Source organism: Aethalodelphis obliquidens, unplaced genomic scaffold (genome assembly GCF_003676395.1).
Source record: "Aethalodelphis obliquidens isolate GAN/ISIS:26980383/991018 unplaced genomic scaffold, ASM367639v1 scaffold112, whole genome shotgun sequence".
In the NCBI taxonomy this organism is placed as follows: domain Eukaryota; kingdom Metazoa; phylum Chordata; class Mammalia; order Artiodactyla; family Delphinidae; genus Aethalodelphis; species Aethalodelphis obliquidens.
This window is the reverse complement of record NW_020838056.1, coordinates 2,043,752-2,185,835: the sequence shown is the minus strand read 5'-3', so window position 1 is coordinate 2,185,835 and position 142,084 is coordinate 2,043,752. Positions and strand designations below refer to the sequence as shown.

General features: G+C 47.1%; 4 protein-coding genes and 1 long non-coding RNA gene across 8 annotated transcripts in view; 2 read left to right on the top strand and 3 right to left on the bottom strand.

Annotated features, from left to right (window-relative positions):
• The window catches only part of TTC21A (tetratricopeptide repeat domain 21A), a 31,355-nt gene extending 26,216 nt beyond the window's left edge, over nt 1-5,139 (top strand). Inside the window, exons 22-30 of the mRNA XM_027097111.1 lie at nt 263-344; nt 1,110-1,260; nt 1,488-1,649; nt 1,807-1,987; nt 2,072-2,296; nt 2,751-2,871; nt 3,030-3,097; nt 3,183-3,265; nt 4,052-5,139. Of these exons, the coding sequence (XP_026952912.1) occupies nt 263-344; nt 1,110-1,260; nt 1,488-1,649; nt 1,807-1,987; nt 2,072-2,296; nt 2,751-2,871; nt 3,030-3,097; nt 3,183-3,260 (1,068 nt within the window). The 3' untranslated portion in view covers nt 3,261-3,265; nt 4,052-5,139. The remainder of the gene's footprint in view (nt 1-262; nt 345-1,109; nt 1,261-1,487; nt 1,650-1,806; nt 1,988-2,071; nt 2,297-2,750; nt 2,872-3,029; nt 3,098-3,182; nt 3,266-4,051) is intronic.
• Nucleotides 5,140-6,141: 1,002 nt separating this feature from the next.
• On the bottom strand, nt 6,142-18,390 carry CSRNP1 (cysteine and serine rich nuclear protein 1). 2 transcript variants are annotated; one of them, XM_027097116.1, is made up of 5 exons: nt 18,203-18,390; nt 11,547-11,798; nt 9,211-9,470; nt 8,397-8,711; nt 6,142-8,301 (listed from the first exon to the last, which is right to left on the bottom strand). In XM_027097116.1, exons 2-5 carry the CDS (start codon nt 11,758-11,760, stop codon nt 7,321-7,323), a joined length of 1,770 nt encoding a protein of 589 aa, XP_026952917.1. In that variant the 5' UTR covers nt 11,761-11,798; nt 18,203-18,390; the 3' UTR covers nt 6,142-7,320. The 2 variants fall into 2 exon arrangements, with proteins under 2 accessions (XP_026952917.1, XP_026952918.1); XM_027097117.1 differs by lacking the exon at nt 18,203-18,390 and adding an exon at nt 12,657-18,186.
• An 11,700-nt stretch (nt 18,391-30,090) lies between these two features.
• Nucleotides 30,091-106,661, top strand: LOC113615079 (uncharacterized). 2 transcript variants are annotated; one of them, XR_003430901.1, is made up of 5 exons: nt 30,091-30,246; nt 31,678-31,820; nt 61,825-62,193; nt 64,604-64,710; nt 106,557-106,661. It is a non-coding gene; the product is annotated as an uncharacterized LOC113615079 (long non-coding RNA). The 2 variants fall into 2 exon arrangements; XR_003430900.1 differs by lacking the exon at nt 106,557-106,661 and having other exon boundaries at nt 64,604-64,882.
• On the bottom strand, nt 35,293-41,494 carry XIRP1 (xin actin binding repeat containing 1). The gene has a single exon (XM_027097124.1). The coding sequence runs from the start codon at nt 41,482-41,484 to the stop codon at nt 36,049-36,051; it is 5,436 nt and encodes a 1,811-aa protein (XP_026952925.1). The 5' UTR covers nt 41,485-41,494; the 3' UTR covers nt 35,293-36,048.
• CX3CR1 (C-X3-C motif chemokine receptor 1) lies at nt 105,917-118,155 on the bottom strand. 2 transcript variants are annotated; one of them, XM_027097126.1, is made up of 2 exons: nt 117,415-118,155; nt 105,917-108,557 (listed from the first exon to the last, which is right to left on the bottom strand). In XM_027097126.1, exon 2 carries the CDS (start codon nt 108,546-108,548, stop codon nt 107,472-107,474), a length of 1,077 nt encoding a protein of 358 aa, XP_026952927.1. In that variant the 5' UTR covers nt 108,549-108,557; nt 117,415-118,155; the 3' UTR covers nt 105,917-107,471. The 2 variants fall into 2 exon arrangements, with proteins under 2 accessions (XP_026952927.1, XP_026952926.1); XM_027097125.1 differs by lacking the exon at nt 117,415-118,155 and adding an exon at nt 112,773-113,769.
• Nucleotides 118,156-142,084: the final 23,929 nt, after the last annotated feature.

Here is a 142,084-nt window from a genome sequence, read left to right as displayed (position 1 = left end):
AGTTCTCAGATGGGGGTGGAGGGCCTAGCTCCTCGCATGTCTACCTCCAGCCTTTCCTTCCTACTTCCATCCTTGCCCCCCGCTCCCCCACCCCAGGCTGCCCCGCCTTCTCGGCTTCTCCCGTGGCAGCTTCTCCCAGAGCCCAGAGAGGCTACCTCGGAAATCCTCTCCTACCTTCCCTCCTTACCCACCCCGTTCCCACGACAGCCTCCCCGCCATGCCCATGCAAGCTGCTGTCCCAGCATCGCGTGTTTTCTGATAGATGATGGCTGACCTGATGTTTAGAAAACAGAAATACGAAGCTGCCATCAACCTCTACCACCAAGTCCTGGAGAAAGCGCCAGGTAACTGCCTGCATCGAGCCTACCCACTGAGACTGCCTGTGTCGGTTCCCACCAAGCGAGGGCTGCTCTCCCCCCAGAAGGGTGGGCCCTCTCCCCTCCTTCCTGACTGGGCAGAGGAAGCCCCCTCCTCTCTGATTGTTCCCAGAGAGGCAGGAAACTGATAAAGGCCCAGTGGAACGTGCTGGCCCTTCCCGAGTCCAAGGGGCCAGTTCCTGGTCTCAGGCAGGGCAGTGCTTGGCACTGGACCCAAGACAGCCTGTCTATCCCCAAATCACAGACACTGGGGCTCAACATAAGTCCCCTTTTGAGGTCACAGCCACCTAGAGGTAGCTAGAAATTCTTCCCTGACGTGTAGCTCCATTCCCACTCACTGCAACATAAAACCACTGCTTCTTGCTGGGGAAGGGGCCAGACACGAGGCTCAGGGTGGAGCCCCAGACAGGCCCACACCAGAGTCACCCAGCAATCACAGCTATTAGGAGTTCGGGTCCTGGAGCCAGACTGTCTAGGTCTGAATCCTGGTCCTCTGTTTACCAGCTTTGTAACCTTTGGCAGATTACTTAACTTCTTTGTGTCTCAGTCTCCTCATCTGTAAATGGGAACAATAAGAGTACCTACTTTATTGCGTCTCAGTGGAGACACTGGAGCCACTGGGTTGCCCCTGCTCAGCCCAGACGGGTAGTGTTTCCTGGTCCTCCCTGCCTCTCCCTGCCTGATTCAGCTGTTGGTTATCACAGCCTGAAGGTTTCTGCTCTCTTGTTTTAGACAATTTTCCTGTGTTGAACAAACTAATCGATCTGCTACGAAGAAGTGGCAAACTTGAGGACGCCCCTGCCTTCTTTGAATTGGCCAAGAAGGTGTCCAGCCGGGTGCCTTTAGAACCAGGGTTCAACTACTGCAGAGGCATCTACTGCTGGTGGGTTGGGGTGGGTGTGTTGGCAGTTATGTGCAGGAGGTTGTCCCTAACGGACATGCTGGCGTTTGCTAGGGAAGCAGAAATTCAGCTTCCAGATCAGGAAGCAGGGAGACCAGCGATCCTGCCCCTGCATTGTGCAGATTCACAGAGTGACCCCTGTGTGTCCCTGTACTCCTCGGGCCTCAGTTTCCCTGTCTGATTCTTGGTGTTTCTCTCCTCCACTATAGGCACATAGGGCAACCCAACGAAGCCCTGAAGTTCCTAAACAAAGCGCGCAAGGACAGCACTTGGGGCCAGAGCGCCATCTACTACATGGTGCAAATCTGTCTGAACCCAGACAATGAGATCGTGGGTGGAGAGGCTTTCGAGAACCTGGTGACTGAGAGCAAGTGAGGGCCCGGCTGGCCGGCAAGGGCAGGGGTGGGACCTGGGGGAAGGCAGAGAGAGCCCGCGGCCTCTGGGTCAAGGCCAGGTGAGGGCCAGGCTGTCAGGCCAGTGCCCTCTGCCCTCTGGCTTGGCATCCGATGCCCACGGCTCCACTGACAGGAAGGAGTTGGAGCAGCACGGCGTGCGCACTGCTGAGAAGCTGCTGCGGGAGTTCTACCCACACTCGGCCTGGGGCCAGACCCAGCTGCGGCTGCTGCAGAGCCTGTGCCTGCTGGCCACCAGGGAGAAGGCTAACGTGGAGGCGGCGCTGGGCACCTTCACTGAGATGGCCCAGGCCGAGGTGCACCAGCTGCCCACTGGGTGGACAGGCGGTGGGGGGATGCTGAGGGCGGGGCGAGGCAGCACCTGCTTCCCACCCTCACAGAAGGACAGCATTCCCGCCCTGCTGGCCATGGCACAGGCCTACTCGCTGCTGAAGCAGGTCCCCAAAGCACGCACGCAGCTGAAGCGTCTGGCCAAGGCCCCATGGACGCTGGCCGAGGCCGAGGACCTGGAGAAGAGCTGGCTCCTGCTGGCCGACATCTACTGCCAGGGCGGCAAGTTCGACCTGGCCTCGGAGCTGCTGCGGCGCTGCATGCAGTACAACAAGGCAAGGCACGCACGGCTGTCGGGGCGGGGTCGGGGGAGGTGCACATGGGCACATGGGGGCAGAGATGCGGGGGTAGGAAGGAGATGAGAAGAGGCGGGACAAGAGGGTTCCTGTGGACCACAGAGCAGGATGGGAACACGGAGCAAGGCAAGAGGAGGCGCACAGTGTCTGGGAGGGGGGAACGTGGAATGGGGAGGAGAGATGGGAAGGGTTCATGAGGTCGAGGGGCAGCGTGCAGGGAGGGTTTGGTGGGGCCGGGAGGGGCATTTGCAGGTCAGGGCAGGAGGGCTGCGGAGGAAGGCGCCCTGTCAGAGTGGGCACAGCTGAGAAGAGGGTACACAGTTCACGCCTCGCCAAGGTGGGCGGTGCTGCTGGAGTCCCTGAGTGGTTTGGGTGAATGCACCCACTGCCCATCCCTTGCCCCAACCGGGATGGGATGTGGCTTTCCCTTCAGTCCTGCTGCAAGGCCTACGAGTACATGGGCTTCATCATGGAGAGAGAACAGTCGTACAAGGACGCAGCCACCAACTATGAGCTGGCCTGGAAGTACAGCCATCATGCCAACCCTGCCAGCGGTAAGGCAGCCAGGCAGGCGTGCGTGGGTGCTGGGCCGGAGGACCAACAAACTCACCCCGCAACACAAGGCCTATGTTCTGGCTGTTGTGGGAACCGGAGGGGTTCTCAGGTCGTCGGACTGCCACCCATTGTCTGCATTCTCCCTGCTCCTGGATAGGCTTCAAACTCGCTTTCAACTACTTGAAGGACAAGAGATTCGTGGAGGCCATCGAAGTCTGCCACGATGTAAGCCCCCGACAGTGGTGGGGGGCTTGCTGCAGTGGCGGGGAGCCCTGCCTGGTGCTTCACACCCTTTCTCTCTCGGTCCCAGGTCCTCAAGGAGCACCCCAACTACCCCAGAATCAGAGAAGAAATTTTGGAAAAGGCCCAAGGGTCTCTGAGGCCCTAGCTGTGGTCAGTGGGAGCCAGGGTGGGTGGAAACTATCAACCTACAGAAGTTTCATGGAGGGGGTGGGAAGTGGGTCAGTGGAGAAGAGAGTCAGAAAATGACATATTCTTCCCATTTCTATATTGTGTGTGGTTTATTTGAATCATGCCTAATCTGGTCTAAGGGACGTCCCAAAGCTTTATGTTTTTAAGGCACAAGAAGCAATTTTGCTCTGGGGAAGAAAGTTATCAACCAGCTTAGCTTCCACTGAGCTCACTGGGCAACTTCTAATGCGCTCCGCTTTTATCCCAGACTCTCAGAGGCCAAAGGGGAGCAAAGAGGTGGCTTAAAAAACACCCTACAGCTATTTTAATATTTTTATGTTTGCCCGTACAAGCCTCTCTTCTCCTGTCTGGTCCCCAGAATCCTGGATTAAAGAAGCAACTGCTCCTCTCTGCCAAGCTGCCCGCTGCGTCCTCCCTGGCAGGGGCCCAAACAGGCCCACTCTGTCCATGCATTCTGCCTCCCCCTCCCCAAGTCTTCAGCCAGCGTCTGCTGGTCCTTACCAGTTTGGGACAAACCCTGATTACTCTTGCCTCTGGCAGGAAAATACATCCCAAGTAAAACTAGCTCCTACTTCATCTTTAGTAAAAGACAGTGACCAACTAATTCATCCTCGAGGAACCCTTTTAACACCTCAGGGGACAAAAGCAGGGGTCCCTGTGTAGATGAATAGTGTTAATTGTAACTGGCAAGAGGGTGACAGAGGTCACCTTTGGTGTGCTCCCAATACCTCTCTTCCTGTTTTGCAGGATGGCAGTAATGGGCCAGTCTGACCTCAGGGGAAGGAACTCTGAACTGGGAGTCAGGAGGCCTAGAATCTCCCTGTGTGACCTTCCCCTCTGGGTATGTGTCCCCATCTGTGGCAGGAAATTAGACTAGATCTCTGTGTTCCCAAATCATGGTACAAATGCCTGCTAATGATACACAGCAAACATTTGAAAGTTTAATAACTATGTGTTTAAGTATCATCCTTATAGAAAAAATAGTACAACAAACTCATGGATTTGTGGGTGCTGTTACGTAGAATGGTTCTAACTTTTAAGCATATTGATATAATTGATATAAAGTAAAATACTTAGTATGAGTAGAATGCAGATATGGCAGAGTTTTCAAGATAAGTTGTCCAGTGACTAAGGTTTGGGAACAGTGAACGGGTAAAGGTCCCTTCTAGAACAGCCTAAGTCGTCCCTGATGGCTGCGAGCCTTGTCTTTATAACATATTGCTGATCTTGTGCATGGCCTTTTGGTATGAGTCAGTGATCTGGAATGTTTTCCCCAGGTTACCACCATCCTTCCTATGGGAAGCCAGCTGCCTTTATTATGACCTGCTTTACAACCTAGTTTCTTGGGGTGGATTATGTTGAGAAAAAAACCCAAGTGACCCTGGGGCCCTAGATGGGGAGTGGGTAGGCTCAGTCCAGCCATGGGCTGTGGCCACGGGATAGGAGCCTGCAGGGGCTTCCAGCCAGAGTATTGGAGCTGTCGGGGGCTGCCACCCAGACCCCCAGGCTGGCCAGAGCAGAGCCTCAGGACCCTTGGAGAGACCCAGGTTTTGGATCATGCGTGCTGGAGCAATCTCTACAATAGGGCTCCCAGGGATCAGTGAGAGGGGCCACGAGACAACTTGATGCACCAGAATACTCCACCCTGAGATGCCTAAGACCTGGCTGTCCCTGCCTAAGCTGGTACCAGGGACAGGTGGCCCCACCATAGCCCGGACTCCAAGCCATGAGTTCTCTAACGGCCACTCCACTGACGACATGACCACGTGACTATGTCTACACATATCCTGAGGCAAGCGATAGATACCTAAGGGGTGACAGAACTGGCAAAAAAAGAGGATAAAACATACAGAAATAGAGCAGACACATGAAAACAGAATGGGAAGTCAGACACGCACCCGAGGCTTACATGTTCCAGGCACTCCTCTGAGCACTGGGTGCGTATAACTGAGCAAGCTTGTGAGGTAAGCAGTGTTATTATTTGGACAATACGGGGGACACCCAGGCACAGAGAGGGGAAGTAATTTGCATAAGTCACCTCACTAGTTAGTATAAGAGCTGGGATTCAAACCCTGGGACTCTGGGTCTGTGCTCTTAACCAGTAAGCCATAGAGAGGAAATAAGGCGTTCCCAGCATAGGCAGAGAATTAGAGCAAGAAAAGGGAGACCCAAGTCAGGTCTTTTTGGTGACCCCTCCTAGCATTTGTATAAATCATTATTATTCCTAGAGGGGAGGTCAACCTTGCTCCTCAGGCCCCCAGACTGGGGCCTCCTGGGGCAGGGTGCAGCCTGCTCTTCTGGCCTTTGGCCCAAGCTGCCAGGGACAGGTCAGACAGGTCTGGCTGGTGCAGATGGATGAGGTTCTGCAGCTTCTGGTGCTCAGGTCCCCAAGGACCTCAGCCACTCAGTCCCACATAAGGCCTGCACCAGCCATATCACACTGCCCGCTTCACCCTCGAGGCCAGGCCCCAGCTCAGTACGGGTGAGTGGGAAGAAGTAAGCCCACACCCATCCCACACAGACAGCCCTGTCCCAGAAGACTGCCCTGCTGCTCCCCACCACCATCCAGGTGACCACTGGAGATGGCTTCATCCAAGGGGAAAACTGCTCCATCGGCCCGGCCAGCCTCTTCTCACTGGCTTCCTGTCTCTGAGTTGACTGGCTGGCATGGAAAGAGGCCCAGTGTCCCCCACTTCTATCCCCAACACAGCCTCAATGTCCATACTGCCCAGCAGGGCCTGCCTCCCCCTCCCCCTCCCTCCTCCCTGCCACCTGAGGGTGTACCTGTGCTCCTGGTCCCACAAATGTGCTCCCAGATCCACAAACACAGACCACACTGAAAAATAGAGCCTCTTTATTGGTACCTGTAAGCTCAGGTACAAGGTGTTCCCACAAGCTCGCAGGCTGGCAAGGCCTCCTAGGCAAGAGGGCAGGCCCAGAGCCTGGGCTTCTTGGCACAGACACAGAAAAATGAATAAATTACAGTTCTAATACTCAGGGACAATATAGAAACTATGATGCGAAATTCAACATCTGCAAACAAAGGGCATGAAAGCCATAAGGAGCCACCCCTCGCCCCTGGCCAACTGGCCTTAGGGTACAGGCAGGTGGACCAGGCTGGAGTGCGTGCCTGGAAAGCCCTGAGTGGTCAGGGGCGTGCTACAGGCCCTGGGGCAGCCCCTTGCCCTCTCTGGGCCTCCTGCTTCCCCCTCCTACATTGATGGGCTTGGAATAAAAGCTGCAGCCTTTGGGGAGGGGGAAGATGGGGCAGAGGACAGGAAGGAGAGGGGGCTGCGTGGGGCAGAAGAGGGTTTTGGTCACGGTTGGTCAGCCCAGCCCCTCCCCCTGCCCAGATGCTGTCCCAGGCCAGCTCCGGCTTGCTCAGCCAGCCGGAGCAGGGCAGCTGCCACATTAGACAGAGGGCTCAAATCCATGCCTGGTCTACAGCAAAGCCCCGGCAAGGGCAGGGCTGCAGGACTAAAAGGCAAAGGGACTCGCATGGGTCTGTGCCCCACCCCAGCCCTAGCATTGCCTGCCAGCCACCTAGTCTCCAAATAAATTATGGAAATAAATTATAGTCTTCACAGTCCAGAGGATTCAGCCACCCATGAGTCTAGGGCTCAGGGTGGCAGAAGAAGCCTTAAGAAGTGGCTGATTTCAGCCCTGTGTGGCTGTCTTTGGGCTTAGGAACATCATACAAGACCGAAAAGGAGTCTGCAAAGCTCCAGGGGAGCCACATTTCTTCCTGCTCCTGGCACGGCCATGGAAGTGGAAGAGAGGGTGTGGGCATATGGGGGACCAGGCGGCTGAAAGGGGAAGTGCCCCCCCCCGTCCCGCTTCAGCACAGAAGGTTACAAAAATAAATAAATAAATCCAGAGTGTTGCATGAAAATTAGGAGTGCCCACATGGGAGCCAGCCAATGGGAGACCGTTACATACAGGCAGACCTCAGGGAGCCCCCAATTACAATGAAGCAGCAACAGGGCTCTTGGGGCCGGGAAAAGGCACCCTAACCCTCACACAGACACAGGCTCCACCAGCGACGCTGGGGCAGTGTCCTCAAACAACTGGCCGTCCATGAAGGGAGCCAGGGCCTCGGCGGCTGGCTCAGACAAGCCCATGATGGACTCCAGGAAGCACGTACTGGCGTCCCCAGGGGGAGAAAAGGCAGGCAGGGCGAAGTGGGCCGCCTCGAGGTTGTCCAGGCTATCAGACACCTTTTGGGAGGTGTAGTGGGGCCCCAGACTATAGTCTGGCAGGGCCTGGAGCAGCTTGAAGGAGTCACAGGAGGACAAGCTCAGGTCCACTGAGCTGCTCTGGCCGGCATCCGTGATGGCTGGCACCGGGGGGCCGGGGAGGCTGCCTTCCCCCAAGCTTTCAAGGCCACTGTTGAGGAGGCAGCTGGCATCCAGGTTGGCGTTTTCATCCAGGATGCCTGACGCGAGGCTGGAGCTGGAATAGCTGTGGGTCCAGCTGGCCAGGCCAGTGGGGTCACCGGTACCAAAGATGTCAGCTGGGTGGAAGCAGCTGAGGTTGTCCAGGCTGCCCACACCCCCTTCCTCCTCCTCCTCCCCCTCTCCACCCAGGTCAGAGTCACTGAAGCTCAGGATCCGAGCCAGGCTGTCATCGTCCACTCCGGGCTGGAAGCCGGGGCCGGGCAGGGCCGGGTGGGCAGAGCCACTGGGTGCCTCGCTGCTGCTCGAAGCTGTGGACGAATCGGTCATGTCGCTGCTGCAGCTGTTGTCTCCTAGCTCGCTGCTCACGGGGGGCTTGGCCAGTGGGAACGTGGGGGCCAGGACCTGCTCGCTGGGGCTGAATGCGGCACCCTGGGCCGGGGCCTCCAGCTCCCCAAGGCTCTCGGCCCCCTGCTCCAGCTGCAGGCGGGTGAGCGTGTGAATGAAATGGGTCTGAACTCGCGCCTGATTAAATTCCACACGGCCCTTAGGGTTCTCACAGCCCTCTCTGCAGCAACCACAGGGGAACGCTGTGTGGTCCATCTGCAAAGAAAGCAGAGGTGCAGGTGAGGATCCGGCGGAGCCCGGAGCAGGCCCTGACTCAGGCTCGCCTTCCCAGCCCCGCCTGGCTCCCGTACCTGGCACTTGATGCCCGCCAGACTACAGCTGCAGGTCTCAGGGTCACAGACCCTGTCACAGCGACAGCCACAGTCCTCCCGGGACTGGCGCAGGGCCTGCAGCTCTCGCTTCTCCTCACGATCGATCCTCCGCACGCCCGAGGCCCGCAGCAGAGCCCGCCGCTTCCGGGCTGGGTAGGGCTGGAGGAAGGTCATTTCCTCCAACTGGCCACCTGCCACGGCCACTGCCAAATCCTCCTCCACAGAGGCATCATCTATGGTGTCCACTGTAAGCGGCAGGCTGGCCTCCGTCTTGGGTATCCCGGCCTCCGAAAGCTGTGTCCAGAGAGGAGAGACGTGAGAGGCAGACACGGATGCAGTTTCTGGCAGCATCGGTCACTTGATAAATACCCCCCTGCCACGTGCTTACTCTCTCTGGGCTGGGCACTGTGGATGCCATAGTGAATGGAACAGCCAAGAAAATACCCTTAGGGCGTTTGCAAACAGGTTTCGTATTCATGTTATTCCCCAGTCCTTGGACAAACCCCGTCCCCCAGACAGATACACCGACCCCCGGTGTCCCATCCACTCCCCCTTCCCAGTGAGGTCAGGCATATTCAGGCACCACGTCCCCAACCCTGCAGCAAACAGGAGACCTTCTATACCCATCTGCCTGCAGATAATTTGGCAGCAAACCCTGATCAGGCCAATCACAGCCCCACAGGCCTCCCACAAACACAACAAGCAAATCGGCATCCACCCTGACACCTGTCCCCCCAAGGCTAGGACTTCAGAGCAACTCCTAGGGCGAGGGCCAGGCAGAGGGTCTCCCCACCTTCCATCTTAGCGCCTCCAGCTTCTCCTCCTTCAAGCGTAGGCGCAGCTTCTCTTGCCGTGCCCGGGCTTGCTCCTGCGTAAACTCGGCCAGGGAGAAGCGGCGGTAGGCACTGTGGCGGGAGGCCATACCCAGGGTGCAGCCGCCGCGGCTGGGCACACTGGTGAAGCCCTGGCACCGAGGGAAGTAGAAGACAGTGATGCCATCGAAGGCTACCCGGCCTGGGCGCTTCCGGGGGGTCCGCTTCAGGATGGACAGGGCTGGAAGGCAGGCAGGGGAGGGGCGGGCATTAGTTCTCTGTGAGGCAGGGCCTAACCCCCAGGAGGTGATGCTGAACCCTCTCTCCTCACACCCCTCACACCCCAAAAAAGACATGGATCTGAGCCTAGGAGCCGGCCTGGCCGAGACTGGAGCTGGTAAAATGCAACATCACCCTATGTCAACACTGGCTCATTGTTATTTACCAGTCCAAATGAGAGCAGTAAATATCTTTCCCATCTTTAGTAGCCATTTACAGTTCCCCTGCACAGTTTTCTATAGTTCTTTTTTTTTTTTTTTTTTTTCAGTGGTGGGGCGGTGAGTGCCATGCGGCATGCGGGATCTTAGTTTCCTGACCAGGGATGGAACCCGTGCCCCCTGCAGTGGAAGCACGGAGTCTTAACCACTGGGCCACCAGGGAAGTCCCTCTATAGTTCTTAAAAAATTTATTTGTAGGAGCTTTTTATATATACTCAATATTAGACATTAATCATCTAACCTATCTGTGCAAATATTTTAGTCCTTTTTTTTAACATCTTTATTGGAGTATAGTTGCTTTACAATGTTGTGTTAGTTTCTGCTAGTCCTTTATTTTTGCTTGTGGGCTTTTACGAAATAATTTCTAAAGTTTATATAATCAAAAGTATGTTGAGCTCTTCCTTTATAGCTTCTGTATTTTGCAACAAGCTTAGAAAGGTCCACCCTTTATAAGTTATTAAGTATGTTGATTAGTAAGCTATGTATTGGCATATTCAATATATATATTGGTATATTATTGATTTTTATTAGGTTGAACCACAAGAAGTTACCATGAAATAATCAAATCTTAGCAATTCCATATATTTAAACTTAATATATTAATTTTGTACCCAGCTACCTGAGGGAATTCCCTTCTAATAGGTTTTCTGTATACATATTCTTGAATTTATCATGTAGTCGAACACCTGCAAATCATGGCAATTTTGCCTGTCCCAATCCAGTATATTTCTCATTCTCTTTGCTAACTGAATTGTCTAGCACTTCCTGAACAATGTCAACTAACAGTGGTGACAGACAGTGTCCTCATCTTGTTCCTGACTAAGTGGGACTGCTTCCAGTATTTTCTCATTAATTGTAATGCCAGGTTTTAGGTTGAGACATATATTTTTTTATCATTTAAGGTAGAATTTACTTATTCTTATCATACAGAGGGTCTTATCTGGAAGGAATATTACATGTTATCAAATATTCTTTCAGTATCTACAGCGGCTCTTATATTTTTCCTCCTCTGACATAGTCATTTGGTAAACTATATTGATTAGATTTTATAGTATTAAACCACCCTTGTATTTCCAAAGTAAACCCACAGTAGTTTAGTCAGTTAATATACTGTTAGATTCTATCTAGTAAAAATTATACTTTCTCATGTATAATGTACAGATATGCATATAGTACATAAATAGACATATCTGTGGTATTAAGACATCATGGTGGGGAGGATCAGGGAGAAAATGTCTCAATGGGCTCCTTGGGGTTTGGGGTGCAATAATGAAAAATAAGGTTGAGAAACACTGCTCTAGGGCCATCTTTGTCAGTTTGGAATCAGACTTACGCAAGCTTGAAAAAATAACTGGGAAAAAACCTTTTCACTGTGTTCAGGCAAAGCCAAACAGCATTTTGCTAGGCGAGGGACCAGCCTGACAGGCCCCTCAGCACAGAAGCGTGGAGTGTGGGACTCGGGCAGTTCAGCTGGTAGAGGATAGGGAGCCAGCTGGAGAAACAAAACAGGAACTGAGGGACAGAGCTGGGCGGGAAGGCCCCAGGGCCACTGAGGAGCCCTGCCCTGAACATGATGACTTATAAGCTGGAGAGTCCCAAGGTTAAAGGTGAATGCAGCTGGACCCAAGTGCCTCTGGACAGGGGGCATTCCCGAGTGACCCCTGTAGGACAGGAAGTGGATGAGGTGGGGAGTCAAGTAGGGAAGCTAAAGCCATGGGGACACGACCTCCAGAGGCCAGAACGACTTCATCAGGGCCCCCCAATTTCATCTTCAGGAAGGAAAGAGGGGTGTAATGCGTTCCCAGGGTGAAGGGACTCACGGGTGAAACTTCGGGGGCCACAGAAGTTGCGGTCAGGCAAGGGCATCTGATCCCAGGGGCCTTCCTCATCCGAGTCCCAAGACGGTGAGGCCGAAGAGCTCGGGGAGCAGGAGGGAGAGTGGCGGCCCGAGGAGGACAAAGAGGAGGAGGACGAGCAGAGTGAGGAGGAGTCCTCATCCAGCTGGTCGAACTTCCTCTTCAGCAGCCCAGTCATGGTGGTGAGGGGTACTCTGGGGTCTGGGCACAGACAGCCTGGAACAGGAAGGGGAAAGCTCTAGATGGCAGGCCTGAGGGCGGAGGTGGGCACCCAGCCCTGGTCATCACCTCTCCCACCCACCCTCCAAGGCAACCCAGGCCCTCCCCGAGGAGCCCTACGTGCCAGGGCCACATCTCTAGTCGGCTTCTTTGCACCAGACGGAGCACTGAGATCCAAACCCTCGTCCTGGCCCTTATAGACTCCCGCCACCTCTGCCCCAAAGCCCTCCTGGGACAGCACCGGGCACCTTCCCCTCTACCTCCTGTAACCCACCTACACGCACGCACACGCCAGACCGACAGATGGACCGACAGACCTCAGCCTGGCCACGCTCATTCCCCGGCAGGAATCCTGGGGCTGACTCACTGGCTGGGTGATTCACACAGCTGCATCTGTGTGCCTTTGTGTGTGTGAGGCTGGGCGCACGCCGACAGCCTGCACGGCCCTCGTACAGTGGCTCTTCCTCCTCCTCCTCCTGCCCCTAGCACACCCACAGACACGCCACCCGCACACCCCAGCAACAGGCCCTCGTTAGGGGCCAGGCTGACCAGGACTCAGGGAACAGCGTGGCTTTGACACCAGCCCCGATTTCCAGCGTCCAACTTCCCTGTGATGGAGCTGCTCGGACTCTCCCTTAGAAACTCCCGCCCACAAGAGAAGTCCCCGGCCTCCAGGCCTGACTGGGGCCAGAGCCACCTGGGCTTTGTGTCTCTTTAGCATCTCCTATTTGATCTTCAAAATTCACCTTCATCTTGCCTTCCACTCCAATATCTAACCCTGTTTGTTTGAAATAACTTCCTAGGGAAATTCTTTTCTCCCCTTAAAAAAAAAAACCCTCTTCTAGTAAAACTGACCGGCCAAGACGACGCTCTCCCGTCCGTAGCTGGGTGACTTGGAGCACCCCAGGATACACTGCTCACTGTGTCTCCCCTTTAAGGGTCTCAGCCCTCCACAGGAGTGCAACCAGAGATTCCCACAGCTTGGCTGGCCTCAACCGAGTGGAGGGCACTTGGGGCTCCTTCCCTTAAATGCTGCAGCAAATAACAACCCCTTCCACTGCTTGGGAATCCCCAAAGGACTCGGCCCTTAGGGCTGAGCCCAGCTACCTTGTCTCTCTGTGCCTCTCACCAGGAGGAAGGGGAAACGATGCAGAGGCCCCAGTGCTGGGGAGCCCCTCCCCCACTGCCATCACAGGAAATGAGAGTGAACAGGAAAAACCAACCAGAAGGCTGGCGATCTCCCCTACTCAGGTGTCCTTTCTAAACACCCCTATCCCCGTTTGCCTAGCCTTCCACAAAGTCTGTGGATCCCAGACCCAGGCAGTATGCCGTCAACCAACTTGCTAGATGAAATTCATCCCAGGGGCAGCCTCTCCCCACAGGCACATGAGCAGCAAGAGAAGCTCCCCGACTTGCCAACCCTCCAACAACAACGGTCCCAAGGAAGGAGGACGCACAGGTGTTTCCGGGGGCTTCTCAGCAAACAGTTTCTCAGGCTTGGCACCAGCCCCCACCCCCCAGGGTCAAACCACAAACAAACACAACCCAGCTCTCAGCTGACCTGAAGGCTCTCACAGGAGATGCGGGAACTCATGGCCCAGAGGCAGGCATACACACACATTTACACAAGCAGACAGAGCACAGAGGCACCCAGACACAGAAACACACAAGGACAAACCACAACCCACCCATCTTGTCCCCACCACAATCCTGTTGGGAGACCCCATCCTTTCCCAAACTCCAGATGCTGTCTACAGGGTGCTGAATGCTGTCCTAATCACACACCTAAGCCTGAGATTCCCCCAAGCCAAAGGCTCACTTGGTCTCTCTGCCTGGCCATCCCTTAGAAACAAAATTCTGCAGGCCCCAAATCGAACCCCTTGTCTCTGTTCCCCACCCCCCATGCCATCTGTTCCTCTTCCTGTGTTCCCTATCTTAGTAACAGCACTGCCACCCACCCACTTACTCAAGCCAGAAACCTGCAGTCATCCTCAACTCCTTCCTGTCTCCCTCCATCCACATCCAGTCACCCAGTCCTGGAAGTACACATTAGCTCATTTAAGCCACACAAGGCCAGGCACAGACTTGGTAGGTATCACGGAGGCCACCCAGCATAGTGTTAAGAAAACCTTGGCTCCAGAACCAGACTGCTTACATTCGAACCCTGTCTTGGCTATCAGTTGGCTGGGTGACCCTGGGCAAGTTCCTTAACTTCTCTGTGTCGTCAATTCTTTGTCTTACAACCAACCTCACAGGGATGGGAAGTTTATGTGAATCATTACATGCCAGGTTCTTAGAACAGTGGTAAATGCTTGGTGAATGTGTCATTCTACACTGAGAAAAAAAGAAAGAGCTCCTGGATACACACAATACAGATGGATCTCACTGATATCATGTTCAGTGACGGAAGCCAGACACAAGATTACATGTGAATGAAGTTCAAGAAAAGGCAAACCCAATCAGTGATGATAAACCCAATCAGTGATGATACAGTTCAGAATCGTGGTTATCCAGCAAGTGGGAAGGGCATGCACTGGGGACAGTCATGAGGGAATTTTCCTGGCGGGGGGGGGGGGGGGGTCGGGGGTGAGGGGTGTCTAGAAATATTCTATGTTGATCTGGGTGGTGGTTCCATGAGTGTCTAAAACATCTCACTGTACACATAAGATTCATATACTTTGTGCATTTTACGTATGTCACCTTCAATTCTGTAAGTCTGTTACCCCTATCTCTCTGTTCCACTGCTACTACCCATGTCCCCTGCCTCTGTTTCTGCCCTCTGCCCGCAGCCACTCTTTACCCTACAGCTAGAGTGATCTTATTAAACCGCGTGTTTATCTACTGCCACCCCCATGCAGAAAATCATTCCCTAAGGGGAGCCCTTAGGATCAAGTCCACAATTCCACAAGTCCACAAAGAGGCTGATAAAGGCCTGGCTGCTGCCTCCCCTCCAGATTCATCATGCAAGACTCTCCCCAGCCCCCTCACTTTATACTCCAGCTGAACTTGCAGTTGCCCAAATGGCCATGACCTGCTCACCTCCTGGCCTTTGCACAAGCTGGAACCCAGCCTCACTCCCCTTTAGAAGTCATCTCCAAGAAGGCCTCCCTGAAACCCTCACTCCTCCCCACTACATGACTCTCTGGGCTCCCGCGGGCTCTGGGATTCCCCCATCGCAGCCCTTACGGCCCCTTCCTGCAATGGCCTCACTGCTCATCTCCCTCATGCCAGGCTGAAGGCCTCTCGGCCTGATCGGCACTGTGCCTGTGCCTGGAATAGAGTCTGGCACAGAGAAGCCTCCTGAGGACCATCAGAGGTAGGCAGCTGACGCTGCAGATCAGGTATACACAGAGAAACAATTTAGGCACATGAGGTCACGGGGGCCCGCTGGTCAGTGTGCCCTCCTCCTGCTCCTGTCACAGTTAGTTGGAGGGGAGGACGTGCCCATCCCCCAACCTGTGCCTGAGGGTTTGAGCAAGAATAGCACCCAGAAGGGGGTAGCTCTGAGAGCAGGAAAAGGAAGCTCAGGCTGCAGGCAGGTGCCAACACAGGCATCTCAGGAGGTTCCCCAAGAGTAAACAAATAGAAGGAGTGTTAAGGAAGCAGGTTCAAGCCAGACACCCTGGCTCTGCCTCAGGGATGTCTACAGACTGGGAGCTTAAGGTGAGGGGGTTATAAACTCCAAGGCTGCAGACAGGGAAACGGGGACACAGGAAAGCTACAGCCCGTGGTGCAGGTTCTAATGATGAGCACCCAGCAAAATCTGCAGACCTGGAAATGGGAAATCATCTCCTCCCTGACACTGGGGAGGAGGAAGAGCCCCTGGCTCTTGTGCTCCGCCGCCCGACCTAGGGATCCAGAGGCTGAGAGAGGCAGAGGCAGATGAGACAAAAAGACTCAGCCAGAGACAGGAGAGGCCAAGTCAGAAAAGGAATGAAAGATAGTGAAAGAGTCCAAGAAAAGTGTCAGACAGTGAGTCAGAGGGTGGGGGAGGGGCCCTCAGCAGCTACCCAGGAATCAAGATCCTGACCGTGGCACGGTTCCCAGGGTGAGCACAGCCCCCTCCGAGGGTCCTGGAGGAAGGAAAAGCAATTCCCAGGAGCCTGCTCAGACAGAAATACCACACCCCCAAGGAGCCCCGGAGACAGGCCCCGAATCGAAGAGAACCAGGCTTCTTCCGGGATCTGCCTGGGCCCTGAGAATCAGGCCGTCCTGCCGTCACCACCCACAGAAGCTGACAGCCCAGGAGGAGGAGGGGCGCCTCCCCACCCTACTAGCCACAACTATCTACACACTCAGGCCACACCATGTGAGCCAAGGGAAGGCCACCTCACCCTGGATACCAGGCAAACAAAGGCTGTTTGGGGGCAGGAATCCCCAGGCCTCTGAAAAGTCACACCAACTCCTCTTCGACCACAGCTGTCCCAATGCCCTGGCCCCCAGTGAGAGCTGGTATTGAGAAGGGGGAACCTTCAGCTGCCTCCACCCTCCTTCAGGAATTTGAAGAATGTCCTTTAACCTCAGAGCCCCAGGCCTTGGCCAGGCCAGGCCAGCTCCCCCCAGTACCTGGGGTCAGATGACCTCGGATCCTCAGGAACTACTTACTGGCAGAAGGAGAGAGCACCTCTGAGCACCTCAGGCCCCCATGGGGACTGGCTAGAAAGGCAGCCAAGGCAGCCCAGAGAGGGCAGGCAGGGAGCCTTGGCACACCCCTCCCCCACCCATCCCTCCAAAAGTGATCCCCGGGAGAGGGGACAGTTCCTCAGCCTTGGCCTCCAGGGCCTGGCACTGGGGAGGTGCCAAACGTTTGCTGGCTACATGAGGCAACTGCTCCTGCAGAAAGGAAACTGCACCTGACAGAGACTGCTTCTTCCACCTAAGCAAGGCCCCCTTCACTCTCATTCATTCATTCCTTCAACAAATATTTATGGAGCGCCTAAGACATGCCAAGCACTGTGTCACACACCTGGGCATACAGGGAGCAAGACACAGACCAGTGCTGCCCCCTTGAAGTTTTGAGTTGAGTGGGGAGGAGTATAATGGGTTACAAACCGTGCTGGGTGGTAGGATGGAGGGTGGGAGGGGTACAGCTGGGGGTGAAGACAGATCTCTTGGAGTAAAGGATGGGATGTAGGAAAAGCTCCAGAGAGAGAGGGGAGCACAGGAAGCGGGAGGGACTTGAAGAGGAAGAGGCAGAGAGATGAGGGGGAAGGGACGGCCTGGGAGGGGGCTTCAGGAGCCAGGGAGCCAGGGCTGACAGGGCAGGCTTTAGCCTGAGGGCACAGGAAGCCACAGAAGGGTTGAAGTAGGGAGTGACAATACCAGATTTGCATTTTAAAAAGATGGCTCAGCAAGGGACAGAAGGGGGTGTGACCGGTTGGACCAAGCTGCCAGAGCTAGGTGAGAGATGACAGGCCAAAGGCTTAGGAGAAAGGGGAAGGGAACCCGGTGACCTCTGGAGGTGGGGACCAAAGAAGGCAGTGATGATGAGGATTTGGGGGTAAGCTATGAGTTCCGCTCTAGAGGACTGTGAGACATCTGAGTGGAGGTGTCGAGTGGGCAGTGGAGCCCGGGAGGGACCCCCTTGTGTCAGGAGTGTGGGCTGTGTGTGACTGTGCCAGGGAGCAGGAGTGACTAAGTGTGTGACGGCTGCTGTAGTGTGGGCATCTCAACAGTGCCGTGCCGGTGTAAGGGCCCCCGGGAGGGGAAACTGAGGACCTGTAGGAAGTACGTGCTGGGGAGGGAGCCGTGCGTGGGGGAAGCCTACATGCGCCCGCGGGTGGCCGGTGTAGCTGCACCCATGACTCACAGCGGTGGCCTCTGCGTGTGACGGTGACTGACAAACAGGTGAGCGTACGACACAATCCCTCCTCCTCCCTCCCTCCCGGGGTCCGTGACTCACGGAGTCTCACTCCACTCTCACCCCTCCACTCCCTCCCTGACTGACGCCGGGCACTCGCCGCAGCCCCGGCACCCGCCCCCGGGGGGAGCCCGAGGAGGAAGGCGACAAATGTCACCTGCTCCGGCCACGCGAGGAACTTCTGAAAAGTTCTCAGGCAACTGGGTCAAAAGGGAACTCACCCGCGGACGCGCGCCCGTGGCCAGCCCGCCGCCAGCGCGCAACCACGGGGCAGCCACCCGCCCCGCGCTCGGGGCGCCGGGACCTCTTGGGGTCCCGGCGGCGGGGCGGGGAGGGGGAGCGGACAACCTGAGACTGTCGCCTCCCGGTTTCCCGACCCGGACTCCGGCCGTGGCGCGCCGTCCGGGGCCGGGCTGTCCCCGCCCTGGCACCCGCTCAAAGTGGCGGGGGGCAAACGGCAGGGTCCGGGAAGCAGCGCGTCCCGTGCGGGACACCCCCTCCTCAAGGTCCCGTCGCCCGGCCCGGAGCCCACGGTGCTGACCTGCGATCCGGACGCTCGCCAAGGGCAACGCCGCGACCCTCGTCCTGGCCGGGAACGCCCCCTGCGCTGCGACCCCGCGCTCGCTCGCTCGCTCGCTAGCTCGGTGGGCAGCCGTCGGCCCAGCAGCCCCTCGCTCTGCGCGTCCGGCAGCGGCGGCGGCGGCGGGAGACTGGCTGCGTCCGGCCCCGCCCGCAGCTCCGCCCTCCTCGTCAGTGGAAAACTCCGGGGCTCACGGCGCTGACGCACGCCGGGCCTCCCGCCCGCCGCCCCGCCCAGCCCCGCCCCGTGGCACCGCCCCCCCCTGCCCCGGAGGCACCGCACCTCCCGGCCCGAGACAACTTAGCGGCCGCGGGCCTCCCTGTGGACTCTGACCCCGCGCCAGCGCCGCGGGCGCTCTCGGCCCCCAGCCTCTCCCGCGCCCCTTCGCCGCCCTACCCCGGGCCCTCTCCCGCATGCGTTCCGGGAGTCTCTGACACTCCCGGCAGGCCGAGCAGGTCGGGAAGATCCCCACCTCTGCTCGCGGCCCCCGTTTACAGATCGGTACACTGAGGCCCGGAGCAGTGCGGAGCGTCCGTCAGGCCACCCGGCGGTGGCAGAGCCCAGGCCTCCTACACGCCCTAACCGCCACCGAGCCCGAGGCAGTTTACTATAATCCCATCAAACGTTCCCTCCTCTGCCCCCTTCCTACCCCTCACCCCCAGATCGCCTGGAAAGTATACTCTGGGGATGAAACGGGTGGGGGATGGGAGTAGAGATAGGGGGTTGGGAGACAAGGTCATCCTTGGTCCCGACCTTCACCTCTGCCCATGGGCCAGAGACTCTGCAGAAGCCCTGAGCTAGGGGTTCCTATAACCAGCTTATCCCCATCCCCACCGCCACCCGATCCCTCTCTTAAAAAAGAAGAAAAAAAAAAAAGGCTGGTTTCTTCTCAGCCAAACCCTGGCCACTTAAAATGGCCCACTGCCCGCTCTGCTCCCGCCAAGGCCTTTCCTGGGTAGGGGCCAACTCTCCCAGTATTACTGCGCCGGGGAAAGTGTGTGCATGCCCCGGCAGCGAGTTCTGGCCCAGGAACCCACCCTCCTCCCCTCTTCCCAAGCGCTGGTCAGACCTACCCACCACGCGTGCCCTGAGCGTTTCTACCCTCACACCTTTCCTGCAGGTGTCCCTCTCGCCTGGAACGCCTTCTTGCCCTCTCGCTGCTTACCAGAATCCCACCGCCTTTAAGGTCTCAGCTTGCACTGCCTCCTCCAGGGAGCCTTCGTGGGAGCCTGACCCTCCCCCCTTCTGGCTCCCGCTGCATTCTGGGTTCTTTGACTGTCCTAGAAGAACGCTGTGTGTGACTAGCCCAGCCCTCAGGATTCCCTTCTACCTCACTCCAGGTGGCGGGTGGGGGTGACCTGTCCTGCCTGGATGGCATCTGGGGTAGAGATGATGGTAAGGGCCTCTCTAGCCACAGGTGTGTATGTGGAGGGGACCAGGAGGGGTCTGCCTGCCCTTTACCTTTCTAAGGAAGAACCCTAGGAGGAATGCAGGTTGGGGGAAGCTACAGCCCCTGTTCTTGCTGGATGCTTTGAATGTGTGTACCTGGGGGGCCTGCAGGGGGGAGGTAACCTTTCAGTGACTTACCAGTGCCCTCAGGATGAAGTCTCAACTCTGTGGGGGCCTACAAAGCCAGAATAATCAGGTCCTCGCCCACCTTTGCAACCTCACCTCTTCAAACTCCCACACCCCACTCACTTCACTGCTCCTCCATTTTGTCTTTAATGTGTGCACGTCTTTTTACTTGCACATTGTGCTTGTAACATTGCTACAACCTAGTTTTAATTTACACACGAGGTATTCTGTTCTGTACCTCCATAAGTTTCTTCCACCCTAACCTCTGCACTTCCACCCCATGCCCTTGATAACTGCACTCCAGCTCTGATTGCCAGCAGTCAGTTCTTGGGGTGTGTCCTGCTCATCCTGATTTAAACTTCCAAAGATGCTGCTCCCCAGCCTGCACCTGCCTTGCACCCACTTAGTTGTATGGTTTCCTTGTGCATTTCCATGTGAGTTGTCTGTGAGCCCTGGGAGGGCAGGGACCATGTCTGACTATCCTTCGTGCTCGTTAAGAACATATTGAATAAATTGTCTATGCAGTAAACGTGTACAGGGAGCTGGGGCTCAAGGAGAGGGCAGGGCTGGAAGTGGGGATGGAAGGGTCATCAGCAGACAGCCGGTACCTTGAAGCCCTGGGTGTGGCTGAGACATCTCTGGAGGGAGTTGAAAGGCTACAAAGCTGTGTCCTTTGCTAGAGGTGACTCAGCCCTTAGGGCTATGAGGCGGGTGGCTACCCACCCACTCCCACCCCCCTCAAATACTCAGCTGCACTGTCTCCTGTGGCTGCTGGGTGATAGACCTTGCTGGTCCCAAGGAATCACTTCTTCCACTGCCTCCTCCTTCCTGCCTCTAATCCTCTAGGTGGGTCCTCAGGAGACAGGGAGGTCTCTGTGACCTACAGTGGAGTTCTAGTTCTCTCTCTCTCTCTCTCTCTCTCTCTCTGTGTGTGTGTGTGTGTGTGTGTGTGTGTGTGTGTGTGTGTGAGTCTCTCTCTGTCTCTCTCTCTCAAGTCTTCCAATTTGTGAGATGGGGGCATTAGACTAGAGAAATCCACTACCTTCAACATTCCTTGAGCTAGTTTCTAGAAGATGCTGCCTGCTGATCAGGGAACTGGGTAGAGTTGAGCACTCGTTAATGAGGGTCTCTCAGGCTGTCTCAGTTTGCATCCTGCTGGGCTGTGTATGAGGGAAACCAGACAGGACAGAGACCAGAGCAGGGAGTTGGCAAGGGCTGGAGAGGGGGCGTAGAGCAGGGAGGCCAATGGTTGACAGGGTTTGGGAGGCAGGAAAAGAAGGAGAAAATAAGGGAAAACATAGGAGAATAAAAAGAATCAAATAAGTGATATGTTTTCTCTAGAAAAGCATCTCCCTGTCCTGGGATGGGCTCACCAGATGTTCCCCAGATGTTGCTGGTGATGAGAAACATCTTCCTCTGGGATCACAAGTAAGCTCTTCCTGTTGGTAGGGAAATGAAGGGTCTGTTCCAAGGCAAGGAGGGTGGGTCTGGAGCAGCATCCATCTGTGACTATGGCACATACATAGGCAAAAACACACCCACACATCCTCAGGGAATTTTTGAATACTTTGGAGAGTCCCACAAGTTTCTCAAACATTCAGCATCCATGGACCACCCAATTTTAGGTAAATAAAAAATTACTACTAGTTTTAAATAGATTTTTTAAATTAAAAATTAATGATGCATTTCCATCCGAAAGATTAAAATTAAAAGGACTTTTTTTTAAGTACTAAATGCAGCAGGATTGAGAATTCATCAGATTTATCATACATTGTTGTTGGGAGGGTAAACTGATACAGTTTGGAAAATAATTTGGCAGTACCTACTAAGGCCAGACTCTATGATCTTATAATTCTACTGCTCTGTATATTCCCAAGAGAAAAGAAGGTGCTTATGTCCACGAAAGACACTTACAAGAATGTTATGGCAGCTTTATTCATAACAGCCTGAAACTAGAAACAACGCAAATGTCCAATAGGTGACTGAAAACAACTACAATTTATCATACAATGAAATATTACACAGCAATGAAAAAGAACAATTGCCTCATATAATGACAAGGATGAATCTTTAAAACATTATGTTGAGTAAAAGAAACCAAGCACGAAAGAGGAATAACTATGATTCCATTTATTTATATGAAGTTTAAAAATAGGCAGAACTAAAGCACAGTGACAGATAATATTACCTTTGTGAGTATTGACTAGGAAGGGTGACGAGCCTTCTGGGGTACTGGAGATGTTCTATATCTTATTCTGGACAATGCTTGGACAAGCATATACATATGTAAAAATTCAAGGTCTACTCTTAAGATTTGTTTATGTCACTGTATGTAAGTCTAACCTTGATAAAAGGAGGGGAGGAGGGGATGACAATCATAGTGCCATAACTGTGAAAGGGATGCGGTTGTTCTCAGCTGTCCACCAGTAAGTCTGCCTCCTGACCAGTGAGGGATACCTGGGGCTCACAGGTCAGGTTCAGCTCTTTAGGTTTCTCTCCATCTAAATTACTGTAAGAGTTTTATTCCACCATAATTCTTAGGTGCAAGGAGGTTCATGGTTTTTGCATCTAAGGGTTTTATAGTTTTAGCTCTTACATTTATGTCTTTGATCGATTTTGAGTTAACTTTTGTATATGGTATAAGGTCAGAGTCAAGCTTCATTCTTTTGCATGTGAATAGCCAGTTTTCCCAGCACCCTGGCTGAAAAAATATTATTTTTCAAAATCAAATCAAAGCAGCTAAGTCCCAAGGAGAACTTCAACCTCAGTCAGCAGGGACCCTCTCCCATATGCTGCCTCCAAAGTTTGTCTGAGGAGTGGAGATGCCTTCTCTGTCCTAGCTGGCCTGGCTCTCTGATCTTCAGTCCATGTTTTCTGCTCATGGGTAGCATGCCCCTATCCACGCCTATGGATTCACAGAGAGTAAGTGGGCTCTGCTGTTTCTGAGCCAACCTTGGTTGTGGGAAGGGAAGGAAGGAGTCTTTAGTGAGACTGGGAATGGGGACTAAGTCCTGTCTCCTTAGGAGGCTCAAACATCCCTCTGGGGATAACCTCAGCCTACCACCTCCTCCTCTGCCCAGTCCTGGGGAGCATCCTGTTCCTCTCCACCTTGCCTCCTCCTCCTCTCCCTCAAAGGAACTCATCTCTCCAAGCCCCCATCCCTCCACGTACCCTAGTCCCTCAAACAGGCTAAAGGTGTGGCTCCCAGGCCAGCAGCGTCAACATCACCCGACAACTTGTTAGAAATGAAGATTATTGGGTCCTCCCCAGACCCACTAATCAGAAACTCTGGCAGCGTGGCCCCAGCAACCTGCATTCTAACCAGCCCTCCATTGATTCTGATGCACATCAAAGATTGGGACCCACTGAGCTAAGGCTGTGGAAAGCGAAAACCAGGAGAGGGGAACGTCTTCGAGCACATTTCCTGAACATTCTTGTTCATCTGAACTAGAAGACTTTTTAGTGTAGATCTGTGGATTGAAAATCTAAGCAGTTGAGTTCTGGGTCAAAGGATTTTGACTGATATTGCCAAATCGCCCTCCCCAGAGTTGCACCAATTTTACTCTCAACCAGTAGTATTTGAGCATGCCTGTTTCCCAACACCCTCCCTGGCACTGAGTGTTATCAAACTTATTGATCTCTGCCAATCTGATAGGAGAAACCAAGAAGAGATCTTACTGTTTTAATTGCATCGCTCTAATTATGAGTGAAATTGAGGCTCTTATAAACTGTTTGTGTTTCCCTCTAAACCACGGGTTTATATTCTTTACTTATCTTGTGTTGTTTTAGGTCTTTGAGGATTAGGGGGATGAGCCCTTCTGTCTGTCACACATGTGGCACTTAATCCTGGTTTGCTTTTTACCCAGGTTGATAGTATGTTCTATCATACAGAAGTTTTAAATTTTTATGTAGCCAAATTTCTTAAATATTGGCCTTAGGGATCCTGGTGTTTGTGTGCTGCATTCCCTATCAGGATGCGTTGGGTCTTCGTTGCTGCGTACGGGCTTTCTCTAGTTTCAGCGAGCAGGGGCTACTCTTCGTTGCAGTGTGCAGGCTTCTCATTGCAGTGCCTTCTCTTGCTGCGGAGCACGAGCTCTAGGCCCATGGGCTTCAGTAGTTGTGGCGCATGGGCTTGGTTGCTCCGCGGCATGTGGGATCTTCCTGGACCAGGGCTCGAAGCTGTGTCCTCTGTATTGGCAGGGGAACTCCCAACCACTGCGCCACCAGGGAAGCCCTTTACGGTCTTATTTTTAAATATATAAATCCTTTACCCGTTTGGAATTTATTTTGACTTAAGGTATGGTATACGGTTTCCATTTTATTTTTTCCCCCAAATGATTTATTTTCCTACCACCTGTTTCTTTTAATTCAAATGTCACCTTAAACAGAAATTGAATTCTCATGTGTTCTGGAGTCTGTTTCTAGTTCTCTACTCTGGTCCACTGGGTTGTCTGTTTCATCTTTGGGTACCAAATTGCTTTACAAATTACAATTTCATAATGTGTTTTGTCATCTGATAGGTGTAGCCCCATCGTGTTACTTTTCTTTCACAGGGCTTTCCCGGCCCCTTATTTAATTCCCCATTTGAGTTTCATATCATTTTTTGACAAGCTCCCCACCTTAAAATCCTGTATTTTAGTTAGAATCACATTGAATTGATACATTAATTGAGCATTGATGTTTTTATAATATTGGGTCTTTCTATTCAAAAGGTCAGTATAGAATGTTCCCTGTATAATTTTAATATTCATAAAGGCCCTTATATGTCTTTTAAGTATTGTTCTGAATATTTTATCTTTTTGATTGCTATTATGAGTGCAATTGCTATTATATATTCTGGTAAATTGTATTTTTTATGTAGAGGAAGGCTACTGAGTTTTGTATATTAAGCTTTGTAAACTGCCATCATTTTGAATTCTCTTATTGTCTGTTGTATATTGTTGGTTGTGCATTTTTCAGTCATATCATCTACGCATAATTTAGCTATTCTGTTATGGTTTTGTTTGTTTTAAGCAGGAATTGATGTGGGATATTTTTCAAATGTCTTTTTGGCATGTATTGAGATGTTATATAGTTCTTCTCTGATCTATTAATATGGTCAGTTTTATTACAAATTCCCTAATGTTGGGCCACCTGCATTACTAGAATGAACTTACTTGGATATGATGAATGATTCTTTGAAGGTATTGTTGATTTATATTTGCTAGTATTTTATTTGAGATTTTTGCACCTCACGTTCTATCATATTTAATTACTAATTACTATTTGGATTCCCCACATTCCTCCTTATCTTTTGTTTCTTACTAGGTCATGAGCCGATGAGTTCAGTTAAAATGTACTCAATGTTTCATCCAATTTCTCTTTGCATTTTCTGTATGTATACTGTTATTCTCAACTCTCATATCGTATTCTTGGTTTTGAAGCTATGCTAGAGATTTCAAAAAACTAGATTCTTAACGTGGATACTGCTGTCTTTCCTGTTTAACTTCCTTTTCTCTCATTTAGCATTTTTATTTTGAATTTGACCTTGACTGATAGTAACATTGCAGCCTCAGCTCAGTATTTTCTTGTATACCTTGGTTTATATTTTATTTTTAACTTTTCTGAGTGATTCTGGTAAAGATGCATCTCTTCTATACAGCATACAATAGAACATTGTTTTATGATCTCATAATCTTTTTTTCTGTTATAATATGGGTTTATTCTATTTACATTTCTTGATATAACATGTATTATGCTTACTTCTGTCATCTTATCTTCTGCTGCTATTTTAATGCTTCCTCTGTTTTCTATGTTTTACATGCATTTTTTTTGTTTTCTTTGATATGTATGTGTGTGTGCTCACATGTGTTTGTATTTTTGTCTGATGATTTGAAGTTTTATAGTCTGTTTTTAATTTTTCTAGTGGTTGCCTTTATATTGATTTATTTCTCTGCCAAGAGAAGAAAACCTTCAAATGTAGGGAAAGAGTCATATTCTCAAAGGCTGAGCCTTGGCACCACAGTTCTGTCTTCAAATTCTTGATATCCTTAGAATCACACAAACAAAAACCAAAAAACAAAACAAAATTCTTGATATCCTCAACATGAAAAATAGTGATAGTCTCGCCCTGAAGCCAAAGGTTCAGGGTAACCAAGATACTGAACGTGCCACTGAGATGCTTCTTGAGTGAGTGAGCCACCTGTGGCAAAGAGCTATCGGTACCACAAAGGAACGCTGTATCTCATCTCTTATTTCAAAACCTCATGTGAATATCTTTCCCTCAACAGCCAGCATACTTTGTTCAACAGTGTCTTTTACTTGCTGTCCATTTCTCCACACAGTATTCTGAAAAGGCATAGTCGGAGAGGCATGAATAGAGGGCATTGACTCTTCTTGCTATTTGTTTCTACACATATCGAGATCAGGAGCCAGATTGTTGCCTGACAGCTGGTCTTTGTGAATACAGTGGTGTGTGGTTGGTGTTCAGATGCAAGTTGTGTATGTGTGTGTGTGTGTGTGTGTTTTATTTTAAATCTGACAGTCAGTGTACCATCAGATAATGGCACTCTCAAAACAGGATCACTTTAGGAAAGCTTATTTACAATGGTACTACTTACAAACATGTAGGTGTAGGAGCACCCCAAGGGATGGTGCAATAACCTGGACGAGCAGCAGCAGAGCTGTTACCACCAATAGACCTGAAGGGAAAATGTGGGGTGAAGGGAGAGGTCACTAGAAGGGAGGGAACTGAGTGGGCTGGCTGCCTTGGGAGGACCAGTGGCCCCCCACTGGAGGATACATCCAACCCATGGAGACTCACAGGCAGGAAACCAAAGAACTAAATACCTGATCTCATTTGCTTCCCTCTCCTGTCCCTGCTGGATCTCCCCATGGCTGAACCCAACTGGAAACCAGAAGCTCATTCATCTAATCTTGCAAAGGAATTCAGTGATACATAGAACAAAAAGTCAGCAGGTACATTTCCTTCCTGTGTTTTTGGAAAGTATGTGGCAAGCTGACACATCAGTGGTACACCCATTAGGAATGCTTTCAATTACCAATAATAGAGAATGCACTACAGCTTACTTGTGTACTGTAATGGGAAGGCTGGAAGATGGCAGCCACTGACATTCAATAGTGTCAGTGCTAGTATCTCTAGAATTCTCTCAGCCTTTACCTTGTGCTGGTTGCTTCATAGGTGCAAGATGGCTGCCCAGGTCCAGGCATCATGACCATAGTTAAGTCAGGAATAAGGGGGAAGGGGGGGGTACCAGCATGTATACCCATTTTCTGAAAACAAAACAAAACAAAACAAAAAATTTTCATAGATAGAAGTACCCTCAGCAGACTTTTCATCGTATTTAATAGGCCAGAACTGGGTCTCATGTCGCAGCAAAGGAGACTGGGAAAGTGGGAAATGGGCTGGTCATGATTGATTTAGACCACTTGTAATTAATTGCCTGAGATTGGAGACCTTGGTGTATGGATCAAAATCAGGAAAGAAGGGACGGAATAAATTTCTGGATCAACAATGAACAAGGTTTGCCACAAGTGGTTTGTATTCAACAACAAAGCCAACTGTCTGCTAGTACTCACTTAGGACAGCCATTGCTCTTTCACACTATGTGCCATTTATTTCATGTGACATCCAAAAGTATTGTTTGGGGACTTCCCTGGTGGTGCAGTGGTTAAGAATCCGCCTGCCAATGCAGGGGACACGGGTTCGATCCCTGATCCAGGAAGATCCCACATGCTGCGGAGCAGCTAAGCCCATGTGCCACAACTACTGATCCTGAGCTCTAGAGCCCGCAGGCCACAACTACTGATCCCACGTGCCACAACCACTGAAGCCCGCACGCCTATAGCCTGTGCTCCACAACAAGAGAAGCCACCACAATGAGAAGCCCACGCACCGCAACGAAGAGTAGCCCCCACTGGCCACAACTAGAGAAAGCCCATGCGCAGCAATGAAGACCCAACACAGCCAAAAATAAATAAATAAATTTATAAAAAAGAAAAGGAGTCACCATTTTAAAAAAAAGAATGAAAATATTAAAAAGTCAAGTAAATAAAAAGACTCATTTAATTAAAAAAAAAAAGAGTGTTGTTTGATCAAGTAATCTTGCCAGGAGCTTGCTCTGCTTTTCCTCAATAGTTTATGACTCAATTTACATGTCATAGTTTGAAGTGTGTAGGTTTTCACTGTAAGTTGGACACCTTTAATGATGCCTCTCTGGTTTTGATCTTTTCTCTGTCTTTAGTGACAAAATGTATCTTGAACACACTGGACAGTATTATTTTACCCATATTATGGGAAGACTTGATTGGTTTTCTAACTAGCTTATGGGATCTGATGTGAAGAGGATGCAAAAGTCTCAGTGGGCTTCCTGCCACTCTTTGACAGAGTTTCATAAGAGATGATGCCTCCAGGGCAAAATGATTACCAGCTAACAGAATCCCAGTTTCAGATATTCATTCCCATATCTGTCTTTCTGAGTCACACTTCTTTTTCTCCTTGTGTAAAATTATCTCATTCTACACACTCATTTACTCTGGGATATATGATCATATTTTATATTGCAGTATTTTTTTTGCTATTTTCAATATTATTTTTATACTTTAATGAACCTCTTTTTTTTTTTTGCGGTACACGGGCCTCTCACTGCCGTGGCCTCTCCCGTTGCGGAGCACGGGCTCCAGACGCGCAGGCTCAGCGGCCATGGCTCACGGGCCCAGCCGCTCTGCGGCATGTGGGATCCCCCCAGACCGGGGCACGAACCCGCTTCCGCTGCATCGGCAGGCGGACTCCCAACCACTGTGCCACCAGGAAAGCCCAATGAACCTCTTTTGAACTACTGATCCATCTTTATGATTTGGGGCCATACTACCATATAATAGTAACAATAAAATGGAAATATAACACATGTAAACAATCACATGTAAATGGTGTGAAAAATCTCTTAGCAAGCTAAATTAGACTCCATGGCATTCTCTTTAGTATGAACTGAGCTGAACTGGCCAACTCACTTCTCGTGGTACAGGTGTGCCTACAAGACCATGATGATGATTACAAAGGTAATGGGATTTCTGTGGAAATGATCACTGATCTCACATTTATGAAATGTGAACAAAATTGCTTGTCTGTGTAGCAGACCCTGCCATGCCCCACTCATATCCCATTACACTCACAATTCTCACATGTGTCGATGATGGTTTCTATGGGGCCAACAGGGATGTCATCCAGTGGAAGTGGAGCACGATATCCAAGGCCAGCTCCTGCAAGAGGAAATTCATTTCTATACCATCTATCGAGCTCTGCAGTGAACAGGGCCCTAGGTTCACTGGGAAGCGATGAAGGGCTGAGATCTTAACGAATCAAATGAATCCTTGCTCTCCCACATGGAGCTGATAGGTAAGAAGTAAGATAATTCACTTACTAGAAGCTAGAGTATACTAAGGGCCACAATAATAACAGCTGTGATGGTTTAAAAACATGGCTGCAAATTCTTTCACACTTATCAAAAGAGGGAATCTAATTCCTCTCCCCTTGAATATGGGCCAGCCTTAGTGACCTATCATGAACAAAATGTGCAAGAAGTGATACTGCATGATTTCCAAGGTTAGTTAGTAGGTGATAGAGCTACTGTACGCGCAACTGTTAGGTCAAAGGGTATGTTCATTTAAAATTCTGATCCTAATGCCAGGTTGTTCTCCATTTCTCTCCCACCCCTCCGCCTCCCAAAAGTGGATAAACACTCCTTTTGGATCAGTATACTGGTTTCAACTGGCATTTCTATACTATGGGAGAAGTGAAGCATCTTATCCCTTGGAACCTCTCTTGGGGTCAGAAGACCCAGCTGGAGACAAGCGTGGGACTCAGGGGAGCCAGGGGGCCCCCGCCAACAATAGCCACGGCTCCACTTGCTCCCCCCTGCTCCCCTGTTTTCGGCGCTTTCCTTCCTCCCCCACAAGCTTCAGATTCCTGGAACCAGGCTCGGTGACCTCACGCCGGTGACTTCACATCCGGGACCTTCTGGGAATTCTCAGCAGCACTTTTTCGTAAGAAAACTAACGGGAGAGGCGGGAGGGGAGGAGGAAGGGGGTGCGTCAGGGGAGGGCCGGAGCTCCCCGCTCAGAGGCAGCTTCCTCCTTCCGGTCGGGGGTGGGTGGAGCTGGCAGCGGCGTGAGGCCAAGCGGCCGCCTGCTAGACCCGAGGCCCCGCCCCCCACGCCCCCACGCTCCCCCACGCTCCCCCACGCCCCCCACGCACCCCACGCCCCCCACACCCACCGCGGCCGGTTGCGCGCGCCAACCCGGGACTAGCGGCCGGGCGCCCGTCGCTACAGGTTTGGGACCAGGGGCCAACTACCGGGGGCCCCTAGGCTGAGCCTCTGCCAGAATTTTCTTCCGAAGTTAGATAGTTGTCTAACTTGGCGGCTCTGCCACAGGTGGGGAGCGGGTACCTTCATGAGGGAGAAAAAGTGTGTGTGTGTGTCGCTGACTCGCAGGTACCAACAGTAGTGGGGGAGGGGGGACACGTACAAAACCGAAAGTTTACAACGGCGTTTTCCAAGCTACAAATCTGCATAAAGTTGAGAGGTCAGAGAAGGACACCCTCCATGGCTTCTGCTTCCTTGAAAAGGTTGCCTCAGAGCTGTGTCTTCAACACCAAGCTTACAGAAATGAACCGGAGGGGGAAATGAGGGGGGCTGCATTATGACTTTCGTAAGCCTTAGGCACTTGGGCTTTCATGGGCTCCTTCCTCCGTAAAAAAATATTTAAGAATATATTTAATAACTGTGGTGGTTACTGATGTTATATACTAAACCATTTTCTTCTACCCAAAAGTTCTTTTTTTCCTGTTGATTTTAAAAGAAGAATATTTTCATGGGCCCATCAAGTATTGTGGGCCTGAGGCTCCATCCATGCCTGCTGTGCCCAGTGGGTAAGCTGACCTTGGACAAAGCCAGGGTGGTGTGACAAAGCCTGGATAGAACATTAAAGGACCTGGAAGGTCTGATTCTCTTGGGGGAATGGAGTGAGAGAGGCTATAAACACAGGCGGCAGCTGAACAAGAAGGGCCTTGAATGACGGGAGGAGTGTGGATTTTATGGTGGAGGTGGTGAGGAGCCATTGCAGGGCTGGACTGGAGGATTGATAGTTTGGGGGTGGCACTGGAGGTGGGAAGGGCATTGGGATCGCTGTCGCTGTAATGACATCCAAACTCTTCCTAAGCCACAGTGGAGATGGAAGGGAGGGGGAAGGGTAAGCCACAGATTGATGTGAGGAGGTGGGGCCTGGAGAAGCCTGGGTTGACTTCTCTGGCTCATCCCTCCTGGACAGGAGAAAACAAGAGGAGAAACTGTACCGGCTTCAGGACTTTGGGAAGATCAAATGGAGGGTTCTTCACCAGTCACAAAGCAGGGAGAGTTTGCGTACCTTAATAGGTGTGTGGGCGGCTTCAGGGCCACCTCTTGCCCAGATGGCCCAGAAGACAAAACCACAGTCCTCACCTGGGCATTTCCAGAGTTCAGAATGAGAAGAAACAGACTGGGTTTTCAACACCTCTTACAGTAGAACACTGTTCCAGAATCTCATTTGGCTACATGTTGCTCAATCCCCAATAACTGCCCTTTCTCCCCAACCCTGCAGTCCCTGCCAGAAAACAAAAAACAAACAAAAAACTATACGTGATTCCCACCTTCCAACGCAAACACGGCTTCCTCCAGAGCAGACCAGGCCAAAATCCAGGGCTGGGATAGGAACTATACTTACAGGGAGAAGAACTGGGCTCAAATGACTCCTTGAAAGACAAACCTTCATTTATTCACTCTAAAACATGGATTGAGCACCTACTATGTGCTTTTGTACCATTCTAGGCACTGGAGATGCAACAATAAACAAATGAGAAGTGGTTGGCATGGAGATGATACTCCAGTGGAGGGAGATTTGCCTGTGGAGATGGCACTTTCCAAAGTTGGCCACATATTCTTCTAGAACGTTGCCTCTTCCTCATCAAAAGGTAGTGTCTAATACCCCTTCCATTCAATATACAGACTTGTGACTTACTTGTAACCAACCTAATGCAGAAGTGATTGTGTGTGACTTCTGAGGCTAGATCATAAAAGGCAATGCAGCTTCTGCCTTGTTAGTTGGGACACACGCCTTTGGAAATGAGATGCAACACAGGAAGTCCAACTACCCTGAGACTCCCATAATGTGAGGAGGCCCAGGCAACACGGGGAGGCCACACATATGTGTTCTGGCTGACATTCCAGCTGAGGTCCCAGCCAGTAGCCAGCATCAACTGCCAGACATTTGAGTGAGTGAGTTTTCAGATGTTTGCAGACCCTAGCTGTCATATTACCCCCACCCTTTGAGACTTTCCAGCTGAGCTCACACATCATGCCCACTGTGTTCTGTCCAAATTCCTGACCCACAGAATTCATGAGCACCATAAAATGGTTTTTTAAACCACTAAATTTGGGGTGGTTTGCCATGCAGGAATAGTATGCAGAACACTGACAATAAACAAGCAAATATGTGAGCAAGATACTTTTCTACTGTGATAGGTTCTCAGGAAAACAAACAAAAATAGCACAGCATAATAACTTGGAGGAAGGCCGCTATAGATTGGGAGTGGGTGGGTGTCGGGATAGGTGGGGGAGGCAGAGGAGGTATGGATCAGGAAAGTTCTTTCTGGAGAGACATTTGAACTGGAATGTGAGTGAGAAAGAGCCCAGCCACTAAAGATCTTGCAGAAGAGACTTCCTAGCATAGGGTACAGCAGGTGCAAAGGCCCTGAGGCAGGAATCAGCTTGGTGTGTTCTGTGAAGATCAGGAAGGCCAGTGTAACTAGGGGGATGTGGGTGAGGAGGAGAATGGGGCAATGAAGTTGGAGAGGAAGGTTGAGAGGCAAGGCATTCTGGTCTTACAGGCCCCTGAGAAGAGTTAGATTTCAGGCTGAGTGAGCTGAAAGCCTGTGGAGGGTATTATAAAGGAGTGACTTGGTCTGGTAAACTCTTGATAAGAGCTTTGGGTGCCAGGTGGATGACAGACTGTAAAGACAGGGCAAAGGGAAGACCACTTGGGAGGCTATGGCAGTGGTCCAGGAAAGGGGGGATGGATGGTGGCCTGGGACAGGGTGATGGCGGTGAAGATGGGGACTGTTGGATAAGCTCGGAACAGAGGCAGTGACAGAGTAATGAGAAGGGAGGAGGCGCCCGGCCGGCAGGACGGTCCTGGATGGGGCCGCGGCAGGGGTGAGGACCGGAACTGGCATCCTGGAATCCAGGAGGAGGCTCCGAGCAGGGGCCTGCCAGGACGGCGTGTACTGGCGTCCGGCGTCTGCCGCGCGGAGCCTGCCCCTGGCTGCGCGCCTGCCGGGTGTTTCCCAGCAACGGCTACCGCCGCCCGAAAAGTTCCGAACCCAGCGGCCGAGGTGATGTCATTGTCACCTTGGCGACGGCGGGTGGGAACACGCCCCCTCCAGGCTAGGGGCGGGGTCTGGGCGCCGCATGCTCCGCCCCCAGTCGGCCCACGTGGAAATGCCGCCCACTCCCCCGGCAGGAGGAGAGGCGGTGCCTGGGGTTCGGCAGCAGGTGTGATGGCAGGTGTGATAGCTTGTGAGGGCACTGGGCGAGGCCTTACTGAGCGGCGGCTGTTCTCCTTGCGTGCTGCCTCTGGTGCGCTCACTACCCATCCACCAACCTCTCCCCACTCTTCCCCCTAGGCCGCCACCTCCAGCTATTAGGACTGGCTTCCTCTGTCATTCAGAGATGCCTTCCCCAACCACGCAAGCTAAAGTAACTGCCAATTCTCCTCTCGTGGGCTGACCTTGTTTTTATTTCCTTCACAGTATCGCTCCCTTCTAAAATTACCTTCTCTGCTTATAATATATTGTCTTCCTTCTCTAAGTTCCATGAGGTCAGGGGTAAATTCTGCCATGTTCATCTCTATTCTCAGCACCCTGGATGGAACCTGGCATGAAGTAGGTGCTCAATAAATGTTAGTTGGATGAATCAGTGAATTCACTCAATCATTTCATTTACCCAGGGGTTCATTTATTTGACATTTGTGCAGTGCCTTCTAGGCACTTGTGATAAGCAGTAAGGATACTGAGATGAACGAGACAGGGAGTCCACCTGGAGGTGAGAACAAGAGATAGATTAAAACTAATAATTACAGTAGGAGACGTGAACAGCCTTGAGTTTCCAGACGCTGGGCATAGTTCCAAGCACTTTACATATATTAATTCACTTAATCTGCACAATAGTAGGCACTTATAATCGTGCCCACTTTACAAATGGGAACACTGAGAACAGTCATGCCATAAGTTACTGGGCCCTGTAATCAAGTGAGATCCCACAGAGGACGGGGGAGGGTGACCCGTGGCGAGGGGGTAATAATGAGATGTGTAGCCGGCCCAGGTAGGCCGACTTGCTATCTTAATTGCTTATACACACCAGTCTTCCAGGGGACAGACTGCTTCCAGCTCAGAGCTCTGCTGCCCCAGGGGAACCCCTGTCAGTGGAGCAGGCAATGATGGGGCTGGGAGGGATGTGGAGGGCTGATCCCTGGGCTGGTGGTATGATGGGAGCCTACCTGTTCAACAAAAGCAAAGTATGGACAAGTTTCCACCTAACCTTATCGGGGGCAGGATATGTGTGTGGGTCGGGGGAGGCAGGGGTGGACAATCGTAGTTGTCCACCTATACAGAAGGGTGTTTAGGCAATCCAGGAACTACACTCACTCCCACCTCTGGGTGTTTGCATGTGCTCGTCCCCCTGCCTAGCTGGCACTTCCCCCTGATTGTCCCATAACTGGCTTTTTGTTATTCAGATCTCAGTTGAAAAATTTTTTCTCCTTGGAGGGGTGTGCCTTGGCCACACTCTCTAAGGCAATCACCTACCACTGTCACATCATCATGTTTTAAGATTCCTACCCCAGAGTGGGAGAATGGCTTAGTCAGGCGCATAACCCTTATTCCTGAACTGATTTTTCCTGTATATTCATAGTCTCTCTGCCTCCTCATTCTAGAAAGTCAGTTCCCTGAGTGTATGACCCCATTAGACCTCACCTCTGTGTCCCAGCTGCCTAGAACAGGCCTGGCATGCAGCAGGCGCTCAGTGCTTTTTGAAAGTGTGGAAAAGGGCCCTTCACCAGATCATTCTGACTTTCCAGGCCAGGATCTGTGCCCTCCCCTTCCCAGGAACCTCTGCTCTAAATATTGCACCTGGCCTGACCAGGAGGAAGGTGGCCCAGCAGTCTTGGCCACTGGAGTTCTCCTGGCTGTGGCCCTCCCTCCTTCCCGGGCCTGACTGGGCCATTCTTCCACTCTGGGGCAGGATTCTGTTCAGATTCCACTCCAGGGTGGTGTCCAAGGTAGGGGGCAGCAGTGTATGTATGGGTTGGGGCATGGGGAGCAAGGAGAATGGGGGATGGGCAGGCCTTTCTGGTTCCCAACCAAGATGGTAGAAGAAGGGGTGGCTTTTCAGAGCTTTCTAACACTGCTGTTGCCAGGAACACAGGGCACCCGGAGGTGTGGCTGTTTTTCCCCTACAGTGAGAACCCAGACTCTGGGACAGATGCACAGTTAGACACAGAGAGGAGGGAATAAAACTTGGGTTTATTCAGACTGTATCCTTCCCATTTGGGGTACAGAGTCAGGGGCATTGGGGGTGGAGAGAACCTTTGGCTTCTAGGGACATTGGTGATCGCCGACCTTTTCTGTATGACCTTTGTGCTGCCAGGATGATTCGCTGAATGAGAGAGATGGTAATGAAGGGGCCCTTCTGGGGCCCTAGTCAATCTGAAACAGAGACCAGTGCAGCTGGCCCTGTCCTCTCCAGGAATTAAAGAGCAGAAGACTAAGAACATTTGACTTGTATCAAAAGAAATGAAGGCTGAAGGTCACTCACGGGGTTCTGTCTCAGGCAGTGGCGTGCATACTCACTCGTGTTGGCACGCAGGCCAGGCCTGTGAGAGGAGTGTGTGTGCCTGTACAGATTACATCCTCCGCGAGCAGCTGTGAGCCCCCATCCAGCTCCTGGGCTTGGGCTACTCAGAGGGGCTTCTTTCCATTTTTCTTTCCCCCCTTTGGCAAGAACTGATGAAAAGGAAACTTTCCACAAGTCTCAGAACATGCCCTTTCTTTTTGGTCCTTGCCTCATCTGTGCAGGAGGTAGGCACCCACCTCCGTCCCAGGGCCCTGGGGATGGGTGGGAGGCTGTGGTGGGAGGTGGAGGGGCTCACTGTGCAGCTGGCTGGGAGTGGCTGCAGGGCACACACACCTTCCCAGCTTCTGCCAGGCCTGTGCTGAGCCCGGCTGGACTGTGCAGGAACTGCCTCATCAAGGGGGAGGCGTGGAGCCCAAGGTGGGGGCCTGGGCCCCTGGGCGGCTCTGTGGGCTCGGTGACCGTGGTGGGGGAGGTGAGCACTGAGGTCCTGCACTGGTCCACCCTCTCATATTGCTCGGTCACTGTTCTTGTGGCTCCATAGTGCTGGGAGCCACCGGGCCCAGTCTGCAGCTCCAGAACACTTTTCTGCTGCCTGGTGGGCAGGGGGCTGGCTGAGGCAGGGGCATGCTGGGGCTGTCCGGAGCACTGGGTGGCTTCTTTCTTCCCAGCCTTGTCCCAGACATCTTTCTGGTGGGGCTGAGCCTGGCCCGTGGCCGACTCGATGGAGATAAAGGTTGGGGAGGAGGGTGAATCTCTGCTGGGAGGTAACACTCGAGGGAGGCTTGACTCTTCTCTCATGGTCTCCAGCCTCCGAGTAGAAGGGGTGGTTGGGGCTGCTTGATTTCTGGCCTCAGTGTGATTTCTGACCTTGGCCTGACCCTGGACCTCAGTGTGGCATGTAACCTCAGTTTGACTCCTGACCTCCTGGCCTGGGCAGTTGGGCCTGACTCTACTGCTGTCTGTGACACTGACCTTGTGGGCCCTGTGGTCCTTTAGAGGTCCCTGGGAATGGCCTCTGGTGTTAGTCCCAGGCTGGAGGCTAGACATGGAGCTGAGGGCCTTGTGCACGGCCTCCTCGATGTCCAGCAGCCTGGCCAGGGTCTGTTCCTTCAGCCGGGCCACCTCCGTGCTGACCCTTGTCAGCTCCCCAAAGGCCTGCTCCACTGAGGCCTCGGGCTTGTTGGGGGCAGCAGGGGCTGGAGGGGCCCCTCTCAGCTGGGGCACAGCCTCAAAGAGCCTCCTCAATGCCCGCACGTCCACAGTGCTTTTGGCCTCCTTCTCCAGTGCTTGCACCTGGCTCAGGAGGCCCTGGAGCTCTTGCTGGCTTCCCTGCAGAATCTTGGAGCTCTCAGGGACCCCTTGCTGGGAACCATCCGTGCACTTCTTTCCTGAGGGGCTGGGGCCCTGCTGTGGTGAGGTGGGGTCACTGCTGAGAGCTGAGAGCTTGAGGGGCTCAGGGCTCTGGTCGTTGCTGCCCGCAGCCTGACTTTTGGTGGGCCTGGGGGCCACGGTGCTGGAGTCATGCTGGGGGCTGTGCTGGCTCTGTCCAGTGGAGCATCCAGCCGGCGATACTCGGCCCTGGCCTGCAGTGGTGGGGACCTTGGTTGGCCGAAGGTCATGGTCAGCTGTACCAGTCTCACCTTGTCTGTATTTTCCTTGCCCCACCTCCTTAGAGGAGCTGGGAGAGAGGGCTGAGGGCTTGGGCAGCCAGTGAGGCGGGGGGATCTGGCTTAGATGTGCAGGTTTGGGGGGCAGCTGGGGCTTCTTCCTTGGGTGCGTGGTGGGCTCCAGTTTCGGGGTTTTTGTCTGTGAATCCCCAAGGCTTCTCTGGCCAGCAGGGCTGCTGTGGGACTGGAGAAGGGGGTCCTGCGTGGGCTCAGAGGCCTGCTGGATGGAATTCTCATCATGGCCGGCTTGGGCTGGGAAGTCAGGTCCCGTCACAGCAGCTGGGAGAGGAGGAGGAGGCGGAACAGAGGCATTATGGGAGTGCAGGCTGGCACCTGCAGCCTGAGGCCCAGAGGCCAGAGTGTGGGGGGCTAAAGGGGCAGCCTTCAGGGTGGTCTCTGCAGCTTGGAGGACCCCTGGGCCGAGTCCTGCCATCACCTTCTCTGGAGGTCCCCAGGCCTTCTGTGTGTGGCTCCCAGGCTCCTCTTGCCCAGGCCCGAGACTCTGACCTGGGCCTTCCAGGAGTGGGCTGGGAGCCTGAGACAGGAGCGCAGTCTCCCTGCCCCTTGGCAAGTCTCCTCTCTCAGAAAGCCAGACACCCCCCGGTAGGTCAAAGGTCCTGATGGGATGAGCAGTGTAAATGCCATCCTGAATAGTCACCCACCCCCTAGGCAGCCCTCCAGGCAGTGCTTTCTGTTCCCCACTGACCTTTCTGGGGGCTGCTAGGATCCTGGGGTCACCTCCAGCCAGAGGCCTGGTGTTGCTCTGGGCAGTCCCAGTGGCTGTGGCCGGTACTTGCAGAAGACTATCCTGGGAGGGCATAGAGGCGGCTCCAGGGGTGGGGCCCTGCTTGTGCTTGCTCAGAACTTGCTGGTCCAGGCTTTGGGCTTTGGCTGTTGCCATTCGCAGACTCTGCATGGCAGCCTGGAGGTTTGGGGACCTGGGCCCCAGGGGCATAGTCGTGGCTCCATCTGACTTTCCCAAAGCTTCCATCCCTTTCTGCCCAGTGCATCTACTTTCCTGCTTTTCTTCCCCAGCCAGAGGGACTGCCTTTCCAATGGCCTGTGGGGGGCAGGGGGTGGCCCCCGGCCCTCTCAGATGCCCCATCCCCATGCTGGGGTCCAGTGGGGGAACATGGATGATGCTCTCAGTCAGGGGCAGCCTCTGGGCCCCCTCGCTGGCTGGCACTGGACTTGAGTCAGCCGGTGGCTCCCATCGCAGACTGTGCAGGCCACTCAGGTCTCCTTTGTCTATGCAGCTGGCCAGCAGCTGCACACTGCTCCTCTCAGGGGCCCTGCTGGTTAGCCGGGGCTGCAGAGAGTAGGCGGTCAGTGCCACTAGGCCCTGCTCTGTCTCCTGCATCACTAGCCCAGTTCTCGCCACCGAGGTCCCGAGGCCACAAGCCAGCAACTGCTGGAACTCAGGGTCCATGTCTTCGACCTTCCAGCTGCTGCCTGGTGCTGGCAGCTTCAATGGCTTGAGGCGAAGCTGGCCCACTGGGTCCTCCTGCACCAGCAGCCCCTGCTGGTCCACGTCTGGCCGGCGCAGCACTTGGCGGACGATCCTGGGAAGCTCGCCAGACACCAGCTCCTCCTTCCGAACGTGGGGGCTGCCCTGACCTGGGCCTGGGAGCACGTACTTGGCAAGGCAGAGCTCCCCTGGCCCTCGGGCCTCCATGATGATGCCTCCGTGGTGCAGGATGCCAGGTGTGGCGTGCAGAGTCCGCAGGGTCCCCTCAGTTGCAGTCTGTTGCCTCTCCCACACCCTGTTGCCTGAGGGGCCCATGGGCTGCTCTTCCTGGAGGTTGCCCCCGTGGTTGCTGTCAGCTGCCAGGGAGCCCATGGGGCAATTCTCAAAGAGCCAGGTGAACTTGTGCACAGAGCCTGCTGGGATGGGCTCAGGGATTACCCTGGATCCCTGGTTTTCCCTCTTGCCTGCCTCCAGGGCCTGGAAAACCTCCTTCTGACGAGACACCTGCCCTGAGGGGATGTCCACTCTGCTGCAGTATCGCACAGGCCCCCTTCTGCAGGGATGGCCTGAGGCCTGCAGAGGCTCAGTCTCAAAGACGTGTCTGTCTGTCTGTCTTTCCCCAGCCTGGACCTGGCTGACCTCAAGGTGCTGCTCCCTGGAGCTTTCTGGTCTGTCTGGGGGTTGGGGCGTGAACATCCAGGTGCAGGACCGTGCCTTGGCCTTGGGTGTGGGATCTGTGACCTCTGACCCCTGCTTCTCACCCAACTCACTCATTGGACATGTCTCGAACAACCAGCGGATGGTCTGCACATCGCCCTTGGGGGATGCTTCAAGCTGAGGGCCTCCCTGAGGCTTTCCTTCTTCTTCCCGTCGTTCCTGCTGCTCCCGTTGGTGGATTACCTCCAGGGGCTGGGTCTCAAAGAGCCACCGGGCAGTGCCCACGTCTCCAGCCACCACTTCCTGCCGGGTGATGCCCCGCACCACGTCGACGGTACTGGGGTTTTGGCCTAGTTGGTCTAGGGGCTGTGTCTCAAACATCCACCTGTAACCCTGTACATCACCTCCGACTACATGCTCTCTGCTGACAGAGGTCAGGGCATGGAGGTGGCCTTTGCCATCCTGCATGGCATACACCGGGGACCCTATGTCCTGGGACTGCCCAGCAGAATCAGTTCCTTCTGCTCTGCTTATGCTCCCATGGGCCGAAGCTTCACCCTGCCTGATGCTGTCCAGGGGTAGGGTCTCAAAAAGGTTCTTAAAGGTCTTCACGTCTCCCTTCACCCCATCCCTCTGGGGGGCACTCTGAGAGAGGCACAGTGCTGAGGAACCATCACTGGATAGACGCTCGTACATGAACCTCTCACCCTCCTGGGGCCCCACCCGCTGCAGGTGACCCACTTGGACCTTGTCTCTAAGTGTATCCAGGGGCTGCATCTCAAATAGCCACAGGGTGGAGCGGACATCACCGGGGATCACTTCCTCTTTGGGTGGCGCCTCAGGTCCAGCCTCCTCTTCCCCCTTTAGAGTGTCTAGTGCTCGGGTCTCAAACAAATGCCGCTGCTGCTGAACGTCTGGACCAGGAGGGATAAGATCTGGGGATGGCTGGAAGTCCTTCTCGTCCACCAAGATCTCCCGGATGGCATCCAGGGGCTGTGTCTCAAAGATCCAGCGAGTTGCACTGACGTCGGGCCTGGCCGCCTCCTCCAGAGAGATCCCCCGGATCACCCGCACCTGGCTGGGGTCCTGGTTGATGGCGTCCAGAGGCTGTGTTTCAAAGAGCCAACGGGCAGACCTCACCGCGTTGCTTTGGATCTCCTCCCGGCAGGCGGCCTTGACCTCGTGGATGGCTCCCTCTGCGTCCTGGATGGCACACAGCGGCTCTGTTTGGAACAGCTTCACCGTCTTCTTTACATCGCCCTTCAGCTCCTGGATCTCTGAGCGCAGCTCCAAGGGGCTCTGCTCCTGGATGGAGGGGCGGGAGCCCAGGCGGTCCAGTGGCCGTGTCTCGAAGAGCATCCTGGTACCCTGGACATCTCCACTGGCTGCAGGCTCCCTCACTGTAGCTGCCGGTGCCTCAGCATGGCCCGTCAGCTCATCCAGTGGCTTTGTCTCAAACAGCCAGCGGGCTGCATGGACGTCCCCTCCAGATGGCCGAGGTCCGGCTGGCTCCTGGTCTGTGCTGTTGGCAAAGGAGCCTTCCTCAAACTTGCGGGAGGTGGCCTGGACATTGCCGCTGGGCACGGGCTCCTTGACAGGTGGCCTCTCATGGTCCCCAATGGCGTCCAGCCGCCAGTTCTCAAAGATCCAGCGCATGCACTGGACATCACCCTCTGTGGGCTCTTCGGAACCCAGGATCTCAGCCAAGTCTTCAGCCACAGCCTCAGCCAGATTCTTGCGGAGCTCGGGGTGGATGTGCTTGTAGAGGCGGCGGAGCTCGCTGGCTTGCCGCTGCTGGTGGAACTTGGAGAAGGACTCCTTGGGTGGCGGCAGTGGCAGATCGTCCAGAGCAGGTGGTGGAGGGAGGGGCAGGTCCTCTGTAGCTGCCACTGGGATGCTTGGGGTGGGGGCCACCTGCGTCTGAGCGTCGGCCATCCTTCTGAGGAGAGGGGACAGAGATGAGGATGGGGTGGGGGGCTTTAGGTGGGATGGGGCTGGTTTCTGGGAGAAGTGGCAGGGAGCAGGGCCCAGGGGCAGAGTAGCCCTGCTGTGGCATGTGCTTAGAGACCCCCTCCCTTTCCAGACCTCGCCTGGGTCTCACCCTGCCACCTGCGTGGTTGTTACATGACAAGTCTTGAGTTTAATGCACATGGAGCCATCCATCAGGGTGCTTCCCCAGAATCACCTGGGTTGCTAGGGAGCAAACAGGGCACTGTGGGCTTTGAAGCTGTCCTTCAGCCAAGGGATGCCCAAACCTCCACTGGGAAAATTGGACGTGCCCGTCCTTGCCTGCCTTTGCCAAAATCAGTTTTTCCCTGGCAGACTCTCAGGTGAGTGGCCTGGGGGAATTCTGATTTAAGGGGTCCCAGTCAGGGGGAGGCAGTTACCTAAACTGGTAACTATTTTCCATGGAGAGAAATAGTCATCAGTTATGTTTCCTTTCGTAACACCAGAGGGCGCACTTGTCACTTTCATGGGGGAGGGGGGCAAGGGGGGTGGCCTGCCCAGCTCCACTCACCCTTCCCAGGCCAGGGAGGCAAAGCGGGGGCCAGCAGCCCGAGCTACAGCGGAAGCAGCGAGGTTGAGTGAGGGTTCACCAGGTATCTCATGGTTAGGCAGAGCCTGATTCTGAATCCTAGTTAGGGGTTTTCTGTGCCAAGACTCAGAAGATCTGAGCTAGAGCGACCTCAAGGATCTTCTGGCCCAACCACTGTTACTTAAAGAAGAGGCCTAGAGTCAGATCTTGGCGAATGAGGGGCAGGCAGTGCTGGCTTGGAGTTCCTAGACCCCATATGTAGGGAGTGTGAAGCTTTCTTAGTGGCGTGGTGTCCCTCTGTTCCCCGGAAGGCACCCCAGGAGAGTGTGAGGGTGACACCCACAGGGAGGGGAGGCAGTGCGACCAAGGGCCTTCTTGCAGAGATAGCCCCGCCCCTCACTCGTGGATCCTCATCCCCAGTTGTGTGCAGCCCGAATCTCCTGTGCTCCTCTTCTTTCTCCCTCTTCATGCCCATCAGCTTCCACAAAGGCCCCTCCCATCCCTGCCCCCCATGGCCTCCCACCGCTCAAGCCCTTCTCTGGTCTCTGTCCTCGGTGTCTTATCTGTCTTGTGACAGGTGTACTAACAGTCCCCAGAGGCCAGTAGGGAAAGTATGAGAAGCACGTTCCCCCTCTTACTGCCCCTGACCCACTGCTCTGCTCCGCACTCGGTGCTAAATATAGCCGAGGTCCTGGCCTCAGCACAGCAGCCCTGCGCTGGGGAGAGGTCAGGCTCAGCCAGTGGGACCCCTGGGAGCCTGGACCCACCTCATCTCCTTCTCTGCCCTGGGCTCCCTGATCCTGCCTCCTGAGCTGGTGTCAGGCCCCTGGCCTACAGCATGACCAGTGCTAGAACCCTCTCCTGGCCGAAGCGACCTGGGGCTGGGGGAAGGACTTTCTTCTCATGGCTGCCTCAGAAGGGGGGAAACTGAGCCTTGCGTGCCCCACCCCACCCCGACTTGTCCACCAAAGGCATCCGAGCCCCAAGGAGTGCGGCATCTAAAGCCGGCAGCCGAGTCTCGTTACCTGCTCGGGTGCTTCCTTTAGTCTCTGAGTTCTCATGACGACCCTCTGCCACAGGCAGACCTCAACTGTCCCCACCTCCTCACTGTCCTGTCACCCGGGTGGCCTGAGCAGATGGCATGTACAGGCCACCAGCTCCACCCTATCCCCACCCGCAGGAATCTCCAGAATTCCTACTATGGTCACAAGTTGTCAGCATCACAAAGTCCAGAGATGGCAGACCTGAGGACCCGCAGAGGTCACTGAGCCCAACCCCCTCACTGTTCAGACAGGGAAACAGGCCCCAAGAGGGGAAGGAGGTGACCCAGGAGGCTCCACCAGGTGGTAGCAAGGCCTTCCCACCACGGTTCTTGAGGGCAGGGACAGGGGTGGGGTGAGGGCAGAGTTCAGAACTGGGACAAGACTTAGGGCAGGGCCTGAGCCTTAGTGGGTGTCCCTGAGCTCGGCCTCCCAGGGCTGGGCCGGCCTCTCAGGGAGACCCCTACTTTTGCTTCCAGGTCTGCTCTTTCTTGGCCCAGCACCTCCACACATCTCTACATCTGGACAGACTCAGATCTGGTTGCCCTACCTTGAGCCGCCACCCCCCGCCCCCTCCACCGCCCCAGATCTTCCCCAAGGGCTTTCCAACTGGGCAGGTCGATGGCCTGCATCCCACCCCAGGCCCTAGGCCATGATTTGTGGGGATCTGGGCTCAGGCCAGCCCTGGGGAGACATTCCCGGTCCAGATATGCCAAGACTTTCACCCGCAGCAGCTGGGCACTGGGCTTGTCCTACCAGTGCAGAGTTGGGCCCACTTACCCGCCTCCAGCCTCCATGTCCTCCCCCGACTCCTCTGTCCTTTCTTCCAGACACTGGGCCTAGCTGGGGCTTCCCTTGGGAAGAAGCCCTGAAGCCTGAGGAACTCCATACCTGTATTTTAAAAATTGCAACCCCAGGCCATTTCCTCCCGCAAGCCTTTCTGGATTATGCCAGGCTGGCTGGAACCTGCCCCTCTGCAGGCCTCAGGCCTGTGGCAGCCATTCTGGGACCCCCCCGTGGAGCTCACGATAACTCTCTTAACTTCTTCTTGGAATCTTTCTATCAGACCCCTCCACTCACCTGCCTCCAGATGCACGCCCCTCACCCTCCTTCCCCCACCCAGAGCTGCCCCTCATACATGCTACCCTGAGAGGGTCCAGGGGGGTCCCAGCCTGGAGATCCAGCCCTGCCGTGGAGAGACAAAGGGGTGGGTTACTCACCCGAGTGTCCTGCTTGGCTGATGGTGGTTTGGGGTCTGTGGCAGGTGTGGCCTAAGGGGCTGTTGTTCCTCTCGTTGTTTGGGGCTGGTCTTGCTCTGCCGGCTCCGTCAGATGCCTTCTCGCTGCCCTGGCTCCAGGTCTCTGTCCCCTGCCAGCCCCAGCAGCTGCCTTTATCTGGCTGGTTAGGGGGTGGGCCAAGGTGGGGGCGGGTGGGGGGAGGCTCAGTTCAGAGTATGAAGTGGTTCCGTTATTTTTAGGGCTTGTGGAAGTTAACTGGTCTGTCCTGGGAATCAGTTACATGTCCTTTCTGTTGGGGAGGGGAAGAGGAGTGGGGAGGGGAGAGCTTCATTCATCCCCGTCTGATCTGAGGATTGGGGTCAGTGACTCAGCCATGGTGTGTGGTGCGGGTATCCCACACTGTTTTGAGGGCATGAATAAGGAGGGGCATCTGACACCTGCGTGGCCCAGCTCCCACCTCCGTACTCCAGACCAGCCTCTGAGTATTCCTGACATGTGCTGTGCGTCCACCTTGCCACGAGACTGGAAGCCCCCTGAGGGCAGGCCTGGCGCCCTCCTCCTCAGTTCCTGGCCTGGAAACCCCTGAGAGTAAGGCCCAGCACTCCTTCTCCCCGACTCCCTCTGCACTAAAGATTTCCCCTCTCTCTTCTATCCCTCCACAGCACAGGTATATTTGGCCCTGAGCACACGCAGCTGGATCTGGGGGAAAGACGCCTGTGTTTCCAGGCCTCAGTTCTTCACTGGGTCCCTGATTTATCAGGGAATTCCACAGCGTGGTTCTGTGGTGTTCACAGCAGATTATCTGGGTCCTTGTTTATTTTCAGGCTCTTGCCTCTGACTCAGGGCCCAGGCTTTCTGGGAATGGAGGGGAGGGGAGGGGAGGGGCAGCACACGGGGAGCTGACTCTGGGGTTATTTCTGACCCTGGAGTCATCAGCTTCCCAGTCACAGAAGGACTGGGGGGGGGTCACGCCTACCCCCTCCTTTTCTGCCCAGAGTCCAAGGGGCTTAGTAGGCTCAAGAGATCTTGGCATTTTGGCATGGAAGGGCGGTGTGGTAAGGGGCGTCAGGGGACCACGCAGAGCACACGCGAAGGAGGCATTTTGCCCGGGCTCCGTGTTGCAGGCCCTGCAGGTGCGTTCTGTTACCTGGCAGAACAGGATCTTCTGACATCCAGCATGCCCTCTGGTGCCAGGGAGTGACACCAGGCACTGCTCACTCTTTCCATTGAGTCAATGTCAGGCAGGCAGTGTTGGCCTGGGGGAGGGGAGAGGGGCATCTGGAAGCCCCCATCCCTGGCTTCTTCCCTCTTGCTGCTTTCCTTGCCCCTCCTCTTACTCCGTGGACTCCTGGCTCTCCCTGGAAAGAGCAGGGAGACGTGCGTCCTCTCAGGCCAAGGAAAGAGGAGCCTCAGTGCCTGCCTTCTAGAGTGGTTTTGAGACTTGAATGAGTTCACGTATGAGAAGGTTTTGTGAGAGCGCTTAGCACATGGCATGTGCTATGGAAGGGCCTGCTGTTACTACATATGTAAGAAAAGCGCCTAGAGGGAACCCACTTTTGTACTCACCACAAGTGTGATAACTCATGGTAGAAATTTCTTAGATCTCAATATTAAGAAAGACTTTTTATGACCACCTGATTTTTTTTTTTGTTTTCTGTTTTTTTTAAATTTATTTTTAGTTTTGGCTGCATTGGGTCTTTGTTGCTGCTCGCAGGCTTTCTCTAGTTGTGTCAAGCGGGGGCTACTCTCTGTTGTGGTACACGGGCTTCTCATTGCAGTGGCTTCTCTTGTTGCGGAGCATGGGCTCTAGGCACACAGGCTTCAGTAGTTGTAGCACGTGGGCTCAGTAGTTGTGGCTCGCGGGCTCTAGAGTGCAGGCTCAGTAGTTGTGGCACACGGGCTTGGTTGCTCCACAGCATGTGGGATCTTCCTGGACCAGGGCTCGAACCCGTGTCCTCTGCATTGGCAGGTGGATTCTTAAGCACTGCGCCACCAGGGAAGTCCCAGTGTTTCCCTCTTTGCCTTGGCTCTGAGGAAGCTCAGAGCTAAATTTTTAGTCTTCTAGCAAGTAGACTTTGTGGGCTGTATCCTGAGTAATGAGGGTAACCAACTGTCCTTGTTGCCTGTCTGAGGGGTTTCCCAGAACAAGGAACTTTCAGTTTTAAAACTGGGAAAGTTCAAAGAAAACCAGGATGAGCTGGTCACCCTATGTGTAATGATCTAACAGTATCACATCATCAGGGTGTCAGTGACAAGGCCATTAAGGCAATGAACCAGGCATTATTTATCAGAATATCTTTGGTGGAGATGCTGTGAATTTATCTTTTTAAGCCCCCTCAAATCATTTGGGGAACGAGGCTGGGAATAAATAATTACACTGAGGTTGAATGGCTGTGCTTATTAATTGATCTCTGTCAAAAGGCAGAGGGGCCCTGGGGGAGGGGGTAGGAGGGAAGCGTGTCGTTTTCCGGTGATTACAGCCCCCCTTCTGGAGCTTACTGCTTTCCAGTCTTGAGGGCACATTCCTCTGTCAGTCCATTCCTCTAAGTGAGTGGGGCTCTGCTAAAGTTGGGGATTAGTCAGAAGTTCATGCCTGTCTCCCAGGAGAACTGGTACTCAGGCAGAGCTCAGAGTGAGCAGCTGGCAGTAGACTCACCAGAAGTTTCAGGAGAGTCAGAATGCAGGAATGGTTAAGAGCCAGACTGCCTAAATTTGAATCCTATCTGTGATACTTACTAGCTGTGTGACCTTGGCAAGTTACTTACCCTCTCTGTTCCTCAGTTTCCTCACCTATAAAATGGGCATAATAATAGTGTATACCTCAGAAGGTTGCTGTGAGGAATACACACTTATCACACACACACACACACACACACACACACACACACACACACACAGAACACATTTGCAACAGTGCCCAGCATATATAAGCTAAATTAATGAGTAAGCTCCATATATCTTCCCCTGGATCCTCGCCACCCCCAGCTTTCCCAAGTCCCAGATCCCAGTGTGTCCTTTTGGTCCAAAGATGAGTGCCCTTCAAAGCACTGGCTGGCAGTCCTGGCTTCCCTCCAGCTGGGAAGCAGACACGTTGTCAAGGCACAGCTCTGGGCAGGCCAGGCTGGGTCCTTTCCAGGGCTGCAGGAGACAGGTCGGCTCAGCCTCTTGACAAAATCATCTGAACCTAGAGAAGGCACTTCCTGCTCTGCTTGGGGGTCAGCTCAAAGCTGGACAGATTTGAGGGCACAGTCTCTACCCTCCTCGCATAGGAATGTCATGGCTGTGGCATGAGGGGCAGCGAGGTGTGGTTTCTGAGTGTGGGATCTGGTGTCAGACTGCTGGTATCAAATCACCAGCCTGTCTCTTCCTATTTATACGACCTCTGAGAGTCTTCCAGCTGTCTGTATTCTAGTGTCTTCGTTTGGGATCTTCCAATAGCAGAGCCTGATAGGAGCATTTGGGTGCAAGTGATTTCACTGGGAGGGGGGGAAGGTGGTGAGGGAGTAAAGAAGCGAGGAGGGGAAGGAAAGCAGATTACTTCTGTGGACAGCTGAGACTGGATACCACTGGGGACCCTCTGGGAGCTGGTGTAGAACACGCCTCACCCAGGGTGAGGAAGCTGGGGTATTTATCCACCTTTCCTCACCCCACTGGTTGAGGGCTGGTCCCAGAAGCACTAGCTACCCTGGACTTCTGGTCTGCCCCTCAGGCAGAGAGATGCACATGTTTGAGGTTAGGACTCTGTGAGCCTGTACAGGGGCTGTGCACTGAAGCTGCAAGTGACCCCTGGGAGATGTGAGGGATCCGGGGGCACTAGCAGCGTCTGCTACATTAACTTCTCCCACCTGTGAGATAATAATGTGCCTATGTCATGCAGTTGCTTTGAAGATTTAGGCCAGTGCTGCCTGGTAGAAAAACAATGCAAGCCACATAAGGCATTTAAAATTTTCTAGTAGCCACAGTGTAAAAAGCAAAAAGAAAAAAGTGACATTAATTTTAATATTATATTTTATCTGACTCAAATTTCTAAAACATTATCATATGTACATGTATCAATAAAAATTATTAATGAGATATTTTATATTCTTTATTTTGAATTGAACCTTCCAAATCCAGTGTATATTTTTTTCCTTTGAAATAGACTTTGTTTTTTTTGGAGCAGTTTTTAGGTTTGCAGCGAAATTGAGCGCAAAGTACAGAGTTCTCATAGATCCCCCTGCCCCTACACAGTGCACAGCCTCCTTCACTATCAACATCCCCACCAGATGGTACATTTGTTACCATCGATGAACCTACATTGACACATCATTGTCACTCAAAGTCCATAGTTTACATTAGAGTTCATTTTTGGTGTTGTACATTCTGTGGGTTTGGACAAATGTATAATGACATGTATCCATCATTATGGAATCATTCAGCGTGGTTTCACTGCCCTAAAAGTCCTCTGTGCTCTGCCTATTCATCCCTCCCTCCCCTCTAACCCCTGGCAACCACTGATCTTTTTGCTGTTTCCATAGTTTTGTCTTACAAAAAATGTCATATAGTTAGAATCGTATAGTACATAGCCTTTTTGGATTACCTTCTTTCACTTAGTAGTATGCATTTAAGGTTCTTTCATGACTTTTCAGGGCTTAGTAATATTCCGTTGGCTGGATGTACCACAGTTTATTGATTTACCTACTGAAGGATGTCTTGGTTGCTTCCAACTTTTGATAATTATGAATAAATTTGCAGTAAACATCTGTGTGTAGGTTTTTGTGTAGACATCCGTTTTCGACTCCTTTGGGTAAATACCAAGGAGTATGCTTGGTGGATGGAATGGTAAGAGTATGTTTAGTTTTGTAAGATACAGCCAAACTGTCTTCCAAAGTGGCTGTACCAGTTTTGCCTTCCCACCAGCAATGAATGAGAGTTCGTGTTGCTCCACATCCTTGCCAACATTTGGTGTTGTCAATGTTCTGGACTTTGGCCATTTCTATAGGCATGTAGGGATAGCTCGTTGTTTTAATTTGCATTTTCCTGATGATATATGATGTGGAGCATCTTTTCATATGCTTATTTGCCATCTGTGTATCTTCTTTGATGAGATGTCTGTCAAGGTCTTTGACTCATTTTTAAAATTGGGTTGTTTGTTTTCTTATTGTTGAGTTTTAAGAGTTCTTTGTATATTTTGGATAACAGTCCTTTATCTGATATGCCTTTTGCAAATATATTCTCCCAGTCTGTGCCTCATCTTCTGATTCTTTTGACATTGTCTTTCATACAGCAGAACTTTTTAATTTGAATTCTGTCACCAGCCTGAATGAGCTTGGAACAGAAGTTTGATTTCCAGATGAGGACTAGTTTCAGCCTTAGGATTCCCTGAGCAGAGAAGCCAGCCCTGCTGTGCCAGACTTCTGACCTACAAAACTAGGCTAACAAATGGGTATTGTTTAAGCCACTGAGTTTGTGGTATTTTGCCACACAGCTACAGAAAACTAATAGAGAATGGAAACTGGAGCAGTTGAGGGAGGGAGGGCAGGAGACCATGTCTGTCCACTTGTAACATAGCCCAGCCAGCTCAGAGCTTGGCCCAAGCATTCTCTACTGAGTGGCTGGCTAGGGGATCCTAGGCAGTGGTGCTTAGTACCCCCAGGTCACCACCAGAGAGCTTCAGAGCATCCCCAAATCAAGAAATCCTGGTTAGGGAAGAAGTCAGAGCAGGAAGAGCCCAGAGTCTTTCCTTCCTCGCATTTTACACTTGGGGAAACTGAGGCTTGCAGCAGCGCCTGGATGCTTTGGAGTGAAAGGAGCAGGTTTCAGACCGTCCTCCTTTGGTTCCTCATCTCCACCACTTCCCAGCTCTACAACCTTGGACAAGTTATGTTAGTGCTCTGAGCCTCAGGTTCCGTGTCTGTACAGTGGGTATGAGATGCTTTAGATATAGGCAGATGAAAGAAAGGTATTCCAGGCAGAGGGAAGAGAATGGGCAGAGGCACAGAGGTGTGCATGGTGTGACTTGAGGGCAGGGTGGATGGGCAGAGGGTGGAGGTTGGTCTTGGGTGGCAGGCAGGGCTAATCTGTGAATGCCAGGCAAGGAGTTTAGGCCCCATCCTGAAGGGTTTTAATCAGGGGCAATTTGGGTCACAGGAGGCTGGTGATGAGGGCCTGTCATAGTGGCCCAGGTTCTGAATGATGAAGATGTTAATGGTGGCAGAGAGGAGGGGAGGAGGGGCTGGTCCGAGGGATGCCGAGGGCGTAGACTAGACAAGACCTAAAAGAGCTAAAAGATGCCTGAGTGCCTGGTGCTTGGTTTGAGGGAGCAGACTGACAACTATTCAGTGGACTCTGCCGTGAGGGGAAGGAGCGCTCAGGGGTGGTCCCCAGCCTTCTGTCTTGGGGAAGTGAGTGGGTGGGGGTGCCATTCCCTAGGCTGGGTGATGGGCGTGAGGGGAAGGGCAGGGAGGTTGGCAGAGAGGGGAGACCACAGCTTGACTTCGGACAAGATGGGCGTGAGGTGCAGGGTCTCCAGGCAGAGCCCGTCTTCAGGGGCTGGATGAACGGATCTGGAGGTGGGAGAGAAGACTGGGCTGGTGACAGAGACCTGGTGGGCCACTTGTGTGCAAGCGGGAATCGAGGCTTTGAGGGAGGTGGTCTCCCAGGAGTCTGTGAGGAGAAGTGGGCTCAGGACAGCCCTGGGGAAGGTGGACTGTAGAGAGGTAGCAGAGGAGAAGCAGCAGCCAGGGAGGCAGGGGAAAATCCGGGGAGGAGTTAGTTAATGGAAGATGCTGAGGGAAGGACGTACTTAGAGGAGGGAAGAGATTGACAGTGTACAGTGCTGTACAGAGTGAGATATGGAGGGGAAGGGGTTGCTGGATTCCACGAGGGTGCCCTTGAAGACTTTGGCCAGAATAGCCACAGTGCAGTGGAGGAAGCCACACCAGGCCTTGGAGGGTTGAGCGGGGCTCGGGGTGAGCATGTGGAGACCAGGGAGAGAGAATTCTGGTAAATAACTCCTCTGGTCTTCACGGTTCTTACTGGTTAAATGGGAGTCAACATAGGAGTCAGGGTTGTTGTTAAAACCCAAACCAATCAGCTATCAGGAAAGCGCCCTGTAAACTGAGAAAGGTGATGGCAAGAGATGGGTGCATCCTTCCGAAGGCAGATGGGGAAATGGAATGTTGGAAATGGCTGGCAAGGTCCCCAGTGACCAGAAGGTGGCAGCACCTCATCAAGTGACACTTCATCTCAGAAGTCCAGGCACTGCATTTCGTCATTTCATTTATTTATTCTATAAGAATTTTTTGCACAGCTACTGTGTACTGGGCTCTGAGTTATGCACTGGAGAATTTATCTACCTGTCTAACTACCTATCTATCTAGAGCTCCTCACAGAGCCTGCATTTTTGTTAAAGAGGCAGATTACACAAATAAGTGAATTATTCTCATAACTGTCAATCAACCCTCTTTATCAACAAAGCTTTTATCTTCTCCAAGTTGCAGGAGAAACTTTCTAGAATGTGTGACGTATATTCCTTCCTCTTTGAACAAAAGGTACTAACAAAACTTGAGTTCATTTACTGGGTCCACCACTCTGATGTGTTTGCTTATTCATGGGACAGATTGGATGTATTTTCCAAAGATGGCTAGTCCAGTATCTCCCGTCCTATATGAATTCCTTATACTGCGAATGTGACATTCCTCCAGTTTGAGAGAAAGCAGTCTCTGTGCCATCCCCTAGAATCCAGGTGAGTAGAAAGGATACTTTATGACTTCTGAGGTTGGGTCATTAGAGACAGTCCAGCTTCCACCTTTATCTCTTCTCCTGCCCTACTTCTGAACTTAAGAGTCTGGAAGGGTCAGAACACTTGAAGGGCAAACTGAGCAGCAGGGGAGGTGAGCTGGTGGGGCCCCAGCAGGCTGCCCTGGTTCATCTTGGAAACTCAGTGGGGAAGGGAGGTGTGGCTGGCTTCCTCACTATTCCCTCTCCCTATTCTCAGCCCTCTTTACCCTTCACCGGTTCACGATGTCACTCCAGCCTCATTTAGGGTGACGGGAGGAGAGGGAGGAGAGATACAGGTGCAGAAAAAGTGTTGGTGGTGCCTTCTGGGGGGCAGTCAGATGCCCAGATGCTGGCTCTTCCTCTTGTGGGCTGCTCAGCATTGGAGACACCACCTGAGGGTGCACCATCCCCTGATCAGGGTGACACAACCTCAGGTCGACTCTGTGACCTGTCTCTATCTGCCCTGCCGGTGGGGCTCACAGCAGACCTTAGTGGCCCGCTTCACACTTGCACCCCAGTCAGCTCCAGGGAATTCAGGCCATGCTCCCTTGAAGCCCCCCTATCAGACTTGAGGCGGAAGGAAGAACAGCCCTTTCCTTCAAGAAACCCTCTTGGGAGTTCCCTGGTGGTCCAATGGTTAGGACTCCGTACTTCCACTGCAGGGGGCACGGGTTCAATCCCTGGCTGGGGAACTAAGATCCCGCATGGTTTTGCACCTGTAGGGATTCAAAATTCAGCTCAGCGGCATGAGGATTCTTTTAAAATAATCTTTTATTTTATTTTAATTATTTATTTATTTTAATATTTATTTATATTATCTATAATTTTTTATTGGGGTATAATTGTTTTACAATGGTGTGTTAGTTTCTGCATTATAACAAAGTGAATCAGCTATACATATATCCCCATAACTCTTCCCTCTTATGTCTCCCTCCCTCCCACCCTCCCTATCCCACCCCTCTAGGTGGTCACAAAGCACGGAGCTGATCTCCCTGTGCTATGCAGCTGCTTCCCACTAGCTATCTGTTTTACATTTGGTAGTGTGTATATGTCCATGCCACTCTCTCACTTCGTCCCAGCTTACCCTTCCCCCTCCCCGTGTCCTCAAGTCCATTCTCTAGTAGGTCTGAGTCTTTATTCCCATCCGGCCCCTAGGTTCTTCATAACCATTTTCTTTTAAAATTTCCATATGTATGTGTTAGCATACGGTATTTGTTTCTCTCTTTCTGACTTACTTCACTCTGTATGACAGACTCTAGTTCCATCCACCTCACTACAAATAACTCAATTTCGTTTCTTTTTATGGCTGAGTAATATTCCATTGTATATATGAGCCACATCTTTATCCATTCATTTGTCGATGGACACTTAGGTTGCTTCCATGTCCTGGCGATTGTAAATAGTGTTGCAATGTACATTGTGGTGCATGTCTCTCTTTTTTTTTTTTGTGGTACGTGGGCCTCTCACGAACCTGTGTCCCCTGCATCGGCAGGCGGACTCTCAACCACTGCGCCACCAGGGAAGCCCACGTCTCTTTTTGAATTATGGTTTTCTCAGGGTATATGCCCAGTAGTGGGGTTGCTGGGTCGTATGGTAGTTCTATTTTTAGTTTTTTGAGGAACCTCCATACTGTTCTCCATAGTGGCTGTATCAATTTATATTCCCACCAACAGTGCAAGAGGGTTCTTTTTTCTCCACACCCTCTCCAGCATTTATTGTTTGTAGCTTTTTGATGATGGCCATTCTGACTGGTGTGAGGTGATACCTCATTGTAGTTTTGATTTGCATTTCTCTAATGATTAGTGATGTTGAGCATCCTTTCATGTGTTTTTTGGGAATCTGTATTTGGAGAAATGTCTAGTTAGGTCTTCTGCCCATTTTTGGATTGGGTTGTTTGTTTTTTTGATATTGAGCTGCTTGTATATTTTGGAGATTAATCCTTTGTTAGTTGCTGAGCTAAAAACATCTGAACAAACAGCAGTCACAGAAAAAAACCTGATCTCAACTTCTTTTGTAGATTTAAGCAGGACCTCCTGGAAAATACAGTTGGTATAAATCCTCTCTGGCAGGTTTACAGCCAGAAGGGAGACTAACCACTATCACAGGGATGAGTAATTGCTTAAACAAACTTTATCTGAAACTGTCCTACCTTCCATTTATTCTTCCACAGAAGACCTTTCTCCCTCCTTTCTAGTCGTTAAGTGGGTTTATAAACCTTTATCTTTGGATGTCCAGGGAGCCAATTCATCTGAAGCCTCTCTGGTAAATAAACGTGGTCTTCTCTCCTGTTAATCTGTCTTTTGTTAGTTAATTCACAGGCCCCCCACCACTGAACCTAAGCTGGTAGAGGGAAATTTTCTCCTCCCAACACATTCTTCTTTGACAAGATATGGGTGACTGTGTAAGATTTTCTATCTTGTCCTGGAGTGTGTCCTCTTGCTCTGCCAATGTCACTGTATAGCAAAGTGTTCACTCCTTCTCTCCCTCCCTCTCTCCCATGCGTGTTAATTGGAATAGAAGAAGGGATGGGGAAAAAAAGAACATATAAGAGAGGATACCACTAAATTTATTACTTATTTATTCACATAATTGTACCTCCAGTTTAGTCACCGACAGTGAAGGACTCATGTGCGCTCGGGAGCAGCTGCACAAAAGTAATACTTTCTTGGTTCCAAAGCAATAATGGCTAGGAAAGTGGGTGAATGACACTTGTTTTCATTCAGTCTGGTCTAATTGTATTTGAGTGGAATATAAAATGTTACCGGGCGGCTGATTACATAGTGACTGGACCAAAAAAAAAAAAAAAAAAATCAACATCTTCTGTATTAGTCAGCTGGGCTGCCATAATGGAATACCATGGACTAGGTGGCTTAAACAACAGGAATTGATTTCTCACCGTTCTGGCGGCTGAAAGTCCAAGATCAAGGCATCTGCTGATTTGGTTCTTTGGTGAAAGCCACCTCCTAGGTTGCAAATGTCCACCTTCTCCCTGTGTCCTCACATGGTATGGGGGAGAGAGAGAAAGAGAGCTCTGGTCTCCCTACCTCTTCTTATAGGGACACTAATCCTATCAATGGGGTTCCATCCTCATGACCTCATCTAAACTGAAACACCTCTAAATACCATCACATTGGGGTTAGGTCTTCAACATACGAATTTGGGGAGACACAAACCTTAGGCTATAACAACTTCTCTACAAAGAAATACTAACCAGTCAAAAAGTATTATAATGAATCCAATGCAAAATGTTTGTGTTGATATGTGTCATTTTTGTTTTTCTTCCTGTTGTCTTTTGTTGGATCTTGTTAGATGTCAAACCCACCTTCTCATTCTCAGGTGCTCCTGCTCCCACCTGAGACTTACATGTTGAGTATTCTGACAGGAGAATCAGGTGTAGAAAAAATTCCGTGTTTTAGTAGATAACTATGCACCATCTGCAACATACCTTTCTGGGTCTTCAGGTTCTAGCCCTGTTCATTTTTGTCCCCATTTGTAATTCATCTCAACATTCCTTTACCATATAAATTTGTGCTGTTTTAAGCTTTCCTTAGAATCGGTTATAACATCTGCCTGGTTTTCTCAGATCATATGAGTAAAATAAATTCCTCAACATGCGTTCATTTTTACTTCTGTAATGAGAGTCATGGTTTTACCTTCTGAAAAGTATCTTTTAACACAGGGAAGCCTCTGGGGGGGAGAGGTGGAAGGACTTAGCTTCTAAAGAAGAACTGCCTGAATCTCTGAGCCTGTGTCTTCCTGATCTCAGGTCATGGCCACCCATCCTTCTAGATGCTCCAGCCTCCAAACATTGTGGTCATTCTTTTTTATTTTTATTTCTTTTATTGAAGTATAGTTGATTTACAATGTTATGCCAATCTCTGCTGTACAGCAAAGTGACTCAGTTATACACATACAGACATTCTTTTTTTTATATTCTTTTCCATTATGGTTTATCACAGGATATTGAATATAGTTCCCTGTGCCATATAGTAGGACCTTGTTGTTTATCCATCCTATATGTAATAGTTTACATCTGCTAATCCCACACTCCCAGTCCTTCCCTCCCCCTTGGCAACCACAAGTCTGTTCTCTATGTCTGTGAGTCTGTTTCTGTTTTGTAGATAGGTTCATTTGTGCCATATTTTAGATTCTGCATGTAAGTGATATGTGGTATTTGTCTTTCTCTTTCTGACTTACTTCACTTAGTATGATAATCTCTAGTTGCATCCATGTTGCTGCAAATGGCATTATTTCGTTCTTTTTTATGGCTGAGTAGTATTCTATTGTGTATAGGTACCACATCTTTTTTTTTTTTTTTGCGGTACGCGGGCCTCTCACTGCTGTGGCCTCTCCCGTTGTGGAGTACAGGCTCCGGACGCGCAGGCTCAGCGGCCATGGCTCACGGGCCCAGCCGCTCCGCGGCATATGGGATCTTCCCGGACCGGGTCACGAACCCGTGTCCCCTGCATCGGCAGGCGGACTCTCAACCACTGCGCCACCAGGGAAGCCCTAGGTACCACATCTTTTACTTGTTTTTTTTTTTTTTTTTTTTTTTTTTGGTTGCGTTGGGTCTTTGTTGCTGTGCACGGGCTTTCTCTAGTTGCAGCGAGTGAGGACTACTCTTCTTTGCAGTGTGCGGGCTTCTCATTGTGGTGGCTTCTCGTTGCAGAGCACAGGCTCTAGGTGCACAGGCTTCAGTAGTTGCAGCACGTGGACTCAGTAGTTGTGGCGCACAGGCTCTAGAGCACAGGTTCAGTAGTTGTGGCGCACGGGCTTAGTTCCTCCATGGCATGTGGGATCTTCCTGGACCAGGTATCAAACCCATGTCCCCGGCATTGGCAGGCAGATTCTTAACCACTGCGCCACCACGGAAGTCCATGTACCACATCTTCTTTATCCATTCATCTGTCGATGGACATTTAGGTTGCTTCCATGACTTGACTATTGTGAGTAGTGCTGCTGTGAACATAGGGGTGCATGTATCTTTTTGGATTAGAGTTTTGCCTGGGTATATGCCCAGGACTGGGACTGCTAGATCATATGGTAATTCTATTTTTAGTTTTCTGAGGAACCTCTATACTGTTTTCTATAGTGGCTGCACCAACTTACATTCCCACCAACAGTGTAGGAGGGTTCCGTTTTCTCTACCCCCTCTCCAGCATTTGTTATTTGTAGACTATTTAATGATGGCCATTCTGATTGGTGTGAGGTGGTATCTCACTGTAGTCTTGATTTGTATTTCTCTAATAATTAGTCATGTTGAGCATCTTTTCATGTGCCTACTGGCCATCTGTATGTCTTCTTTGGAAGACATATTTAGGTCTGCCCATATTTCAATTGGATTTTTGTTTTTTTGTTGTGGAGGTGTATGACCTATTTGTATATTTTGGAGATTAAGCCCTTGTCTGTTGTATCATTTGCTAATATTTTCTCCCATTTCGTAGGTTGTCTTTTCGTTTTTTTTTTTTTTATGGTTTCCTTTGCTGTGCAAATGTTTGTAAGTTTGATTAGGTCCCATTTGTTTATTTTTGTTTTTATTTCTATCGCCTTGGGAGACTGTTAAGGTCATTCTTGACTCTTCTCTTTCTAGCACCCCTGCATCCTACCCTGTGGTAGGCTTAACAATGGCCCTCTGAAGACATCCACCTCCTAATCCCTGGAACTTATGAACATGTTACCTTACACGGTAAAAGAGACTTTGCCGATGTGATTGCAGTAAGGATTCTGAGATGGGGAGATTATCCTGGATTATTGAAGTGGTCACAATATAATCACAAGGAAGATAGGAGGGTCAAAGTCAGAGAAAGGAGATGTGAGGATGGAAGCAGAAGTTGGAGTGATGTGCTTTGAAGATGGAGGAAAGGGCCACAAGCCAGGGAATCCAGGCAGCCCCTAGGAGATGGAAAAGGTAAGGGAACAGAATCTCCCCCCAGCGCCTCCAGAAAGAAGCGGCCCTGACAGCGTCTTGATTTTAGCCCCCAAAGACTCTTTTCAGACTTCCAACCTTCAGAACTGTGAGAGAACAAATCTGTGTTGTTTTAAGCCATTACGTTTGTGGTGATTTGTTATACTAGCAATAGGAAACTAATGCAAACACCATAGCAAATTATGTTGCTTTTATCTTCAAAATGCAGCCAAGATCTGACCACTTCCCAGTTGTGCCACTGGTATCCTGGGCCAAGCCAGCTCCATCCCTTGCCTGGGTTGAAGCAAAGGCCTGCTTACTGTTTTCCCTGTCTACACTGGCCCTCCAGCCTTTTCTGCCCTCTGGATACAGGATATGAGATTTCTATATGCTGACCCCTGGCGTTCACCCTTGGCATTGTCTTTCTCTGATGCTTCAATGGCTCCAGCAGCAGCCTTCATTTCCGCTGCCCCTGTAATAACTATACGCACCCTCTAAAATCCTGATACATTGCACCCATCAGCGCATCCTCTTCCTCCACATATCATCCCAGTTCACCACCACTTACAGTTTTAACATTTGCACTGCCACAGCTTGCCAGGGGCTATGCATCCTTAACTTACAACCAGCAATGGGGTTCTCGCTGCCAGTCAGCTGATAGATAATCAACTCCAAAATCCCATGTCCAGAGTCTGCTTTCTCAGACCGCTCCTGGTATCAGCTGTTGCAGGTCAGGTTCCCTAGGACGCAGGCTCTAAGATGCAGATTTGCATGCCAGAAGTTTTTGGGGGAGTGCTTAGGGGATCAGTACTGGTGGGAGAGGGATAGGAGATGTACTCCTGTGAGGAGTGGAGCTGACACTTGAATTGCAGTGCAGTTGCAACAAAGGTTGCAGGCACAACAAGGATCACAGCGGCCAATCCTATGAGGAGCTCTGGAGCTGGGGTAGCTTTTCTGAGTTGTCTACATTTTCTGGCCACTGATTACCTTCGGCATTAACCATGCTCCCAGGCTCACTGTGCTGTCACTTTAGCCTTCTTTCTATTCATTCGCCCAACAAATATCTATTGAATATTTCCTATGGACTAAACAATGTTCTAGATCAGGAGTGCATAAACTGTGGCCCACAGGCCAAGTTATGCAGCTGCTTGTTTTTTATAAATTCAGTTTTATTGGAACACAGCCACATGTGTTTGTTTAAATATTGTCTATGGCTACCTTTGTGCTATCATGGCAGAGCTGAACAGAGACCATATAGCCCACAAAGACTAAAATATTTACTTTTTGATGCTCTACAGAAAACGTTTGCTGACATCTCTTCTAGATCTGTGTTGATGTATAAACATACATATGTGTATATATATATAAAAATAGTAAATTTTACTTATATATGTATATAAAGTGAGATTCAGATTGGAACCACATATGTAATTTAAAATTTTCTAGTAGCCACATTAAATAAGCTTACAAAATAGAAAAAGGTGAAATAAATTTCAATAATATATTTTATGTAACCCAATATGTCCCCAATATATTTCAACTTATAACCAATATAATGTATCAGTGGAATTTTTTACATCCTTTTTTTTATACGATGCCTTTAAAATTCAGTGTGTAGTTTACACTTAATTTGGGCTAGCTACTAGTCAGGTGCTCACTCACCATAAGTGGCTAGTTGGTTCAGTATTGGATGGTGCAGTTCTAGAAGCAGGTGACACAGTGAACACGCAGTGAATAAAGCAGACAAAATTCCCAACCCCGTGGAGCTTCCATTCCTAATGGAGAGGAAAGTAGATAATCAATCAAGTAAAATGAATTTTATGCCTCATGGTGATAAGTGGTGATGTGGATTCTTGGGGCAGAAGTTGCATGTTTAAATTGGGAGGGTCACACTGAGAAGGTATGTGGTGAAGAATTAACGTCACCCAAAGGGGGAGTCTGGCCTTTTCCTCGTCTCCTGGTTGGTGTCTCTAGGCCCCTGTAGGAGTGTCTTTGTTTGCCTGAGGGCAGGGAGGAGGGGGTTGGCCACTGGACAGTCTAACAGTGTGATTTATGATGGGGACTTTGGGTCACACTTGAGTTCTGAGCTTCAGGTCAGCTGGAGACTAAAGCTATTAGCCGCCCTTTGAGAGGGGCTGGCGACTGCAGGTCAGCTACATGAGCAGCACGTGACGAAAACCCACTATATACCCTGGACACACAAGGCTTGGGTGACCTTCCCTGGTTGACAGTGCTCTGTGTATTGTCACATTTTGTAGCTGGGAGGAGGTCACGCATCATCCATGGCTCCACAGAGAGCCATGAGGAGTGTCTGTTTGGACCCCCCGTGGGCTCTGCCCTGTGCTGTCCCCTTGGCTGATTTCATTTGTATCCCTTTCCTGTAATAAGCCTTAACCATGACTTTGTCAGCTTTCACTGAGTTCCGTGAGTCCTTTTAGCAAATTATCAAACCTGACGATGGTTAGGGGGAGACCCCTGAACTTGCAGTTGTTGTCAGAAGTGAGGGTGGTCTCTTTGGGGACTGTTCTCCCTAACTGTGCAGTTGGTCCTAAACACTTTGTGGACGGTGACATCTGAGTAAAGACCTGAAGAAAGTGAGGGGACAGTGGGAGGCCGGGGACTGGAGCAGGGGGGCAACAAGGAGAGTGGAAGGAGATTCTTTCTCTACTCACTATTTTGATAAACCACTTTACATAGGTACCAAAATCTCCTGTTTTAAAAATACAGCATTGGGATTAAGGTTGAGGTTAAGATTTAGGTTAGGGTAGGGTATTGGGCTTAGGGTAAGTTGTAGTGCTTTGTTTTATTTAGTCTAGGATTAGAGTTGGGATACGATTAGGGTTTAACCTTCAGTGTTAAGTATTCCCTGCTAGGACATTTATGGTTATAGTTAAGATTAGTGCTCCCATGGAGTGTAGCTCATGGAATTCGATATTGCCGGTTACGTTTAGTTCCTGGGGTGTGCATTTCTATGAATTCTACTAAACAGCCAGGATATAGGTCCTCTTTTAATTTAATAATAGAAATCAGCTAAGTGTTTTAGAGATAGGATGAAGAAAATGTGTAACTTTAGAAATTATACCATATAATTCAGCCCAAAGAAAAATAAATTAAAATGAGGCAAGCTTCTATAATAAAGAGACATTTATGTATGGAGCAATGATGAACAATGAAACTGGTTATTTATAGTTAAGTCTAAATACTTCTGATAATATGAAAAAGGAAGAGGTTTGGTGTGAAAAATGAATAAGGAAGTAAGCATACCTGTTCTTCCAATACTTCAAGCCATGTGGGAAAAGAAAGGGGAGAAGCTGTAGTGTTTAGAAGTTTGATGATCTGAGAGGTAAACAGTAAGCCCTTGTTTATACAAAAAGTGTTGTAAAACTAATAAATTCACAAAGTAAAGACATTCAAACCTCAGGAAAAGTGTGCAACTAGGAGTAATTAAAAGTAAGCCTTATGGGAGTTCCCTGGTGGCCTAATGGTTAGGATTCCAGGCTTTCACTGCCGTGGCCTGGGTTCAGTTCCTGGTCAGGGAACTGAGACCCCACAAGCCTCATGGCAGGGTGAAGAAAAAAAAAAAAAAGGTAAACCTGTCCAAGAACCTTCTCCATTTATTCCCTTATTTTGTTGGAATACATTCTAAGTATTGATACAATGAAGGGTGTGTTTATTCCACCCTCGTGCTGCATCTGGTAATTGGCAGGGTCTGGAATTCTAGAACTTTGAAGTTTTGGTTTTTGTCTTCTAGCCCCCGGGGTTGCTGGTGACCTTCTGATACTCTTTCTTTTGCAGGTGACAACTTTGACTGCTGTTAGCATTTATTTTTTCATACCAAATCCTCTTCATTCCTGGTTATGAAACTTGACCAAGAGAAGTGTCTGCTTCTGGACCTTTTTCCATTTAGTCAAGTCAGCGCTGGAGGGTGCTTTTTGTCAGAAGAGTGTGTCTTCAGTCACCTATATTAATTAACCCAGCCCCTCATTTCAAGTATGAATGGGCAACAGCTAGCCACCAGACGTTTCTGCAAAAGCAACAGCAAAATTAAGAAGGACCAAGATGAACAAACAGGAACAAAACAAAACAAAACACACCAGATATAATTCAGGGAACTGAAAGTGCTGACTGGCCTCCTCTAAATCCATGTGAATATTGAAACCCCAAGTAAGTGCTGGTCAGTAATCATCCTTCTTTTCTCTCTTCCACTCACGCCCTTCTTCCCCTAGGTAATGATTTTATATCTTTACCTCTCTTTTTGGACCTCCAGTGTGGCCTCCCCCAACCTCACCCTCAGCTGATTACCTTGACTTCCCTGAGAATTAGAAGATTTAGATGAGAATTCTTATAAGTTCCCACCACTAGATCTACTCAATTACCTGATCCGTTGCCCATGTACTCTATCTTCCTTCATATTATATATGGAGTAATTGTCCCTACTCTTAGCTAAACCCAGCTGCTTCCCCTAAACCCTAGATCCCATCCCCTCTCTCCACCTTAAGAAGCAGCTTCACCACTCTCTTCCCTCTCTCCTGCATCAGCCCCCCCCACCAACACTGTATCACTCCCAGCAGCATGCAAACACACTTTTATTTTTCATATCTTAAAAAACAACAAACAGGGACTTCCCTGGTGGTCCAGTAGTTAAGACGCCATGCTTCCAATGCCAGGGGTGCAGGTTCAGTCCCTGGTCGGGGAACTAAAATCCCACATGCTGTGTGGCGTGGCCAAAAAAAAAGTATTTGTCAAAACAACAACAACAAACAATCCTCTGCTTCTGCCTCTGGCTACTGCCTTTCTTCCTCGCTTTGCAGGTAAACTTGTTGAAAATCTTGTCTATACTTGTTGCCTCCTTCGTCATCTCCCATTCTCTCTTTATCAAGATTTTGCCCCCATCATTCTACCGAAACAAATCTTGTCTCCAGGACTCAGTCCTCGAACCTCTTCTCTTTAATCTACACTCTTCATGAGCTTCTTTTATCTTTTTAGAGGCCATGTACCTACAATATACAATATCTACATCCCTAACTTCTCTCCTCTGATCTCGAGACTCGTGTATTTAAATGCTTATCTAGGGACTTCCCTGGCAGTCCAGTAGTTACAACTTCGCCTTCCAGTGCAGGGGGGTGCAGGTTCCATCCCTGGTTGGGGAGCTAAGATCCCACATGCCTCGGGGCCAAAAAATTGAAAACATAAAACAGAAGCAATATTGTAACAAATTCAATAAAGACTTTAAAAATGGTCCACATCAAAAAAAAGTCTTAAAAAAATGCCTATCTAACATCTTCTTTTGGATGTCAGATAGACGCCTCATGTTTAGCAAGTCCAAAATTGAGCTCCCAATTCCCATCCCCCCTCTAAATGTCTCCTCTGGCAGTCCCCCTCCTCCCCCAGTAAATAATAATTCAGGTCTCCCCCCTAGTACTCCAAGGACATGAGAATCCTCTTTTCCTCACATGACACATCTCATACATTCTATTGATATATTATATACCCATTACATATCCAGAATATGACATCTGATAATCACCTCCTCCTAGCTCATGCTAAAATTATCTCACGCCTGCACCTTCTGGAATAATCTCCTAACTAGAATATCCAGTTTGCTTGGTACTTTCCCAGTTTTCGGTTTTCTGTTTTTGTGCTGAAAGTCCTGTCTCAGGAAATCCCCCAACCCTGGGGCAAACCAGCGTAGTTTTTCACTGTACTTCTACCTGGGCTGTTTCTTCCATGGCCTCCCTACAGTCTATTCTCAATGGATCTAGGGTGATCCTTTTGCAAGGCAAATTTTATCATGTCACTTCTCTGCTCAGAACCCCTCAGTGGCTCCCCATACCACTCAGAAAAGCTATTGCTTTCAGTGGCCTACAAGACTGCAGGGTCCATAGGCTTGTGGACAAAGATGGAGAGTTGATTTTGAGCAGGCTGATGTTGAGGCACCCAGGGAATGCGCAATTGGCAATGTCCAGCACTGAAGGAAGGATTGAGAGCGTATTTTGTTGGTAAAACAAAAACAGATGGTTATGGAAAAAGTTACAAAAAAGAATTCTAGGAAATTATAAATACTAGTTAAATTGAAAAAAAATCAGTAGTAGGACTGAGGGATAAAATTGCAGAATCTCTCTCTGGGGATACCAATGATAATCAATAAATAAGTAAAATACATAAAATTTGCTTAGGTATTATTTAAAATATAAAAAGTATATAAATTATATATTTGCAACATGATGCCCCAAACTCCCAAAATCTTCACTGTGTATCTTCCCAAACTAAGGACACTCTTCTACATAACTGGCATACAACCCTCCAAATCAGGAAATCAGAAATCAGCATTGGTATAACACTGACATCCAATCCAAAGAGTCTGTTCAGATTTCACCAATTATCCCAACAAGGTCTCTTTCCTGTTTGGCCCAGGATCACACTTTGCACTTAGTAATCACATCTCTTTAGTCTCTTTCAATCTGGAACAGATCCTCAGTCTCTTCCTGTCTTCACAACCTTAATAGTTTGAAGGAGTACAGGATTTTCATTCTGTAGGCTAAAGCTCAGCCTGGTTTCATCAATGTTTCCTCAGGACGGGACTCAGACATGCATTCTTGGAAGGAATATACAGAAGTGATGCTGTCTTCTCCTCACTGCATCGCATCAGGAGGCTCGTGACATTGACCAGTTCTACTGCTGGTAATATTAATCTCGATCACTTGGTCAGTTCAGTGTCTGCCTGGTTTCTCCACATTAAGTCATTATTTCCCTTTTTGTAATTGATAAGTATTTTATGGGAAGATACTCTCAAACTATGCCAATATCCTACATTTCATTAAATCTCTATTCATTTGATTTATTAGACATTGGTGATTCTTGCCTAAATTAACTACCATTATAGTGGTTACCAAATGGCCATTTTCTGTTACCATCACTCCTGCTACGTTTATTAGTTGGCATTCTATTATAAGGAAGAGATGTCTTTTTTCCTTCATTTATTTATATCAGTGTAGGCCCATGGAATACTATTTTATTCAATGGATTTAATCCATTATTATCATTATTTATTTTTATATCAAATCATTCCCAGATTTGGCTAGCAGGAGAGCCTCATCAAAATTGGCTCCTTTGGGGGAGGAAGGGATAAATTGGGAATTTGGAATTAACAGATACACACTACTATATATAAAATAGATAAGCAACAAGAACCTACTGTATAGCACAGGGAACTATATTCAATATCTTATAAAAATCTATAATGAAAAAGAACCTGAAAAAAATGTATATAAAACTGAATCACTTTGCTGTACACCTGAATCATTGTAAATCAACCATACTTCCCCCCAAAATTTTAAAAAACCACAATTGGCCCCTTGAATTTCAGCTAGGTCCCCATAATTTTTTGAGCAATTCTTTACTTTCTGGCACAAGAAAATGTTCCAGGCTTATCTTGTAATTTCCCTGCCTCAGCCTTGCAATTCGCTATTTCTCCAAGGAGTTCTGGAGTGGAGAATGATATTTGGAAACTAAAATCTGGGTATTTGGTTGCTTATTGCTTCTGGGATTCATCAATTGTAGGCCTTCTCATGTACAGAGGTGGATCATATACGCATGTAAACGTGTGCATGTGTGTGTGTATTTGTGTGTGTACCCTACGTACTACTATAACTATTTCTATATCTATCTATTTATGTTTTAAAGGCCCATGAATTTGCACTGGTACCTCTAATTCCATCAATACGTCAGGGTTATTTTTAGCCTTTCCCCTTTCCTTCTATGTAACTTCCTTCTCTGTGAACAAGAAAACCTTCATTCGTTGTCTTCAATATGGTTATTTATGTACTCAATCTCTCTGTCTGTAAGTAATTTCTCTACCACGTTGGTCACCTCCTTGGCTCCCAGACCCCTCTGCCACTACCTTTGTGGCCACTACCATCCCCAAGAGAAGCAGAGGAAAGGAATGGGGAGGAAAGGAGAGGGAAGGGAAAGGAAGAGAAAACTAACTTATGCAGGAAGGAAGGAATATACATTTTTTAAAGTTCTCTTTTTAAACATCATTTAAAAAAATCCTTCTGGAAATTTTTCTTCACAGTATGAGGCAGGATCTCTCTGTTTTCTCCCAAGCATAGCAATTAATTATATTTGTTGAAGAATCTGTCCTTTCCTCTGCTATATTCACGGTTCCTTTGGCTGTGGTTTGTGTAAGGACACATTCAAGAATGCAAGGATAGTTCATGCTTCACATTGGCAGCAATACAGGAAAGTAAGAAGCAAGGGCACTCTCCATTTCTCATCTCTCATGAGCCACAGGATTTATTCATTCTGCTGCTTCTCTCTGCCTCCTTCTTTTCAGCAGCTTCCTATTCTTTCATGTGGGCCCCATGACCACCAGCCTGTTTGTCTGACTTGACCACAGGGCTGCACACCATTATTAGCTATAGAGTCTCTATGATGCCCAAGTTTTGAGAGGGATAATCTGCTTGTCTCCATCCAGACTATAGATTGGTTCATCTTGGATCTGGGGTCTGCCTCTGGTCCAATTACCTTTGGTTAGGGTGGGGAACAAAGTTACAGTAGTTCCTGGGGAGGCCCCTACAGGGCTGGAGGTAAGATGAAGCAGTTTCTCTAATTGGGTCATATGGAGAACATATCTGTTACATTCTATAGTCATACATTAAGTTCTCACAGGGCAGTTTTTTGAATTGGTTTACAGATTTTAAGAAATGAGGACTTTGGAAAAGGTTTTGTGACTCTGAAAATTAAGGATCAGTTTGTGTTCAGGGTTCATTATGGGGAAACACTGATCTAAGTCCAGCACTTTGATTTCTCAGATGAATAAAGTGAGGCCCAGAGAAGACAAGGGATTGTCCTTGTCTACATGGCCTGTCAGTGGCAGAGCTGGGATTAGAACCAGAGCTAGCACTAGGGAGAGGTAAGCGAAGGGCCTTGGATGCACAGTTTAAGGAGGCCCTCACTCCCAGAGTCATATGAGTGCCCTAGGTACCTCCCTTATCTCACCCAAGGCTCAGCCCAGGTTATTCAATAGAACACTAGGGTCCTGCTCACCAGGAGGGAGAGATCGTATCTCGCTTGGAGGGACTGGGTATGGGGAACTTCTGGGGAGTTTTCCTGTATTTCTATCTACAGGGAGAAGTAAGTTTCTGGGGAAGGCTGGTTAAGCTAATTTCCCCAAGGCAAAGGATCTGAAAGCGTGGTATGCACACTCACTGGAGAAGCCTGAATTATCCTGTGTACCCAGAGCACTGAGGACCCCCAAGTCCGGGCACAGATTTCCTTGCCTGGGTTATCTTTAGCTGGTTGCTGAGGATTGCAGCATTTTTGAGACCTGGTGACAGATACTTCTCTTTTCTCTTCTCATAAAAATAGGCCTTCAGTCCAATCAGTCTTGTACGGTCTGTTCTTGCAGAAATGGGACCTGTAGGGTTTGGGTTTCTTTAGTCTCCTGTCTGGTGCCTGCTTCCTTCATGTAGAAATTTTTTTTTTTTTTTTAACTACACGAGGATTTTTAAAAAGTTGTTACTGGCTTTGCAGTTGGTTGAGGCAAAAAAATCACCAAATGGCCAGTAAGACAAAGAAGAACTAAAGGAGAGAAGAACAAAAGAGAAACACCCTGAAGTACTTTGTGACTTTTCTTCTGCTCCCACCTGGTCCAAGGCACAGTCCTTTCTTACCTGGACTCTTGCTCCACTCTTGATCCTGATCTGGTGTATTCTCAGCAAGGCAGCCAGAAGGATTTGTTAAAATGTAAATCAGGCAAGAAAGTGAAATAAAAGGCATTGAGATTGGAAACGAAGAAGTAAAACTATCTCTATTTCTGAATGCCATGATCTTGTATATAGAAAATGCTAAGAAACCTTAAAAAACTATTAGAACTAATTAATGAGTTCAGTGAGGTTGCAGGATATGAAATCAATATATAAAAATCAATTGCATTTCTATACACTTGCAACGAACAATCCAAAAATGAAATTAAGAAAATGATTTTGTTTGTAATAGCATCACCACGAATAAACTCTTAGGAATAGATTTAACAAAGCAAGTGCAAAACTTATATCCTGAAATCTACAAAATGTTGTTGAAAGAAATTACAGAAGATCTACAAAAATGGAAAAACATCCCATGTTCATAGATCAGAAGACGGAATATTGTTAAGTTAGCAATACTCCCCAAATTGATCTATAGATTTAATTCAGTTCCTATTAGAATCCCAACTGGCTTCTTTGTAGAAATTGACAAGCTGATCCAAAAATTCATATTGAAACTCAAGAAACCCAGAATAGCCAGACGATCTTGAAAACGAAGAAAAAGTTGGAAGACTCACACTTTTCTATTTCAAAACTCACTACAAAGGAACAATAACCAAGTCAATGTGCTACTGACATAAGGTTAGACATACAGATCGATAGAATAGAATTGAGAGTTCATAAATAAATCTGTGTTTCTATAGTTAACTGATTTTTGGCAAGGGTGCCGAGACCATTCAATGAGGAAAGAACAGGGCTTCCCTGGTGGCGCAGTGGTTGGGAGTCCGCCTGCCGATGCAGGGGACACGGGTTCGTGCCCCGGTCCGGGGGGATCCCTCATGCCGTGGAGTGGCTGGGCCCGTGAGCCATGGCTGCTGAGCCTGCGCTCCGCAACGGGAGAGGCCACAACAGTGAGAGGCCCGCGTACCGCAAAAAACAAAAACAAAAACAGAAACAAAAATGAGGAAAGAATAGTCTTTTCAACAGATGATATTGAGACAACCAAATAGCCTCATATAAAAGGATGAAGCTGGATCTCCTACCTCACACCATGTAAAAAAATTAAATCAAAATAGATCAAAGACCTAAATATAAAAGCCAAAATTATAAGCTCTTGAAAGAAAACATAGGTGTACATCTTCATGACCTTGCATTAGGCAATGGATTCTTTGCTATGACACCAAAATAACAAACAACGAAAGAAAAGATCAATTGGAATTCATCAAAAAAAAAAAAAAAAAAAAACCACAACTTTTTTTTTGTAAGGGTAAAAGCCCTTTATTAAGGATGATAAAGATATATTTTAAAGTTAACTTTGCCTTTTAATTTTATTTATTTATTTATTTTAACATCTTTATTGGAGTATAATTGCTTTACAATGGTGTGTTAATTTCTGCTGTATAACAAAGTGAATCAGCTATACGTATACATATATCCCCATAGCTCCTCCCTCTTGCATCTCCCTCCCACCCTCCCTATCCCACCCCTCTAGGTGGACACAAAGCACAGAGTTGATCTCCCTGTGCTATGCGGCTGCTTCCCACTAGCTATCTGTTTTACATTTGGTAGTGTATATATGTCCATGCCACTCTCTCACTTCATCCCAGCTTACCCTTCCCCCTCCCCGTGTCCTCAAGTCCGTTCTTATCATCTGAGTCTTTATTCCTGTCCTGCCCCTCCATTCTTCAGAACCTTTTTTTTTTTTTTTAGATTCCATATATATGTGTTAGCATACAAAACACACAACTTTTGTGCTTCAAAAGACACTATCGAAAAAGCAAAAAGACAACCCACAGAATGGGAGAAAATATTTGTAAACGAAGCAACTGACAAAGGATTAATCTCCAAAATATACAAGCAGCTCATGCAGCTCAATATCAAAAAAACAAACAACCCAACCCCAAAATGGGCAGAAGACCTAACTAGACATTTCTCCAAATACAGATTCCCAACAAACACATGAAAGGATGCTCAACATCACTAATCATTAGAGAAATGCAAATCAAAGCTGCAATGAGGTATCACCTCACACCGGTCAGAATGGCCATCATCAAAAAATCAACAAACAATAAATGCTGGAGAGGGTGTGGAGAAAAGGGAACCCTCTTGCACTGTTGGTGGGAATGTAAATTGATACAGCCACTATGGAGAACAGTATGGAGGTTCCTCAAAAAACTAAAAATAGAACTACCATATGACCCAGCAATCCCACTACTGGGCATATACCCTGAGAAAACCATAATTCAAAAAGAGACATGTACCACAATGAACATTGCAACACTATTTTTTTTTTTTTTTTTATTGCAACACTATTTACAATCGCCAGGACATGGAAGCAACCTAAGTGTCCATTGACAGATGAATGGATAAAGAAGATGTGACACATATATACAATGGAATATTACTCAGCCATAGAAGGAAATGAAATTGAGTTATTTGTAGTGAGGTGGATGGACCTAGAGACTGTCACACAGAGTGAAGTAAGTCAGAAAGAGAAAAACAAATACCGTATACTAACACATATATATGGAATCTAAAAAAAAAAAAATGTTTCTGAAGAACCTAGAGGCAGGACAGGAATAAAGACGCAGACATAGAGAATGGACTTGAGGACACGGGGAGAGGGAAGGGTAAGCTGGGACGAAGTGAGAGAGTGTCATGGACATATATACACTATCAAATATAAAATAGATAGCTAGTGGGAAGCAGCTGCATAGCACAGGGAAATCAGCTTGGTGCTTTGTGTCCACCTAGAGGGGTGGGATAGGGAGGGTGGGAGGGAGATGCAAGAGGGAGGAGATATGGGGATGTATGTATGTGTATGGCTGATTCACTTTGTTATACAGCAGAAACTGACATACCATTGTAAAGCAATTATACTCCAGTAAAGATGTTAAAAAAACAAACATAAAAATAGTAAAAAGACAACCCACAGAATGGGAGAAAATATTTGCAAATCGACGCTTTATAAAGAATGCTTACAACTCAATAATAAAAAGACAAATAACCTAATACAAAAATAGACAAAGGCTCTGAATAGATATTTCTCCAAAGCAGATTTACAAATGGCCATAAGCACATGAAAAGAAGATCAACATCATTAGTCATCAGGGAAAAGCATATCAAAACCACAGTGTGATAATACTTCACACCCACTCTCATGACTAGAGTAAAAATAAGCCAGTTAGTGTTAGCGAGAATGTGAAGTAACCCTCATACATTGCTGTTGGGTGTGTAAAATGGTGTAGCCACTTTGGAAAACAGTCTGGCAGTTCCATAAAAAGTTAAATATAAAGTTACCATTTGACCCATCAATTCCATTCTTAGGTATATACCCAAGAGAAATGAAAATATATGTCCAAATAAAAATTTATATATGAATGTTCATAGCATTATTCACAGCAGTCAAAAAGTGGAAACAACCCAAAAGTCCATTAACTGATGAATGGATAAACAAAATGTAGTAAATCCATACAATGGAAAATTATTTGGCCATAAAAAGGAATGAAGTACTGACACTGCATGCTACAACGTGGATAAACCTTGAAAACATTATGCTAAATGAAAGACAGTCACAAAAAAATACAGATATAATTTCATTTATATGAAATTTCCAGAGTAGGCAAATTATATATGTCTCTGGATGAGACAGAAAGTGACTTAGTGGTTACTTAGGCCTGGGGTGGGTGTTGATGAGAAGATTGGGGAGTGCTATCTAAAGGAGAAGGGGTTTCTTTTTGAGGTGATGAAAATGTTCTAAAATTACCTGAGGTGATGGTTGCATGACTCTGAGAATATGCTATAAAACAATGAATTATGTGATGTATAAACTACATCTAATTAAAGTTATCTATATCTATAACATCATGTCCTGCCTCTGCTGAGCACCTCCAAGGACTCCCATTTCACTCAGAAGAGAAAGAGAGGTGTCTAGGATGGTCCAAGCTTGGGGACTGGGCAACTAGAAGGATCAAGATGCTATAAGCCAAGATGGGGAATACTGAGAAGGAGCAGGTTTTGAGTGGAAGTCAGGAAGTTAGTTTCATTCACAATACTCTGAGATATTTATTAACACACGAGAGGAGGGAAATATTAGGGAAACAACTGGACATACAAGTCTGCAGTTTGGGAGAGATGTCCATGCTGGGGATATAAATTTCAGAGTCATCAGTAGATGGATGATATTTACATCCATGAGGCTGGATTAGTACCTAGGGAGTGAATATAGACAGACCATGGAAAGATCAAGGATGGAGCCCTGGGATGCTAAAACATTAGGAAATTGGAGAGACGAAGAGGCAGAAAAGGAAAAAGAGAAAGAGCATCCAGTGACATAAGAGAAAAACCAAGAAAATGAGAAATTCTGGAAGCAAGGCTAAAGAGTGTGTCCAGGAGCAGAAACCTGATCACTTGTATCAAATATTGTTCATACGTTAAGATGAGAACTGAGGCTTGACCATAGGCGTTAGTAGTGTTGTAAATGACCTTGGCCAGAGCTATTTTGGTGAAACCATGTGGACAGACATTTGATTGGAGTGCATTTCAGAGAAAATGGAAAGAGAGAAATTGCAGTCAGTAAGCAGAGAAGAAAACTATGTTTTAAAAAGAGTTTTTCTGTGAAGGAGACTAGAGAAATGGGATTGTGGTACAGAAGGGGAAGTAGTATTAAGAGGCGGTGTTTTTTTTTTTTTTTTAATTTTTAGGATTTATTTATTTTTGGCCATGCCGCACGGCTTGCAGGATCTTAGTTCCCTGACCAGAGATTGAACCCAGGCCCTCAGCAGTGAAAGCACCAAGTCCTAACCACTGGACGACCAGCGAATTCCCAAGAGACATTTTTAAAATTAATGCTTCACAGTTTTTTTTCTGTCGGTTTTCTTTTTTATTATTTTTTAATTGAAGTTTTTATTTGGAGGTAGTAGTAGATTCATGTGCAGTTGTAAAAAAAGAATACAGAGAGATCCTGTGTACCCTTTACCCGATTTCCCCAAATGGCAACATTTTACAAACTATGGTCCAAACCAGGAGAGTGACATGGACAGAGACAGGATACAAAACATTTTCATCACCACAAGGATGCCTGATGTTGCCTTTTAAGGGCCATACACTCTCCTTAACCCCAGCAACCACTAATCTGTTACCCATTTCTAAATTTTTAAAAAAATTTGTATTGAAATATAGTTGATTTACAATGTTGTGTCAGTTTCAGGTGTACAGCAAAGTGATTTGGTTATGCATATATATACACATATATATAAATGTATGTATTCTCTTTTTACATTCTCTTCCATTACAAGGTATTGAGTATAGTTTCCTGTGCTATACAGTAGGTTTTTGTTGGTTATCTATTTTATATATAGTAGTGTGTATATTTTAATCCCAGACTCCTAATTTATCCCCCTCTCATTTCTATATTTTTGTCATTTCCAAATGGTATTAAATGATGGAATCATAGAGTATGTGGATTTTTGGTATTGTTTTGTTGGTTTTCTTTTTTTTTTTTTTTTTCACTCAGCATAATTCTTTGGGGATTCATCCAGGTTGCTGCATGTATCAGTGGTTCATTTGTTTCTATTCCTGAGTAGTATTCCATGGTATTGAGGTGCCACAATTGGTTTAATCGTTCATCTGTTGGAAAAACACCTGGATTGTTTTCAGTTTTGGGGCTATCACAAATACAGCTGCTAATGAACATTCGTATACAGATATTTTGTAACGTAAGTTTTCATTTCTCTGGGATAAATTCCCAGGAGTACAATAACGGAGCTATATGGTAGTTGCATATTTAGTTTTTTTAAAAAAATAAATTTATTTATTTTATTTATTTATTTTTGGCTGCATTGGGTCTTCGTTGCTGCGCACGGGCTTTCTCTAGTTGTGGCGAGTGGGGGCTACTCTTGGTTGTGGTGCGCGGGCTTCTCATTGCAGTGGCTCCTCTTGTTGCGGAGGACGGGCTCTAGGTGCATGGCCTTCAGTAGTTGTGCCACATGGGCTCACTAGTTGTGGCTTGCGGGCTCTAGAGTGCAGGCTCAGTAGCTGTGGCGCACGGGCTTGGTTGCTCTGCGGCATGTGGGATCTTCCCGGACCCGGGCTCGAACCTGTGTCCCCTGCATTGGCAGGCAGATTCTTTTTTTTTTTTTGCGGTACTCGGGCCTCTCACTGTTGTGGCCTCTCCCGTTGCGGAGCACAGGCTCCGGACGCGCAGGCTCAGCGGCCATGGCTCACGGGCCCAGCCGTTCCGCGGCACGAACCCGTGTCCCCTGCATCGGCAGGCGGATTCTTAACCCCTGCGCCACCAGGGAAGTCCCCATATTTAGTTTTTAAAGAAATTACAAACTGTTTTCCAGAATGTCTGTACCACCAGAAATCTATGGGTGGTCCAGTTTCTCCACATCCTTGCTAGCATCTGGGAGTGTTTCTTATTTTAGCCATTCTGATAGATGCATAGTAGTATCTCTTTGTGATTTTAATTTTTTTCACTTTTCTACTGGCTAACAATGTAGAACATCTTTTCATGTGCTTATTTGCCTTCTATATGTCTTTGGTGAAATGTCTTTTCATGTGTTCTGCCCATTTTCTAATTGGAGTATTTGCTTTTTTACGGTTAAGTTTTTAGAGCTTAAAAAATATATTATTGATATTAGTCCTTTGTTGGATATGCTGTTTGCAAATATTTTCTCCCACTGTGTAGCTTGTCTTCTTATCCTCACAGAGTTTTTTACACAGCAAAATTTTAAATTTTGATGATGTCCAGTGTGTAGGATTGATTTTTCATTTTATGGATTCTATGGATTTTGGTGTCAAATCTGAGAACTTGCTTAACACTGGATCCTGAATATACTTCCCTAGGCTTTTTCCTAAAAGTTTTATGGTTTCATGTTTTACATTTAAGTTTGTGATCCATTTTGAGTGAATTTTTGCATAAGCTGTGAGACTTAGGTTATATTTGAAGTGAATTTCTTGTTGATGGCACATAGTTTAGTCATGTTTTAAAATCCTCTCTGCCAATCTTCATATTTTAATTAATGTTTTTAGACCATTTTCATTTAATGTAATTATTGATAGATCGGGACTTAGGTCTGCTATTGTATCTTTTGTTTTCTTTTTCTCTCTCTCTCCTTTTTTTTTTTTTTTTTTTGGTTTCTGTTTTCTGTTTACTATCTTCCTGTGGAAATTGGTTACTTGAACACTTTTTAGAAATCAATTTTGATTTATTTATAATGTTTCTGAGTTTATCTTCTGGTAAAGCTTTTTTAGGGGTTTCTTTAGGTGTTAACTTATATATCTAACTTATCACAATCAACTGATGTTGACATTTAACAGTTTGAATGAAGTATAGAAACTTTGTTTCCCTTTACATCCCTTTATCCTCCCCAATTTATAATATAATTGTCTTAAATATTTCTTCTATATACATTGAGAACCACATGAGACAGTGTTATAATTTTTGTTTCAGTTATCAAACATAATTTAGAAAACTCAAGAGGATGAGGGAAATTATTATATTTACCCTATTTTTGTTTACCATGTTTTTTCTTCCATTTTGAAGTTCCAAAGTTTTTTCTTTTATTGTTTCTTTTCCATATGGAGAACTTCCTTTAGTCATTCTTTAGGGTAGGTCTGCAGGCAACATGGTCTCTTAGGTTATCTTCAGTTGACATTGTCTTGATTTCCTATTCATTTTTTTAAAATTTATTTTTGGCTGCGTTGGGTCTTAGTTGCAACATGTGGGATCTTCGTTGAGGCATGCGGGATCTTTCATTGTGGCCCATGGGCTCTTTGTTGCCTTGCGTGGGCTTCTCTCTAGCTGTGGCGTGTGGTTTTCTCTTTTCTAGTTGTGGCATGCAGGCTCCAGAGCACGTGAGCTCTGTAGTTTGCGGCTCGCAGGCTCTTTAGTTGAGGCGTGAGAGCTCAGTAGCTGTGGCATGTGGGCTTAGTTGCCCTGCGGCATCTGGGATCTTAGCTCCATGACCAGGGATCGAACCCAGGTCCCCTGCATTGGAAGGCAGATTCTTTACCACTGAACCACCAGGGAAGTCCCTCCTATTCATTTATGAAGGATATTTTCAGTGGGTGTAGGATTCTGGATCGAGTTCTTTTCTTTCAGCACTTTCCTTCTGGCCTTTAGTATCTGATGAGAAACCCACTGTCATTTGAAAAGTTTTTCTCATCTATAAGTTGTCATTTCTCTTTTTGCTGCTTTTGAAATTTTTTCTCTTTGCTTTTAGTTTTCAGAAGTTTGACTATTACGTGTTGGTTTGACTTTCTTTGGTGTCTCCCATTTGGGGTTTCCTCAGCTTACTGAATCTGTAGGTTTGTATCTTTTGCCAAATTTGGGGAGCTTTCAGCCATTCAAGTACTTTTTCAGACTTGCACTCTTTCTTCTTTCCTTCTGGGGAAGAAGACATGAGTGTTAGATCTCTATTATAGTCTTGAATATCCCTGGGACTCTATTTTTTTTTTCAGTTTATTTTCTCTCTGTTGTTTAAGATTCAGGTTCACTAATTCTTTCCTTTGTCCCATCCATTCTTCTGTTTAGCTCATCTACTGAGTTTTGGTTTTGGTTTTGGTTATTGTATTTTTCAGTTCTAAAATTTCCATTTGGTTCTCCTTTATAATTTTAATTTATTTGCTGATACTTTATATTTCCTTGCTGAGGCCTTCTATTTGTTTCAAACACATTTGTAATTGCTTGTTGCAGCATTTTTATGATGGTTGCTTTAAACCATTGTCAGATAATTCTAACATCTTTGACATCTTGGTGTTGGCATCCATTGATAGTCTTTTTATTCAGTTTGAGATTTTCCTGGTTCTTTATATGGTGAATGATTTTTAATTGAAACCTGGACGTTTTTGGTACTATAAGACTCTGGATCTTATTGAAACCTTCTCTTTTGGCTGGCTTCCTTTGACACCACTCAAGCAGGAGAAGGAGTGCTGTTGCCTCCTTACTGCTGGTGAAGGTAGACGTTCAGGTTCCCCACTTGTTGACACCTGAGGAGGGAAACTCCTTGTGACTGATGGGTGTATGTGAGGTTTTTCGCTCCTACCCAGCCTCTGCTGATATCTCTTTGTCCAGAAGGAGTAGAAGAGGTAGGAGGGCCTCATTACTGCTCCTCATGTGACCTCCACTGACACAACAGAGAGCAGGTAGCCTTGTTATCACTAAGCAGTGGCAAAAGTCCTGACTCTCTGGTAGGCCTCCACAGATACCACCCCAGTGGGGAGGGGGAGGGGTTACTTGTTACTTCCTGGTGGGAATGAAAGTCCAGGCTCCCATTGGTCTCTACCAACACCACGGGGTATGAGAGTTGTAGGGTAGGGCTTGTTTCAACCTTAGAAAGGTCAAAGCCTGGGCTACCCAAAGTACCCAGATTCCCTCTTTACCTGGGTCGTGACTCTTTTCCTAGAAATTGCAAGCCTTCAGACTCCTTTTTCATCTCTGGAAATTGCACAGACTTTGACTAGTCTCCTTTCTCCCCTCCCCCTCCCTAGATGATTGGAAAGTGGAGGCAGGGAGAGGCTTTACATATTGAGGGAAGAAGGGAGGAAGGCTTCCCTTTTCTGCAATTCTACCTTTTTTGTTTAAAATTTGGACATCTCTCACTACTTGGATTGATCTTCTGTTACTACTCTTGAAAAAGATTCCTACATGCTTGATAATGTCCTCGACTAGTATAGTTTTTTGACTTTATGCTAAAAGACTTTTTGTGTGTGTGTGTGTGAATCTCTTTATATCTGCATCCAAATTGAACCAGAAGAGGTAAGGAGGGAATGAAAAAGGGAAAAAGGAGGATCAGAAATAACAACTATTGAATACTTGTTATAGGCTGGGGAGGTGTGGGAGGTACAATACGTCATGTCAGGGACTAGGGCAAGAACTATGTCCAAGGTACATTATTCCCATCTTACATGCAGAGAGATAGCCTCAGAGAGGTTAGTCACTTGCCCAAGGTCAAACAGCTAGTATATCATGGAAGAGTGATTATACTGAGGAATATGTTTTCAAAGTGTATGATCTTGATAAAGAAAATGTAGTATATACATACAATGGAATATTATTCAGCCTTAAAAAAGAAGGAAATCTTGCCATTTGTGACAACACAGAAGAACCTGGATGACATTATGCTAGGTGAAATATGCCAGTCATAGAAAGACAAATACTGCATAATTCCATTTATATAAGGTACCTAAAATATTCAAGTTCATAGAAGCAGAGAATAGAAAGGTGGTTGCCAGGGGTTGAAGGGACGGGGGAATGGGGAGTTGTTCAATTACACAGTTATATGTGATGAATAAGTTCTGGAAGTCTGCTGTACAACATAGTACCCATAGTAAAAACTACTGTATTGTACACTTGAAAATTTGTTTAAGAGCATAGGTTTCTATCAAGTGTTCTTTATCACAAACAAAAGTACACTTCACTTGTGCTTTCACGTGTACTTTTCATGTTGTATCTAAGAAGCTTTTGTTTAACCCAAGGTCACAAAGATTTACTCCTATGTTTTCTTCTAAGTGTTTCATAGTTTCAGCTGTTATATGTAGGGTTATCATCCATTTTTAGTTAATTTTTGTGTAAAGTGTAAGAAAGTAGTTCAACTTCATTCTTCTGCTTGTGGATATCCAGTTGTTCCAGCACCATTTGTTGAAAAGTCTATTCTTTTCCCATTGAGTTGTCTTGGCTTCCTTGTCAGAAATCAGTTGACCATAATAAATGTAAAAGTTTATTTCACACTCTCAAGTCTATTTCATTAACCTATTATGTCTGTCTTTATAGCAGTACTTTGTAGCAGGTTTTGAAATTGGGGAACGTGAGTCTGCCAACTTCATTATTTTTCAAAATTGCTTTGACTGTTCTAGATCCTGTGCATTTTCATATGAAATTTAGCATAAACTTGTCAATTTCTGCAAGAAAGCCAGATCAGATTTTTCTAGGGATTGCATTGAATTTGTAGATCAATTTGCGGAGTGGCCATCTTAATATTGTCTTCCAGTCTATGAACATGGGATATCTTTCCATTTATTTAGATCTTCCCTTTCTTTCAACATGTTTTGTGTTTTTGAGGGTACAAGTTTTGTATTTCTTTTGTTAAATTTTTTTCTAAGTGTTTTGTTCTTTATTTAACATCTTTATTGGAGTATAATTGCTTTACAGTGGTATGTTAGTTTCTGCTTTATAACAAAGTGAATCAGCTATACATATATATACATCCCCATATCTCCTCCCTCTTGCATCTCCCTCCCTCCCAGCCTCCCTTTCCCACGCCTCTAGGTGGTCACAAAGCACCGAGCTGATCTCCCTGTGCCATGCAGCTGGTTCCCAATAGCTATCTATTTCACATTTGGTAGTGCGTATATGTCCATGCCACTCTCACTTTTTCCCAGCTTACCGTTCCCCCTCCCTGTGTCCTCAAGTCCATTCTCTATGTTTGTGTCTTTATTCCTGTCCTGCTCCTAGGTTCTTCAGAAGCTTTTTTTTTTTTTTAGATTCCATATATATGTGTTTATGCTAAAAGACTTTATGCTATGTCTCCTGCAGCCACTTTGGTTTATCTTACAAATCCCTTCTGTTAATATCCCTTGGTGTTGCCTGGCAGGAACCCCTTCCCCACTCTGGGTTCACCCACCCCCACGAAGGGGAGAGACTAAGGGCCATCTAGAGATAAGGTCATTTTTCATGTTAGTTTCCCCCAGTAGATGGTGAACTCGTTGAAGGCAGAATCTTTCACTAGCTCTGCCTGCAGGATTCAGTCAAACTGTGTGGGATCCATGGGAATGATTTTGTAAAATACATGCCTTGGAAGAATCAACATTGTGAAAATGACTGTACTACCCAAAGCAATCTACAGATTCAATGCAATCCCTATCAAGCTACCACTGGCATTTTTCACAGAACTAGAACAAAAGATTTCACAATTAGTATGGAAACATAAAAGACCCCGAATACCCAAAGCAATCTTGAGAAAGAAAAATGGAGCTGGAGGAATCAGGCTCCCTGACTTCAGACTATACTACAAAGCTACAGTAATCAATACCGTATGGAACTGGCAAAAAAACAGAAATATAGATCAATGGAACAGGATAGAAAGCCCAGAGATAAACCCACGCACATATGGTCACCTTATCTTTGATAAAGGATGCAAGAATATGCAATGGAGAAAAGATAGTCTCTTCAATAAGTGGTGCTGGGAAAACTGGACAGCTACATGTAAAAGAATGAAATTAGAACACTCTCTAACACCATACACAAATATAAACTCAAAATGGATTAAAGACCTAAATGTAGGGCTTCCCTGGTGGCGCAGTGGTTGAGAGTCCGCCTGCCGATGCAGGGGACATGGGTTCCTGCCCCGGTCCGGGAAGATCCCACATGCCGCGGAGCAGCTAGGCCCGTGAGCCATGGCCACTGAGCCTGCGCGTCCGGAGCCTGTGCTCCGCAACGGGAGAGGCCACAACAGTGAGAGGCCCACGTACCGCAAAAAAAAAAAAAAAAAAAAAGACCTAAATGTAAGGCCAGACACCATCAAACTCTTAGAGGAAAACATAGGCAGAACACTCTATGACATAAATCACAGCAAGATCCTTTTTGACCCACCTCCTAGAGAAATGGAAATAAAAACAAAAGTAAACAAATGGGACCTAATGAAACTTAAAAGCTTTTGCACAGCAAAGGAAACCATATACAAGATGAGAAGACAACCCTCAGAGTGGGAGAAAATATTTGCAAACGAAGCAACTGACAAAGGATTAATCTCCAAAACATACAAGCAACTCATGCAGCTCAATATCAAAAAAACAAACAACCCAATCCAGAAATGGGCAGAAGACCTAAATAGACATTTCTCCAAAGAAGATATACAGATTGCCAACAAACACATGAAAGAATGCTCAACATCATTAATCATTAGAGAAATGCAAATCAAAACTACAATGAGATATCATCTCACACCGGTCAGAATGGCCATCATCAAAAAATCAACAATAAATGCTGGAGAGGGTGTGGAGAAAAGGGAACCCTCTTGCACTGTTGGTGGGAATGTAAATTGATACAGCCACTATGGAGAACAGTATGGAGGTTCCTTAAAAAACTAAAAATAGAACTACCATACGACCCAGCAATCCCACTACTGGAGAAAACCATAATTCAAAGAGTCATGTACCAAAATGTTCATTGCAGCTCTATTTACAATAGCCAGGACATGGAAGCAACCTACGTGTCCATCGACAGATGAATGGATAAAGAAGATGTGGCACATACATACAATGGAATGTTACTCAGCCATAAAAAGGAACGAAACTGAGTTATTTGTAGTGAGGTGGATGGACCTAGAGACTGTCATACAGAGTGAAGTAAGTCAGAAAGAGAAAAACAAATGCTGTATACTAACACATATATATGGAATCTAAAAAATAAAAAAAGAAAATGGTCAGAAGAACCTAGGGGCAAGACGGGAATAAAGATGCAGACCTACTAGAGAGTGGACTTGATACGGGGAGGGGAAAGGGTAAGCTGGGACAAAGTGAGAGAGTGGCATGGACATATATACACTACCAAATATAAAATAGATAGCTAGTGGGAAGCAGCCGCATAGTACAGGGAGATCAGCTCGGTGCTTTGTGACCACCTAGAGGGGTCGGATAGGGAAGACGGGAGGGAGGGAGATGCAAGAGGGAAGAAATATGGGGACATATGTATATGTTTAACTGATTCACTTTGTTATAAAGCAGAAACTGACACACCATTGTAAAGCAATTATACTCTAATAAAGATGTTAAAAATAAAAAAAATAAAATACATGCCTCTTCCTCCCCATCTGGGGGGAATCTCAGATTGAGTAGGCAGGGAACTCTGGGCTAGGATTTGGAGAAGGAGCAGAGCACGTCCTGAGAGGAAGGGGCGCTAAGGGATGGCAGGTGGACACCTGCATTCTCAGAGTTTTCTTCTCTCTTCAGGCAGGAATGTAACTCATGTCAGGCAAGTAACTCATGGGTGTGTGAGGACCACAGAACTTGTGCTGGAGAAAAATGAGCAAAAGAAAAAAAAAAGTTGAGAAAACTGTTAAACTTAGAAGGTACGGAGAGAGAACTCAGTGATACTGCAGGGCAGTGTCCTCCACCTTGAAGAGTCTGGGTTTGCATTTCCCTGAAAAGGGGCTGAGGGAGGGAGTGGCTCTACTTCCTGCCTACTTCCTGTGTACACACTGAGACCCCAGCAGCAAGTGGGTGTCTTCAGCTGAGAAGTGAGAAGAACACACCCCATGGTGGGAACACTCCAGGGTTGTGCTCACCCCTCCCCTCCTGTGTTAGTACAGCTGACCAGGTGAAGCATGCTTGCTTCTAGATGCAGAGACTCTTAGCTGGAAGGACTGGAGCTCCTGCTAGAGTGATGGTTACAGATGTGCCTTCCTGGGTGAGGTTCCACAACCTAGGAAAAGGCATCAATAGTGGCCGATAAATTAGAGAAACGACATTTAAGGTTGTTCTTGATAGACAATGCAGGGGAGTAGACAACACTTAAACAGTATCTGCTGTGGAGAGGCTGGTGGAAATGTTGGGGAGCCAGGTCCCCATTTTCTTTGCTTCTGAATCTCCCAGGCAAGATCTTGCACTCAAGAAATAGACAAATATAGTAATTCTTGCCTCCTTCATTTATGAGTGGACAGGTGGTATACGTACCAAGCTAGTCATGGGAAGGAATGTTTTATTTTCTCTTTTAACTAACTAGGCAGGAATGATTATCTGAAGATGTGTTTTATTTGGCCCTTGCAGTATTTTTTTTTAACATCTTTATTGGAGTATATTGCTTTACAATGGTGTGTTAGTTTCTGCTTTACAACAAAGTGAATCAGTTATACATATACATATATTCCCATATCTCTTCCCTCTTGCGTCTCCCTCCCTCCCACCCTCCCTATCCCACCCCTCTAGGTGGTCACAAACCACCTAGCTGATCTCCCTGTGCCATGCGGCTGCTTCCCACTAGCTATCCACCCTACGTTTGGTAGTGTATATATGTCCATGACACACTCTCACTTTGTCACAGCTTACCCTTCCCCCTCCCCATATCCTCAAGTCCATGCTCTAGTAGGTCTGTGTCTTTATTCCCATCCTACCCCTAGACTCTTCATGACATTTTTTTTTCTTAGATTCCATATATATGTGTTAGCATACAGTATTTGTTTTTCTCCTTCTGACTTACTTCACTCTGTATGACAGACTCCAGGTCCATCCACCTCACTACAAATAACTCAATTTCGTTTCTTTTTATGGCTGAGTAATATTCCATTGTATATATGTGCCACATCTGCTTTACCCATTTATCTGTTGATGGACACTTAGGCTGCTTCCACGTCCTGGCCATTGCAGTAAACAGAGCTGCAATGAACATTTTGGTACATGACTCTTTTTTTTTTTTTTTTTTTTTGCGGTACGCGGGCCTTTACTGTTGTGGCCTCTCCCGTTGCGGAGCACAGGCTCCGGACGCGCAGGCTCAGCGGCCATGGCTCACGGGCCTAGACTCTCCGTGGCACGTGGGATCTTCCCGGACCGGGGCACGAACCCGTGTCCTCTGCATCGGCAGGCGGACTCTCAACCACTGCGCCACCAGGGAAGCGCCTTGCAGTATTTTTAAAAAACAATTTGAACTGGCTGCCAGTTCAAATCAGGATATTTCACTTTTTTAAAAAAAACCCCAATTTCCAGATATTAAAAGTCTTGAGCTCCCCAAAGTCACTGTGTCCTGGAGGTGCATTGCAGGTGCCATCTTATGATGGGACATGCCTACTCCAGTTTGCTGAAGACCCCTCTGCCCTCCCAGCTTCCTCACTCCCATAAGTTACTTACCTGGCCTTTGTCAGCATTTGGGTCTGTGACCCCTGCTTTAATGGCTAGCAGGTCAGATAAGGGACCTCTGGGCAGGAGGGAGTCTAAATTTCTGGGCTTTGGGGACCACCTGGGGCATGTCAAGGCCCCCAGAGTAAAGGACAAAGGTTACTCCTTATCCAGCAGGAAAACTAAAATTAATTAAGTAATCTTTAGATGCAAGGTAATTATTAAAATGGTTCAAGAGACAGGTAATAAAGGGAGTTGGATGGATGCCAAACATCCAGACTTCTTTACTGGAACCAAACTAAGAACAAGGGGGACTCTGTCCTCCCCTGTGCCCACCTGTCCGAGCACTTGCCACAGGAAACTATAGTGAGCTGTTTATGGGTTTGCCTCTCACTAATCCTCATGTTTTTCGTCTGTAAAATGAGGCCAATCATCCTTCCTGCCACACCCCAAGCACCCAGTCTTCTGCAAAGGAACCCATATAAGAAAGGGCTCTACGAACTATAAAGTGCTGTGTTATTAATTACCAAATAATGATTAAGCTAAACTTGAAAGCAAACCCAAAGACTGCTGCTGAGTTTGTTGGGAGAAACTGAATTTACTTCAAATCAACAAACCTGTATTAGAATGTCAGCATTGCATTGGGTCCTGTGATGGTTAATTTTTTATATGTCAACTTGGCTAGGCTATGGTGTCCAGTTGTTTGATCAAACACTAGTTTAGATGTTGTTGTGAAGGTATTTTTTAAAGATGTTATAAACATTTAAATCAGTAGGTTTTGAGTAAAGCAGATTACCCTCCATAGTAAGGGTGGGCCTCATCCAATTAGGTGAAGGCCTTAAGTAAGAATACTGATGTCCCCCGAGGAAGAGGGAATTTTGTCTCTAGACTGCACTGCACATTTCAGACTTGCCAGTTCCTACAATCATATGAACCAATTCCTTAAAATAAATCTCTTTCTCATACATATAAAAAACCAGTAGGATATATATGTATATCTCCTATTTGGTTTTGTCTCTCTGGATAGCTCTAAGACAAAAGCCAAAGCATGCTTTTTTTAAAAAAAATATTTATTTATTTATTTAGCTGTACAGGGTCTTAGTTGCGGCACACAGGATCTTCGTTGTGGCATGTGGGATCTTTAGTTGCAGCATGCAGAATCTTTCTTAGTTGCATCATGCAGGTTCTTAGTTGCAGCATATGAGATCTAGTTCCCCAACCAGGGATCAAACCCAGGCCCCCTGCATTGGGAGTGCGGAGTCTTAACTGCTGGACCACCAGGGAAGTCCCCCAAAGTATGCTTTCACATAACATAATTTATCTCATTTAGTGTTCACAACATTCTCTCAGAAGTAGGTATCATTGGCTCCATTTTGCATTTGCTTTTGAGAACGCTGAAAGGACAGAGAGAGATTAAGAAATCTACCCAGGTCATAGGAAGAACAGATGTTTGAAGGAAGACATATCTGGATGCAGAGCCACCCCATGGAGTCATAGCTGAGACAAGAGCAAGGTGTGGGTACGAGAAATGGGCCTCTTTACCCTTCCAGATCTTTCTTTCCTGTCATCCTCTGTCATGATGTCCTTTTTGGTCCCCCTCCAAGTAACAGTCATCTGGAGACCATCAGGGAGCCAAGCTGAGCTGGACAATGACAGCATCCCAAGCAGGCAAAGGCGTTCTAGGGAATGTGCGTGTGCAGCTTGGACATAGACTTTTGAGGCAGAGGTGGTGGGAAAGTCCTACTCTCAGGGTGAGATTACATCTCATGTACTTCATTACCCAATTCTTTATGTTGCAAGTGATGAAGATACAAATCAAATTGAAGTAAATATAAAAGGGAATTTACTGGCTTATGTAATGAAAAGGCCAAAAGTTTGGGTGTGATGGGATCCAGGTTCCTAAGCTATGTCATCAGGAGTGTCTGTGTTTCATCATCTTTTGGTTCTGCTTTTCTTTGTGTTGGCCTTATTGTCTAGCAGATTTTTCCCTAATGGTAGCAAGACAGTGATGAACATGTCCACATTTCCATCCCTCCAAGTGAGGCTCCCCAGCAGAGAGAGAGAGAGAGAGAGAGAGAGAGAGAGAGAGGGAACACCTGCCTCCCAACTGTTCCACCATATCCTGAAATTGACTCTCACTGGGTCATCTTGGAACAGGTGCTCACTCAGGACCCATCTCTAGGGCCAGAGGTGTGGAATATGATGTGTTCCCCACTGGGGTCAATCCAAGCTCTGGACAGCCTAGAGTATATCAAAGTCCTTCCTGACTTTCTGACATAAAAGAATTCACAGAGGAAGTAATTAATAGATTTACGTAACTGAAAACTAAGAGTTTGGATGTCAACATTCATGATAAACAAAAGAAAAATGAAAACAGAAAATGGGACAAAAGCATTTTCCAAATTCATGGTTAATAATCTTAGAACGGTCTTAAAATATAAAGAGTACACACATTGATAGGAAAACATTGGCTCTATGACTTAGAAAAATGGACAGTTGGCAGCACCACTTAGGCATCCCAAAGGCATCTCTCTCAGTCTCTCTTCTCTGTCTCTATAGAGATCAAACAAATGTGGCAGATGGTTAAAATTGGTGAATCCAGATAAAGGTTATATGATGTGTATTGTAGTACTCGTTTAACTCCTTAGCTTTGAAATTTTTAAAAACAAAAAGTTGGGGAAAACAATGAAAGAAACTTTCTTAATTTTAATTCTTAATCTAGTTAAATATTTCAGCAGTCAGTTTTTAGGCTGCTTAAAATGGTTCATCTGATTTTTTCAAAATCTGAAGATGAAAAAATTTGAAGTGAATTTCCCCAGAGTTCCTCTGACATTTCTCTTCCTATTTCCGTAGTCAGAACAATAATTCTTGTCTGACAGGAGGACAGCTGGGTGCTTTCAGCCTGGATAAGGCCCAGGCAACACAAACCAGTGGGCTGAAAGGGAAGGCTACCATAACTTTAAAACATCCAGTTACACGTTAATAACATGAGAGAGGAGGCACCCTCTCTTTACTTTAAAGAATGGAAGTTCCCAAATTAGAAGCAGCTTCCTGGAAAGAGCATGACTGAGTAGTAACCTGGTACAGCATTCATTTCCCAGCCTGGCCACTTTCTGCTCGTGAGACATATCCAATAATGATCACCACCACCACCACCATGAATATTCATGGAGCCCTGGCTATGTGCCAGGTCCAGGTCTAAGAACTTCACAGCTATGAATTCATATTAATTCCTTTAATTCAATTAATTCATGTAATTCAGTTAATTATGAGCTGAACTATTCTTGTCACTCTCACTTTATAGAGGAAGAAACTGAGTCCAAAAGTGTTGAGAGCTTCCCCAAATCTCACAGCTGGTTGGTGAAAGAGTTGGGATTTGCACCATGCTGTGACCCTCTGGAGCTGCCCCTTGTCACTACTACACAGTATGGTCTTTCAGTCATGACCTTAGGGAGAAGAATTACAATAAAAGGCAACTGGCTGGTGGTTTGGTTTTGAGGAGGGACTGGTCCACATGCATGTGGACCTTTAACACCCGTAGGCAGAGCGAACAGTAGGTTAACCACGGGGTTACCATTATGATTGGGCTGTTCCAGGGGAGGTGTCTGCAAGGTAACCAACCTCAATCCACAAAATGGAAGCTCCTGTATAAGGAATGAGATAAAATTCCATCCCAGTCAGTTCTGGGTGGCAGGTGGGTCAGCCACCAAGTTCCTGGGAGCCAGCTGTCTAGCTGAGGTTGTGTGTCTGAACTTCCTCTTCCTCATGAAAATCTGGGGGCCTGCTTGTCTCTCTACTGCACACTCTTACCCTTCTCCAATGATAGCGGAAGAGGCACCAGGATTTCATATCAGCTCAGCCAGAAAGGCTCCTTGGGGGCAGGAACCAGTCACAGATATGCTCAGGGAAGGAGGGACGTGAGCTCAGGGAAAGATCATGTACTTTGTCAGCCTGAAGTTGTACCCCAAACCCTCTAACACCTTTTGCAGGTAACAGCCAGCACAGTGGTGTGACTCTGACTTGGAAGGACACTGTGAATGATTTCTCAGACTTTGGGGGCTGCCTTGTGGTGAGTGCAGATCAGGCCAGCGGCGTGGAGGGCTGTGGACAGCCTTGCTGCAGTCACCTAGCTCAGTGCCTCTGTGCAGCAGACAAGCACACAAGGGTAGTTCCTTTCTTTGAGTCAGTTTGTACCACGATGCTGGCATTTCCCTAGTTGGGAGGATGCCAGTCTTTGGGGTATGCATGTTCCCCAGACTGCTCCACCTCAGCTGGTTCCTTGAATCAGAAACACAAGGGAGGAAGTCAGCTTGTCCTCACGGCACATCTCTTGTCCCATCAAGCATAGAGGTACCCCTGCTGGAATAGCCCCTCTTAGCCTCTCCTCCGAGGGCCTTGGACTCTTTACAGGATAAGTTGTGGCTTCTTTTGTCTAGTTTTAGAAGGTCACTATTTGGATTTTGCTCATAGCTGTGAAAATAAAAACAGGATTTATAATGCTGGGGATTAAGGAAGGGTTTTGCAACTCATACCCCGAAGGAGAAGTATTGGCTTCCTCAGCTTCCCCCTAACAGTGGAGATTAATGTCACTCCACCACACTGGTGACTAACAGGCAGTGGGAACTAAAATAGATCTCCATCATGCTGGGAAGGGAGTGAGGGTACCGAGGCGTCCAGCTCCCCGCCCTTCTTGGCTGATGGGCTGGCAGGTGAAGGCCAGGTGTGGACTGGCAAAGTCTCCCTGTGGGAAGTAAGCCAGGCACAAGTCCTGTGTATGGGCACGTGGCCACAGTTCTGGGGGCAGCCTCCTGCATGGACCACACTGCCCCAAAGGTCCAGCCTGGGGAGGAAGGGACATGGGGGCAGATTGTCCAAGGCTTCCCTCCTCACATTAGGACCCTCCAAACCATTCCTGTCATTCCTCTCCCCCTGTCCTTCTGCAGCCTTTCTGGCTGGGGATTGTGGCTGGAGGGCAGAAGTGGAAAGAGAAAAGGGAAAGGAAGAAGACGGAAAAAAAGAATAAAATCAGGAGGGCCATTGAAGATGGAGAGAGGGGAGAAGGAAAGTGGTCCCAGAGGTTGGGAAGTTGGGGACATTTGTGGAGGCTCAACCCAGCTCTATTTGAAACACTTCCACCAGAATTAAGCAAATTCTTAAATTCTTATGACAGCGGTGGTGGCATGAGGAGGTGCCCTCAAACCTCCAACTGTGAGGGAGTAATTGACTACTGTGCTCTGAGGCAGTTCCCCCTCTGGTGATGAGTGTGGCAGGAACTCATCACCTGGGCTGGTCCACCTCTGGCAGAGGTGGGACTCCTCTGGCAGTGACTTTGGCTCTATGACACCCCAGTGGCCTTGCCAAAACTGTCCTTCCCTCTCTCCAGCCCAAGGGACACACCTGCATTGTGGTCTGAAGGCTCTCCCAGCCCCCCATGCCTCGCCCACCTCCCTCACAGGTGTTTTCCCTAACACATCGCTCTCGTGTCTGATTCCCTTCCTGTCTTGGCATCTGCTTCTGTGACCCCCTGAACTAGCAGAAACCTTAACACTAAATACTAGTGTTATGTTTATATTACACCTGAGAAAACCAAGGCACAGAGAGATACAGTGAATTACTTCCAGTTTTGCAGCCAGTATGTGACAGAGCTGAGACTTGAACCCACCTGCTAAACCACCAAACTGCTCTGTTACCATTTCACTCATGGGGCAGCTGAATGTGAGACAAGTTCAGAGATGGACTCACGGTCACTTGGCTAGTGTGGCCTAGAGACCCTAGGGAACATTCGAGACCTAGTGAACACCAACCCTCAGTTGTCTGGGGCCCCTAGCGCCCCTGGGTGAGGATGACATCTTCCTATGGCTTTCTGGAGTCACAGGGGCAGTTGACAGGTGTCAGGGACAAGACTGTGCTCTCTGATGGCATCCGCCATGTTTGCCAGACATCATCCATCCCCTGCCAGGCATTCACGTCTCCTGGGGAGCTGTCAGGGGTACACTCGGAGGCTCCAAACAGTGCAGCCTTGCTGGCTTCTAGATCTCGGGAAATGGTTTTGCTTCTCAGAGGGTTTGGAGGATTCCCAGGAAGCGCTGGGGCCCGATGCCTCCTGCTTTTCCTTCTCTGTGCCTTTCACATCGCAGGGCCCAGGAACCTCTACACAGGGGCAGCTCCCAGATACCTAATGCCTTCCTGCTTTACCATCCCGTAATTAGGGGAAAAAAGGCAGCAAATTGTGGTTTTGATTTAAGAAATAAATTTAATTCATGCAAATGATCCATCCTCAAAAACTGAGTCATAAATATAGACGTTCATTCTTCTTTAGATATGTTTAAATATAGCTCACAAATATCACTACACCACTAACTATAGCTCTTTCTACAACTTCAAGGTGCCTCCTACTCAACCAAATGTCAAGATTTTGTCAGAGGAAACTTAGTCACTATTTTTCTTTTCTTCCCCAGCTTTATTGAGATGTAATTTACATATAACATTATGTAAGTTTACAGTATAGAACATGATGATTTGATACCCGTATATATTGCAAAATGATTACCACAATAAGGTAAGTTAACACATCCATCACCTCACATAATTACCTTTTTGTGGGTGTGGTGAAAACATTTAAGGTCTATTCTCTCAGCAGCTTTCAAGTATACAATACGGTATTGTTCACTATAGTCATTGTCCTGTACATTAGATCCTTAGAACTTATTCATCTTATAACCAGAAGCTTGTGCACTTTGACCAACATCTCCCCATTTTCCCCACCCAACAGGACCTGGCAACCACCATTCCACTCTCTGTTTCTATGAGGTCAGCTTTTTTAGATTCCACATATGAGTGAGATTATATAGTATTTGTCTTTCTCTGTCTGACTTATTTCACTTAGCATAACATCCTCAAGATTCATCTATATTGTTGCAAATGTCAGATTTTCTTCTTTTTTATGGTTGAATAATGTTCCATTGAATGCATATACCACATCTTCTTTATGCATTCATCCACCGATGGTTACTAGGTTGTTTCCCTGTCTTGGCTAATGTAGATACGGCTGCAGTGAACATGGAGGTACAGGTATTTCTTCAAGATACTGATTTCTTTTCTTTTACGTATATACCCAGAAGTGGAATTGCTGATCATAGGGTAGTTCTATGTTTAATTTTTTGAGGAACCTCCATACTGTTCTCTGTATTGATTGTATCAGTTTACTTTACCACCAACAGTGCACAAGCGTTCGCTTTTCTCCACATCCTTGCTAGCACTTACCTCTTGTCTCTTGACAGTAACCATTCTAACATGTGGGAAGTGATATCTCACTGTGGTTTTGATTTGCATTTCCCTGATGATTAGTGATATTGAGAACCTTTTCATGTACTTGTTGGCCATTTGTGTGTTTGGAACAATGTCTATTCAGGTCTTTTGCCCATTTTTTACTCAGTTAATCACTATTTTTCTTGCTCCATTCATTTTACCCCAGTAAACCTTTCCTAATATTTTGCCCATTCTGAATAGCAGCTGCTGACATTACCCAGCATATGTCACTAAACACACAAGTCATATACTTCCAAGGGCTCTCTCATGTTAACTACAGAGCAGAATAACACCTCTTGCATCCTCACGCACTCCACCCTTCATATTCTGATAAACAAAACTGGGTTCATGAAAATGCATATTAAAACTTCAGGTCCCACATAGGTCCCATGGTGGGTCTAAACCAGCATATGCAGCTCAGGCACTTTGGGAATCGCCATAGGTTACTCGGGATGCCTGTGCTTATGAGGTCTCAAGCTATGCATCTTTACCCCATTCCACTCATGAAGGGGAAAGAGAACTGAGGGGCCCATGGGCAGTCTTCTAGATACTGAAATGAAGGCCAGTAGGGCTTGGGAGGAGGGGTCTTTAAACTCTGGCACAGCAGACAGAGAACAAGGAATGTGAGCCTGGGTTGAGCCCCTGCCTTGTGCTAAGCACTGTCGTAGCTGTTTTTACTGCGGTCTCGCATTTTCTCCTCTGAATATAGGTATCACCACCCCATTTTTCTGATGAATAAACTAAGGCCCAAGGCGGTTAAGTTATTTCCAAAGACCAACACTCTCAGGACAGAAGATGCCTTCCCAGTGAGCCTGGACTCAGAGGGTAGATCTTCATGGACAAGAGAGTAGCAAGATGGCCTTGGCATCCTTTTGGCCTCATTGGAGGCTCTGTGAAGTCAGAGATGCCAGGCCCTGTGGCTAGACACCTGTAACACTTGGAAAGAGGGGGAGTCTGTGAGGCAGGTGTTCCCTTAGCCTGGGAGTGACCAAAGGTGACCAGGGTGAGTGGAATAGAACTTCCCGAAAGACCAAGCTTGATGACCTGGGCCCTTATGTCTCCTAAGTTGGCTCTGACATCGTATTTAGGGTCTGCGCAGTGTTTTCAGTTCTCTTTTGCCAGTAAAGGCACAGGAGATTTCAGACACAATTTCAGTTCTTCATTGCTGCCATTGTATCATCCCCAAACCAAGCATTTTAAAAAAACCCTTCCTTTGGGACTTCCCTGGTGGTCCAGTGGTTAAGACTCCGCACTCCCAATGTAGGGGACCCGGGTTCAATCCCTGGTCAGGGAACTAGATCCCACATGCTGCAACTAAAAGATCCCGTATGCGGCAACATAGATCCCATGTGCCGCAACTAAGACCCGCCGCAGACAAACAAACAAATAAATAAATAAATGAAATATTTTTTTAAAAAAACAACAACTTCCTTCTCTAAGGATCTGGTAGCATCTTACTGGTTCATGCCTCTTTGGGTAAGATACCTGGATGCCTTTAGGAAGTAGCCAAATCAAGTGTGATAAATACTCTAAAGAATTGGCATTGGCACCAGCTGCCTGTGATTTTCCCCAGCCTCCGAGTATCTGTCTGTGCTTTGAGTAATGATGGATTAATGCAGAGTCATTTCTGCTCCCTCTGAGCAATTTACATTAATGACCACGATAAACATGTTGTAACTGAGTTATTTTCTTGATTTTAAGGTTTAAATGGCATCTGGCTATGTACACTACTATATATAAAATAGATAAACAACAAGGACCTACTGTGTAGTACAGGGAACTATATTCAATATCTTTTAATAACCTATAATGGAAAAGAATCTGAAAAAGAATATATATATAACTGAATCACTTTGCTGTACACCTGAAACATTGTTAATCAACTATACTTCAGTTACATAAGTAAATAAATACCATTTGGCTGGCAGCCTCTGGGCAGCCCCTTCCAGTATTTCATTAAAGTGCTAATGAGCACATAGGAAAATATGAAAATGCTCAGTAACGCCACCGGCTAAGACCAAAAGCACCTCTGACTGAATCGGGGAGGAATCGGAATTTACTACAAGGTAGGGTCATTTTTAAAGAGAAACCACTGTGAGTTTTGTTTTATGAAACAGAAAAATGGAAAATGACAGCAGGAAAAAATACTTGTAATATATGACAGACAAAAGATTATTACATTTCCTCTGGAATGAGCTCTTAAAAATCAATTTAAGGGCTTCCCTGGTGGCACAGTGGTTAAGAGTCTGCCTGCCAATGCAGGGGACATGGGTTCGAACTCTGGTCCAGGAAGATCCCACGTGCCGTGGAGCAACTAAGCCCGTGTGCCACAACCACTGAGCCTGCGCTCTAGAGCCCGCGTGTCACAACTACTGAGCCCGTGTGCCACAACTACTGAAGCCCACGCGCCTAGAGCCCGTGCTCCCAACAAGAGAAGCCACCACAATGAGAAGCCTGTGCACCACAACGAAGAGTAGCCCGCACTCGCCACAACTAGAGAAAAACCTGCATGCAGCAACGAAGACCCAACGCAGCCAAAAATAAATAAATAAATAAAATAAATTTATTTAAAAAATCAATTTATAAATATCAAACATACCAACATGTACAAAAGACACCAGGAGACAATTCACACAAAAATACAAGTTAGGGGCTTCCCTGGTGGCGCAGTGGTTGAGAGTCCTCCTGCCGATGCAGCGGACGCGGGTTCGCGCCCCGGTCCGGGAAGATCCCACATGCCGCGGAGCGCCTGGGCCCATGAGCCATGGCCGCTGAGTGTGCGCGTCCAGAGCCTGTGCTCCGCAACGGGAGAGGCCACAACAGTGAGCGGCCCGCGTACCGCAAAAAAAAAAAAAAAAAAAAAAAAACAAGTTAATTACTCAGTAAATGTTGGAGTTCCTACTCTGTGTCAGACACATTTGAGGTACTGTTGGTCTGGTCATTACAAACCAACATAGAAGAGAAATAAGAAACAAACAAATATGTAGTATAATAGCAAGTAGAGATAAAGGGTAAGAAAACAAAGAGAGCCAGGAATAGGGGTAGGGAGTGAGATGGTGGTGAAATCTTTGTTTTAGTTGGGGTGATTTGTGAAGGTTTGTCTGCAGAGGTGACACTGAAGCAGAGGTTGAGTGAAGCTAGGGGGTGAGCCATGCACAAATCTGATAAAAGACCTCCCCACTTCCCAAGAGAAAGGGACCCCAGGTAGAGAAAGGAGCAAGTGTAAATGGCCTGTGGTAGGGAAGGGCTCAGCCTGTTTCAGGAAGAGCTAAGAGGTCTGTGTGGCTAAATGGAGTGTGGGAGGCTAGTCTTGGGATACGAGACTGGGAAGGGAGGCAAGGGCGGGATCATGTAGGGCCTTGTAGATCCTAGTACAGAGTTTGAGTTCATTATTTATTTTTTCTTTTTGGCTGAGTCAGGTCTTTAGTTGCGGCACGCGGAGATCTTTTGTTGCCGTGTGCTGCTCTTCGCTGCGGTGCTTGGGCTTCTCTCTAGTTGTGGCGTGCGGGTTTTCTCTCTCTAGTTGAGGGGCGCAGGCTCAGTAGTTGTGGCATGCGGGATTATATGCCCTGCAGCATGTGGGATCTTAGTTCCCCGACCAGGGTTCAAACCTGCATCCCCTGCATTGCAGGATGGATTCTTTACCACTGGACCAACAGGGAAGTCCCGAGTTTGGGTTCATTCTAAGGGAGGTGGGGATCCACTGGGTAGTCTCAAATGGAGAAGTGACATGATCTGACTGGATATTAGGAGGACTCCCAGGGGACAGTGCAGGGAATGGACCATGGAGTGGAAGCAGAGAGGGTGTGGAGTTGTCTGGGAGAAGGAAGGTGATATGTTGGATGGAAGACAGTGCTGGAAGTGGTGAGAAGCAATCTGGTGGAGAATTGGTTTTGAAAAAAGTGCTGGCTGGGGCTTGCTGGTGTGTTGGAAAGAGGGCTTTTTGACCAGAGCAACTGGAGGAATGAAGTTGTCATTTACCAAGACAGTGAAGAGTGCAGGGCTTTGTGATGATGCTGGAAGATACTTATTGTCCAGGGGAAGTTGTTAGGGAATTGAATGTTCACGCCTGTCCTCTGGAGAAGTCTGGGCGGGAGAAAAATGTTTGGGCATTGTCAGTGTGGAGAGATGATGTTTAAAGCTTTGCAGTGAGCTGAGATCTCCAGGGGAGTGAGGGTAGACAGAGAGGAGAAGAGGTATGGGGACCCAGCCCTGGGGGCCTCGATGTTTTTATTTTTGTTTGAAATATTTATTTATTTATTTATCTATCTATTTATTTATTTGGCTTCACTGGGTCTTAGTTGCGGCACGCAGAATCTTCATTGCTGCACGCGGGATCTTTAGTTGCAACATTCAGGATCTTTAGTTGCAGCATGCTGGATCTTTTAGTTGAGGCATGTGGGAACTTTAGTTGCGGCATGTGGACACTTAGTTGTGCAGCATGTGGACAAGTTTAGTTGCGGCATGTGGGATCTAGTTCCCTGACCTGGGATCGAACCCGGGGCCCTGCATTGAGAACGTGGAGCCTTAGCCACTGGACCACCTGGGAAGTCCTGACCTTGATGTTTTGAGGTCAGGGAGGCGGAAAGAACCAGTGAAGGAGACTGTGAAAGATCAGGCAGTGAGGTGGTCAGAGAACCGGGAGAGAGAGTGTTATCTCCAGCACCAAACAGAGGAGGAAGCGATACACTTTGTCAAATTCTCTGGTGGGTTGATAAGGTGGGCCTGACTGTAGACTATAGGATTGAGCCACCTGGAGAGCATTGGTGACTTTGACAAGAGCATATCTGAGGGGGTGGTAAGAAGACAGTTCAAGAGAGAATGGGGGCCAAGGAACAGGAGACAACTCTTCTAAGTATCTCTAAATGGAGAAGAGATATGAGACAAGAGCTGGAGGAGATACGGAATCAAGATGAGTGTTCTAAAAGTGAGAGGTATCTGGCCTCCTTGTATGTTTAACTGAGAATTATCCAGCAGAGAGGAGAAATTGATTGTGTGGGAGAGAAGAGGCAAATGCAGGAAGACAATCCTTGGGGAAGCAAGAGGGATGGGATCTCTTGCACAAGTGAAGAGTTTGGCTTTTTATTTATTTATTTGGTTGTGCCGGGTCTTAGTTGTGGCTTGAGGGCTCCTTAGTTGCTGCTTGCTGGCTCCTTAGTTGTGGCACGTGGGCTCCTTAGTTGCAGCATGCAAACTCTTAGTAGTGTCACTCATGTGGGATCTCATTCTCTGGCCAGGGATCGAAACCGGACCCCCTGCATTGGGAGTGCGGAGTCTTAACCACTGTGCTACCAGGGAAGTCCCAAGAGTTTGGCTTTAGATAAGAGCAGGGACAATTCTTCCATCCTACCTGCAGGGAAGGAAGAGCGCACGGACATATCTGCAGGTAGGTGGGAAGATGTGGTGGTGGGAACCCGTGGAAATTCTTTTCTGGTTCCTTCTATTTCTCAGTGGAATAATGTGCTTTGAAATGGGCACTTATCCATCACCCATGGAAGTGTAAATTAGCCTTTTGTTATTAGACTTCCCAGCTTGGCAGCTGGGCACCCTCTTGTCCCCAAACAGGGATATCTGGATATGCCAAGGAGTTCTTAGAGTTGTACTAATTGAGTTCCTTGACTGATTGGAGCACCACCTCTGCTAGCAAAAACTCGAGATACAGGGTGTCTGTAAGTCATTGTGGGTTTGGATTTCTAATCAGTTCAGTGCCATATAGGGTATAAACAATTTGTGAGATGCAGCCCAGAGAGAATTCACTAGAGATTTAAATAAAGTTGCTTATGTTTGTTTTTTTCATTTCTTTCATTTTGCAAGTACTGAGCTCTACATTATACTGAGATGGCTGTATCCAAAATGATGGTGGATGCATTGAAAGTCGACCTTCCTGCAACCAACTGTGTTAAACCTTGAATTAATTCTTTCTTTGTTGCCTTTTGCAGATTGTTTATATTTCATATAGAAGTGAATATTTTAAGCATTCAAACTGCAGAATGACTTCGTGGGTGCCCTGTTCATCTCTACTTCTTCCCCCTCTAAGACACCTCTCCCTTCCCAGAGCAAGTGTCAGCACCTTCTCTTCCTAGATTTTGTTGGAGTTTTTTCCCTAAATTTTAAATTGTGGCAAAATAACCGTAACACAAAATTTACTATCTTAAATTTTAAGTGTACAATTCAGAAGTATTAAGTGCATTCATATTGTACAACCATCACCACCATCCATCTCCAGAACTCTTTTCATCTTGCAACCCTGAAACTCTCTACCCATTAAACAATAACTCCCTATGACCCCTTCCCCCAGATTTTGCATGGCTCAGATAGCCTCTCCTGTGTCCCCTTAACTCAAGTGCTAAGTCATCTCTGTTTCCTTAAAATAACTTATTTTGTGATGTTATTGGTCACTTTTGTTTATTTTTTTAAATTGAAGTATAGTTGATTTACAACGTGTTAATTTCTGCTGTACAGCAAAGTGATTCAGTTATACATATATATACATTCCTTTTTTCCATTATGATTTTTCATAGATATTGAATATAGTTGTCTGTGGTATACAGTAGGACCTTGCTGTTTATACGTTCTATATATAATAGCTTACATCTGCTAATCCCAGCCTCCTACTCCATCCCTCTCCCAGTCTCCTCCCCCTTGGCAACCACCAGTCTGTTCTCTATGTCCGTGAGTCTGTCTCATAGGTAGGTTCATTTGTGTCATATTTTAGATTCCACATATAAGTGATATCATATGGTATTTGTCTTTCTCTGTCTGACTTCACTTAATATGATCATCTCTAATTGTACCCATGTTTCTGCAAATGGCATGATTTCATCATTTTTATAGCTGAATAGTATTCCATTGTATATATATACAACATCTTCTTTATCCATTCATCTGTCAATGGACCTAGGTTGTTTCCATGACTTGGCTATTGTGAATAGTGCTGCTATGAACATATGGGTGCATGTATCTTTTTGGATTAGGGTTTTGTCTGGATATATGCCCAGGAGTGGGATTGTTGGATCATATGGTAATTCCATTTTTAGTTTCCTGAGGAACCTCCACGCTGTTTTCTATAGTGGCTGTACCAACTTACATTCCTACCAACCATGTAAGAGGGTTCCCTTTTCTCCACACCCTCTCCAGCATTCGTTATTTGTAGAGTTTTTTTTTTTTTATTATTTTATTTATTTATTTTTGGCTGCGTTGGGTCTTTGTTGCTGCACACGGGCTTTTTTTTTTTTTTTTTCTAGTTGCGGTGAGCGAGGTCTACTCTTCGTTGTGATGCATGGGTTTCTCATTGTGGTGGCTTCTCGTTGTGGAGCACGGGCTCTAGGCACACGGGCTTCAGTAGTTGTGGCACACGGGCTTAGTTGTTCCGCGGCATGTGGGATCTTCCTGGACCAAGGCTCGAACCCATGTCCCCTGCATTGGCAGGCAGATTCTTAACCACTCTGCCACCAGGGAAGTCCCATTTGTAGAGTTTTTAATGATGGCCATTCTGACCAGTGTGAGGTGGTACTTCATTGTAGTTTTGATTTGCTTTTCTCTGATGATTAGCGTTGTTGAACATCTTTTCATTGCCTATTAGCCATTTGTATTTCTTCCTTGGTGAACTCTCTATTTAGGTCTTCTGACCATTTTTATTTTTCTTTCTTTCTTTTTTTTTTTGGCTGCGCAGCATGTGGGATCTTAGTTCCCTGACCAGGGATCAAACCCACGTCCCTTGCATTGGAAGCGTGGAGTCTTAACCACAGGACCACCAGGGAAGTCCCCCTTCTGACTATTTTTCGATTGGGTTGTTTGTTTTTTTGTTGTTGAATTGTGTGAGCTGTTTGTATATGTAGGAAATTAAGCCCTTGTTGATTGCATCGTTTGCAGATATTTTCTCCCATTCTGTAGGTTGTCTTTTTTTTTTTTATGGTTTCCTTTGCTGTGCAAAAGCTTATAAATTTTATTAGGTCCCATTTGTTTATTTTTGTTTTTATTTTTATTGCCTTGGGAGACTGACTGGTCACATTTAAAATCCACTTATTCCTTTTTTCTTTTGTCTCTGCCAAAGAGCAGCCTTACCACTTACTCTCAAGAATGGACCTCTTTTTTCCTTCTCTGCCTTGCCTTCTCTGCCTCTTGAAATCAGTAGCTGGTATTTTCTAAAATAACTAAAGCCCATAATATCCTGGCCAAAAAGTCTGGTGATGGAGTGGGTGCTAAAGTCAGGGATTGGGGTTCTTGGAGTAGAAGCAACTCAGTGTCATTTTTCGAAAAAGCGATTTTGCGGTAGCTAGCAAGAGACACACAGATGCTCAAATCTATTCCTTCAGTAATTGCTATTATACAGTCAAAGATATGAACAAGTTTTATGTTCAGCACAGTGTTGTGCATAATAGTAAAAAACTGGGAATTGCATCCTGTGAGATAATAGGAAATATATATATTGATCTCTGACCCCCATTCCTGGCACAGAGCTCCTAAAACCCTTATAGTTTCCTAAATGATAAGAACACTAGGAGCATCTTTTATTCTAATGCAGACACTGAGTAGCTGCTGGATGCTTCTGGGTGGGGCTGGTCATCAAAGACCAAGCCTTGATTAGATGGTTAGAATTTTCAGCTCTACCACCCATCCTCCAGAGAGGGGAGGGGGACTGGAAATGGAGTTAATAACTGATCATGCCAAGTGAAGAAGCCTCCACAGAATCCCAAGAGTATGGGGTTCAGGGAGCTTCCGGGTTGGCGAACACATCCATATATCGGGAGGGTGATGCACCCCAGCTCCGCAGGAACAGAAGCTTCTGTACTAGGGACCCTCTCAGACGCTTGCCCTATATATTTCTTCATCTGACTGTTCCTCTGTATCCTTTATTATATCCTTTAATAAACTGGTAAACATAAGTGTTTTCTGAGTTCTGTGAGCTGCTCTAGCAAATTAATCCAACCCAAGGTGTGGTCATGGGAACCTCTGATTTGTAGTCAACTCAGTACTTGTGGGTAGTACTTGTGACAGTACTTGTGGGTAACCTGGGGATCTACTACTTGTGATTGGCATCTGAAGGGGGGTGGGGCAGTCTTGTGGGACTGAGCCCTTAACCTGTGGGGTCTGACACTATCTCCAGGTAGATAATGTCAGAATTGAGTTAAATTGTAGGACACCCAGCTGGTGTCACAGAGAATTGCTTGATGTGGAGAAAACTCCCCACACATTTGGTGATCAGAAGTGTCAGAAATGAAGTGTTCTGTGTGAGTAGTAGAGGAGACACACAGGAGGGAAACACAGTGGGGAAGAACTGGATTTTTCCCTACATAGAAGGAGGAAAAATCTGTGTTTTTCCTTTATACATTCATGTCCATCAGTAGAGGTTTGGCTAGACAAAGTCTATATGGAGTTCTGTGCAATCATTAAAATCATGCTTGCGTTTAATGTATGGGAAAATGTTTATGCTACAATGTTAAGTGAAAAAAAAATCTAAAACTGTATCTATGTTATGATCTCAAATCTTTTTTTTAAATCAAATCTTTTTATTTAAAAAATTATATCTGCAGAGAAAGACATGGTAGAAAATCACCTAAGTGTTAAACAATGTTTTATCTATAGGAGGTGGAATATTGTGTAATTTAAACTTTTTATACACTTCTTTGTTTTTTGTATTTTCTATGACTGTGCTTCTCTTTGATAATCAGAAACGGATATGAAGAATATAGAACAAGCACATCGAAAACTGAACAATCTTTTCTAGTAGTCAAAGAAGTGTGAATTAAAATTTTATTTTTGTTCCTACCTAAATAAATGAGGAAATATGGGGTAAAAGAGTAATTTTCCTGCTGAGTGTGTCTTGTGGTTTCTAGAGCTGTCTAGGGTGTGTCTCTGGAGGAACTTTGGCTGTTGCCTAACAACATGCCTCATAGAGCAGAGCAGACATGGCACCATGTATCCTCAAGAAAACATCTTGGCCGTCCTATGGATGGAGGGCGTCTTGAAGAAAGACAGGGTATTTCCACGTTTGCAAAAACCTACTTCTCTCACTTGCTCTTGGATAATACTACTCTGGGGTAGTGGGGAATGTGGTCTGGGGAATGTGGTCGCCAACTTAGCAAGTTAAGCAAACAATATTATAGGTCACGTTGAAACTGAAGTGGTCCCCCTGGACCAGGAGAATGGGGTGCAGGTAGAAAAGAAAATTTGCTTCTGAGTTGGGACAGACTGCCCCAATTTTGAGGGTACTAATGGGACATTGTCTAGGGGCCAGGTGGTACCCAAAGTGGACCTCTCAGAGTTGGGCTGCCAAGTTCCCAGGTGTGGTTGTCAACCTTTTGAGGCCAGAGGAGAATTCTCCCCCCTGGGCTTTCAGGGACAGCGTCTCAGAGAGAGAGAGATTATGGAAAGCCCACCAGATACTATCCACATGCCCAATGCAGTGGATTATAAGGGGTGATAGCTTTTCCCAGTAACCAAAAGCATATATTCTCCATCTTTCTTGGTGGCAATGTTCCTGGAAATCCAGCTTCTCCCTCAGATGGTCATTTAATGATCATAGAATAAGCCCAAAGTGAGTAGGATTATTTGGAAGGGACTGGGCATTTCCCTAAGCATTGGGACAGCCCCAGGATGTGGCCAGCCTCTGCAGTGGCCCTTTTCCCAAAGGCTCAGTCTACCCATCCAGATCCTGATGGGAGCGGCTGATAACATTTGCTTCTGGGAATCCTGGTATCCTTTGCCAGTGAGTCTCTGTCTGTTGACCATCTTTCATTAGAGATACTGATGTCACAGAACAGCTGTCACCAAAGGCTGCACCACCCAGGCTGCACCTGTCACCACAAGCAGATCAGTTCTGTTAAACTCTGCATTCAGGAGGGCAGACCTTCCCTCTCTGCCTAAATCATCTGCCTGCAGATCCTCTTTCTACGGGTTTTCCATTGACCACCTGTATTCTCTGCTCTTAGAGGGAGGATTGGACTGTATTTTTTCCCAGCTTTATTGAGACATAATTGACACATGAAATTTTGTAAGTTTAATGTGTACAATGTAGTGATGTTACTTTATTTTATTTTTAAAAATTTTTATTCAATTTATTTAAACTAAAAAAAGAGTTCACCCATTTCTCCCACCCTCTACCCCTCCCCGTTTGCAACCACCAATCTGTTCTCTGTATCTGTGAGCTTGGCTTTTTGTTTGTTTAATTTTTAGATTCCACATATAAGGGAGATCATATGGTATTTGTCTTTCTCTGTCTGATATATTTCACTTAGCAACATGCCCTCGAGGTCCATCTATGTTGTCACAAATGGTAGGATTTCATTTTTTATGACTGCATAGTATTCCATTGTATGTATTTACCACAATTTCTTTATCCATTTATTCATCAATGAACACTTAGGTTGTTTCCATATCTGGTCTATTGTAAATGCTGAAATAAACATGGGGATAATATATCCTTTCAAATTATTTTTTTCATTTTCTTCAGATAAATACTCAGAAGTGGAATTGCTGTATCATATTGTAGTTCTATTTTTAATTTTTTGAGGAACCTTCATACTGTTTTCCATAGGGGTTGCATCAATTTACATTCCCACCAGCAGTGCACAGGGGTTCCCTTTTTTCCACATTCTTGCCAACAACTATTATTTCTCATCTTTTGGATAATAGCCATTCTAACAGGTGAGAGATGATATCCCATTGTGGTTTCGGTTTGCATTTCCCTACTGATTAATGTTGTTAAACATCTTTTCACATACCTATTGGCCATCTGTATATCTTCTTTAGAAAAATGTCTACTAAGATCTTCTGCCCATTTTAAAATCAGATTTTTTTTTTTACTATTGAGTTGTATGGGTTCTTTCTGTATTTTGGTTATTAGGCCCTTATCATATATATGATTGGAAGTTATTTTCACCCATTCAATAGGTTGCCTTTTCATTTTGTTGATGGTTTCCTTTGCTTTGCAGAAACTTTTTAGTGCAGTGTAGTTCCACTTGTTTCTTTTTACTTTTGTTGCTTTTGTTGTCAGATTAAAAAAATTGTTGCTAAGACCTATGTCAAGATCTTGACATAGTTGTACAGCCTATGTTTTCTTCTATGGAGTTTTATGGTTTCAGGTCTTACATTCAAGTCTTTAATCCATTTTGAGTTAATTTTTGCATATGGTGTAAGATAGTGGTCCAGTTTCATTATTTTGCATGTAGCTGTCTAGTTTCCCCAACACCATTTATTGAAGAGACTGTCTTTTCCCCATTGTATATTTCTGGCTCCTTTGTTATAAATTAATTGACCACGTATATATATATATATATATATATATATATATATATATATATGGATTTATTTCTGGGCTTTCTATTCTGACCCACTGATTTATGTGTCTCTTTTTATGCCAATACCATATTGTTTTAATTACTGTAGTTTTTGTAATATAGTTGGAGATCAGGGAGCATAATGCCTACAGCTTTGTTCCTCTTTCTCAAGATTGCTTTAGCTTTTTGGGGTCTTTTGTGGCTGTATACAAATTTTAGGATTGTTTGTTCTATTTCATGAAAAGGAATTATGATAGGGATTGCTTTGAATCTGTATATTGCTTTGGGTAGTGTGGACATTTTAACAATATTAATTCTTCCAATCCATGAGTTTGAAATATCTTTCCATTATTTGTGTCTTTTTCAATTTCTTTCATTAATATCTTGTAGTTTTCAATATACAGGTCTTTTACCTCCTTGGTAAATTTATTCCTAGGTATTATATTCTTTTTGATGCAATTATTAATGGAATTATTTTCTTAATTTCTCTTCCAGATAGTTTATTATTAGTGTAAAGAATCACAACAGATTTCTGTGTATTGATTTTGTATCATGCAACTTCACTGAATTTGTTTATTAGTTCTAACAGTTTTTTGATGAAGTCTTTAGGGTTTCTATATATAATTTTATATGTGTATATATTGTAGAATGATTATCACAATAAGGTTAGTTAACCCGTCCATGACTTCACATAGTTACAGTTTTTTTGTGTGTGGTGAGAAATTTTAAAATCTACTCTCTTAGCAACTTTCAAATATACAATACAGTATTGTTAACTGTAGTCACCATAAGATTGGTCTATAGTTTTATCAAGAGGAGAAAGAAGTCAGTAAACTAAGAGATATCTACCTCCTTGATTAACTTGCTGTGTGATCTTGGGCCAGTCTCTGGCCTTCCCTGGACCTCCTTTCCCCTACCTGCAAAGTGTGGGTTTGGACTCAACTATTTCTGACCACCCACAATTCTGTGATTCTGGGACTAAAAAAAGCAAGATGGCAAGGGCAACATAGTATGAGTTTCCTCACTGGGAAAGATTCAATCTAATCATAATAAGGAAAAAAAAAGAATCAAAATAGTTGCCTCCATTTATTTGACCATGCTTTCCAAGCCTGTGCTGTGAGCTTTGTGAAGGTAGTCTTACTAAATCCTCATAATAACCCTAGGAGGTGGGCACCATGTTTATTCTTTTTTTCCAGGTGAAGAAACTGAGCCTCAGAGATGTCAAATACCTTCCCAAGCACAGAGTCAGTAGATTGGGACTCAGTCATAGATGTCTGTCTGCATTTGGAGTTTCTTTCTGCTTTGGGGAAGCCCAGAGCCCAGAAGCTGTGGTGGATCTGATCCAGCTGTGCTCTTAGGGCCAACTGTCCTTTTCAAATGTGCCTTCCTTTAACTTAGATACCAACATCATTGCTATTTAGGTTTTTTCGATGACCTTCCTTATTTTCTCCCTATTCTGTCTTATTCAGCAAAATGAATGAATGAATGTTTCTTATGATACAAATCTAATTTTCTTCTAGAAATGAAACTGTTTATCTCTCTTCTTTGTTTCTCAAGCCAAAAGAATATTTTCGTCTTTTCTTGGGAGTTCACTTATAAGTTAAAATTTTAATGAAAAGTTTCATAATTCAACAATTGGAACAAGGATCAGGTAATAAGGGAGTAAACTGTGAACACCCCGAGAACACCCTCTTCCATTGGTTGTCTGAGCCAAAGCTTCAGAAGCTTCCCACCACATACTCTATTCCCAATGCCTTTCAATTTCTCAGACATTTCCCTTAAGATCTTAAGATCTTAAGACTCAGGTCAGATGTCCTAAGATTAGGGTCCTAAGATCCTTAAAGACTCAGGTCAGATGTCACTGCTCTTGTGTTACCAATTAATGCAGAGCATGCTTTTTTTTGTAAATTTCTGAGTTCTGCATTTAAATGTTGAGCACCTCTTAAACATTGAAGGCGAAGGCCTTATCGCACTGATCTTTGCAACAGCTCTGGATCTGAGCTCCCATGTTGCATGTAATATATGGTCAATAAAGGTTTTGCAGTGTATTAGTTTCATATGTATGTGTCAAAAGCTAAAAGGTTCCCAGGCCCTTTGGCCCAGTTATCCCCATGGCAAGAAATTTATCCAAAGGAAGTAATTGGAAACGAGAAAGGAAATTATACAGAAAAGTGCTGTAAAATATGTGTTTGGTAAATATTGGAAACAAGCGAAATGTTTATTAATAGGGTAATGATGAGTAAGTTACAGTACATGATCTTGATGGAACATAATTCATTCTGTCATTGGTTAAACAAATATACTGACTGCCAAGGAGTGAGAAATAGAAGGAGTCAGACGCCTTCAATGAGTACACAACCTGGCAGAGTCTTCTGAAATATTACAAAACTATATAGAAACAGAAGGCTATTTGTGACCTAATGTTAAGAGAAAAAAAAAGCAGATTATACGGGCTTCCCTGGTAGCGCAGTGGTTGAGAGTCCGCCTGCCGATGCAGGGGACACAGGTTCGTGCCCCGGTCTGGGAAGATCCCACGTGACGCGGAGCGGCTAGGCCCGTGAGCCATGGCCGCTGAGCCTGTTCATCCGGAGCCTGTGCTCCGCAACGGGAGAGGCCACAACAGAGAGAGGCCTGCGTACCGCAAAAAAAAAAAAAAAAAAGGCAGATTATGAAACTGTCTGTACATTATGATTGCAACTCGAAACACATGAGGGTGTGAATGAGGTCTGGTGGGCAGATGAAGATACTGTGTGGGTAGATTATATTTTCTTTAGCATCATCACAATTGTTTTTCAAGCTTTAAAATTTCAGTCCATCCCAAATGTTTACTGAGAAAGGGAAAACTGCTCCTGGGACCCTGGCTGTCCAGGTTGGCAGTGGCATGAATGATGGGGTTCTCTCCAGATGGGGTTGCCACCAGTTGATTGGGAGGAAATGTTCCAGGCAGTCTGGGAGGGTTGGGTCAGGAAAGGCTATCAACCTGTATATCTACAAGTGTCCATTGAGCGCCACTGTAGGAGCCAGCCTCCTCTGTGTCTGAGCTACATCACGCAGCAGAGCCCGCAAGGCCCTTCCAGGCTCTGTCAACAGCACCACTTAAGCACGGTGCCAGGTGGAGGAAAAGCTGAAGTCTGGGAACCAGACAAGAGGGTTGGAACCTGCAAGAGTTAGAGGCTGGTTCCTCATGCTGGAAAGGATGCTTCCTACATGAAAAGTTCTGTTATCTCCATTCTACAGATGAGGAAACTGAAGTTCAGTTGGCCCCAAATTACCCAGCAGATAAGTGATAGAGTTGGGACTAGAAACCATGCCTTCTCAGATGGGCCACTGTTTTTTCTGTTTATCCCCCTGGGCTCTGGAGCAGGTGGCGATGCATGTGGCTGGATTGAAGAGACCTGACTGACAAGGTGGCTGGAGTCCTTTGTGAAGAGGAGGTACTGGCAAATCTGTTGGTGGAACCACATGACGGAGGGTGTCAGAGGCCAGGCATTTGAGCTTGGACTTGATGCAGTAGGTGCTGGGGAACCTTTGTATGTTTGGGGACATGACAGAGGGGGTTTAATGGCGAAGAGGTTGGTGGTGTGTGCTGGCTGGTATGATCAGGGTGGGGCTGGGCTAGACGCAGGTAAAGTTGGTGGGCAACTCTTGTTATATCTGATCAAAGCAGCACCCACCCCTCCAGCTTCTTGGAAATATGTCTTCACGCATCTCCAACCACAAGATTGGAATGGGAGCTGCCATCTTATCTATGTCTTCCCTGTGGATACTGCCACCTGGTCCAAGGATGAGAATCTGATACAAACTTGGCCAATCAGAGCCCTTCCCTGGGAATTTTGACCTTGGTATCAGAGGGATATAGGTCTCATTCCCTCTCTGATGACAAAACTGTGTTATGTGAGTCTGGGATCTCTGTTACCACTCAGAGATTTGAGAGTCAGAGAGAGGAAGTTCTAGCTAGATTCAATCTCTAGTTTTCACTCACTCTGAGGATTCGCCACCCCCTTGCCCATGTTACAATGCGAATGATACTGCCTCTTTTCAGGCTAAATTAATCTGCGTTGAATTTTTGTAATTTGTAAACAAGAAACTCTTGACATTGGCAATAAGAAACATGCCTGTCCTTTATCATTCAGATTTTGAGCACAATTCTCAAAAATACTTTCAGGATTGCTTTTGGGCATCAAACCCATTGTTTCTTGCATGTAAGAAATTTAAAAATCTGTCCTAATTATTCAGTGTCAGTCTCAGAAACTCCAGGCTTGCTGGAGAGACAAGGCTTTCAGAGGAGGATGGATGTATTTCCATCACTGGTGTAATGAGTGAAATTGCTGCTCAGAATACTTTCTCGCCTGCTCCTTTGTGATTCAGACGGGGACAGGGAGAAACTGACGTGGACGGGGTGGCCACACAGGACAGCCAGGCATTTCCTGTACAGGTGGTAAAGGTATCTTCTGAACTTCTCTCCAGCAAATGCATAGATAAGGGGATTAAGGCAACAGTGGGTAAATGCAACTGTCTCGGTCACACTGAGGGCCAACCTCAGATCCCTCTTCATGTCACAGTTGGGAAAGAAGTCATAGAGATTGAGTGTCTCTAAGAAAATCATGACGTTGTAAGGTGTCCAGAAGAGGAAAAACATGATGACCACAAGAAAGATCAGCCTAATGGCTTTAGCTTTCTTTTGGTTTTTGCAGGAAAAAAGTGTCTGCATGATTCTGAAGTAACAGTAACTCATAATAAGCAGGGGGAGCAGGAAGCCAAGAAAATTTATTTCTACATTGCGGAGCACAGGCCAGATTTCCTGTAGGACCTCAGGGTAGTCACCAAGGCATTCGTTTTCTTTCTGTTTGGTGAACATGAACTGGGGTGCAGCCACCAAGATGGCGGCTGCCCAGACGCCAAGGCTGATGGTGACGCCATGCTGCACAGTCCGGTTGTTCATGGAGTTGGCGGCCAGGACAATGGCCAAGTACCTGTCGATGCTGATGATGGTGATGAAGAATATGCCTCCAAAAAACCCGATGAAGAAGAAGGCGGTGGTGAGTTTGCACACGGCGTTATGAAGGCCTTGCTCGTTTATAAGATAGTGAGTCCAGAAGGGCAAGGTGGCTACAAAGAGCAGATCAGAAAAGGCCAGGTTCAGGAGGTAAACGTCAGTGATGCTCTTGGGCTTCTGGCTGTTGGTGAGGGCAAACACCACCAGCAAATTTCCCACCAGGCCAAAGGCAAAGACAAGGGAGTAGAGTATGGCCAGGAAGACAGTTCCCAAGGCCACGATGTCCCCCATATCACAGGCTTCTGCAAGCTCATCATACTCAAAGTCTTCTAAACTTGATTCAGGGGAGATGGTGGGCATGGTGAGCACCTGGATGAGAAAGGAAGACAACTAATGGCATTAGTTCTCAGAGAAACAAAGTTGGAATTCTGCCCCTTACATAGGCAGACTGGAAGAAGCAAACATTTGGTTGGGTGTCTAACCAGTACCTTTCCCAGTGTCATGCGTGCTATCTTGTTTAATCTGTGTGATGGAGGCTATAAGAGACCCCTTTGACAGAGAGGAAACCAGTCCCTGAGAGGCTGAGTGACTTGCCAGAAACTATGCAGTAAATGGCTCAGTTAGCGTTTGAATCTAAGCCTTTTGAAGCTTGAGATAGATCTTTTTTTCTTTAATTTTCAAAAGTCTATCTGAAAGATAGCGAGCTTGACCAGGGTGTGGATGGGGGAGAGAGGATGAGTGAGTGGGGAGGAGAGGGGTGTGGTGGTGGGGACGCCGTAATTCACACTTCCAGTCCAAGCTTCCATTCTCCACCCCCTTCCTTTCTCCCACCTCTCTGCCCTCTGCACCCTCATTTCTCCTGCATGAACACTGAAGAGAGAGGTCCTAGATACTGCGGAGCCCTGGGCAGGCCTGCACCCAGAGGCTCGTCTTTGTCTTTGAGAGCCATTTCTTTCCCTCTCCCTCTTGGAACCAACTAAGTCTTTCTGTTCCTGAAGGGATAAGACATAGAGTCAGACACCCTAGGGTGATTACCTTGCCTTGATTTGCCCAGGACTCTTCTGGTTTTAGCACTGAAAGTCTCACATGTCGGAAACCCCTCAGTTCTAAGCCAGCTGGGATGGTCAGTCATCCTACAACTCCAAGAGGGAGTGTCACCATCATCCAGGCCTTTGCAGTCATGAAAGGGCTGATGGATCCCAGATGGAGGCCTGTGCTCAGTTAGCTTGTTGCCCTGGGTCTTGGGGGCTAAGTAGTCTGATAATTACCAGCCCTGCACTTCACTGTGACCTGGCCTCCCCCACTGTTCTTTTCCTGTTTTTTTCTGGACAAGAATGGAAAGATAAGACATTTCTGCTCAGGTTGGGAAGTGACACTTGTCCATCCCCTCTTCTCCCAGCCAAGATTCACTCCAGAGGCTGCAAGGGGAGCCCTTTTGCCCTGGTCCTCTGGGACCCCCTCCTCTTCCTCGTGATACCACAAGACAGGCCCTCAGAAACCTCAGTGCACACCTCCTGGTCGTCACTGCCTCCACTCAGCACAACTAAAACCAAAGCTCATGCTTCTTTAACCAGGGGAGTTTCCACACCCCGCTACATACTTTTCATGCTGGTTTCACCAAGATGGTGTCTCTGCCAAGGCGAGGGCCCCCCAGCCAGGGCTTTGCTTCTCTCTTCCCAGCCTCTGCTTAGTGTCCTGGCCCAGCTCTGCATCTCACCCAGACTCTTCCGGGCGAAGTGGCCCAAGGCTTTCTGACCTGGGCCGTCTCAGGCTGGGATGGAGTTCTCAGCCCCAGGGAACTGTATGCTTTCTTTGCTTTCAGCTGCAATGCCCTTTTCTCAAAGAGGAGCCTCTGGCTATGACCTTAATCAATAAAAGTTAAGTTGAACCATATAAAATGGCTGATATGCAACCATTTTTGAGTGACATAAATGTCAGTTTCAAATGGCTCAGCTGAGATGCCGGGTGGCCGGGAGTGGCCGCTTGGTGCAGGTGACTTGTTGCTGGAGCCCATCTTCCCAGACAGTCAGCTGTGTAGGAACACAAACAGTCAAGCCCTTGTAGTCCTAGGTTGCGGACGCTGGGGGTAGCCCCCCCTCTTCCCGCCCCCCACCCCGGGTCAGGAGCTGGCAGAGTTGACCTCGAGAGGAGTCCAAGGACAATAAAAATCGTTTCGCATCTCTTTTGGGCCTGTGTTCAGTCCTGAAAACCCAGGAACTTGGTGCTTTTGAATTGGCTTGATTTTTGCCAAATCTGCATGTGGTGGGTTTGATTTCCACTCTTGGCGGCATGCCTCACACACAGGGACCTCCTACAAATCTTCGGGCAGATGTCCCTGGGTCATTGGGAAGAGTGGGGAGGTGGGCTAGAAGGGGACGGGCACACACTTGGCAGCCCTGAGCCAGGTGCCCAGCAAGGAGAGGGGAGGGACTGGGGACCTCCTTGCCACATGCCACCTGTTTATTTCTGACATCCTGGCCTTTTCCAAGCTCTTCCTGCACCTTCCCCATCCTCTCATCATGAATATCCCTGGAGCCCTTCAGCAGGGCAGTGAACTTTCCTTTCAGAATTACAGAGAGGATTAAATAGGTAATAACATGAAGTGTCTAGAACTTGATAGCTTTATCCAGGCACCTTTTCAGGAAAGGTGGGCCTGAGCTGGGTGGACCTTTTATTTCTGGGTCCTCTGAGATGTCCCAGGATTGGGCCAGGAGCCTGAAGATAGGGCCTCCTGGTAGCAGACAAGAGCAGGACTAATGCCCTAGGGGTCAAAGGGCTGCCAGAGATCAACTGGCTTTCACTCAGGCTGCACACTGGCCTCCCAGACCCTGAGGACACCAGAAACCAAGTGCAAGAATCCAGTGAAGGCGCAGTGGCTAAGAATCCGCCTGCCAATGCAGGGGACCCGGGTTTGAGCCCTGGTCCAGGAAGATCCCACATGCCGCGGAGCAACGAAGCACATGTGCCACAACTACTGAGCCCACGTGCCACAACTACCGAAGCCCGCACACCTAAACTCCGTGCTCCACAACAAGAGAATCCACCACAGTGAGAAGCCTGCACACTGCAACGAAGAGTAGCCCCTGCTCGCCGCAACTAGAGAAAGCCTGTGGGCGTCAACGAAGACCCAACACAGCCAAAAAGAAATAAATGAAATTAAAAAAAAAAGAATCCAGTGAAATAAGCCTTCACAGCATCTACTAAGCGAGGTTCATATAGACGGGATTGCAAGGGGAAGGATAGGTGCCGGAGTGAAGCACTAACACAGGTCCCACCACACTAACTGAGGCTGCACCGCACACCTCCCCTCAGCTGTCCTCGGATCTCCTCACCCTCTGTTCTGTTAAGTCAACGTTTTACTAAATGGTGCTGAGCTGGGAAAGTCTGGGCTGAACCTAGAAGCTGAGCTTTGAATACACATGGGTTTCACACCCAAGCTGAAATGAATTTTGTAGGACCTGCTGTAAAAAACACCAAGCTGGCTCTACTGCCGATCCTGTTCTACTTCCTCCGGTCACTTCCTTTTCTCAGGCCTGCTCACTTATTTTTTAACTTTTTTTTTTGGTCATCATTACCCACTGTTTCCAATCAGCTTCCCTTTTCTACACTTCCCCTCTCATTAGCTGGCCCCCATCCACTTTCTTCTCCCCAGCGTCTTTTTCATGTTGCTTCCTCCTCTCTTTTGGCTTCACGTCCTGCTTAGTTTTCTAGATTCAATGAGTCTTATTTTGTTTGTTTACCTTTCTTGCTCTCTTTTTATGGCTTTTTAGGCCCTCGAGTACACGCGGGTTTGAGGTTCAGTCTAATGCCAATTGTGAGGCTTAATTTTTTTCCTTTGGACCAAACAAAACTCAGGAATTGCTTGATCCCTGATCCCAACTTTCCCCATGGGGGTACCACCATCTCTTGAGGTTCTAGAACCTGAGGTTATCCTCAGAAAGCCCCAGTTTAGGAGTGAAGGCTGCCATTCCTGGATACCTGCTAAGTGTCATGCTCCAGACACAAGACCCCATTTAATTCTCACCACAACACCTCATGGGAAATGACTGTGCCCCCTTGCAAAATAACCACCAGCGGCTCAGAAAGATTTGGGTAATTTGTCCAAGGGAGCAACAGAACCAGGATTTCAACCCAGATGTGTCTCTTCACAAAGCCGTGTTCCCTGCCCTGCACCATGCTTTCCCTCTTGGAGGGGAATTCTGCATGTTACTGCAGGCCCTGTCTCTAGAATGAGAACTGAAAAATAGTAGAGGTGACCCCCCTTTAATGGATAAGATTCAAGAAGTGACCCTGAACACTCTTCCTGGGTTTTGCCTTCTAGACTCAGGACCCAGAAGGCTGACCCTCAGTGAAACTGTGGGTGGGAAATGGAGGGGATGGGGATATTATTTGCCTCTCCAGCCATGACTAGGTGGTCCTCACTGCCAGACCCCCAGAACCTAGCTCTCAACAATGGTGGTGAAGAAATGGGAATCCTTTTCTATGGAGAAGGAAAGGCTGAAGGCTAAAGGGTCAGCTTATTTCCTGTCTTCAAATACACAGTGATGCTCTTCAGAGCCATGTACTTCAGAGGGGTCCACATACCCTGAAATAAGCTGGCAGACCCTGGGCAGCTCACTTCCAGCTCGGCCTCAGTTTCTTGATGTATGTAATGAAAGCCCTGGACCGGACCATCTCTGAGGGCCTGGCCAGCTCTGGCTGCTCAGTTTTCCAACAATGACCAAAGAGAAGGAAACAGTTTTAAAGAGTAGCATGAGTCCTGGGTCAGGGGAAGCGTGGCCTCGTGTCCACAGAGTGGCTGCTCAGCAGCCTGCGAAGCTTCTGGGCTCGCAGGCGGCCAGCATTCAGATGAGGTTCTGTTTGGAGACAGAGAGCTGAATTAGTTAATTTTGAGTCCTGACAAATCTGGAATTCACCTTGGGCCACGTAGGAAGGTTCTCAGTCTGGCCCCAAGCCCACACCCCTGGCTACTTGGGACCCTGAGTTTAAGGACCTGATGGTTTTCCAATTTACAATGACAGCTATTTTTTATGAGACCCCTCCTTAGGATGCAGAGAGAGCAAGGCCAAGAAGGAAGAAGAGGGGCAGATGGATGGGCCTTGAATTCCATGCTGAGGAGCAGTGGGCACATTTTACAACTTGCACCCCATCCTCCACACAAGTAGATTGAGTGACTTTCTATTCCTGCAGCAGAGTCCACCTAAAACAACTTAGCGTGACTCACCCACCAGCATTTTATACGGGCCCAGACACACCACAAGCCAAGACCAGTAACAGGAGAAAACCACACATGGAGTGAGGCCCCTCTGCTCGTGTGTGAGCCACCCCTTCACAGGACCTGCCCCTGTTCTTGGTTTGCCACACCTCCCTCTGCTTTCCTCCTCAAAGTCCTTTATGGTATTTATTTATCTCTGTTAAAATGAACTGTGAAATTTAGAAAGGAAATGACTATGATTTTCCTTTTTTAATAACTGAAGAAGAGATGGACTTGCTGATTAATTAATTTTTGATTAAGCCAATATCTGTTAATTATCTTTACCATACACTGGTGTAAGGACAAGTGAAAATTAAAAATAAGAGGCTTGGGACTTCTCTGGTGGCGCAGTGGTTAGGAATCTGCCTGCCAACTCAGGGGACACAGGTTCAAGCCCTAGTCCAGGAAGATCCCACATGCTGCAGAGCAACCAAGCCTGTGTGCCACAACTACTGAGCCCATGTGCCACAACTACCGAAGCCCGTGCACCTAGAGCCTATGCTCCGCAACAAAGAGAAGCCTCCGCGAAGGGAAGCCCATGCACCGCAACGAAGCATAGTCCCCGCTCAGCACAACTAGAGAAAGCCCGCGCACAGCAACGAAGACCCAATGCAGCCAAAATAAATTAATTAATTAACTAAAAAAAATAATAAGAGGCTTAATTCTCCCTGTTGGAAATAAGGGACAAGAGTCCACTTGCCTCCTTTTTCTTAGAGTATTTATTTTAGAAAACATGTAATTGTACCTTCTTTCCTCTTTGAAATGTGGGTATATACCCTTTAGAAAATGTGACCATTTCCTCTGTCAGCTTCAGAGCCGGGAGCCATCTCTTTGAAATGCAGATATTGAGGTGCCCAGGCTCCCAGTCCCAGAGGGAGGGCAGGAGCCTGACTTGGGCAGGAACCTGGCTCCAAGTTACACAACTACGTCTGATAATAAAGGGATGAGAAGTTTGTTTCTCCTCTGGATGAAGCCAACCAACTAATACAGATGATGAACCCAATGACCATGGTAAACTTGGGATGAACTGTGTGTGACTGTCAGGTTCCCTTACTTGAGCACCAGTCATTGTGTATCTTGAGAACATGTGTGTAAGGGGTTGTATCTGGTCATATACCAGGGTGAGATTTTTTGTGTCTCTACTACCTCATAGCGGATTGCCTGTGATGCACATCACATTTAATGCTTATTCAGTAATGAAAGAGTTTTCTTTCTCTACCATATTCATGGAGAGATTTTTCTGGGTTGGAGATTTTGTTTTTCATTCTATTTCCCCAACAGTAGGCACTGTGCTCAATTCTGTAGAGGTAAAAATGTCTGAAATATAGTCTCTGTGAATTTTTATTATTGTTTAGTAAGAGTATAAGAAAAGTGATGGGAAACCCAAGGATTGGACCATTTAAGCTGAGTCTTAAAGGCTGGGAGGGTCTTCCAGGTTGATAAAGATGGTGGTGGGCATGGGGTGGGGTGTGGTTTGAAGCCAAAGGCTCTGAGAGTATGAGCATAAGGAGGTTTCCTGGGTCCACAGCCAGGCAGAGAGGGTGTGAGGGACTATACAGAAACAGAAAGAAGTGAGGATTGTGGGGTTAGGAGGGGCTAACCTGTTCCTGGAGCCTTCAGGAAAGTTCACTTTAGTCTGAGTGGAGGGCTCAGGAAAGGATGCACAGAGAAGGCAGAAGAGGGGAAAACAGAGGAGCCTCAAATTCTACACTGAGGATCTATAAGGAGAAATTATAAAAGACTTTAATAGGCCAAAAAACCTTTATTGGGTGTCCTGTCTAGCACACCCTTTGGGACCATCTCCCCCTTTCACTGTCTGAGCTAATTTACAGATGACTGATGGTGATGCGATAATTCTTGTTCATGGGAGAAGAAATTGTGTCTGGTAGTGATGCATTTGATAACTGCCATGTGGATAGGGGCCAATTTTGCATTTATCTGTAAATTCATCGCAGCATTTCTGGTAGTATCTCATCCATGCTATTGCTGTGGCTATGGTCTGTTCATTGTTATTGCTGAATAGGATTGCACTGTGTGAGTGCCCCACGATTATTTTCTGTTCTATGCTGATGCACCCCTGGGTGGCTTTCAGGTTTTGAACAATTCTGTCATGAACATTTCTGTGTGTGCATCTACATCTCCTACAGTAGAAATGCATTTTAAAAATGCAAACCAAAAAGCAGACATACTGTATATAAATCCACATATGTGAAGGTCAGAAACAGGCAAAGAAAATCCACAGTGTTTAGGAATGAATATGTAGGAGGTAAAACTACACGGACAAAGAAGGAAGCAATGACCATAAAAGACAGGAATGGGGTGATTTTGGGGAGGGCAGGGGTGGTGATCAAGAAGGGACCTGAGGGTGGCTGCCGGGGGCTGGCCTGGTTCTCTGCTGCTGCCTGGATGTTGGTTTGGTAGCAGATCAATTTATAAGCTGTTGACCTGGACACTGTCCTTTGAGTGTGTTATGTTTCCCAATGAACATAGGTTTAAGGAAAAAGATGAAGAGGGCCTGGGAAGATATTTAAAGAGATGTGATATAGGTTTTCTTCCCTGCCAAGAGTCACAATTCACTCACATGTGTGACCACTCATACTTTCTTTCTGAAGATGATGTTTTCCAATGACACAAACCTTCTGAGCCCAAATGTCCTCACAATGATGATAACAGCATACATCAACGTTGAACATCAAAGTGTGTCAGCAATTTGTTATTAAAATAATTTTCGTTATAAATGCAATAGTTGCTCATTATAAAAAATGCAGATTTGGGGACTTCCCTGGCAGTCCAGTGGTTAAGACTCCGAGCTTCCACTGCAGGAGGTGTGGGTTTGATCCCTGGTCGGGGACCTAACATCCCATATGCCTCACGGCACAGCCAAAAAAAAAAAAAAAAAATGCAGATGGCACAAAAAAGCATGGAAGTAACAGGAAAGAAAAAACTCAGAACTATCTACAATCCAACTTCCCAGAACCAACTACAGCTAGCTTTTAGCTTCTTCCATCCAATCTTTATGCATATTTTAATATTCACATTGAGTATATTTAAAATGCAAATGCTATTTTTAAAACTTTTTATTATACAATTTCCAAACATGTATAAAAGCAGAGACAACCCCCATGCACTAATCACCGAGCTTCAACAATTAGCTACTCATGATCAGTATTTCATCTATTCCCCACTCATACCCTACTGGATTATTTAAAAATAAATTCAGGGACTTCCCTGATGGTCCAGTTTTTAAGACTACACACTCCCAATGCAGAGAGGGGGCCTGGGTTCAATCCCTGGTCAGGGAACTAGATCCCGCATGCCGCAACTAAGAGTCCACATGCAGCAACTAAAGATCCCTTGTGCCGCAACTAAGACCCGGCACAACCAAATAAATAAATATTTTTAAATAAATAAATAAATAAATCCAGATGTCATAACATTTCACCCATAAACAGTTAAATGTGAGTCTCTAAAAGAATAAGAAAGAAAAAAAATAAAGTTATTTTTAAAAATAATAGGGAGTTCCCTGGTGGTCCAGTGGTTAGGACATTATAATTGATTTACAATGTGTTAATTTCTGCTGTAGAGCAAAGTGATTCATATATATGTGTGTGTATGCATATATATTCTTTTCCGTGCTATACAGTAGGATCTTGTTTATCCATTCCATATATAATAGTTGGCAGATGCAATTTTAAATGATGCTTTTTTTGAGCGTTTCTCCATGTCCCTGAAACGTAATTACTAACACTTCTAATCATATTCCACTATGTTAAGCATATCATAAATGATCTAATCACTCACTGCCCCCCATCACCCCCAAGCCCCTTGGACATTTAGGCTGCAACATCCTCTGGAAAATGGTCTCCCTTGTTGGCATGTAAAGCAAACCAGCATCATTAACCAACTTTGACCTCTGACCACAGTGCCCCACCCAGCTCGCCCACAGGTGCTGAAAGAGTCCTCTGCTCCTACCTGGGCTGGACCTGGGAAGGGAACCTCTGGATATGCCAGTCAGCTGCCCTGTCCCACGCAGACTCTGCCAGAGAGTATTTCCCTTTCCTTCCCTCTGAGAGCATCTTTAATTGCAAAGTTAGCCAATAGTATTTGGTTTCCTGTGAGGTAGACTATCTTTAGATGCTGCCACAGGCAAGTTCAGAAACTCCAGGCTGGAGGCCAGCTGGGACAGGAGGACCTGAAGTTATAGACCTGGAAGACGCAAGCCTGGGGCAGACTAAGAGGGGCTTGGAGAGAGTGATAACTTAGGGGCTATGTTATCTCCCTCACATGGGTGGAGGGCAGGGGACAGTATAGCTCTTTTAATGATGTGCCTTCAGGCAAGCCCAGAAACTGAGCCTCAGTTTTCCTGCCAATAAACAGGAGCCGATAATACTCACTGGACAGCATTGGGGCGCAGATTGAATGAGCTACAGCTTTTCTCCTCAAAGTGTGATCCCAGTTAGGAGCTTATCAGAAATGCAGCACCTCAGACCCCCACCCTAGGCCTCTTGAATTAGACTCTGCATTTTTTTGATGCCTTATAGATTTTATTTGTTATAAAGAAAATTCATCTCTATATGTATCTTTATTTTTTTATTTTTATTTTTTTCATGTGACTTGCTTTATTGTGATATCTGCTTTATTGTGGTGGTCTGGGACCGAACTCACAATATCTCTAAGGTATGCCTATATTGTTTTATTAAAAAATTTTTTTCTATTGAAGTATAGTTGATTTACAGTGTTTTAGGTGTACAGCAAAGTGATTCAGTTATACATACATATACAAATATATATATTCTTTTTCAGGTTCTTTTTCATTTTAGGTTATTACAAGATATGGAATATAGAGACTCTGCATTTTAATGAAATTCTCAGGAAATTGGTAAACACATTGAGTCTGAGAGGGATTGGCACAGAAAACACCTACTGAGTGCCTGTTACCTGATGGATACTTAATAATTATGTTTCCCCTCACCTCCCTCCTTCAAGGCATCTAGTGATTCCCTATACCCTGCAGTCAAGCCCAAATTCTGTATCTGATGGGCAGTGGCACAGGCTGCTCCAGCGGGATGTGGCACCTGGCTGGGCCCTGTTGTACAGGCCGTGCTCCTGCTCCCTGCCCTGGCCAGCTGGTTCTTTGACTGTAACTCATATCTCAGCCACCTCGGCTGCACTGCCTTCCCACCACTTCCTTACCTGCCTGAGTCATATTCAAGGCCAAGCCTCTTCCTAGTCCATCCCTATCCCAGGGCCTAGCCAGGGTCTGGCACCAGTGGGCCCTCAACACATGTGTTTATCGCGTGGTCAGTGACCATACCCCCACAAGACCTTCCCTGGCTGCCCACTGCCCTTCTCACAGCTTGTGCCCAGTGTGCCCCTGGTCTCCTATGCTCTGCTGAGGGTGGGGCTGCACTGCAAGCTTCCACCTTGCCTTCTCCCCATCCCCAACATGGACTCACCGGCCAGGACCAGCTGTGGCTGGGATTGCAGTGCTATGGGTTGGCTGACCTGCTGGCGTTTGAGGAACTCCACTTCCCCATTTCCTTTCTCGGTCTCCCCCTGGCCTAAGTGTCAGGCCACCTTTCCCTGCCTTTGGCCAGGCTAAAATTTGTGCTAAAAATAATCCAAAGACTGCTGCTAGACACCCCCAGGTGGGAACTCAATATAGAGGAGCCTGCCCCACTGAGGACTGACAGACTTTACTCAAATACCTCAAGCTGCAGGAAACTTCAGATACTTGTTAGTGTTTGTGGACACTTTTTCTTTTTCTTTTTTTGGCCGTGCCATATGGCATGCAGTATCTTAGTTCCCTGACCAGGGATCAAACCTGGGCCCCCAGCAGTGGAAGCGCAGAGTCCTAACCACTGACCTGCCAGGGAATTCCCTGTGGACACTTTTTCAGAATGAGTGGAAGCATAAGCCACCTGGACAGAAAAAACATCTGAAGTAGTTAAATCCCTCTTTAAGGAAATTATTGCCCAAGTTGGATTGCCTGCACCCTTCAAAGTGACGGTTGCACTGTCTCCAGTATAACCCAACAGGTATCTAAAGCATTGCATATTGTTGGAAACTACATTCAGCCTGAAGACCACAATCTACAGGAAAAACTGAGAAAATGAATCACATATTCAAAGAGAGCATTGCTAAAATATGTCAAGAGACCAACTTGGTATAAGGTCTTGCCAGTTGCCCTGCTATGGATTAGAGTGGCTCCCAGAAGTGAGCCCTTCAGGAATATTGTGTGGTAGGCCATTCCAGGTGTCTGCCTGGGCAGGAGAATCTGTAGATGTCTTAAAGGACCTAGCAGTCAACAACTATGTTAAGAATTGGGCACTATATGAACTTCTGTTCATGAATTTGCTTCCAGTAGGTCCACCTACCCAGCTGAGATGGTACTGCACCCCTTCCAGCCCAGGGATTGAGTCCTCCTCAAAACCTGGAGAGAACAAGGACTGGGACATCAACTTGCCACTAAGTGGACAGGACCATACAAGGTGCTGCAGAACACCCACTCCTCATTTTGATAAATTAGCCAGGATAAGACCATGGATTTACCACACCCGAGTAGAACTCACTCCTCTAGAAACTGGACAGGATGAAGAAAAATAGACTTGGCCTTGTGAGACATTAGAAGATCTTAAGTTGCTGTTTCGAGTCAAGCCTCTTACCAGATAAGTAATGATGACTCTTGCTCTTCTCTTTTGTTTCACTACACTGGTGACAGCCACTTGTTAGAAAGGAAATGCTTTAATAAAACTATCTCCAAGTGTGGCCAAAGAGGGGAAATAACCCTCTTTAAAGATATAAAGAACCTGCTGTATTAAAAAAAAAAGGATATAAAGATAGCATAGCGCAGAATTTCGTGGGTATCCTTATTCCAAGTTTATGTGTACATTCAAGTGCTTGTCTAAGTATTGTGAAGGACCATAAAAAGGGGATCCAATGCAAACTGTTCATGCCCAGCCTGGGCCTTGGGAATACTTCCAGTCCCAAACTGATCAATTCCATTACACAATCACCCCTTCATGGCCTCTGTTCAGCAGGAAGTAGCCAGAGTGGTCATCACCCCTTTTCCCAGAAGATTGTGGAACATTGACAGGGGAGAATTGTAATAGAGAAGAACAAACCTGACACCATATTGGATCTATTCCTTTAGCTCTCACATTTGTGCCCTGTTTGCTATGCTAAGTTATTCTGGCTCTGCACCTTTGTGAAAGAATGATGCCTATAGCCTGAAATACACATAGTAGCCCTTTCTCAAGACTCTGCCTCCCAGGCTTGACCTTTAAAGACGTAACACTTTTCCATTCATATAGAGATTAAAAGGTACAGAACAAAGAATAACAATTGTCTTGTTGGAGGAATATCATGACCAGACCTACGTGGACTGCTACAAGAACAAAGGATTATCACATCCCTTCTGGGTTCTGGCCAGCACCAAGAAATCTGCAATGGCCAGCCACACCTGGTCCCCTTTTAGTATAAAAGAACTCTGAGTTCTCACTCAGGTAAAATGGTTCTTTGGGACACTAGTCTGCCATCTTCTTGGTCTGCTGGCTTTCCAAATAAAGTCTCTATTCCTTGTCCCAACACCTCATCTATCAATTTATTGGGCTTTCATGTGGAGAGCTGTACAAGCTTGGACTCGGGAACAGGGTGAAGGATGCTTTAACTAACCTTGTTGTGGTAAATATTTTGCAATGTATACGTGTATCAAATCATCACATAGTACAGAATAACTTATACATTAACACTTAAAGTTACATATTATATGTCAATTATATTCAATAAAGTTGGAAATAAATACTGGGAAAAAATTTTTAAACAAAGAGAAAATGTGTCTGTCATTCTTCTCCAGGAGTCTCACTTGGGTTGAATTATTTCTAAATCTCAGTAGAATGAGGCAGAAGTCGTACAGGCTCATCTTCAAATTGAAGCGAAAGTGTCCCTTTATTCCAAAACAAGTCTTCGTTTGCAGGCTAACTCTTAAGTAGTGTTTGGTAACCACCCCTATTCTGTATTGCACTTTTGTACGTATGCCACGCATCACCACCCTGACTCACTTGTTTGCTCACTCACTTATGAGTATTTATTAAGCACCTCCTGCATGCCATACCCTGTACCTAGGGCTGGTTGCTTGTGACATAAAGGTGAACAGGGCAGGGTCTCTACCCGATCCCTCCACAGTTTCGATCTCAGTTTGGCTTCCACACTTCAAGGTTGCAAAAAGAGACAGCTCAGGGAACATTGAACAATCAGCAATTATCAGAAAGACAGGGGAGTGGTCTGTCTTGCCTCTGTCCACAAAACACCGTCTTCTCCCTCCTTGTGTCTCCACCTCTCCCCAGCATTCCCCAAGGCCCAGAGCTTCAGGCTGGGCAGGCAGTCAGCACGGGCCTAGAGGACAGCCTTTGGCTATGGGAGTCCCCTTGATTCTACTCAAAGCACATGGCTTTGTTGACAAAAAAATCTGCAGCAATTGCATTCTTGGGAGGGAGTGGCATGTGCAGGTGACACTGGCAAGCCTTTGTGTTACAGTTCTGTGAAGAACATGCAGACCCACAATGATTTTGAGTCACATTGTCATGGTTCAAATCCTGACCCTGCCACTCAAGCCTCAGTCAAGTTATTTCTCTTAGCCTGAGTTTCCTTATTGTAAAAAATCAGGCTAATAATCCATGTGGAATGGATGGTGTGAGGATTAGCAGTGACACATGTAAAGCACATCATACGGTGCTTGGAATATTGTGGGCCCTCAGGAAATGAAGAATTACTACTCAAGGCAAGAAGGTCCCAAACAGGGTAATAAAAATCTGCATTCTGGGGATACATGGAGGAAGGAACACTCTCCTTCTAAGAGGTCTTGGTGAAGCATTCACCTGGGAAGACAGGCCAGAAGGACCAAGCTGTACAGAGTCGAGAGGGTGGGTTATGGGCCTCACACATTGGGGAGTTGCTCAATGTGCCCCCTTCTCCTGGGGTCTCCAGGGCTTTGATGACAGGCAACTGCCTGTCCCCTTAGAACCCTCTTCACTCTCTGTGGTCCTGTTCCATCCCAGAGGCTCCCTCGGTAAGGATTCTTGAGTGGCGGTGGGTAGGGAGGGACTTAAAGGATCTGGGCCTGTGCTGGATGAGTCTTTGGAGGGATACAGAAGGCAGGATTAGTTCTGGATCAGCTGCTGTCAAGAAGCAGGGGAATTCAGTGACTGGGAGTCTAATAACTTTTGCCTGGGTGGTGGGAGTATTGCAATGGGCTAGAGCTGTCCCTGGTAACAGGGCAGCAATCACCAGTGTTGGTCCAGGTGTGTATGTGGGAGGGTGGGGCTAGTCTTTTAGTTGTTGTGGAGTGGCCCTGTCTGAGCATCTGTGATGTTCAGGTGGGAGCTTAACAGTCAGGCAGCCAACAGGGGAGTTTTCCCTCTTTTCCTGTATTAGGGAATCTGATATGGTCAAGCCCACAGAATGGGGACAATAAGAAGGATGACCATGACTGCACGTGCAGCTCAGGCCACGGTTTACAAAGCTCTTCCACAGGCACCATCTCCCTTGCAGGGTAGGAAACTGAGGCCCAAGGAGGTTAGAGTAACTCCAGGCCACTCAGCTGGTAGGTTGAGTGGAGTAGGCAGGAAGTCCACCCCAAGTCAGAAATTTACATACATGCAGTGTCTGGCTGTTTCTCTGCAGGTTACCGAACCCAAAGCAGATGCCTCTGGGCAGACTCAGGGTAGACGACCATCACTCCTTCCTAAAGGGCTTTCTCCCTGGCCCTGAGAGAAAAGCAGGTAAGGGGGGAACAGGGAATAGAGGAGTTGTTGATGGTGGGATTGGTGAACCATTCCCTCAATGGAAGCTTTGAGGCTCCCCTTTGTGGTTGGCACATGAACTGCTGGCCCAGGCCTGGCTGAGGCAGGTGTGGGCAGCAAGGTCCCCTCCAGGGCCCCAAGTCAGGCAGGCCCTGTGCCAGGCACACCATAGTCAGGGGCTCAATTGACCCTCAGTCCATTGGCCTGCGAGCTGGGTGTTCTCAGCCCATCATAGAGAGGATAAAACAGAGCTGAAGTCAAAGTTTACCCAGGAAAAGAGTGCTGAAGCTGGGCATTTAGGCCTTGCCTCGTCCAGTGATGGAGCTACGGGTATCACCCAGACTCCCCTTCCCAATTCTCAATTTGTAAAGGCTGTTTAAAGTCAGACCCCCAGCTAGGCTGTGGGACTAAGAAGTAATTTTTGGACTTGATAAAGGGCTTCCCAGTTTTATAAAGTGTTTTCACATTCTTTATTTCTTGTAGGCCTCACAGAACCCTGTAAAGCAGGTTCATGAGGCATGATTATCTCCACTTTATAACCAAGAAAACAGGTGCAGAGATAACAACAGGTAAAACATAATAATCATCATCCTAGTTATTAATGTTTACCATGTGCCAAGCTCTGTGCTAAGTGTTTTGCAATTGTTACCTTGTTTAATACTCAAACAACACTGATACTGTTCCCATTTTACAGAAAGGATGTGAAGGCACAGAAATGGGCACAGTTCAGGACCTAGAGCTGCAGTCTGACTTTGGAATCCGAGCTCTTCCTTACCACACCGTACTGACACTTGTGACTCACTATGGACCACAGGTCTGGTAAAAGATGGACAAGAACTGGATTCTGCCTTCTCTGATGCCCTGGGCAGTGTTCTTTCTACCACATCACACTGGCTCTGTTGTCCTCTTTCAGCATCCTAAGGTAATAATACAGGTGAAAACTTAAAAAAAAAAAAAAAAGAGAGTAAGACCAGTTACACTCAGTTCTTTGAGGAGAAAAAAAAGCATTGGCAAGATGAATGAGGGTATGATGAATTGGGAGATTGGGATTGACGTATATACACTAATGTGTATAAAATGGATCACTAATAAGAACCTGCTGTATAAAAAAATAAATAAAATTAAATTTAAAAAAAGAGATGAATGAGGGTAGACTCAGGGCACTGGGGAGGGGTGTTTGATGGGTACACTGCCAGAGGGGAGGTCTGGGCTGTGCTCCAGGCCAAGCTCATGACTTGGCCTGGTTGTATCTCCCTGGAGTAGGAAGCACCCTGTTTGTAATTCCACACTAGTTGCTGTAAGTGCTGTCTGTCTCCCTGAGTATTCTTCTAAAGCTTCTCTGTGCCAGTGGGCTGGTCTCTCTGGGGGAGCCATGGTTTCAAAATTGCAGTGTCTAGAGCTGCACTGTCCAATGCAGTGGTCACAGGCTACATGTGGCTGTGGAGCAGTGGTGATGTGGCTAGTCTCAATTGCACTGTCATGTAAGTATAAAATATTTACCAGATTTTTTTAAGACTCAGCATAAAAAAAAGAATGTACCATATCTCATTCATAATGTTTATATTAATTACATGTTGAAATGATAATATTTTAGAGGTATTGGGTTTAATAAAATATTTTGTTAACATTAATTTTACCTGTTTCTCTTTACTTTTAAAATCACTACTAGAAAATTATGTGGGTGGCTCTTGCTGTTGGACACTACTGGAAGACATTGATCTAAAGCTTTTGGTCCTGGTGAATGTGCTTATGACATCTGTCGGAAGCCAGACACTCCTCAGAGCTGTCCAACAGGGAAGGCCTGTTTGTCCCACCCTCTGTGAGGTGCTGGAGGTGGCCAGGGGCGGATGGCGGTGGGGGAGAGGTGACCTTAAGGTTTTGTCTCTCTGCCAAATGGGCAAAGGGTAAAGTTCCTGCAGCCCAGTGGCAGGGGAACAGAGGAGCAGCATGTTTTCTGTGTGAACCACCCTTCTTAGTTCGCAGGATCCCTTGGTTTAAACTCATGTTACAGCATACTCCAGCAGCTATGAACTCATTTCAGTTCCTAAGATTCTAAGCTTTTTCTGGTCTTGGCCCCTCCCTCCCCTCCTCTCCCTACTTGGCTGTCTCTTTAGATGGCAAGTGGGTTCTACACAGAGACCCCCTGACCCGCTCAGCTGCATTAGGTTTCCCCACTGCGTCAATTCTCTCAGTCCTTTATTTCCTCTTCACAGGACCGGTCCCACTTCACCACCACCCTCTTGGACATGGAGTGTGTTTGATGTCTGTCTGCTCATTAAACAGAAGCATCATGAGGGCAGAGACTGTGTCCGTCCACTCCTATGTCCTGGTGCCAACATGTTCCCCTTATAACAGGGAAGAACAAATCTGACTCCATATCAGATGTTTTTTTTACTTTAACCTTTGTATTCTATTGCTTTTGCTTCCGGTTAAGAATGTTGCCTATAGCCTGAGATACATAGGATAGCCAGTTCTCAAGTCTCTGACCTTTAAAGATATAACACTTTGCCATCCCTATAGAGATAGATAAAAAGTTTCAGAACAGAGGATGACATTTGTCTTGTTGGAGGTTTACAGGAACATTTTGACCTGACCTACATGGACAGCTGCACATTTACCTCATCGTCGTCATTTCCTGTGGCAGCTCCCAAGGGAGCCGCAGTCACCCTCAGGCTATGGAGCACAACCCCAGCTTGGGAGGGGCAGCCACTGCCCAAGGTCACCACATGGTGAGTACCTGAGGGAAGCCGGGCCTGGGGGGGTGCGGTTCACACACTTGGGGCCTTCCTCCTCACTGAAGGCGGCCCCCCCCTTCCTGTGTCCCTCTCAGAGGGGCCGTGGTCACCCAGTCAAGCCCAGCTTGACCCTGTTCTTTGGGAGATCCCATGCTTCTTGGGATGTGGTATCCAAGCCCGAAAACTCTCAAAGTGTTTGTGCTTGTCTTGGGAACCCCCTGCAGGGCCAAGGGGAGACAACCCAGGGGGCCAGGTGACTGGTGGGTGCAGGCACTGGGTACAGGGGTTGGGGGCACTGGACCTCAAGCTTGGGGCTCTTTCCCACCAGATGGAAGAGTGGGAGCAGGAAGCAGTTCTGCTCGGAAGGCTCCAGAAGCCGGGCAAGGCCGGGTGGACTCAGCAGTTGCCCAGCAGGTGTCACCCTCCCTCCTCTCCAGGCCGAGACCTGGGGGCCTGCACCCTGTTCTGAGGCACTGCTCACCTCACCTCTCAGGGGGAAGGAGCTAGTGAGGAGAGCACTCAGGTGCAGAGACAGACAGACAGACTGGCAGAAAATAAGTTTGACAGGCAGGAGCAAGAGCGAGCGGAAGTCAGGCTTCAGGAGAGAAAATGCTTGCCTTGAAAGGACTTCTGCTAGAGAAAGGCTGAAAGGGATGTTCTGAGGCAACATTTCAGAAGAACAGCTGAATCCATTCACCGAGCACCCCTCCTGCCCCCGCACGATCAGGAGCCCTTTGCAGGCAGACCTGAAGTTACGCACCTCTTTTAACGCAATGGGTGCACACCTCAAGCCCTGCTTGGCTAGGCTTCTGCCTCGCACCAAAACACACAGAGACGATGGTGACGCTGACTCATCGAGTTTGCCAAAGACAAGGAAAACGGTAAAGCACAAGAGCAGACAAGGAATCTGCTGAAGACAGAGGGAAGCAGGGATCCGATGAGGGAGGAGGGACACAGAAGTTAAAAGCCCCAGTGGGGAGGAAAAAGCTGAGGCCATGAGGTCCACTAGGCCGCTCTCCAGGGCCCTAGGGAACATCCAGGGCAAGGGGCAAGGCAGCTGGACAAGGGGGCCAAGACTCAATCCTGTACTGAATGGATTTTTCGCTAGAGGCCCCCATGGTAAAGCTGCCTGAATAGCTTTGAGAGTCCTTGAATTCAGCTGTGCACCTAGGACCCCCATCCCAAGGGTGGTCGATGGACACCCCACACTGTGGGTGACCAGACTCCAGAAGGATACCTGCTCAGGTGACACCTGGGCTGGAGAAACAGTCAGGCAGACCTTCAGAAAGGCAGGCAGCTGGCACACAGAGGATTCGTGAAAGTGCTCGTTCTTCTCTGTCTTTATTTGCAGCTGCTTTTCCCCTGACTCTCCGTTTGTTGGGTAACCGATTCTGAACAATTCGTACGGGGCACTGGGGCACAATTCGTACAGGCTGACACTGGGGCTCATGGATGATGTCATTAGGAGCCTCACTGTGACCAAAGGGCACACACTGCATCTTCCCTGCACAGTGAGTCAGAGCCATACGTAAGTTGACCGTCCGTGGCATGGACAGCTATTTTCGAAACACTTTCGAGTCATTCTTTCAACCCTCCCTCTAACTGTGTGTGAGAAGCAGGGCTGGCTGGCTGGAGGGCTAAGCCCATGCGTGTATGCCCGTTTCCCACTCAGCATGATGAAATGGAGGGACCACATCCCCCCTAGGACCTCTCCAGGCTATACACCTATTGTGCTTGCCTGCTCTTTGCCTGACCACCCAGTTCTAGCAGGTTTATCCAATTCTCTTGTAGATACACTACATGGAACCCTGAGCTGGGGCTGGGGCCGGGGGGCGCAGAACTTTGAATCCCAGAGATTCAGTCTGGAGGCTTTCCAGAGACACGTCTATGTCAGATCCTGGGAGGGATGAAAGACAGTGGGCTGAGGAAAAGAAAGAAGAGGTAGAGAAAAAAAAAATGAGAAAGAAAGAGAATTTCCAGGTAATATAGGCAATGAGAAAGTCTAGGGGCACCCTCCTGGTACAGAACACCTAAGATGCTGGATAATTATTTAACAACACCTTTTAAAATAAATGACTGGGGGACTTCCCTGGTGGTCCAATGATTAAGACTCTGCGCTCCCACTGCAGCGGGTGCAGATTCAATCTCTGGTCGGGGAACTAAGATCCCACCTGCCACACGGTGCGGCAAAATAAAATAGAGTAGAATAGAATAGGATACAACACAATACAATACAGTAAAAATAAAATAAAATAAAATATATAATACCGATGTGGCAGAAAAGCAAGCGAAAACCTCAGAGCCTGGGATGCAAATCCAGAAAGGTGAGGGCAGCTGGAGCCTTCGTCGCCCTGGGCACCCTGTGGTGCCTCAGGCCAGGAGCCTGGTCTTCATGGGTTGTGCCTCTGCAGCAAGGAGGATGGAGACAAAGTCTGGGCTGCGAAGGGTGGGAGCCTTGTCTGAGGCCCACACAAAGCAGGATTCCACAAAGGGCAGCCCCCTCAATGCCTGTCTTAGCTCTGTCCCCAGAAAGCAGAGGCTGAGGCAAAGCCTGTGTAGCAATGCCGTATTGGGATGTATGAGTCAAGGGAACAAAGTGAAGGAAAAAGGAAAGTGAGGCTGGGAGAGGAAAAGCAGTATGAAGTGGTTTGTTCCTGAGCTGGCCACAGCTTCACAGAAATCCAGACAGAAATCCAGACAGGCAGCGTAGCAGTGTACAGAAAGTACACTGGTCGCCAGGTCATGTGGGACCTCTGCCAGAGACCCAGGGAACCTCTGCCTCTTAGAACAGTTACCTGCAGGGACAAAAGGCAAGCAGTTTAATCCTCAACTCTTTGTCTTTCTTTAAGTCTCTTTGGTCCACATTTCCCCTGTGGGGCGTTCACTTCCCTGCATTTCTGGGTTGTGTAACCTGGGCTCTCGGGGCAGTTGCTGGGAAAGCCAGACGCCCCATGGATGCAGGCAGGTCAGACCTAGAAGCAGAGCTGTCAAGTCTCCCAGTGCGATGGACATGACGGAGGCTGCCCTACAGCCTTCACGTCATCCCTGGGGAGGCTAACACACCAGCAGTACTTGGAACTGAGGCTGGGAAGGCGGAAGCCTAGACTTACAATGGCAGAGACCGTATGGGCCACCACTGGGGCACTGCGGCTAGGAAGCAGCCAGTGTTCAGAAAGCCAGCAGGGCAGAGCAGTTCTCGGGAGGCACATAAGCTGGGTCCAGTGTGGAAACAGCTGGGTCCATAGAGATGGGAAACAGATGGTTGATTTATAAAGGACTATTTACAAAGGTACGGGCAAGTAGAGGCACCACAGGGACTAGTGCAGTAATCTGGTTCCCACAGCATAATGGCAAAATGAACTGCTACCACCTTTAGGCTTAAAAGGACAAAGGGAAGGAGAGGTTTCCAGAACTGGATGGAGTCTTGTACAGTAGATTACCTTGAGAGGAGCAGGGATCTTGGAGAGAGGAACCTAGTCGAGCTGAGGCAGCTTCACAGGAAGGAATCCAGAGGATTAAATACCTGATGTGGTCCAAATAGATCCAAATAGGCAGAGCAGGCTGGAAAAGGGTTTACTCTAGAGGGGTAAACTGAAGCTCTCTGGCATCACCATAGGTAAAATTCCAAGTAATACGAGTTCACAATCAAAAATCAAAACACACATGGAACTGAGCCAGCATGGATCAGAATTAACCAAAAACATCAAACCTCAAGACCGGACCCATGAGGACTTTGGATACAGAAATTGTAAATAAAGACTATAAAATGAGTATATTAATATATTTAAAGAAATAAAGAAAGATAGTGGGATATGATGAAGAAATACAAGGCCATGGAAAGTAGTTTGTGTGATATAAAAACCAGTAGATGTTCTGGAAATAAAAAATACAAAATGACTGAAAATGTAAAATGCAACAGATGAGTTAAGGTTAAACTCAGGAGAAGAAGAATTTGTGAACTTTAAGAAAGATCTGAAGATACTACCAGAACGCACTGCAGAAGGACAAAAGGGGAGAAAATATGAAGGAAGGTTAGGAGGCGTTGAACACGGAATGAGGAAGTGTGAGCCTGTGTCTAACAAAAGTCTCAGAAGACTGTGGTGGGCAGACTCGAAGATGGTCCAATTATCCCCCCTCCTGCTATTCACACCCTTGTGTGATCCCTTTCTCTTGAGCTGGGCAAGACCTGCAACTGGATTCTAACCATGGAATATGGATGTGGCAAAGGTGATGGGATATCATTTCTGTGAGTTTTGTCACAGTAGATCGTACTGTCTGTCTTGCTAGCAGACTCTCTCAATAAACTCTTTCCCTACAGGGTCTGATCAGGAACGGCAGCTGGTGCATCTTGGAAGCTTGTCATAGTCTATGCTTGAAAGTTCAAGGACAGAAGAAGGTGAAAATCACCTCAATTTCAAGGTGTGACGAGCAGCTGTTTCTCATTGGGGAGGGGAGAGGACAACACAAGACATGGGTAAGATGTCCAGTGCCATCTCTAATGTTTAGGAACCACGAAACAAACAAAAGATTGAAAAGGATGAAACAGTCATACTTTGAAAGGGGGTCTGAAGAGCAGCAGGATGGGGTGCTAAGCCTGAGATTTCCAACGCCAGGTGCACACACAAACTTTCACTCTCTGGTATAAAAAACGAATCATAGCAATGAGTTGACAGCTTATTAACAGGTGGGATTCCACTCCATCCACGGGCCATTGTTAATATCATTATGGCAGAGTGCCATTTTTGAGGTGTTAGCGAACCAAACTTGGGTCCCCTAGCTCCTGTGCAGTAAAGCCAATCTACTGACACTGGGTTGTGGTGAAGGAAAGTGCAGTGTTTATCGTAAGATGCCAGACAAGGAGTCTGGGGCAGCTAGTGCTCAAAAAACCTGAACTCCATGATGGGTTTCAGGGAGGCATTTCTAAAGGCCAGGTGAGGGAGAGGGCGTTGAGGGGTATGTGATCAGCTCGTGCACAATTCTCTGATTGGCTGATGGTGAGGTAACAGGGTGGTGTCACAGGAGTTAACATTATCAATCCTCAGGCTCCAGTAAGTCTGGGGCCTACGTTTTCACGGTCATCAAGTAGTTAACTTTTTCCATTTGGTGGTGGTTTTAGCATCCTAAAACCACTCAGGAAATGTGCAGCAAATACTGTTATCTAGGTACTTCAGAGGGGAACTAAAGCAGAGGGCTTGCGGGGAGGGGTCTGTCCTGGGAAGGCCCCACAGGGTCCTGCTCAGTTACAGAGAGAATATAGTTTACAAAACCAAAATCTTCTCCCAACCCAGAAAACTTCTCCACAAAGGTAGCAGAGGAAGAAAGCAGTTTTATTATTGAATATACTATATTAAACCAGAATGTGATCGCATAACAGACAATCCGCAAAGAGATTGCAAAGATGGAAAGTAATCGCACCCCCCTGCATAGCCAAGCAGATACAGCCCATTACACACACTTTCTCGAGGTGAACAATAACTAGTCCCCTAGTAAGAGGAGCAGTACCTTTGTCACACGTAGTTGGTTCAAAATTTACCTAAGTAATCGGGGACACCCCTTGTGTTGGCTTTAATCAGAAGAGAAACGAACTTCTCATTGCAAATTGGAACAGAGACTACCAAAGTTAGGTTCTTATCCTCCCACAGAAACTGGGAGATGGTTTGCATTTCAGAAAGATGGCTCCCAGGTCCTCAGGAAATGATCCTCAGTTATGAGGTCATTATAAAGATTTATGTACATTTGAAAAGGACAAAGAAATTCTGAAACAAAAGGGAGGGGGAGAAAAGTCTCCTCCCTTATTTGCAACAAGGAGAGTTAACCCTCTATTTTTATTCTGTATTTGATCTTAACAACATCCAGTGTATTTTCTGTGGCCATTTTCCCCCGCATAGTTGACAACATATATGTACTTTGATTCGTTAATTCCACATTTAAGAATCCCCAGGAGATGCTGAAACATGTTTTTAAAATGTATGTTCAAGTGTACTTTTACAACGTTATTTACGATAGAAAAAAATTGAAATCAACCCAAATCCCAAATTCCAAAATAAGGAAGCAGGTGAAAAAAGTTAGAGACTTCTGTATGATGAGGTATTATGCATTAAAATGGCATTTATGAGGAAGTTTCCAATGACATGAAAAAACCCCTAGGACCTAGAAGTCTGTATACACTGTGTTGTCAACTATGAGGACCTGGGAGCCATCTTTCTGAAATGTTATATGAGCTTAAAGGAGGTGGGAAGGGTAAGAGAACTAAATCCTCAACTTCCTCAACAGCAAATCAACAGAAAAAAAAAGTTATGAATTGAGAAGTAGCAAGATAAGCCTACTATTTAGAAATTTTGATGGTAAATACCAGAAGGGGAAAAACAACTAAAAGTATCTTTGGTGATCTTTTTTGTAGTGGGGGGCTAGTGTGTGGGGGGGACAAGGGACAGCTATGTTTTGTTATGAACTTTGAATACTGTTTAAATTTTTTGCATATATTATAGGGCTAAAAGTAAAAATTAAGTACAATTTTAAAATCCCCTGCCTACCACTGTTCCCCCCGACCCTAGAAAAAACATATGAACTTTTCCGTATTTCATAGGTCAGAAAGCTATTTTTATTTCTGTTCTGCTGTTTATCTGGAAATGAAACTATTTTGATGTTCTGAGTGAACCCTCTGACTCATACCTGGAGAGATATTAGCATTTACGACCTCAGAGATTTCTACATCTCTCCTGCTCATGTGAAGGACTCTGTGGTCCTCCTCTCCCTTCTTTGAATTTCCCACCTCCTGGCAGTTATCAGGGGCTGAAGAGAAAGCCTATTCCCCACCAGATGGTGGGCAGTGTTTTGGTAAGAGTGCTGAGATATGACTTAGTTATAAAGGGGTTGGTTAGGGTAGGGTTGTGATCTGTAGCAGGTTCCCTGGTGTTCCCTGAAACCTAACATTTTCACAGAGCTTTGGTGCCTGGGTTTAAGCTGATCTTGCCATTTATTAGCTCTGTGACTTTGGATAAGTTACTTAGCTGATTTAAGCTTCCGCTTCCTCATTAACAAAGTGGGAATAATAGTAGAAACCCATCCTTCTTAGAGTTTTGATGATAATTAAATGGAACACTATATGTGACCATGTATGTAGTGTACCAAGTTGGAGTGTTCAATACATTGGCTGTGATCAGTATTATCTATTAGAACAATGTTGATCCTCTGCAAATCGTACCGTTAGCCTGAATCGTACTGAAAATAACTCAATTCAGTGTGTGTGTGTGTGTGTGTAATTTCCCTTGAGACTTTCTCTTTGACCCATGGGTTATTCAGAAGTGTGTTGTTTACTTTCCAAGTGTTTGGAAATTTTTCTGTTATTGATTTCTAGTTAAGTTCCATTATGGTCAGAGAATACACTCTGTATGATTTAAATTCTTTTAAATTTGTTGAGGTTTATTTTATGGCCCAAGATATGGTCTCTATTAGTATTTGATCTTTGAACACTTAAAAAGAATGTGTATTCTGCTGTTGTTGGGTATTCTATAAATGTCAGTTAGATCCTGTTAGTCAATGGTAGAGTTGAGTTCTTCTGGATCCTGATTTTCTGTCTAGTTGCTTTATCTATTGTTTAGGAAGGGTTGTTAAAGTCCACAATATCATTGTTGCTGTGTCTTCTTCTCCTTTAGTTTATCAGGTTTTGCTTCATATATTTTTCAGCTCTGTTGACTGGTGCATACACGTTTACAGATGCTGTATCTTCTTAGTGGATTGACCCTTTTATCATAGCATCTGTAAATGTGTATGCACCAGTCAACAGAGCTGAAAAATATATGAAGCAAAACCTGATGGAACTAAAGGAGAAGAAGACACATCAACAATGGTAACTGTGGACTTAACAACCCTCCCTCAACAGTAGGTAAAGCAACTAGACAGAAAATCAGGATCTAGAAGAACTCAACTCTTTTGTAATAGCAGGAAGAAGATCCTAAAGAACAAGCAGCATGGTTAATAAGCAGTGGGTGCTTTTTCTGTACCCAACAGCCTAAGGCATAGCTATGAACTCATTTTACAGGTGAGAAACTTGTGTACTGGGTCACAAGGTCCCACAGGTGGAATGTGGCTGAGCTGGGATTCAAGCTCAGGTTGAGAGCACCTGAAGCCGTGATTCTTCATTCCCATCTCTTTTCTTATCCATTTGTCTCTTTCCAGTCACTCATTTCTGGTGAAACCTGTGTCCTTTCATGTCTGTCCCCTGGCAGCTGTTTCACAGCAAGGCCTTGTAAGGTGGAGGTTAGAGGGACCCACACTGGAGCCACACTGCCTGATTCACATTCCTGTCTGGATTAGCCAGGTGACCTCAGCAAGTTACTCAACCTCCACTCCCTCATGTTCTTCGCTTATAAAACAGGCATAATATGGACTTGCTTCATAGAGCTGTTAGAAAATTAAGTAAAATGATATTTGTAAAGCTCCTAGAACAATGCCTGGCACAGTCAGTATTAATTAAGTCCTTGCTGTTATTCCTTCCACAACACTACACAATCGGTCCCTTTTCCTGGAACCGTCTTTCTCCATTGTCAACCATATTCAAGATTTTTTTTTTTACATTTATTTTGTGGCTTAGGGTGCCTCTGGCCCACTGTCACTTGTCACCAGGTATATGTGTATCGAGTTTGAGAAACGGGAATGTGTACTGGGTTGAGCAGGAAGCCTGGACTCTCACAGGTGCTTAGTAAATGATTACAATTTTGAGCTATTAGGGAAGAGGACTCCCTTTAATTCTCATAAGAGTTCTATGAGGAAAATCCATATTTGTTATTCCCATTACAAGTGAGGAATGTGAGGAAGAAAGAGGTTGAATAATTTTGCCCAAGGGCGCATGGCTAATCATAGATAGGGTTTTGAATTAGGCCATCTGGCTCCCGTGTGTGTCCCCTCACCCCTGCCTTACACTACCTCCCTGGGAAATAGCCTGTGCAGAACGGACCAGAAAGTAGACAGTGTCACCCGGGTGAGGATTGTCAAGGAATGAGTGACTGGGGAGAGTGAGGAAGCTATCACTGCAGTTCGAGTAAGAGATGCTGTGGATTCGGATATATTTTGAAGGTGGAAGCAACAAGACATGCTAATGGATCGGAAGTACGGGGTGAGGCAAAGAGAGGAGTTAGTGGATTATGTTTTTGGCTTGAGCAACTGGGGATGTAGATGTCATTCATCCAGAGGCAAATTCCACCAGGTTTGTGGAAGGTGAATCAAGAGTTTTATGTGGGATACATTTCACTTAGATGCATCAGATGGAACTGTTGAGTAGGCTACTACATGTACAAATCAAGAAAGAAATACAGGCTAGACTAGAGAAATTAATGTGGGCATGACCAGCCTGTTGATGGTATGAAAGCCATGGGAGTGAGTGACTGCACCTAGTTGGGTGGACAGAGAGGAGGAGGGGTCCACGGGCTGAGCCTCCTGACACAGACTGAACTTGAGTAAGGGGTGGCAGTGTGTGAAACAGCTGTTTTGATTGATTCTAGTTTTTCAGTGAAATCAGAAGCAAGACCATTGATTGGCTGAGGATGGGGACAGAGTATCGGGGTGAAATGGTTGTTTGGGAGGCTGGGAGGCTGAGTTGATCAGGGACATTGAGTAGAATCGCCCGGCAATGAGGAAAGCCTGCTTGAGGCTTGTCGTCAGGAACTAAGTGCAACTAGGCAGGAGATAATGTGTGTTTCCACCAGGAGCTGCTGAGTGGAGCAGACAGACGGTGGGCTTAGGAGAGCTGAGGTTCAGGTGGGTGACTGTGAGAGAGAGAGATGGTGGGAGCTTCCCTGAATCAGCCTCCTTTCTGCTCCCCGAGACCTTGGTCCTATTTTCAATGCTGGTTGAGTTTTCGCTGGTGCCTTCCTGGTCTCTTTGCCCCCTGTGCATCTCCCTGCCCTGCTCACCCACTTCACCCCTCCAGGCCTCAGCCATCCTCCTCCACTTCCTCTCCTGCCCCCTCCTTCAGTTTCTCATCCTGAGGAAATCGAGCCCACAAGCCAGCTCAACCAGAGCAACTGGAACCAGCCCTTCAGAAGGGCTCAGTAATAGTGACTTTCTCTATTTAACAAAGATTCCTACCTGCATGCCAACACCAGGGCTGTTTTTCTTAGAATGCAGGCTCATTGAAGTCAGAGGAAGCAGCTTGTCCACCCATCAACAAATGTGGCCCAAGGCATACTCGTTGTTAGGTCCATTGTGAGATGTGAAGGTGGTCTCTGAACCGTTCCCTCTGCCGTCCTCCTTAAGGAGCTTGGTGGCCGGCGGCAGAGATTGACCCAGGTGGAAAGGACTGCAGTGGACATTGGGATGTGCCCCTGGTCTCCCTTCAGACTGAAGGACTTATTCCCCCAGCTTCTGGGAGTGCTGCGGGCAGGTGGCCCCCTGCTGTCAGCCATCTCAGGAATTGTTTTGGTTGAAGAAGCCCCCTAGCCAAAGGTCTAGCATGCATCAAATGACTGATCTACACCAGGTTATAAAGACCCAACTTTCTCAACCCAAATTCGAGGCATCTCAGAAGGGTCATTCCAGTTTCAGAGCTCCCTGGGAGGGTGAGCTGAGGCCTTCAGAACTTCACCTCTCTGTCTCCCCAGTTCTTGCCTCCCTCTACTCCCTCTCACAGATGTTGACCCCAAGGGCACCCCTTAATCAACTCCCTGCAGCCTCATCTCCCTCTCAGAGTCTGCTTCTGGAGAACTCAACTTGCAACATTTGGTGCCGGGAGTGACCCAAGAAAGCAGCCGCTAAGATGGAATTGGTTCTCTTGGTGTAGCAGTAACACCACACCAGGGCTCTAAAATAATCCCTTCCCTGAATTCCTCATTTTCTACAAAATCAAAATCGCATGTGTCACCCTCTGGGCCCAAAGCCCACGTCCTTCCTCTAGTGTAAATTGTACCCACACTTTCTCCTCTGCTCCCCCAGTCTCCAGACCACAGCCCTGTTTCATGGGTAGGCATGATGACATGGGGGTTTGTGCCTACTTCTGTCATGCTGGCATCTTGTGTTCTGGGCTGAGAGGTCAGAACTCAGGGCTTCCAGAGCAACTGGAAGCTGTGGGAGCAGGAATGCCAGCAAGGAGGGAGCTAAAGGCAGAGCACTGAAATCTATGTGAAAATTCCCCTCCTGGTCTCAGCCCATCTCTCCTCTATGGGCTTCTTTCTTTCTTTGTTTTTTTTTTTTAATCTTTGTATCATTTAATGTTATGAAAATTCATCAGGATCAATAAGAATAGAGGTACAATATCGTTTTGAATGCCCATGTATTCCATTGTATGGATATACTATAATTTAACTAATCCTCTACTGTTGGGCATTTGGAGTGTTTCCATTTGTTGTTAAGGTTAATTTTTGTGTATGTGGGCTTATTTCTTAAAACTGAAGGAAGACCACTTATGATGTAATTCTGTTCCCAGTGGGAAGCAGGGCTCCAGTGTTGCCAGGACTATCCCATCTGTTGGGTTTGTTTGTGCTGCTGGCAGCATGACAGGCTCGGGGCCACAGGGGAAGGAAGGGCTGCCGCCAGAGGGGAGCCAGTTTATGACCAGGGAGACTGATGCCTAAAGGCAGGATTGGCTAAAATACCCAATCCTGTGAACTTCACTCCCACCACCTCAATGGTAGATGAGGTGACAGTTGATAAGGAGACACGAGAAATGGTCTTGGGTTCCCAAGAAGCAGACCTGAGACAAGGATTAGGGTGTAGGTAGTTTATTGGGGGGTGGTTCTGATTTTGGTGGTGAAAAGCTGGGAGAAGGACCTCGGTTCTTGTCTTCTTTGAAGAAAGAATTCAGCAAAGAGACCAAGATTGTGAAAAAGATATAAGTGTTTATTAGAAGCATGTGAAGGAACACACAGGTGAACTCGGAGTGAGTTTTGTGTAATGGGGCAGCTTAGGTTGCTTAAGTATGGGCAGTCTTCAGGTTTTTTTCCTGGCCAATCATCTCCATATCTGGTTCTGGTGTGGGCACGCATCTCTCAGCCAAGATGGATTCCAGCTGGCGTCTTCTCCCTCCTTTTGTCCTTCCCCTAGACTGAGGACCTTCTCTGAGCATGTGTCAGGCCAGGAAATCCATGAGAACGCACCCAATCAGGGCCCAATGCTCCCGCTGGTATCCCAACTGAAGCATCAGCAGGAGACCAGCTGCAGCTGCTCAGCCTGAGGCCTATATATCCCCTGCCTCAGTTCCAGGCAGCAGGGATGAAGAAGTCAGGACGTGAAACAAGGGAAAGAAGCTGACCCAATGTTACTGAGTAGCTTCTGCTGTGAGGACCTGAGGCCTAATGCCACTGGGGACTCTCTGAGACAGGGCCAGGACTCGGGTGACGCACTCAGCATGCCAAATTAAGGAGGGACCCACTCTCGCACGACCCTGGTAGGTGCCGTCTAAAATTTTGCACCCTGGTGCCTCTCTTGCCTTGTCCTAGTCCCTGCCCTGCTCTGAGAGACTGTGCAGAACTAACATCACAATCGTCCCACCAACAACTGGGAGCTGAGGCATCTCGGCACTGACCCCATTCTCCATTGATTAAGCGTTGCCCCTGGGTTGTTAAATCCTGGCGCTTCCAGCCCTGAGGCAGAGAGTCAGAGGGAGGAAGCTTCTGGTCCTCCAGGAACTGCCCACCGTAGGTGAGATGAACTCAGGTTGGCTGAGAGCACACAGGCCTGGGCACGCATAGCACCTGCAGTGGACGGAGAGGATGTGTTTAGAAACAGAGTTCAGGGAGCCTGGAGTATTTCCGTCCTCTCCCCGGGGCCCACCCCCTTCTGCTTCTTTGACGTTTGAATCCATTAAAGGAAAATTTCAAGAGAATCCCTTAGAGAACTAGACTATGTCTCCTGGAATCCGAAGATGCCAGAACTGGTAGCCTCCTTATGCCTGTGAAGTCCTCAAGGTGAGATGTCTCTGTGGCAGAGCAAGAGGTGGGCTACCTGGGAAGGTATCACCCAGGTCAGTGGTGGGAGTTTCTAAAAAAATCCACAGAAACACTCCATGGGAAAGAGGCAGCCTCAGGCACTGCCACACGGAGGGCATCAGTGCCAAGCTGTGACCAGAGCAGCCCTGATATACCCTCTCTGCTCTCCACCTTTCCTCCCCATCTGAACCCAGACCTGGAGGAAGAAGGGCAGCAGAGTGAGTGGGGAGGGGGGAAGGGAAGGATGAGGAGGAGAAGCCACCCACTCCCCTCCCCCAGGACAGTTTCCTCAGCCTGAGGAGGCCCAGGTTGGAGGACCAGGAAGCGTTAAGTGGATAAGAGGTCAATGCTTTGATATTTTATTGGGCTGAACTTTTTAAAATACGTTCAGAAAAAAGAGTATTAACAGCCAAGTGTGCCTCAGAAAGATGTGGGGTTTCCATGTAGGGAAGAATGAGTCAACAGTCAGCAGTACGGGTTTGCAGGGGCAGTGGTGGGAGAGAAAAACGTCATTTTCTGGTGTTGTCCTCCTGGGTTCATTCATTTGTTAAACCTATGTCCTCTATTCTAGCTTTGCCCAAATGTGCTAAAATGGTGCTATTTAAAAATTCTGTCTGTATTTCTAGAATTTGTTCAGAATTTGGAAGCGAGTTGTGGTTAATTGGCACACCCCCTGCCCCCACCAGCCAGTGAGGGCCCGGCCCCTGTGTGCTGATGCTGTTTCCAAAGCAAGGGGACTGTTGGGAGCCGAGAAGCCACCCCAGTCGTGCCTGTTGCAGCCTCTCCCCCCAGAGAGGCCCCAGAGGTTGAGATATTGATACAATCACAGTAGCCAAGACAGGAAGCTCTAAGAACTAGAATATTAATAGTAAGACCAGAATTGACATTCATCCAGGGCTCAGTGTTACTGCTGTCCCAGCTGCCTATGGCCAGCATTGTTATTAAATAGCTTGAACATCATCTCTGAGAAAAGCTGGACACCGCCCCCCCCGCCCCCCGCCATGCTTGCTGATGGCTCGGTGTTGGATACCAAAGGGATTCTCCTTCTCACCCGAGGCGATAGAAGGAAGGGTCAGTCTTGATGTAATGTGCACACAGATCACCTGGGCTCTTGTCAAAATGCAGTCGGATCCGGAGCAGGGCCAGGATTATGCATTTCTAACTAGCTCCCAGGTGGTGTCAATGCTTTGGTGCATGACCACATTTCCAACAGCAAAGATCCAGAACAGTGGTTCTCCACCTTAGCTGCATATCAGGATCACATGGGGGAATTTGCAAAAAACTCAGATTCAGATTTCATTGGTCTGGAGTGGGATTCTGACCCTGATGTTTTTTAAATTCCCTTATAACTCTATAAACTGCTAAGGTTGAGAAATATTGATTTAGAATAAGAATCATAACTGTTATTGGTTTATTTCATAACTGTTATTTATTTATGGACGATAAATGTGGTTGAGGAGTTAATGCCTGCATGGACAAAGGATGATGATTCTTCTAATTCTCTCCAGGTGAGGGTGAAAATGCCTAGGAAGTGTCACCCCATCTGCACCCTGATACCTCAGTGTGCAGGAAATGGCTGCTGATAAAATCACCCTTCCACCCCAACCTCATCCAGAAAGGCTAGGACAGCCCCATTGAGTGGATTGTAGTTGCTCTGAATTGTCTGTGCAGAAAGGAGGGGAGGGAGGGTACGTGTGAGTGCGCGTGCTCGAGAGACATCGATGCATCTGTGATGGAAGTTCAGCATGAGCACATAGACCCAAATGTCCCTTGCTGCATGAAGCCTTCCTCCCTCAAGTCCCACAGTTTAAAAGTAGTTTTTTTCATTTGATGCGAGGCGATGATGGCAATGCCTTGAGACCAGTCACTCTGTAAAATTCTTTATATGTGTGTATATATATATTAAAAAAATTTTTTTTGGCCACGCCACATGGCTTGCAGGATCTTAGTTCCCCGACCAGGGATTGAACCCGGGCCCCGGCATTGGAAGATTGGAGTGCTAACCACTGGACCACCAGGGAATTCCCTCTGTAAAGTTCCTAAGTGCTTTTCGTATTAACTTCCCAGGACTGCCATGACAAGTTACCAAAGACTGGGTGGCTTAAACAACAGAACTGTATTCTCTCACAGTTCTGGGGACCAAAGTCCAATATCAAGATGTAGGCAGGGCCATCCTCTCTCATCATTCCAATCTCTGCCTCCGTCATCCCATGGATTTCCCCCTGTATCTATTCTCTTATTCTAAGGACACCAGTCATATTGGATTAAAGGCCCACCCTACTCAAGTGTGACCTCATCTTAACTAATAACATCTGCAATGATCCTATTTCTAAATAAGGTCACATTCTGGGATTCTGGGAGGAACATGAATTTGGGGGAGGATACTATCCAACCCAGTACACTCTTCTTACCTAAAGATGGAAAGATTCCTAAGGCCATCACAGGTACATATTAGAAATACCTTACCCAAATACCTTGCAAGTGGGAGTTCTCTGTTTTACACCAGAGCCCAGCCTGTTCCATTTCCAGCGACTTCTCAGGCAGTGCAGCATAATGGAAAGAATGCAGAACATGGAGCCTGGTGGACCTGAGGTCGAATCTCCACTTAGCTGTGTGACTTTGGTTAAGTTGTTTATACCCTCTTGGGTTGCATGATTTGTAACACGGAGCAATAGGGCAGATAACCAAACATCTGTGGGCACTTTCTTCTGCGTGATACACCATATAAGAACTTTTATAGATGTTATTTGATTAACAGAAATATCCTCATGAAGCTGTGAGGATAAATTAGTTAACATAGAGCCTGTACCTCATACACCGTAGGTGATGAACAATTAGTTCTTTTTACGTTACTCCCCACTTCAGGTGCTGGCAATTTCTGAGATTCCCTAAGCAGAGCCACCCAGATATCCCGCCCTTGAATTTCTGATAGGCAGCCTGGAGCGGGAGACTTGGGAGTCAGCTCTGCCAGGAGCTGCACCGTGACTTGGGCAAGCCACTTAAACTCTTTCCATCCAGTGGTTCACACTGCTGCCTACTCAAGAATGAGCAGCATCTGAGAGCAGCGTGCCAGTGTGGGAAGTGGAGCCCAGGGCCTGGCAGGTGAGAAGGTTCATGGGCTGTGGAGCATTCCTGTCCTGAGTTGGTCCTGAGCTCACCTGCTCCATCCCGCCATCTGTCCCTCCGT

What these genes read in the sequence shown, in the direction of transcription:
- CSRNP1 (XM_027097116.1), bottom strand. Translation starts at nt 11,760, where the DNA reads ATGACTGGGCTGCTGAAGAGGAAGTTCGACCAGCTGGATGAGGACTCC. An exon ending in TGGCCCCCGAAGTTTCACCC is followed by an intron (nt 9,471 to 11,546) that starts GTGAGTCCCTTC and finishes CCTGCCTTCCAG; the next exon opens with CCCTGTCCATCCTGAAGCGG. An exon ending in TGGAGGCGCTAAGATGGAAG is followed by an intron (nt 8,712 to 9,210) that starts GTGGGGAGACCC and finishes CTCTGGACACAG; the next exon opens with CTTTCGGAGGCCGGGATACC.
- XIRP1 (XM_027097124.1), bottom strand. Translation starts at nt 41,484, where the DNA reads ATGGCCGACGCTCAGACGCAGGTGGCCCCCACCCCAAGCATCCCAGTG.
- CX3CR1 (XM_027097126.1), bottom strand. Translation starts at nt 108,548, where the DNA reads ATGCCCACCATCTCCCCTGAATCAAGTTTAGAAGACTTTGAGTATGAT.